The 144,179-nt window shown below is 37.5% G+C and overlaps 1 protein-coding gene, 3 long non-coding RNA genes, 2 other non-coding genes and 1 pseudogene across 13 annotated transcripts; 3 read left to right on the forward strand and 4 right to left on the reverse strand.

Moving 5' to 3' along the window:
* Positions 1-32,036: 32,036 nt before the first annotated feature.
* Positions 32,037-32,109, reverse strand: TRNAE-CUC (transfer RNA glutamic acid (anticodon CUC)). Its single transcript has one exon. It is a non-coding gene; the product is annotated as a tRNA-Glu (tRNA).
* A 281-nt stretch (positions 32,110-32,390) lies between these two features.
* Positions 32,391-52,946, reverse strand: LOC110798687 (protein SRG1-like; annotated as a pseudogene).
* Positions 52,947-55,063: 2,117 nt separating this feature from the next.
* Positions 55,064-80,432, reverse strand: LOC110781088 (protein SRG1-like). Of its 3 annotated transcripts, XR_008920628.1 has the most exons (5): positions 65,504-65,640; positions 62,161-62,321; positions 61,701-62,079; positions 61,436-61,620; positions 60,577-61,358 (listed from the first exon to the last, which is right to left on the reverse strand). XR_008920628.1 is itself a non-coding variant. In XM_056828049.1 (4 exons), the coding sequence occupies exons 1-4, from the start codon at positions 80,346-80,348 to the stop codon at positions 55,180-55,182; spliced, it is 1,104 nt and encodes a 367-aa protein (XP_056684027.1). In that variant the 5' UTR covers positions 80,349-80,432; the 3' UTR covers positions 55,064-55,179. The 3 variants fall into 3 exon arrangements, 2 of the variants coding, with proteins under 2 accessions (XP_056684027.1, XP_056684028.1); XM_056828049.1 differs by lacking the exons at positions 60,577-61,358; positions 61,436-61,620; positions 61,701-62,079; positions 62,161-62,321 and adding exons at positions 55,064-55,428; positions 55,525-55,855; positions 80,073-80,432 and having other exon boundaries at positions 65,504-65,751; XM_056828050.1 differs by having other exon boundaries at positions 60,577-61,620.
* Positions 80,433-84,529: 4,097 nt separating this feature from the next.
* Positions 84,530-92,337, reverse strand: LOC110780281 (uncharacterized). Of its 5 annotated transcripts, none has more exons than XR_008921636.1 (9): positions 92,172-92,337; positions 91,002-91,268; positions 90,607-90,748; positions 87,789-87,854; positions 86,908-87,236; positions 86,626-86,826; positions 85,616-86,000; positions 84,924-85,020; positions 84,530-84,844 (listed from the first exon to the last, which is right to left on the reverse strand). It is a non-coding gene; the product is annotated as an uncharacterized lncRNA (long non-coding RNA). The 5 variants fall into 5 exon arrangements; XR_008921637.1 differs by having other exon boundaries at positions 84,531-84,844; positions 86,908-87,006; positions 87,114-87,236; positions 90,607-91,268; XR_008921635.1 differs by having other exon boundaries at positions 86,908-87,332; positions 90,607-91,268.
* A 3,939-nt stretch (positions 92,338-96,276) lies between these two features.
* Positions 96,277-99,346, forward strand: LOC130460743 (uncharacterized). The gene is made up of 2 exons (XR_008920861.1): positions 96,277-96,960; positions 98,685-99,346. It is a non-coding gene; the product is annotated as an uncharacterized lncRNA (long non-coding RNA).
* Positions 99,347-125,349: 26,003 nt separating this feature from the next.
* On the forward strand, positions 125,350-125,455 carry LOC130462267 (small nucleolar RNA R71). The gene has a single exon (XR_008922365.1). It is a non-coding gene; the product is annotated as a small nucleolar RNA R71 (small nucleolar RNA).
* Positions 125,456-135,201: 9,746 nt separating this feature from the next.
* LOC110791824 (uncharacterized) lies at positions 135,202-138,780 on the forward strand. Of its 2 annotated transcripts, none has more exons than XR_008921661.1 (4): positions 135,202-135,343; positions 136,097-136,454; positions 136,572-136,704; positions 138,583-138,780. It is a non-coding gene; the product is annotated as an uncharacterized lncRNA (long non-coding RNA). The 2 variants fall into 2 exon arrangements; XR_008921660.1 differs by having other exon boundaries at positions 135,204-135,343; positions 136,575-136,704; positions 138,583-138,779.
* The last annotated feature ends 5,399 nt before the right edge of the window (positions 138,781-144,179 follow it).

Here is a 144,179-nt window from a genome sequence, read left to right on the forward strand (position 1 = left end):
ATTAGGGAATTGAACCATAAATAAATAGGAAAGAAGGAAATAAAAGGCTATAAAGTGTAAACAGTGGGGTTTGAACCTGAGAATGTGGCAAAAACCACTCCAACCATTGAACCAGGAAGGCAACATATGCTTTACTAGACACGCTTATTGCTAATTATAACAATGATTTTCTTTTACGAATTTCTCTCTTTTTCCCTCGAGAATGGTATGTCACATGACACACCATGGTCATGCCTAGCTCCGCCACTGGTAGTAGGTGTGTACGACTTTACACATGAAGGCCAATCTATCTATCTATTCCTAGTATTTAAAAACCGAAACCTTTAGATCCACGTGTCACACTCTCATTTCCTCCCTCCATTTCTTCCTTTCTTTTTTCTTTTTTCTTTTTTCAACCAAACTTTGGTTACTATCTAATCCCTTCGTCTTCAATCCCCACTTCATCTTCTCCCTTAGAAATCAATTCTCTATTTAATTCTTGTACTAAGTACCGAAATCTCTTCAATGTTTTTAGTTTAATCTCCTCATTAAATCGTGACCAGTTTTTTTTCTCTTACTCCAAATAATATAAAACGGTTACTCCATAATTTTTGGGTTTAATTACTTCGTACTTTTTTTTCTTAATAAACCTAACTGTAAAAAAAAATCATTGGTATTACTTCGTACTCTACAAGGACGCCACAAATCTGAATGATATATTCAAGTATCCCTTTGGTGTTGTGTATGGCGGGTTTGAAACTAACCCTCTTGTGTTTTCCAAACACACTGCTCACAAAAGCCAAGGTTATCAAGCATCATACTTCCTAACAAACCTTGCTTGCATAGCTCCGACATTCCACGTTCTCCTATATGACCAAGCCTCATGTACCATAGCTTGGTCTCATTATCATTAATAATGCACGTGGAGGCGTTTTTCGAGCCAACCATAGTGGAACCTTGTAAAACATACAAGCTCCTCATTTTGGCACATTTTATCAACACAAGAGCTCCTTTCACAACCTTTTTAACTCCACCTTCCGCTATGCATCTACACCCATTAGTGTCAAGGGTGCCAAGATTAAGCTCCGGAACATGTCGAACTTCGGTCAAGGTTCTCACAATACCATAAAACATTTTGATGGAAACTATCCCAATATCAACCACCTTATATATAGCATTGTTACCCATTGTGACATTACCTCCATTATACTCCTCATAGGAGCTAAAGAGATCCTTGTGGGGGATCATATGAAAAGAGAAACCCAAATCCAAAATCCACTCATCCTTTCCCTTGTTTCTTCCAAGTGTGACAACCAATGCATCACAATCACTATCGGTGTCTACATAGCTAGCCTCGACGCTAGTTTGAGGTTCCTTGTTTTCCCCTTCCGATTTCCTTTTCAAGGTACTACATTTCGATTCAATGTGGTCTTTCTTCTTGCATAGTTACAAATCTTGTTGCGGTTAGGGTTCGGAGGTTTTGAATTTGACCTACCCTTCTTCTTACCATTCCCATTTCCAGCATAACTCGTAGAACCCTTCTCATGGTTTCTACCCCTCACAAACAAGCCATCATTACTAGAGTTATTTGTTGACTTAGAAACTAATTGATTGTCAATCAAATCCCTTTGGATCAAATCATCCATCACATCATCAATACTCAAATCATCTCTACCATATAGGATTGTTTCACGAAAATATTTGTAGGATGGTGGTAATGAACACAACAAGTATATTGCAAAATCTTCACTATGTAACTCAACATCAATATTTTGAAGATCCATAACAATGAAGAAAATTCATCAAGGCGAGCTTTTAGATAATTACCTCAAGTCGTCATGAAGCCTACTTTTGAGTAAGAGCCGGTTTGTGACACTCTTTGTCATGTATAATTGCTCCAATCTCAACCATAGACCTTGTGCCGTCACCTCCTTTGCAACTTCCCGCAAGACCTCATTTGAGAGGCATAGTTGCATAGCTGACAAAGCTTTGAGATCAATCTCTTCCCATTTATCTCTTGACATGGATTCGGGCTTCTTTGTCTTCCCTTCAAGGGCTTTGTTGACTCCATTTTGAATCAATAAAACCCTCATTTTAATTGCCAAAGTCCAAAGTTAATTGACCTATCAAACTTCTCTATGTCTAACTTCATAGTTGACATAATCTTCAATCAACAAACCACCAAAACAAATCCAAAACAAAACATTGCTCTTGATACGACTTGTTATGAATTAAAGCCGTATTAATTCAATAAAGATCGAATGATTTTGATTTGTGCTTTTCTCTTTGGAAAATAAATGAATAAGAATACTCAAATAAAGAACACCAAATTAATAGTGGTTCACTCATAAATGGGCTACATCCACTTTTGGGGAGGGGGATTAATGCTTGTATTAATCACTTCAAACTTTAAGGAGGTATTACAAGTAGAAATGGCGTGAGAATGAGTTTAGATCTTCTTTCTCTCTCTAACTCTCTTGTGTTTGTGTGTTTCTCTCATTATAAACTCTCCACACAAACCAGAAATAGGTTTAGTTGGTATATATAGTACCAAAGAAGAAATTAGATCAAGGGAGTTGAGAATCTCACGTAGCCCAAAACAAAACGCGAGAAAAGACCCCGCTCAGTTGTGCGCGTGCACGACTCATTCTGTGCGCGCACACTGCCATGCATACAAAATGCCTAGAAACAGGCAGTAGATACTATGAAATCCATGCGTACGCACGCCCTTAGGTTGTGCGTGCATACAGTTCATAGGAAGTCAATTGCTTCATTTCCTTTTTCCTTCAAGTTTTATTTGCATAATTAGTAAACCCAACTATATTAATCCTCCATTAAGGATTTAATTCACCTATTCACAACAAGCATAATAGCCACAAAAAGACAAGCTTTAATCAACAAGACAATCTTTCATCGATTGATTACTTCGGGCTTTGATGGGGCTGGAAAGCTTGTCGATTGGCAAGATCTCTCTTAAATAGTCTTAACTTGAAAGGCTACAAAAGATCTATCTCAACTCTTGGAAGTGTTCACAGTTTCAACCCTTCTCCTATTCCGGTTGTTGGCGGTACCGGAGATTTCTGGTTTGTTTAAGGATATATGGTTTTGGCTATTGTTGATATCAACAGTTTTAATTTTATTTACAAGCTGGAATTCTATTTGTACTGGCCGGCCTCCTTATGCTGCTCAAGCACTCAAATTTTGATCCTCTATCAAAATTTGCCTGCTCCAAACCAAACTGCTCGTTACTACGATCATATATAACAATATAAAATTCTTCTTGTCAAGAAAATGAAACAAGATTGTGTCTGTTGTGGGTCCAGCCCACTTGTTGCACAAGTAAGTCATTTATCTTGTGTTTGTGAGCCCAAAATATTGGGTTATATTTTTAGTTTACTTGGGGCTAAATTGGTTGACTTATGTTAGAAGCCTTGGAGTGTTTTAATATTTAGTGATGACCTAAAGGGAGTTAGGTTAGCTGAGAGAAATCAGATTTAAACACACACTCAAAAAGGAGAGGAGAGAAAGAGAGAAGGGAGTTCGTAGTTTTCAGGGCAGCCATCCGAAAACTGCCGTTTGCCGGAGATTGAACGGTCGGATCGTGCTGAATTTTTGTCAGCTTGTTGAGGATACATAGGGCCTCATTTTGAACGGTTGGATCGTCGTTTTGAGCTCTGGTTTGTCCGTAGTCTCTGCTGGACAGAACCTACGTTTTTTGGTGATATTATTCATCTCTTGTCTCTTAATTGTTGATCTCTTATGTATGGAAGTGTTGGTGGGTTGTGAACCTTTGTATGTCTGATTTGGGTTCTTTTTCCCTCAATTTTATCATAATAAGAGAATGTGACAAGGGTGGACTCCTCACAAGTCCCGTGGTTTTTACTCTTCACATCGAAGGGGTTTTCCACACATAATTCATGTGTTGTTGATTACATTTTGTTCTTCCGCATTTGATTATTGTTGCTGTCCATTATTGGTTGATTATTATGTTATTTGTTTGGTGGATTATTTTTGGTGAATTGGATTTGTATTGTTTGGTGGATTGTCTTGGAGGTGATCCTTGTGGATAGTTGTTATACTACTAGGGTCCTATCGATTGGTATCAGAGCGGGGTTTAATTTGATCATTGTTATGGAGTCTACTAGTAATAGTGGAGGTAGTTCAATGGTTAAATTGACATCAACCAATTATTCCATATGGAGACAGATGATGGAGGATTTGCTATATTGCAAAGATTTATATGATCCAATTGAAACAACCACAAAAGTCGATGGCACCATTTCTGAACCTGAAAGACCAGAGAAAATGGAAGAGAAAGATTGGGGAAAGTTAAAGAAGAAAACTTTGGGGACTATTAGGCAGTGGGTTGATATTAGCATTTTCAACCATGTGTCTCAGTAGTCCGACCCATATGATTTATGGAAGAAATTAGAAGGTGTTTATGAACGAAAGACCGCACATAACAAAGCTTCATTAATCAAGAGACTTGTTAATTTGAAATTGAAAGGTGAAAAGTCTGTTTCTGAGCATTTGAGTGACTTTCAGGATATTATTAACAAGCTGACTACTATGAAGATTGTTCTTGATGATGAATTGCAGGCTTTGTTCTTGTTGAGTTCTTTGCCAGATAGTTGGGAAACCTTGGTTGTGACTATTAGTAACTCTGCTCTAGAAGGTGTTCTATCTTTGGATGTGATCAAAGAAAGCATTTTCAATGAAGAGATAAGAAGAAAGGAGATGGGAGTTGATAATTTACATGCTCTTGTTATTGAGAATCGTGGAAGAAGCAAGAGTAAGGGTCCCAAAGGCCGTGATAACTCAAAGGGGAGGTCCAAGTCTAGAGACAAAGAGACTAGGACATGTCATTACTGCAACAAGCCTGGCCATATCAAAAAGTTTTGCTACCGTTGGAAGAGAGAACAAGGTAAGAAGCAAGACTCACAAAAGCAGGGAGATGATAAAAAATACTGCAGCAACCGCTTCTAAGAGTGATGATGATGTTGCTTTGATTTGTGCAACTAGTGAGTGTCATCATCATGTAGGGAGTTCAGACACAGAGTGGCTTGTAGATTCAGGTGCTTCATATCATTGTGTTCCCAAAAGGGAGTATTTCACGGACTATCAATCTGGTGATTTTGGTAGTGTGAAGATGGGGAACAAGAGCTCAGCTAGCATTGTTGGGTTGGGAGATATTCGTGTGAAGACAAGTGTTGGGTGCATGCTTACATTGAAGAATGTGCGCCATATTCCTGATTTACGCCTTAACTTGTTGTCTGCAAATGTCCTTGATCTAGAAGGGTACCGACACACCTTTGGTGATGGTAAGTGGAAATTGTCTAAGGGCTCGATGACAGTTGCTCGTGGCGAGTTGTGTTGCTCTTTGTATAAGACATACTTGAGTGTATGTTCTGGTGAGCTGAATGCAATTGAAGAAAAGAATTCTCCAAATTTGTGGCATCGGAGGCTAGGGCATATGAGTGACAAGGGGATCAAACTGTTAGCAGGTAAATCTCTTATTCCTGTTGATAAATCAGTTTCTCTTGACCCTTGTGATCATTGTTTGGCAGGTAAGCAGCATAGAGCTTCCTTTTCTAGGAAGTCCACCAGAAGGCAAGCAAAGTTGGAGTTAGTTCACTCCGATGTTTTTGGTCCTATTGAGGTGGAGTCTCTTGGTGGCAATAGATATTTTTTCACTTTCATTGATGATTCTACTCGAAGAACTTGGGTGTATATGTTGAAGATAAAAAGCCAAGTGTTCGAGATTTTCAGACTGTTTCATGCCATGGTAGAAAGGGAGACCGAAAGAAAGTTGAAGTGTCTTCGATCTGACAATGGTGGTGTGTATACTTCGAATGAGTTCAAGTATTATTGCTCACAAAATGGCATTAGACATGAGAAGACAGAGCCCGGCACACCACAACACAATGGAGTTGCTGAGAGGATGAACAGAACCATTGTTGAGAAGGTGAGGTGCATGCTTAGAATGTCTGATCTTCCTAAGACATTCTGGGCCGAAGCAGTGCAATGTGCCGTGTATTTGATTAATCGATCTCCATCGATTCCTCTTGGTCTTGACATTCCAGAGAGAGCATGGAAGGGACGTGATCCCACTTATTCGCATTTGAGAGTCTTTGGCAGCAAGGCATACATGCATGTGCCTAAAGAGTAGAGGTCAAAGCTTGATTCGAAATCTAATCCATGTGTATTTGTTGGGTATGGGGATGAAGTGTTAGGTTATGATACATATGACAATTCATAAATCATGCGGAAAAACCATAAAGCCAGGAAAGCATATTATTTACACATAATCATTTAGCATAGAATAGATGCATACATGTTGTAGCGTGCCTTCCCTAGCTGCGCCCGAACCGAACAAGAATAAGTCTTTAGGACTCCAAATGTCGTCCCTCCGTAGATAGTCCACAGTATGTCCGGATCCGCCTCAAGTTAGACCAACTAGAATCGCTCTTAAGGTGCTTAGGATTTTCGGCTCTTATTGCAAGTGTATGGCTGATTTATATTTCAAAAACTTACCCTTTGAATAATTCAATCGTACCCATAAATTGTGACCCTAGGCACTTATTTATAGGAGTATGGAAAAGGAATTGTAATCCTACTAGGATGTGGATTTGCTAATTAGAACTTTATTAGGACTCTAAATAACAAAGCAAATCTAATAGGATTAGGATTTTAATCTTTGCACAAATCCTAATAAGATTAGGATTTCCCGCACACGCATCGTACAAGCCGTGCACCCGCGCAGGCCTTGCGGCCCACGACAGGCGCACAGCCCATGTGAAGTGCTGCGCGCGCGCGCCCTTGGCTGGGCCTGGCCTTGCGCTGGGCCTGGTTGAGGCGTGCGTTGCTGCGTGCGGCTCGCTGGGCGATGGCCTGGCTTCGTGCTGGGCCTTCGTCTAGCGGGCCTCGTCCGATGCTAATTCGTACGATACGCTTCCGATTAAATTCCCGATTCCGGAATTCTTTTCCGATACGAACAATATTTAATATTTCCGATTCCGGAATTAATTTCCGTTTCGAACAAATATTTAATATTTCCGTTTCCGGAATTATTTTCCGATTCCGATAATATTTCCGATTCTGACAATATTTCCGTTTCCGGCAATATTTCCGATTCCGGCAATATTTCTATTTCCGATAATATTTTCCGATACGTACCATGTTTCCGTTTCCGGCAACATCTACGACTTGGATAATATTTATATTTCCGATACGATCCATATTTCCGTTTCCGGCAATATCATCGTTTCCGGAGTATTCATTTCTTGCTTGTGACGATCTCAGCTCCCACTGAAACCAAGATCCGTCGATTCCGAATATCCATAGATAGAGTATTTAATGCCATTAAATACTTGATCCGTTTACGTTCTATTTGTGTGACCCTACGGGTTCAGTCAAGAGTAAGTTGTGGATTAATATCATTAATTCCACTTGAACTGAAGCGGCCTCTAGCTAGGCATTCAGCTCACTTGATCTCACTGAATTATTAACTTGTTAATTAATACTGAACCGCATTGATTAGACTTAACATTGAATGCATACTTGGACCAAGGGCATTATTTCCTTCAGTCTCCCACTTGTCCTTAGGGACAAGTGTGCATTTCCTAATTCCTTTGTCGCTCGATGCTTGCTCTTGAACATAAGGTAAGAGTTGTCATCCTAGCTTATTATGTCCAGAGGTGTTTCTCGGTTTCAGAGTTCAACTGATCAAATAAACAGATAATCATAACCTATGATTCATCCGAGCACGGCCATGCATTTTACAGTTTCTAGCTCTCCGAGTGGCCTTGTACAACTTTTAAGCATCTCATCCCGATTTATGGGAGGACAATCCCAATCTTGTGATCTTGAGATTAGACTTCGTTTGATAGGCGATTACCTGAGCGTTGCCTTTATAGTCTCCTTTTACGGTGCGACGGTTGGTCAACGTCAAAGCAACCAGTTCTCAACAAGTAATCTCAAATCACTCAGGTATTGAGGATTTAGTGTCTAATAATTTTAATGAAATTTACTTATGACAGATTTTCATCTCTTATAGTAAAGTTTCATAGGTCTTGTCCGATACTAGTCTTCCCAAAGTAAGTATCTATGCAAATGATTATGACATTGCCATGTCCACATAGTTCAAGAAACAGAACTACTAGTCCTCTTGCATTCTAGTCGTCTAACGTTTTCTATTCGTCCAATTTTATAGAAAACTCCGACTAGGGACCATTTTCAACCTTTGACATTCAAGTTCACTTGATAGACATTTCTTAGTCACAGGACTGGTCCTGACAGTCTATCTTGAATATATCGTCAAATTGAAGGGACTCATCATTTAATAAACCACAAATTAAATGGAAAAATGAATTCTATTCATTTATTGTGAATGATTAACCAATTATGTTTTACAAAGATTTAAACTCTAAAACTTTAAAACATTAAACAAGGATATCAAAACCATTCTCCAATATGCTTGATTCCCATAGCTGCAGTGTGCGAGTTGTGCTTCGCCTGCGGCAGAGGTTTAGTCAATGGATCTGATATGTTGTCATCAGTTCCAATCTTGCTTATCTCGACTTCTTTTCTTTCAACGAACTCTCGTAGAAGGTGAAATCTACGAAGTACATGCTTGACTCTCTGGTGGTGTCTAGGCTCCTTTGCCTGTGCAATAGCTCCGTTATTATCACAATACAGGGCTATTGGTCCTTTAATGGAGGGGACTACACCAAGTTCGCCTATGAACTTCCTTAGCCATATAGCTTCCTTTGCTGCTTCATGTGCAGCAATGTACTCCGCTTCAGTTGTAGAATCCGCAATGGTGCTTTGCTTAGCACTTTTCCAGCTTACTGCACCTCCGTTGAGGCAGAAGACAAACCCAGACTGTGATCTGAAATCATCTTTGTCGGTTTGGAAACTTGCGTCCGTATAGCCTTTAACAATTAATTCATCATCTCCACCATAGACCAGGAAGTCATCTTTGTGCCTTTTCAGGTACTTCAGAATATTCTTGGCAGCAGTCCAATGCGCCTCTCCTGGGTCTGACTGGTATCTGCTCGCAGCACTGAGTGCGTACGCAACATCCGGGCGTGTACATATCATAGCATACATTATTGAACCAATCAATGATGCATATGGAATCCCATTCATTCGTCTACGCTCGTCAAGTGTTTTTGGGCACTGAGTCTTGCTTAGAGTTATTCCATGAGACATGGGTAGGTAGCCTCGCTTGGAGTCTGCCATCTTGAACCTATCAAGCACCTTATTGATATAAGTGCTTTGACTAAGTCCAATCATCTTTTTAGATCTATCTCTGTAAATCTTGATGCCCAATCTGTACTGTGCTTCTCCTAGATCCTTCATCGAAAAACATTTCCCAAGCCAAATCTTGACAGAGTTCAACATAGGAATGTCATTTCCGATAAGTAATATGTCATCGACATATAATACTAGAAAAGCAATTTTGCTCCCACTGACCTTCTTGTATACACAAATTCGTCTGCGTTCTTGATGAAAGCAAAGTCACTCACTGCTTCATCAAAACGTATATTCCAGCTCCTGGATGCTTGCTTCAATCCGTAGATTGATTTCTTTAGCTTGCGTACCTTTTTAGCATTCTTTGGATCCTCAAAACCTTCAGGCTGTGTCATGAACACAGTTTCTGTTAAAACGCCGTTTAAGAAAGCAGTTTTGACATCCATCTGCCATATTTCGTAATCGTAATATGCAGCGATTGCTAACATTATCCGAATAGACTTTAGCATTGCAACTGGTGAAAAGGTTTCATCGTAATCCACGTCGTGGACTTGCCTGTAACCTTTTGCAACCAATCTAGCTTTGAAAACTTCAAGTTTCCCATCCTTGTCCTTTTTCAGTTTGAAAACCCATTTTCTTCCAATGGCTTGGTAGCCATCTGGCAAATCGACCAAATCCCATACTTGGTTTTCAGACATGGAGTCTAATTCAGATTGCATGGCTTCTTGCCATTGCTTGGAGCTAGGGCTCGTCATAGCTTGTTTGTAAGTCGCAGGTTCATCACTTTCAAGTAATAGAACGGCATAGCTCTCGTTCGTCAAAATAACTAAGTACCTTTCCGGTTGAGATCTATATCTTTGCGATCTACGCGGGGTAACATTTCTAGATTGGCCATGATTCTCACCAGATTCTTCTAAAGATCTCTGAGTTTCATCCTGAATGTCATCTTGAGCATTCTCTAGGTTTTTGTTGTTCGACTCGAATTTCTTCGAGGTCTACTTTTCTCCCACTTGTCATTCTCTAGGTGATACCACTGTTAGGTTATGATACATATGACAATTCATAAATCATGCGGAAAAACCATAAAGCCAGGAAAGCATATTATTTACACATAATCATTTAGCATAGAATAGATGCATACATGTTGTAGCGTGCCTTCCCTAGCTGCGCCCGAACCGAACAAGAACAAGTCTTTAGGACTCCAAATGTCGTCCCTCCGTAGATATTCCACAGTACGTCCGGATCCGCCTCAAGTTAGACCAACTAGAATCGCTCTTAAGGTGCTTAGGATTTTCGGCTCTTATTGCAAGTGTATGGCTGATTTATATTTCAAAAACTTACCCTTTGAATACTTCAATCGTACCCATAAATTGTGACCCTAGGCACTTATTTATAGGAGTATGGAAAAGGAATTGTAATCCTACTAGGATGTGGATTTGCTAATTAGAACTTTATTAGGACTCTAAATAACAAAGCAAATCTAATAGGATTAGGATTTTAATCTTTGCACAAATCCTAATAGGATTAGGATTTCCCGCACACGCATCGTACAAGCCGTGCACCCGCGCAGGCCTTGCGGCCCACGACAGGCGCACAGCCCATGTGTAGTGCTGCGCGCGCACGCCCTTAGCTGGGCCTGGCCTTGCGCTGGGCCTGGTCGAGGCGTGCGTTGCTGCGTGCGGCTCGCTGGGCGATGGCCTGGCTTCGTGCTGGGCCTTCGTCTAGCGGGCCTCGTCCGATGCTAATTCGTACGATACGCTTCCGATTAAATTCCCGATTCCGGGATTCTTTTCCGATACGAACAATATTTAATATTTCCGATTCCGGAATTAATTTCCGTTTCGAACAAATATTTAATATTTCCGTTTCCGGAATTATTTTCCGATTCCGATAATATTTCCGATTCTGACAATATTTCCGTTTCCGGCAATATTTCCGATTCCGGCAATATTTTCATTTCCGATAATATTTTCCGATACGTACCATGTTTCCGTTTCCGGCAACATCTACGACTTGGATAATATTTATATTTCCGATACGATCCATATTTCCGTTTCCGGCAATATCATCGTTTCCGGAGTATTCATTTCTTGCTTGTGACGATCTCAGCTCCCACTGAAACCAAGATCCGTCGATTCCGAATATCCATAGATAGAGTATTTAATGCCATTAAATACTTGATCCGTTTACGTACTATTTGTGTGACCCTACGGGTTCAGTCAAGAGTAAGCTGTGGATTAATATCATTAATTCCACTTTAACTGAAGCGGCCTCTAGCAAGGCATTCAGCTCACTTGATCTCACTGAATTATTAACTTGTTAATTAATACTGAACCGCATTTATTAGACTTAACATTGAATGCATACTTGGACCAAGGGCATTATTTCCTTCATGAAGAGTATGGTGTCAGACTCTACGATCCAGAAAAGAAGAAGGTAGTGAGAAGCAGAGATGTAGTATTCTTTGAGCACGAGAAGGGTGCAGATCTTCTGAGTACAAGGTACACTTCTACTTCAGATTTGTCTTTTGATACTACTAATGGTTCTACTTCTACTCCTCCTGTTATTCATCGAGCAAATGAGAATGTTGAGGATGTACTTGATGATGTACATGATGATGTTGGTGAGTTACAACCTGATAATAATGTACCAGATCATGTTAATAATGATGATGATCTTGATGAGTCTTCATCTGATGAAGAAATCCATGAGGAAGATGCACATGAGGAAGTGGTTTATGAAGAGGTTCATGAGCAGGGGGAGCAACCTACCCCTCAAGTGGAGGATACACATGTTCGAAGGTCCACTAGAGAGCACAAACCTTCAACAAAGTATCCAAGCTCAGAGTTCATTCTAGTTAGTGAAGATGGAGAGCCAGAGAACTATCAAGAGGTGTTGTCTCATGATGAGAAAAATCAGTGGCTCGATGCAATGAAGGAGGAGATGGATTTCTTGGAAAAGAATGACACCTATGAGCTAGTGAAGCCTCCCAAGGGCAAGAAAGTCTTGAGAAACAGATGGGTTTTCAAGAACAAGAAAGATGGTGAGAAGATAGTGAAGCGCAAAGCTAGATTGGTGGTAAAGGGATGCAACCAGAAAAAGGGCATTGACTTTGATGAGATCTTCTCTCCTGTGGTCAAAATGACATCTATCAGAACTGTGTTGGGTTTAGCAGCAAGTCTTGATCTTGAGTTGGAGCAACTTGATGTAAAAACTGCATTTTTACATGGTGACTTGCATGCAGAGATCTACATGGAGAAACCTGAAGGTTTTGAAGCAAAGGGGAAAGATAAACTTGTTTGCAAGTTGAAGAAGAGTCTTTATGTGTAATACCTCGTATTTTTATAATATTTATAAATATATTTTATTATATTTATAAAGCATTTTACGATTTATTATCGTTTAAATAATATTTAAACGCATTGCATTTAATGTATTTTAATTAATTAAAATATTTATTATTTTAATTAATTACGAAACGAATTTAATTCTTGAGTTGGGAAATTAAATGAGTTGCAAATGATTTTTTAAAGCTTCGGGTTTTAAATAAAAAGTCCAATTCGTTTTATTAAACGAGCCCAATCCAAACAGTTTAATTTAAATCCTAAGCTAGCCCAATTCATTTAATTCCTAAGCCCAACTCAAATATCCTAAGCCTAGCCCATCAAGGGATTAGGGAGTCTATAAATAGACTCCCCCATCATTAAATGAACCCCTAAAATTTTATAAAGCCCCTTTTTGATTTCTTGCACCTCACTCCTCTCCTCTCTTTGCTCGGCACACCGCACGCACGCACACAGCCCCGTGCTCGTGCTGCTGCGCCCTCGTGCTGCTCCGCCTCACGCCCAGCGCCCACTCCCTTTCGCTCTCTCCTCGCGCACGCCAGCGCCACTCCCTCTCTTCCTCTCTCCCTCGCGCACAGCGCGCCCCTGCTTCGCTCGCCTTCCCTCGCGCACAGCGCCCACACTCTCGCCTTCTCTCGCTCCCTCCTCGCGCACAGCGCGTGCCCCTGCTTCCCTCGTCCCCTCGTCGCAGCGCGCGCCCCTGTGCTGTTAGGTTATGATACATATGACACTACATAGATCATGCGGAAACAACCATTAACCCAGGACAACATATTATTTACACATAATCATATAGCATAATTTAGATGCATACTCTTTGTTGCGTGCCCTCCCTAGCTGCGCCCGAACCGAACAAGAACAAGTCTTTTAGGACTCCAAGTGTCGTCCCTCCGTAGATAGTCCACAGCACGTCCGGATCCGCCTTAAGATTGACCAACTAGAATCGCCCTTAAGGTACTAGAAAATTTCGGCACTTTTGAGCAAGATGTGTGTTTGATTTTCTCTCAAAAAACTCACTTTTGAATACTTTGAAACTTGTGTATAAATTATGACCCCTAGGCCTTTATTTATAGAGTTATGGAAAAGGAATCGTAATCCTAGTAGGATGCGAATTAATTGGAATTAGAATCCTACATGAATTCTATTTAATTAATTTATCCAATTAGGAATAGAAATTTAATCATACACTGACTCTTGTAGATTCAGGAATCACGCATGAGCACAAACTCACACACACACGGCAGCCACAAGGGCTGCCCATGCGCATGCGAGCAGCAGCCCGCGCAGCACGGCCCACGCAGCCGTGGCCTCTTGGCGCGCGCTGGGCCTGCCTTGCGGTAGGCCTGGGCGCTGCCTTGGCTGGGCTTGTGGCGCGCATGCTTGCTGGGCGATGGCCCCGGCTTCGTGCTGGGCCTTCGTCCGGCAAGCCTCGTCCGATGCTAATTCGTACGATACGCTTCCGATTAAATTTCCATTTCCGGAATTTATTTCCGATACGAACAATATTTAATATTTCCGATTCCGGAATTAATTTCCGTTTCGAACAAATATTTAATATTTCCGTTTCCGGAATTATTTTCCGATTCCGGTAATATTTCCGATTCTGACAATATTTCCGTTTCCGGCAATATTTCCGATTCTGGTAATATTTCCATTTCCAATAATATTTTCCGATACGTACCATGTTTCCGTTTCCGGCAACATCTACGACTTGGATAATATTCATATTTCCGATACGATCCATATTTCCGTTTCCGGCAATATCATCGTTTCCGGAGTATTCATTTCTTGCCTGTGACGATCTTAGCTCCCACTGAAACCAAGATCCGTCGGTTCCGAATATTCATAGATGGAGTATTTAATGCCATTAAATACTTGATCCGTTTACGTACTATTTGTGTGACCCTACGGGTTCAGTCAAGAGTAAGCTGTGGATTAATATCATTAATTCCACTTGAACTGAAGCGGCCTCTAGCTAGGCATTCAGCTCACTTGATCTCACTGAATTATTAACTTGTTAATTAATACTGAACCGCATTTATTAGACTTAACATAGAATGCATACTTGGACCAAGGGCATTATTTCCTTCAGTCTCCCACTTGTCCTTAGGGACAAGTGTGCATTTCCTAATTCCTTTGTCGCTCGATGCTTGCTCTTGAACATAAGGTAAGAGTTGTCATCCTTATTATGTCCAGAGGTGTTTCTCGGTTTCAGAGTTCAACTGATCAAATAAACAGATAATCATAGCCTATGATTCATCCGAGCACGGCCATGCATTTCACAGTTTCTAGCTCTCCGAGTGGCCTTGTACAACTTTTAAGCATCTCATCCCGATTTATGGGAGGACAATCCCAATCTTGCGATCTTGAGATTAGACTTCGTTTGATAGGTGATTACCTGAGCGTTGCCTTTATAGCCTCCTTTTACGGTGCGACGGTTGGTCAACGTCAAAGCAACCAGTTCTCAAACAAGTAATCTCAAATCACTCAGGTATTGAGGATTTAGTGTCTAATAATTTAATGAAATTTACTCATGACAGATTTTCATCTCTTACAGTAAAGTTTCATAGGTCTTGTCCGATACTAGTCTTCCCAAAGTAAGTATCTATGCAAATGATTATGACATTGCCATGTCCACATAGTTCAAGAAACAGAACTACTAGTCATCTTGCATTCTAGTCGTCTAACGTTTTCTATGCGTCCAATTTTATAGAAAACTCCGACTAGGGACCATTTCCAACCTTTGACATTCAAGTTCACTTGATAGACATTTCTTAGTCACAGGACTGGTCCTGACAGCCTATCTTGAATATTTCGTCAAATTTGAAGGGACTCATCATTTAATACTAAACCAAGATTAAATGGAATATGAAAATACATTTCATATATGATAAATGTTCAACCCCAATGTTTTACAACCATGGGCCTCAAACCCATTTTCTAAAACAATTCATGGAATTCAAAGCTGTGCTTGATTTCCAGTGCGACAATGTGAGTGTTGCTTCTCACTTGTTGCATAGGTTTAGTTATCATGCTTTGCCAATCTTAACATCCTTTTCATCGAATGTTCTTTGAGATATGATGATAAGATCTTTTCGAGTTTGTTTATTATGTGATCTAGTCTTTCTTACTACATTAGTGGTTCTACGCATTTTGCAATGAAGAACCATTAAGTTAGCAGACGTTTTTCTTGCTTCAAGAGTGGTTCTACGCATTTTTCAATGAAGAACCATCAAGCCAGCAGATAGGTGATCTACCCAAGTTCAGTGAAGAACTTTAAACAACCCTGTTTTATTGCTTCTTAGGCAATAATTACTTTTACTTCAACTTTATAGGTTGCTAGTGATGCTTTGTTTGGAATTACTTATCCAAGCAGTTCACAGATATGTGGAATACTCTCAACTATATCTTAGAACATAGAAATCATTATTTTAATTTCCCACGCAACAACTCATGGTCTCCAACCCATGTTGCCATTTCAAAACACGATGCTCTATAGCTCGTCCTTGTCAATGGTTAACTCCAAAGGGGTCTTGCTTGATCCTTTGCCAGTGTTTCTGCGTGTAGCATCAATATTTAGCATATCTTTATTTCCTTGAATCAAGAACTATTCCTATGTACCTTTTCAAGTACCATAAGTATTCTTGATCTCAATCTAGTTGATCTTCACTTAGATCAATAGAGATTGGTATATGTTCGTCATGGCTAAAGTCATACGATACGTTTTTGGCGATCCTCATATTATATCATACATGATAAATTCTTTTGCAGAATAATTCCCAATTGAATTCTATTCATGTAACTTTAGCTTATTCAATTTCAGCAGATACTGAATCCAGCTAAATTCTTTGACATATAATATAGGTTAAGAATCTCATTTAGACTCTTTGATGTTTAACTTAGTAAGTGCTTATACATAGTTCAAACATCCTTTACTTAGATTTATTCATATGGGTCGAATATCTCCAATGGAGACTTTCGTGTTTGATTTAGTAAATGCCATTACTTAATCCAAAACAATATCATAAGATTTTTGTAAATAGATCTTAATACCCAGTATGTACTAAGTTTCGCCATGGTCCATCATTGATGAATAATTTCAAATCTAAGTCATTAGCATTTGAATGTTATTTCACAATAGAGAGATATGTGTGTGATACACATAGGACCAATTAAGTTTTAAGTACTCCCACTAAACTTCTTATATATCTATAAGAATCATGTATATTTTATGAAACTAAAATACTTATTAGCTTCACTAAAATACATTTCTAATTCCCAATTGCTTGCTTAAATCTGTACTTTAGATTTCATAAGCTAGCTTTCCTTTTCAAGCATTTATTTGGATCCACAAATCCTATGACATACCATGTACATAGTTTATTCCAACATTTGATTGAGGAATACGTTTTGTCATCCAATTGACATATGTACCAATATGCAATCATTGCTTGAATTATAGACTTAAGCATTACGATTTTGCATGAGGTTTCAACACAATCCATGCCATGAATTTGCTTGTAACCTTTAGCAACTAATCTAGCTTTGTGTGTGAACACAATTCCATGTTTGATGGTTTTTATCCTTAAAACAAACTTGCAACCAATAGGTGTGAAACTATTCTTGCAAATCAACAAAATCTCAATTTTGTCATCAAAACATTGAGTATGTTTTATGGCCTCTAACCATTTAAAACATTTGAGTCTATATATGGCCTCTAACCATTTTAGGGAATCTAGGTTTCGTCATAGCTTTCTTACAAGTCATAAACTCATTAATCTACATGATAATAGTTTGACTGCAAGTTGTAGGTTTCTTCACTATCGAATAGAAGAATCTCATAGTTTCATTGACCAGAACTCTATGTTTCCTTACTATCTAATAGAAGAATCTCATAGTTCCAGTGACTTGAACTCTATGCCTACTTGGGTATAGAACATCAAACAATAGAATATCAACAGGCACTTTGAGAGTCCTTTGAATATTCTATTCTCCTTGAAGCACTTGTAAAGTCTTCTAAGAGATGTCTATTCTTTAAAAGCTACTTCTAAAGTCCTTTCAGAATAAGTTCGGATTTTCTGAAGCACTTCGAAAAGCCTCCGGAATGTCCGTTTATGTTTGTTGTTCGCCTCGAAAACTTTCGAGGTCTATTTTCTCCCACTTGTCATTTTGGAAACGAATCTCCAAAAGGACATTATTTCGAGCAAACAAACATTATGTTCTCAAAAATTCGTGGTAGAAACAATACCCTTGTGTCTCATTTGAATAAATCACAATGAAACATATATCTAGACTTGGGCCTTAGTTTGTTGAATAACAAACACTAAGCTCCCACTGAGTTTAGCAACTCTTTAGATATATATAATTGAAAAGATATCCTGAAATTACTTTTCAATAGCTTTGACGAATTTGGTTTAGTTTGGTGGTAGTTGAGCATTTTGTTTTAGAAATTATAGGAAAAGTCTTTATGATTCATCATTAATCGAATCAAGTACTAATTGACTTCGATTATTCCAACTAAGATATGCCATATCTTATGGAGTTAGATTGTGAAATTACAACACACAATCATTGATGATCATATTTGGTCTCAAGTAATCATCAACATGATCTAACCTAGATCTTTATGATTTCTTGCCGAGTGGATTTTATACTTCTGAATCTTTGAACTAGCCAAACAGATTCAACTTATATCACATTTGAGTAAATAAACCTATATTCACTCAAATCCATGTGAAATAATAAAGTCATAAAACCTTTCTTTAGCTTTGAACTCTATCGTCTAGGCGTTCTAACAATAGTTCATATTCTTTGTTACTTTCAACAAGTAAGACTAGCTTGTCTTAAGTTGATCTAGAAATCAACCAACTTTCAAAAGTCCATCAAAATAGAGCTTTTGAATGTTAACCTGTTGATATGGTCTAAGCAACAATGCCAAAGATTAGTGGAACTCAAATCAAGAAGTTGATTTGAACCTGGTAAAGTTCTTTAAAGAGTTGTTTGTTTTAATCAAGCATATTGACTCAACCTGTAATTGACCATTTCATTCAAATAAACAAACAAACATTGCTTTTGTTTTTCTTGAATGTGAGTCTTTCTGTGTTTGAAGCAGAAATTTAGGTATGCTGATTATGGAACAAAATAGCCATTAAGTTCCAGCCTTTGAAAGGACTTAAAACAAACTAGATGACCCTACAACTAATGTAGCATTTCCATGCTTCATTTCCCACTTGTAGGTCATTAGTGTATCCTAGCTTCCATTGTTTGAGTTATTACCGAAGTAAGAACCTCAAGCGGTATATGATACCAAGGAAGTTTGATTGCTAGGTCACTTCTCTTTAAACATAAACTTATAGGTAGAAACGGAATCGTAAATTCCTTTCATTTGTTCCTCGTTTTCCTATTTCTTGTACCCTTTCTTATAGTCTTAAGAATTGAATTCTTTAGTGTTGACTTTTATACTTTGTTAGACATGTCCAATGTCACCCCAACAAGGTTCTTAACATTTAATTTATGTTGAATATTAAGTTTCAACTAGATGATCTTACCAGAAGCTTCTAAAGTTCTCTAAGCATCGATCTATTCGAATGTCTAGGGACTAGACTCATTCGAGAAATAAATGGACAAAGATATTAGGTTGTTAACCATTGGTAAAGCTGAGCGTATTAAACTCAATGCTTTATGATCTCAAAACTACATTGTATTTTGAATTCACAAGCACCAATTGGTTTGCCATTCGATTTTGATATTCGAAAACAACCATAAAAGTCGATATAAGAAACGTACATTTTAAATTGCTCACTTTCTCTCTTTTCCGTGAATCGTTCTTGGATTCACTACCAATCGAGGAAATTTACTGTTACCTTTCTAAAAGGATTTATTGCAGTGCAAGATATTTAATTATAAACAATAATTAAAACATACATTGAAGCATGCAAAGTCTAAACATTTATCATGAATAATAACTTGAAAATCAAAGCAATCATGCAATTTCAACAAGTTATTAGCATTTTATTCGAATTTATTGTTCCGGCAGGTGTGAATAAAATGATTCCAAGATCCTAAAATCATTGAAGAACTAAGCACAGTTTGTCGACTTAATCCTAGAACATCTTAGGTAAGCAAAAGCCTTTTGCTAATAGTCTAGAAACTATTCTTGGTTGATAGGTACGTCTAAGAACTTATTAGGTAAACCTATCGAATTTGCCACGACATAAAAGGACTCCTTACTTATATCGTTGAGTTTCACCAAAACTAACATGTACTCACAATTATTTGTGTACCTTGCCCCTTTAGGACCAATAAGTAACACCTCGCTGAGCGAAAACTATTACTAGATTGATGTAAAGGATATCCAAGCAAGTGTATATTTTGGCATGGCACCTTATAACTCAATTTTTAAGTTTGGAACTTAAGGCTCTTACTATGTTGGTTAGATTTTAAGTGAACTAAAATCCTTAATCAAGCAACATAATCAAGCTTTTGATCTCATGCATTTTAAGACATATTTAAAACAATAAATAACTTAAAACATGCATAAGATATTTGTGATCTAGTATGGCCCGACTTCATCTTGAAGCTTTGACTTCAAAGTCGTCTTGAAAATCTCCGTGGGAGGCACCATTTTCTTCAAATAGGATAAGCTATAACTAATTACAACTATTTGATGGTTCGCAGACCATATTTGAATTGAAAAATAACTTTGGTACTTTAGACCAATTACATTCAAATTAATGGTACGCAGACCATATTTTCTATCCTATTTGGGCCATACTAGTCACTTCATAACCTGCAAAACAGTACATATACAATATATACCATTCACCCATTCATTATCATGAATGGCCCACATAGCTGGTTAGTAAAACACATTATGCATCACGTAAACATTTGCAGCAATTAATCAAGGGCACCAATAATCTACCAATTATTCAGTCCTTATTAATTCTAATCGAGTTGTTTTAACCTTAAGGATTTGTAGACCTAATCAAGAGTTTATGACTAAAAAGCGCTCCCACTCAAACCAATAAATTCATATGCTTTACTAATTTTAAACATAAAATTGTATTTCTAGTCTAACCGGAAACATACAAATTTAATTAAAATTTAAAGCTCATATAAATTTATAATTGAATCCAAAAATTTAATTTAATTTCAGTCGCATTTAAATTAATTCATGATTTTAATTTTAGTAAAATAATTAGAATAAATTCCATTTATTATAATTATAATATTCAAAATTAAAATCCAAGAAATTAATTCAAATTATTAATTTTAAAATTAATTAAAATTACGTGAACTGAAATTTTCAAATTAAACATTCAAAACGATCTAATCGTAACGCAAACACCCTACGCGTTGCACGCCCATGGGCCGTACGCACACAGCCATTGCTGGCCATGTGCGCGCAGCCCATGCGCTCGTCGCATAGCTGCTGCTGTCCTATCGCAAGCCTCCGCACAGCGCCCCATCGCACGCGAGCTATCGCTCGCAGTGCGCGCGCGAGATCGCTCGCTGGGCGCGCTGGCTCGCTCGCTGTGCGCGCGAGCCATCGCTCGCTGGGGCGCGACATCGCTCGCTGGGCGAGCGACATCGCGCGCTGCGCGCGCGAGCAGTGCTGGGCGCAGCGCTCGTGGCACGCGAGCTTGCGCTCGCTGCGCGCGAGGCTGCGCGCACTTGTGCGAGGCAGCGCGCGTTGTGGCGCAGCTCGCTTGCTGCCCACACGCGACTGCCTTGGCTCGCCCTTCGCCCATGCCCATTCGTTCATTGCTCGTGGCACACGACACAAGGCAGGGCTTCTGCCTTGTGCTCGTGCACTACGCCCTTGCTCATTGCATTCGTGCCGCACGGGCGACGAGCTCCCTTGCTCGTCGTCGCATGCCCGCATTATACAACACCCCTTAAGGGTAACACGAAGCGTCCATTGCTTCGTGCGTGCAAGTTATTTGAACGAATCGCATAAAAATTTAAAATTTATATTTAAAATTAATGACAAATTAATAAATATTATTAATTTCATAATTTTAGGGCGAAAAATCGAAAATTTATTATCCAATTGATTTCCGATTGATATGGATTCAAGTCTAGGTCATAAAAATTTAAAATTTATCGTAAATTTACAATTTTTATGGTGGTTTTTTAATCATAGGTTTCTAATTAAATTACAATTAATTATGAAAATCAAATTAATTCTAAATTATTCTAATTTTCAACAAATTAATCATAATTACAAATTAGATTGCATAATTAACAAGACTAGGCATTCAAACTTGTTAAACATATGCAGTAGGTCAATCAAAAATTCAAGATTTATCAACAGGAATAGCAAATATTTAATTTAACATCTTAAATTTACGAAATTTTGCATTCGAAAAACTAAAACCTTCGAAAAGTCATAGTTAGGCTTCGAATTTGAGAATTCTGGGTTCGGCAGAAAAATACTATTTTTGTCAAAATTTTAGAATGCCTTTTACATGCGGAATTGACACAAAAATCACTCAATTCGGATGAGTAATGAAGAAACTGCCGAGAAACTGCGTACATATAATTAAATAAACGCAATTTGCAATTAATTAACAATTACGAAAATTAATCACCCCTTTTAATTCTTGCAAATTTGTAATATTTAACCATGTTCATGCAATTTAGATTATGAAAATAATAAGGGGCTCGTGATACCACTGTTAGGTTATGATACATATGACACTACATAGATCATGCGGAAACAACCATTAACCCAGGACAACATATTATTTACACATAATCATATAGCATAATTTAGATGCATACTCTTTGTTGCGTGCCCTCCCTAGCTGCGCCCGAACCGAACAAGAACAAGTCTTTTAGGACTCCAAGTGTCGTCCCTCCGTAGATAGTCCACAGCACGTCCGGATCCGCCTTAAGATTGACCAACTAGAATCGCCCTTAAGGTACTAGAAAATTTCGGCACTTTTGAGCAAGATGTGTGTTTGATTTTCTCTCAAAAAACTCACTTTTGAATACTTTGAAACTTGTGTATAAATTATGACCCCTAGGCCTTTATTTATAGAGTTATGGAAAAGGAATCGTAATCCTAGTAGGATGCGAATTAATTGGAATTAGAATCCTACATGAATTCTATTTAATTAATTTATCCAATTAGGAATAGAAATTTAATCATACACTGACTCTTGTAGATTCAGGAATCACGCATGAGCACAAACTCACACACACACGGCAGCCACAAGGGCTGCCCATGCGCATGCGAGCAGCAGCCCGCGCAGCACGGCCCACGCAGCCGTGGCCTCTTGGCGCGCGCTGGGCCTGCCTTGCGGTAGGCCTGGGCGCTGCCTTGGCTGGGCTTGTGGCGCGCATGCTTGCTGGGCGATGGCCCCGGCTTCGTGCTGGGCCTTCGTCCGGCAAGCCTCGTCCGATGCTAATTCGTACGATACGCTTCCGATTAAATTTCCATTTCCGGAATTTATTTCCGATACGAACAATATTTAATATTTCCGATTCCGGAATTAATTTCCGTTTCGAACAAATATTTAATATTTCCGTTTCCGGAATTATTTTCCGATTCCGGTAATATTTCCGATTCTGACAATATTTCCGTTTCCGGCAATATTTCCGATTCTGGTAATATTTCCATTTCCAATAATATTTTCCGATACGTACCATGTTTCCGTTTCCGGCAACATCTACGACTTGGATAATATTCATATTTCCGATACGATCCATATTTCCGTTTCCGGCAATATCATCGTTTCCGGAGTATTCATTTCTTGCCTGTGACGATCTTAGCTCCCACTGAAACCAAGATCCGTCGGTTCCGAATATTCATAGATGGAGTATTTAATGCCATTAAATACTTGATCCGTTTACGTACTATTTGTGTGACCCTACGGGTTCAGTCAAGAGTAAGCTGTGGATTAATATCATTAATTCCACTTGAACTGAAGCGGCCTCTAGCTAGGCATTCAGCTCACTTGATCTCACTGAATTATTAACTTGTTAATTAATACTGAACCGCATTTATTAGACTTAACATAGAATGCATACTTGGACCAAGGGCATTATTTCCTTCATGTGCCTCGTCCCCTCGCTGCTGCGCGCACACACACGGTCGTGTGTGTGTGTTATTCGTTCGTTGTTCAATTCTTTTCGCTCAATCACATTATATTCGTGGTTGTTCCGTGCTATAGGCCGGATTGGTATAATTCTCTTCTTCCTTACCTATTCTATTTAAATTCCGTATTTTAATTATTATATTAATATTGTTTTGAGTAATTAAAATGCTGGGAACCGGTTATGAATACCGTGATTTGAGGATTTGTGTGTTGTGATTCATTAGGTTTGTTTTAATTATTAAACGATGAATTTTCAGATTTGTTTATTTAATAAAGCATTGATTTTTATGATATTAAACTAGTTTTATTGGAATTTTCAAGTTAGGGTTTTAACCTAGACCTAATGAGTCAATTGATTAGCATAATTAGGTGATGATTTTAATTATGATAATCAATTATATTTACCATAGATTTAGTGCCTGGAACCGCCCCTATTTCAAAAGCACCTTATCGAATGGCTCCAGCAGAAATGAATGAATTAAAAATCCAACTAGAGGATCTATTGGAGAAAGGTTATATTAGGCCAAGTGCATCGCCTTGGGGAGCACCAGTGTTGTTTGTGAAGAAAAAGGATGGAAGTATGAGGCTCTGTATAGACTATAGGGAGCTCAATAAGGTCACAATCAAGAAAAAATATCCATTACCTAGGATAGAAGACCTATTTGACCAACTAAAAGGAGCAGGAATCTTTTCAAAGATCGATTTGCGTTCGGGTTATCATCAATTGAGAATCGCTGACCATGACATACCAAAGACTGCATTCAGAACTAGATACAGACATTATGAGTTCACTGTTATGCCTTTTGGGTTAACCAATGCCCCTGCAATATTTATGGACATAATGAACCGTGTATTCCATGCCTATTTGGACAAGTTTGTAGTGATTTTCATAGATGACATCCTAGTGTATTCAAAGAGTGAAGAAGATCACGCGGAACACTTGAGATCGGTGTTGAGTACCTTGAGAGATAACCAGTTGTATGCCAAGTTCTCAAAGTGTGAGTTATGGTTGGAAAGAGTTGCATTTTTGGGACATTTTGTGTCAAAAGGAGGAGTGGCAGTTGACCCTGCTAAGATCAAAGCTGTTAGTGAATGGCCTACACCCAAGAGTGTGACTGACATTCGTAGTTTTCTGGGATTAGCTGGCTACTATAGACGATTTGTGCAAGACTTCTCTAGGATAGCCAAGCCCATGACTACCTTGATGAAGAAGGAAACCAAGTTTGAATGGAGTGACCAGTGTGAGGAAGCATTCCAAGCCTTAAAGACGCGATTGACAACCGCGCCAGTGTTAACCTTACCAGATGAGAGTGGTGCATACGATGTGTATAGTGATGCCTCTAAGAATGGTTTAGGGTGTGTATTGATGAAAAACGGGAAGGTTATTGCGTATGCGTCAAGGCAATTGAAGCCATATGAATCCAATTACCCTACCCATGTTTTAGAGCTAGCGGCTATAGTATTCGCATTGAAAATATGGAGACACTATCTGTATGGTGTGAAGTGTAGGATATTTACGGATCACAAAAGTTTAAAATACATCTTCACACAGAAGGATTTGAATATGCGCCAACGAAGGTGGTTGGAGTTAATTAAGGACTATGATTTGGATATCTAGTACCATGAGGGAAAAGCCAATGTAGTTGCGGATGCCTTGAGTAGGAAATCAAGTCATAGTGTTAATGCGTTAGTAGTTGCTAACGAGCTGTGTAAGGACATGCAACGTTTGAAATAGTAAGTGGTGAAAGCCTTGTGGGAATAATGAATGCCTTAACCATCCAACCGTCAATATTTGATGAGATTAGAGAGAATCAAGCTGGTGATTTAAAGTTGGAACGAATCAAGGAAAAGATTTCGCAAGGTAAGGAGTTAGATTTCCGAATCCATGATGATGGAAGTTTGAGGTACAAAGGCAGGTGGTGCGTGCCTCAAAAATGTGGAGAACTGAAAGAGAGATTGATGAAAGAAGGGCATAATACGCCATATTCTGTGCACCCAGGGGGTGACAAGTTGTATAAGGACTTGAAAAAGGTCTATTGGTGGCCAAGGATGAAGAACGAAGTGGCTGAATTTGTGGCTAGATGTTTGACTTGTCAGAAGGTTAAAATTGAGCATAGGAGACCTCAAGGGAAGGTCCAACCTTTAGAGATTCCAAGCTGGAAATGGGACTGTATTTCTATGGACTTTGTCACTTGTTTACCTAAGTCAAAGACTGGGAATGATACAATTTGGGTTGTGGTAGATAGGTTGACCAAGTCAGCAGCGTTTATACCAATGAAGGAAACCTGGAAAATGGAACAACTTGCTAAAGCCTACATTAAGAATGTTGTGAGGTTACATGGAGTTCCTAAGGATATCGTATCAGATAGGGATTCAAGGTTTCTTTCGAATTTCTGGAAAAGTATGCAGAAGAGCTTTGGTACGACATTGAAAATGAGTACAGCCTTCCACCCAGCCACGGATGGACAAACTGAAAGGACTATCCAAACCCTGGAGGACATGCTTCGGGCATGCGTTATTGATTTCCAAGGAAGTTGGGAAGATAGCCTAGATCTGATTGAGTTTTCATATAATAATAGCTATCATGCTAGCATTGGAATGGCACCATTTGAGGCTTTGTATGGACGAAAGTGTAGAAGTCCACTTTGTTGGAACGATATTAGTGAAACCGTAGTGTTGGGACCTCAAATGATAGAGGACACCATGAACCAAATCAGAACCATCCAATCAAAGATTCAAGCGGCGCAGGATCGCCAAAAGAGTTATGCAGACTTGAAACGTATGGATGAAGAGTTCAACATAGGTGATAAAGTGTTGCTCAAAGTGTCACCAATGAAAGGTGTCATGAGATTTGGGAAGAAAGGGAAGTTAAGCCCTAAGTACATAGGCCCATATGAGATCTTAGAAAGAATCGGAAAGGTAGCTTATAGACTAGCCTTGCCTATGGACTTGCATAGAGTGCATAATGTGTTCCACATATCTCAGTTAAGGAAATATATCCCGGATAATTCGCATGTGTTGCAATCGGAGACCATAGAATTAGACCAAAGTCTAACCTTTGAGGAAAGACCTGTCAAAATCCTTGATAGCAAAGTGCGTAGTACGCGTACTAAAGATGTGAAAATTGTCAAAGTGTTGTGGTCTAATCGAGAATCTGAGGAAGCCACTTGGGAAGCAGAGGACGAAATGAGAAAGAAATATCCCGAGCTTTTTCCCGAGGTTAGTTGAGTTACGGGGTCGTAACCCGTGTCTTTTAAGGGGGGTAGAGTGCGGTAGAATTTCGCGCTTTTTACCTTGTTTTCCCCTATTTTATGCTCAATTTAGTGCTTTTTATTGAATTTGCACTTATTATTGTCCTGTTTAATCATGTGAAGAGTACAACAACTTAATATTTTTGTAAATGAACGTATTGAAAGTCTCAGAAAGTCTCAAGTTTTGAGTTGAATTTTGATTTCCGAACCCAAGTTTCGGGACGAAACATCTTTTAAGGAGGGTAGACTGTAATACCTCGTATTTTTATAATATTTATAAATATATTTTATTATATTTATAAAGCATTTTACGATTTATTATCGTTTAAATAATATTTAAACGCATTGCATTTAATGTATTTTAATTAATTAGAATATTTATTATTTTAATTAATTACGAAACGAATTTAATTCTTGAGTCGGGAAATTAAATGAGTTGCACATGATTTTTTAAAGCTTCAGGTTTTAAATAAAAAGTCCAATTCGTTTTATTAAACGAGCCCAATCCAAACAGTTTAATTTAAATCCTAAGCTAGCCCAATCCATTTAATTCCTAAGCCCAACTCAAATATCCTAAGCCTAGCCCATCAAGGGATTAGGGAGCCTATAAATAGACTCCCCCATCATTAAATGAACCCCTAAAATTTCATAAAGCCCCTTTTTGATTTCTTGCACCTCACTCCTCTCCTCTCTTTGCTCGGCACACCGCACGCACGCACACAGCCCGTGCTCGTGCTGCTGCGCCCTCGTGCTGCTCGGCCTCACGCCCAGCGCCCACTCCCTCTCGCTCTCTCCTCGCGCACGCCAGCGCCCACTCCCTCTCTTCCTCTCTCCCTCGCGCACAGCGCGCCCCTGCTTTGCTCGCCTTCCCTCGCGCACAGCGCCCACACTCTCGCCTTCTCTCGCTCCCTCCTCGCGCACAGCGCGCGCCCCTGCTGCCCTCGTCCCCTCGTCGCAGCGCGCGCCCCTGTGCCTCGTCCCCTCGTTGCTGCGCGCACACACACAGTCGTGTGTGTGTGTTGTTCGTTCGTTGTTCAATTCTTTTCGCCCAATCACATTATATTCGTGGTTGTTCCGTGCTATAGGCCGGATTGGTATAATTCTCTTCTTCCTTACCTATTCTATTTAAATTCCGTATTTTAAATTATTATATTAATATTGTTTTGAGTAATTAAAATGTTGGGAACCGGTTATGAATACCGTGATTTGAGGATTTGTGTGTTGTGATTCATTAGGTTGGTTTTAATTATTAAAGGATGAATTTTCAGATTTGTTTATTTAATAAAGCATTGATTTTTATGATATTAAACTAGTTTTATTGGAATTTTCAAGTTAGGGTTTTAACCTAGACCTAATGAGTCAATTGATTATCATAATTAGGTGATGATTTTAATTATGATAATCAATTATATTTTCAGATTTGAATCAAGGTTTAAAGTGTCGATTTTTATTGATTTTAAAGGCGGAAAAAGTATGTTTTCGTACTAGGGATTGATTTTGCAAATTGAGACGATTTTATTATTGAAAAACGATTGAATTCTAAAGTCTAAAGGAGGTTTTAATTTTTATAAAGTTGCTGGAAATTTAATGAACATGGAAATAATTTAAGTTTCATTATTTTGATGATAGGAGGTGATTTCTAGTTGAGAGCTCGTTATTGCAAAGTGGCCCCTACGCTTAGGTATTCAAGGTACGTACAAGTTTAGGGCGACCACACCTTTTGTCAATGACATTACATGATTGTTGATGATGTGAATTACATTATGTGGAATCATGTTTATTTTGGTGCACGAGCATGTGAATTGTGATGTTGGATTTATTGGATTAATTGTTGAACAAGCATGTTGAAATTATTATGAGTATGGATTTCATTGTCAATCATGTTGTTCAATATTTATGCATGTATGGTTTATTTCACATGCAAGGGATGGATTATTTATTTGTATGCTATTGTACGGGATGTCTAGCATATTTTGAGCCATTTATTTGTACCTCGTTGTACTATTTATTTTACCACATGTGAAGGGTTAGCTCACGTAAGCCACCGCACATGTAGGGTTCAGTTGGGAATATTATGTATGAGATGAATTAGGATTTGTCGTGCAAGGGCACAACCCTCATGTTAATGTGCATGATGTGGAGTCTCACTTTGGTGAGGAGGAACATAGTAGTAATATCACAAGTGTCTTGCTTGGTTGATCACAAGTCTTAAAGCATTAAAATAAGATTGTTTTGGTTGTTGTTTATTAATGGTATGTATGCATGTTGTCGAGTCTTGAGTTCGCCTTTAATAAAATATTAATAAACGTAAAGTGCAACCAGAACAAGCTTCAAAACTCTTGGAACGTATATACCTTGAGTATGAACAATGGGGGGAGTCTTGCCGGAAAGCTCGTACTCCTACTAATGATACAAGACGTTGTTTCATTTATATTATGCGCAGGAATTCCGTCGGTATGGCCCGACACTCGGAATGGCCCAATTTTATTATTATTATATTTGGTGTATGGTTGGCTCCCATCACCTTTTCCCTTTGTGGATTATTCTTTTGGCCCGTTCGAAGCTTATTCTAATTAAATTGTGAGTCAAGAGTCGAGTCTTGTGTCTCATGATTTTTGTTAAGTATTATATGGCTTTTGCATGTTGATTAGTAATTAGTGAGTGATGCATGTTTTAGTTTCATTTACTCTATGCTTGTAAGTACTCAGCTTTTACTGACTACGGTCTTTGTGTGTTTCTGGTCATGGCCTTTGCCTTAATGACCCTATGATGATCCCTCATTTGCACTTGCATTATTGGGGAGTAGAATAATATAGCAGGTTGGTAGATCAAGTACGATCGAAATCATGTGGCTTGGGATGATTGAGAGAGTTGCATGCCTTCGTTCTTTGAAACTATTTTATTTAATACTTTAATTATGTTTGAAATGTTTGAATTATTTATATTTTGGGTTTTGGGCCGTTATGGTTCCGAATTGTAGGAGGCCTCTATATTTATTAATTATGTTTTCAAAAGTTAGTTGACATTTAATTCCGCTGCGTAATTCTGGTAATAGCCTTAACCGTTATCACGGTGGCGGTAATGCTTTAGTAATTCCTTTATTTTAAGTTGGAAAATGGTTTTATAAAAGCAAGGAATTATTAGGGTGTTACATTATGGGCTCAAACAGGCACCAAGGCAGTTGTACCGGAAATTTGATTCGTTTATGACAAGCAATGGTTATAAACGTACTACAGCCGATCCTTGTGTGTATTTCAGAAAGTTCCCTGGAGGTAATTTCATCATCCTTCTTTTATATGTAGATGATATGCTGATAGTTGGACAAGATGCAGATATGATTCAAAGTTTGAAGAAAGCATTGTCCAAGTCATTTGACATGAAAGACTTGGGTCCTGCAAAGCAAATCTTAGGCATGGAGATTGCTCGTGACAGGAAAGTTGGAAAATTGTGGTTATCCCAAGAGAAGTATATTGAACGGGTGCTTGAAATGTTCAATATGAAGCATGCTAAGCCTGTTAGTACACCACTACCTACTCACTTCAAGCTAAGTAAGAGAGCTTGTCCTACAATAGAGAAGGAGAAAGAAGTTATGTCATCCATTCCTTACTCTTCTGCTGTTGGTTCTTTAATGTATGCTATGGTGTGTACTAGACCTGATATTGCACATGCGGTCGGTTTGGTGAGCTGTTTCTTATCCAATCCGGGTAAGGCTCACTGGGAAGCAGTGAAGTGGATCTTCAGATACTTGCGGGACACCTCCAAATTGAGTCTATGTTATGGAGGTGGAAAACCTATACTTGAAGGCTATACTGATGCAGACATGGCAGGTGATCATGATAATAGAAAGTCTACCTCAGGTTATGTGTTTACATTTTCAGGGGGAGCCATTTCATGGAAATTCAAGCTACAAAAATGTGTAGCTTTGTCCACAACTGAGGCAGAGTATATTGCAGCAGTGGAAGCGAGCAAGGAGATGCTTTGGCTTAAGAGGTTTCTTCAAGAGTTGGGTTTGAAGCAAGGTGAGTATGTAGTATTTTGTGATAGCCAGAGTGCTATGGATTTGAGCAAAAATTCAATGTATCATGCTCGCACCAAACACATTGACATTAGATATCATTGGTTGCGAGATGTGATTGAAGAAAAGAGAATGAAACTGAAGAAATTTCACACCTACAAGAATGGTGCAGATATGTTGACAAAGATAGTTCCCAGGAGCAAGGTTGAGCTTTGTAGTAAGCTTATCGGGATGAGGTTCAAGTGATCATTGTAGTGATCGTATCTTCCCCGTGATGGGATGGAGGGGGAGATTGTTGTGGGTCCAACCCACTTGTTGCACAAGTAAGTCATTTATCTTGTGTTTGTGAGCCCAAAATATTGGGTTATGTTTTTAGTCCAGTTGGGGCTAAATTGGTTGACTTATGTTAGAAGCCTTGGAGTGTTTTACTATTTAGTGATGACCTAAAGGGAGTTAGGTTAGCTGAGAGAAATCAGATCTAAACACACACTCAAAAAGGAGAGGAGAGAAAGAGAGAAGGGAGTTCGTAGTTTTTAGGGCAGCCATCAGAAAACTACCGTTGTCCGGAGATTGAACGGTCGGATCGTGCTGATTTTTGGTCAGCTTGTTGAGGATACATAGGGCCTTATTTTGAACGGTTGGATCGTCGTTTTGAGCTCTGGTTTGTCCGTGGTCGCTGCTGGACAGAACCTATGTTTTTTGGTGATATTCTTCATCTCTTGTCTCTTAATTGTTGATCTCTTATGTATGGAAGTGTTGGTGGGTTGTGAACCTTTGTATGTCTGATTTGGGTTCTTTTTCCCTCAATTTTATCATAATAAGAGAAGGTGACAAGGGTGGACTCCTCACAAGTCCCGTGGTTTTTACTCTTCACATCGAAGGGGTTTTCCACGTATAATTCGTGTGTTGTTGATTACATTTTGTTCTTCCGCATTTGATTATTGTTGTTGTCCATTATTGGTTGATTATTAGGTTATTTGTTTGGTGGATTATTTGTGGTGAATTGGAGTTGTATTGTTTGGTTGATTGTCTTGGAGGTGATCCTTGTGGGTAGTTGTTATACTACTAGGGTCCTATCAGTTGGTTCCGTTGCCGGGACATGAACCCGGGTCTCTCGGGTGAGAGCCGAGTATCCTGACCAACTAGACTACAACGGATATGTGGGGGTTATCCTGACCAACTATCTTATTGCCGGGACATGAGCCGAGTATCATCTTATTGATATGTGGGGGTTTTACATGTATATGTAAAAATAATTTTTCGTAATGTGTTTTGAAGATGATCGTTTTTTGCTTGAATTTCATCGAAATATTGCCTAAATATCACTCCTTTAATTGGCTGTTTATAGATAAAAATCATTTTGCAACGTTTATTTTTCCTATTACAAAGGCGACCGCATCACCGGTCATTGCAAGAAGCAGAAGGTCATCTGCAAACATGAAACTTAAAAGTCGATCTGTATTCAAACATAAATACTCTTAAGTTTTCACATATGGTAATTAAGAAACTCCAAACAAATCATGGAAAAAAAATCAAGTACTAAAATAGGAAAAGTTTAAAATGTTTGCTAATGCAAATGTGTGGCAATTAATTAAAAAGTTTTGAAATTGCTTATTGCTTATTGCTTATTGCTTTCCAATCACTAGTCGTCTTTCTGAACAACCCTCATGACATGAAGGTGTGTATTCCCTACCAGAGGATGAGCAAGAAATGCCTTCATATATTCAATTGTGCTCATTCTTTTAAATTTTGCAGGAGTGGTAGGGGTGATTAATTTAGGGATAGGCCCTATCTCACTATCAAGAGCAGTCCCATGGAACGTTACAAGTGATAGCCTTTCTTCCGTTGCATTCACTACCGCCCGATGCATAACACTTCGGTATATGCCATTGCTCATTACCTACAAGAACCAACTAATAAACTAATCAATTACAGACTATAACATATACTTTGTATATATATACTCCACTAGATTATGTCTCGTGCACGCACGAATATTATAAAATTATAATTTGACCATCTTTTTATAAGATATTTGAGTAACAAAGAATTGTTCGAAAATAAAGTAGTACGCAATACAAAAGATTTTGACAGATTATCAAATGATCGATTAATAAAGTTTTAGTCAAATATACTGATCATTTTTCATAAAAAATTATTGAAACAAATAAATGAATAAAAAAAAGACAAAAAAAGTTTTGGCGGAATTTTCTTCCATTAGGAAGTGACACGTACGTGTCATTCCTGATGTCTGTTTTAGTATAATATAATGCTAGAACTTCTCCCGTTCTTAAATAAGAAAGTGTAATTAAGCACTTTATTAATTACCTCTAGCATGTCCCCAACATTGATTATGAAGGCATTAGGCTTTGGCGTAATAGCAACCCATTTGTTATTTCTCTTAACTTGAAGGCCTTCCATTCCATGAAGCCGGAGAAGGATAGAGATGAGGGAAATTGCATCAGTATGCGGGGCTAAACCAATTACTTTATCAGGTTGTGGGCATGCTGGATAATAATTCACTCTTATTGATTGATGTCCTTCTCCAAACACGTCTCCTTTCACCTCGCTATCAACATCTAGAGCTTTTGCCAAATAATCAAGGATTTTCTTCGTAAGCTTATGCACTTCAGCTGTGTAATTTTCCATTGCCTCTCTGCATATTAAAATATAGCTAATATCATTTCAAAATCTTACAATATACTACTCGATTGGTTATGATCAACTTATGACAAAGTAAAAAAAAAAACCCAACTTTTTATTTTGATAGGTCAAGATCACCTCATTCAACTAACCCCTCTTCTTGATACTAGAGCTTAGATTATTCATTTACTAACTTTGACAACTATGACTCTATTTTTCTGAGCTTTTTTCTGCTGAACTGCATTAAATTAAACTCACTGTACTGAACTGCACTAAACTTGACTGAACTGAACTGAACTTAATGAACTGAACTTAATCAAACTGAACTTAATCAAACTGAAATTAAGTTCAAAAGAACAGGGCCTATATTTTTTGTAACTTGTATAAGCAAGAAAAAATGTAGTGACATCGGAAGAAAAACAAACCTGTATGGAAGAGGTAACATGGGAAACAAATAAGGTCTCCTCAAATGTTTAGGAAAGGTGGACATGTAAAACATGTCAGCCCAGTCCAACTTCTGCTCATCTGATACAACAAATGCTTGCCCAAATCCTTCAACGTCTGTTGGAGTTTGCCAATACCTTTTCTTTTCTTCCATTGGAAGGTTGAAAAATTCAAGTGTCTCTAACTTCACTTTCTCCAATAGTGAACACTGAACCCCATGGTTTATGAGCTACACGTTTTAAAAAAATGAATTTAGCCCCTGCGTAGTTTAACTTACGCACTGTACAAATTAAAACAGTTGTGCTAACTTATCAAGAACTGTATTTGTTGGAGTATCAAATATCACAAATTCTTAATTATATCCGATATGTAATACTCGTAATTATTAAGACAGATGCAAAGATACCCTGAAATGTTTAAATGTTACCCAATATAAGTAAAAGCTACAAAACGCTGAGTAAAAGTTATCTCGTTGTTGAAGACATTTCAGCCTTGAGTTCATACAAACAGCAAGCAATCAACATTCTCATTTAGCCCTCATTTCATTTCTGTTTTCATTCATTCGAAGTTGTGAGCTGATTGCTCATTACAAGTCCTTAAATAGGACGGCGCAGCATCAACCTAGAAGTAAGGGCTGGCCAATCATTGTCCTAGGATAATACCCTAAACATGACTCATACAAAGAGACAAAACAAGTCACATGATCCCATAAGTTGAACATGTGACTTTACAACTAAATGGGCTGGACAATAAGTAATGAAATGGGCTAAGGTCTTAATTAAGCATGCTGACACACTACCATTCTCAACACTCCCCCTGAAGCTGAGAGTGCAGGTTTAGAACAAACTCCCAGCTTGGAGAGAAGGTAGTGTTGTTGTTGAGTGGAGAGAAGCTTGGTGAAGACATCTGCCAGTTGATCCACACTAGCAATCTTGGTTGGTTTGATCACACCAGTTGCTGCTTTTTCTCTGATGAAGTGATAGTCTATCTCAACATGTTTTGTTTTCTCATGGTGCACAGGGTTGGCTGCAATTGCCAATGCTGCTTCATTGTCACAGTGAACAAGAGTGGTGCCCAAGTTTCGTAACCCCAAATCCTTCAAGAGTTGTTTCAGCCACAGTATTTCACACACAGTCAGTGCCATTGATCTGTATTCAGCTTCAGCAGTGGACCTGGCTACCACAGATTGTCTTTCTGCTTTCCAAGAGATGGGAGAGGCACCTAGAAGGATGCAAAAACCAGATGTTGACCTTCTGGTAGGTAGGGCAGCCTGCCCAATCACTGTCACAGTAGGCTTGGAGTTGAGCAGAAGAGTGTGAGGCGAGAAGAATTCCTTGATTGGGTGAACCAGATAGGTACCTTAGCACCCTCATAGCAGCTTGCATATGAACATTTGTTGGCTTGTGCATGAATTTACTCAGTACATGGACAGTGAAGGCAATGTCAGGTCTTGTGATAGTGAGATAAATGAGCTTTCCCACAAGTTTTTGGTAGGGTTCAGGATCTCCCAACACATCACCAATATCAGCAGATAGTTTCAAATGAACATCCATGGGGAGCTTGAGTGGTTTACAGTTAGTAAGACCATACTCAGCAAGGAGATCTAGTACATATTTCCTCTGTGAAAGGAATATTCCTTGATTGTTTCTGTCAACTTCAATTCCTAAGAAGTAGCTTAAGTCTCCCATGTCTTTCATTAGGAATTGAGATGAGAGGAACTCCTTGGCTTCACAGATAGATGACATGTCATTTCCTGCAATGATTAGGTCATCCACATAGACTAGGATGCTTGTGAAAGATTTTCCAGTTCTTTTGGTGAAGAGAGAGTAGTCAGACTTGGACTGAGTGAAGTTGTTGCTTTTCAGGGCTGAGCTCAATTTAGCAAACCACTGTCTAGGGGCTTGTTTGAGTCCATACAAAGATTTGTTGAGTTTGCACACTTTTGTAGGATCAGACTTAGGAACAGACTCTCCCTTGGCTTGAACTGTTATCCTGCTTCCCATCTCAGTGTATCCAGGTGGCATTTTCATGTACACAGTTTCCTGCAAGTCACCATGAAGAAAAGCATTCTTAACATCCATTTGATGTACAAACCATTCTTCTATGGATGCAACAGCTAATAGAGATCTAACAGTGGTCAATTTTGCAACAGGAGCAAATGTCTCCTCATAATCTATCCCATATCTTTGTTTGTTCCCCAAGACAACAAGCCTTGATTTGTGTCTTTCAAGGAATCCATCTCTGACATGTTTGTGTTTGTACAACCACTTACATCCTATAGTTGTCTTCCCTGGTGGTAGGGTTGTAATCTCCCAAGTATGATTCAGTTCTAGGGCCTCAAGTTCCTCATTCATAGCTTCCACCCAATTTGGGTTTGAGATGGCTTCTTTAAAGTGAACTGTATTGGGTTTTTTGGTGATGTGAGACATGAAACAGGAGAATCTAAGAGTGTTTGAGAATTCAGTCACATTTTTCACTTTCTTTTGGTCTGTGGTGGTGTTTGCCATGTTTGTGTGATACTGACTCAGCCAGGTGGGTGGTTTATGAGTTCTGGTTGATTTTCTTGGTGGAGGGTCTATGGTAGGTTCAGGGCTATCTGGTTCATCATGATTAGGAGTTGAACTGTCATTGGTTGAGTGTTTTGGTCATCACTGGTCTCATTGTGAGTTTCAATCCATGTAGTGTTTTGGTTCAGGTTGAGAGGGTTGGACTCATTTGTGTGTTTATGAAATAGCTGGTATGGGTATATTTCCTCATAAAATCTCACATCTCTAGATACAAAGGTGGTGTTTGTGGTCAGGTTAAGCAATTTGTATCCTTTCTGGGTCATGGGATAACCAATGAATACACAAGGCACACCTCTAGGGCCAAATTTATCTGCAGTTCTTCTGGGATTGTGACACATAGCTAAGCAACCAAAGACTTTCAGATGATTATAATTAGGTACAGTTTTGTAAAGTACCTCATATGGTGTTTTGTGATCAAGAATTGTGCTTGGCAGTCTGTTTGTCAGATGAACTGCAGTAAGAACATAGTCTCCCAAAAATTGGAGTGGAAGGCCAGCCTGGAATCTCAATGCTCTCCCCATTTCTAGAACATTCCTGTGCTTCCTTTCTACTCTCCCATTTTGTTGAGGTCTGTCATTGCAAGAGGTTTGGTGAGATATTCCCAATTCAGTGAAGAAAGAGTGCATTTCTTGTCATCAAACTCAAGAGCATTATCTGACCTTATGATCTTCACACTATACCCAAACTGATTCTTTGCCATGTGAACAAAGATTCTGATTGCTTCAAATGCATCAGACTTCTGTCTCAACAGGTGAACCCAAGTCATTCTGGAGTGGTCATCTACAACAGTTAGAAAGTATTTGTAGTGACCCCTTGTTTCAACTTTGTATGGACCCAAGGTATCAATATGAATCAGTTCAAATGGCTTGCTTGCTCTTGAGTTGTTTGGCTTGAATGGAAGCTTTGTGAATTTTGATAGGGGACAGGTCAAACAGATGTCTTCTGTGGTATTTTTGAACCCTTTAAGCTCATGTATCTTGCTGATTTTGTTGAGAGGAGCATGACCCAATCTGTGATGCCACAGGGTGGTCTTGTTGAGAGGTTTTACTCCTTGTATCACTGCAGGCACACTCAGAGTGGTGGATGCATTCATGCACTGGATATTCTGATCTTTGAATTCTTCAATAATATCACCCAGAGCTTTGTTCACAAGATAATACAGACCATTTGATACTCTCCCAACTCCCTTCACCTCTGAAGTTCTCCCATCTTCAATGATACAGAATTTTGGGTGAAAGGTCACCTTACACTTCCCATCTTGAGTGAGTTTTTTGACTGACAGAAGGTTGTATTTGAAGGCTGGAACACACAGTACATTTTTAAGTTCTAGCTTGTTTTCAAGGAGAGCTTCACCACAGTGACTAATGAGAGAAGTTTCTCCTGTAGGCAAGTTGATTCTTGGTTTGTTGTTGCAGGTTCCTATCTTTGACAGCAGGTTTACATCTCCAGTCATGTGGTGAGATGCTCCTGTGTCAATGATCCACTCATTGTTGCTTTTGTCAGCAAAATAACAGCTCACCATATTGGAGTAGCTCACATCCATTTCTTCTTCAGTGTCAGATCCTCCATTCTTTGAGAGTGCAGGCAGATTTCTCAACAATTGTTCAAGTTGTTGAGCAGTGAAGGTTGTTGAGCTTGATGAGCCACTTTCACTGTGACTATGAGCATTAGCAGCCATTCTTCCTTTGTTGCCATTCTTGCCCTTATTCCATTTCTGATTCCCTTTGAATCCAGTTCCTCTCACTTGTGGTTTCTTTCCACTGTAATCTCTGGGTTTGAATTTGTTCTGTTGTTGACTCCTGGCATGCCACTCAGGATAGTCAACTACAGTCCAACACTTGTCTTGTGTGTGACCATTCTTGCCACAAGCAGTGTAGTTCAGCTCCTGCACTTTGCTGTACATAGCAGCTGCCTCATTTTCTTCTTTTACTGGTTTGAGTATCTCCCTTTGAGACTCTTCTTGCTGCACACAGCTGCATGCTGTATCAACACTAGGAAGAGGGGACATCATTAACAAGTGGCTTCTTTGAGCACCATATGCTTCATCTAATCCATTCAGAAACTGAAACAGTTTCATTTCTTCTTGTTGTTGTTCATGGGCTTGCACAAATGCATTTATCTCTGTTGTCATGGTGGTAATGGCAGGATACACACTTAGGGATTCAAGCTCTTCCCACAGAGCTCTCATTTCAGTGTAGTATTTGACACAATCCTCCCTTGTTGCTTTGTTTCATAAATCTCTTTGCAAAGTCTGTACTTTCTAGATCCATTTGACACAGAGTATCTGCTCTCAAGTTGTTTCCACATTTGAGCACAGTTGGCTACAAACATTATAGATTTCTTAACAGATTCACACACAGACCCTAGGATCCAAGATATCACCATATCATTACAGGTATCCCAGCATTCCTGTTTTACTTTATCACTAGCATCTCTAGTTACAGCACCTGTCACAAACCCAAGTTTTCTCCTGGCTCCTAGAGATATTTCCATGGATCTTCTCCAGTATCTATAGTTTGAGGATCCCTGGAGCTTTTCAATATTTATGGAGTTACTTCCATCAGAGGGGTGCAGGTATAAGGGGCTAGTAGTTTCTATAGTAGTCATTTTTATCAAAGTTTTCAGACCATATGCACAAGACAGTCACAGTGCAAGTAAAGCTAACTGTTTTAAAAGAAAAAGCTTCTATTTTTAGGCTACTTAATGAAACATTGATTGATTGCTTCTACACAGGTTTGCTAACCAGGAAAGATGAGAAAAGATCGAGCTTTACTAACCTTTGCTCTGATACCATGAAGACATTTCAGCCTTGAGTTCATACAAACAGCAAGCAATCAACCTTCTCATTTAGCCCTCATTTCATTTCTGTTTTCATTCATTCGAAGTTGTGAGCTGATTGCTCATTACAAGTCCTTAAATAGGACGGCGCAGCATCAACCTAGAAGTAAGGGCTGGCCAATCATTTCCTAGGATAATACCCTAAACATGACTCATACAAAGAGACAAAACAAGTCACATAATCCCATAAGTTGAACATGTGACTTTACAACTAAATGGGCTGGACAATAAGTAATGAAATGGGCTAAGGTCATAATTAAGCATGCTGACACACTACCATTCTCAACAGTTGTACAATAGATTTTAATGTACATCGGTGTGTTCAAAACCTATTGATCATATATTAATTAAGACAAATGAGAGAAATTGTTTAAAAATATGGGTGAATATAACTATAAAATGTGGATAACGAGAGAGTATATAAATGTGGGTTATTGTAAGAAAAAAACGAATTAAGTAAAAGAAAATGAGTGTAAAAATATACTAGTATACCTTTTGTGGGATAAGAATATAAGATAGGTAAGATGGTATTTTTCATGTGCAAAAATAGTATAAAACACAATATAAAGAGAAATTAGTGTAAAGCGTAAATATCATTATGAATTGGGGTAGTATGCATTATTACTCATGGACATACAACTCTATTATAACACAAGATAGATAAACTACACATTGTGTAGGTTTCTTATCTTAAGTTGCTAAATTATATGAGGCAAATTAATATTTGATCGTCTCATGTTATTCGTGGGTAGACGCATCTATTTATATTACAAATTAGATATTTTACATTTTGTAGGTTTCCTATATTTTACAAACTTCCATCTAATATCATATAACATAACTCTATCTTATATGATACTCTTCCCTCTGGGATAACTACGTTATTCTCAACACCATCCCGCAATCGTAACGGCAGTTTCATGGACGTTGCGATTGGAAACATAAAAAATAATATTATATGTTAGCACCCGTTCAATCGGATGAACTGGAACGAATTCGTACATGTTTGTTGAAGTCGATATGCACAACTTAATGATGTCGGTTCCAAAAAAAAATCTCGATCGAGCAAAAACGCTATTTTTTTCGAACCTGCAATTTTTTTTTTCTCTCAATTCTATCTTATATGATATTCTATCCTCTAGGATAAGTACGTTATCCTTAACATAAGTCACGTAGACTTCTACCCTATATCATACACTAAAGTATAACATGACTCTATCACATACCCTATATGATATTCATGATCTATCAACTAGGACAATAACCTTTACTCAATAAGTTACTTATTACGGAGTAATAACGTACTACATCTAAATGCAGGCGGGTTATGCATGCTTCATTTAATAATTTAACTAGTGTTTGGTGCCCAGACGATGCCTCGCGTTACTACTTTGAATATCATATATGTGGTATGCATTATGTAAAGAGTTTGGTGTATATTATACGTTTGTATGTTCCAAATTTTATATATATATATATATATATATATATATATATATATATGTATATATATGTGCAATAAAGATACTAATGGTTGGCTAATATGGTAAGACATTAACTTTTCATTTGATAGATCCCATTTTTGAATATTATTGGGGTAAATTTTTTATGTATGTTGTATGTGATATATATACCTTGCTAATCAGATGACGTGGCATGTTCTTGTGATTATAGACTGAGTTATACGTGACACGCATACGTTAGTAGAGACGCCTTTTAATAAATACTTTTTGGTGCGAATGAACCACAAGGGCAATATAAATTACAAATGGGGACAAGGTTTATGTATGTTGTATGTGATATATATACCTTGCTAATCAGATGACGTGGCATGTTCTTGTGATTATAGACAGAGTTATACGTGACGCGCATACGTTAGTAGAGACGCCTTTTAATAAATACTTTTTGGTGCGAATGAACCACAAGGGCAATATAAATTACAAATGGGGACAGGGGATTCGAATCTGAGACTTATTGTACACAGGCCCTCAGATTCAACTACTAGGCCAAGACATCATTGGTTTTAACAATAGAGCTAACAATGGGTTGGGTTGGGTCGAAATCAGGTCGACCCATTTTTAAACGGGTTGAGATTTTCCCAACCCACGCCCGACCTGTTTAATTAAGCGGGTTTAGATTTTCAACCCAACCCAATCCAACTATAAACGGGTTGACTTGAAGTTGACTCGTTTAATTTTTTTTCCCACTTTTAAATTGACTTGACAATATAATTACGAGGTGATTTTTTGTTGCATATCTCATATTACAAAGTAATACTTCAATATGTATTTGACATGAATGAAAACGTCAAATAAGTATTCAATGTTGAAGAAAAAATGAGAAATAAAATCTTTCAAATAACATTCTACATATCTATATTACATACTTGCTTGAATTTAAACGGGTTAGGCGGGTTATTTTTGTGTTGAAAATTTCATCGTGACCCAACCCATTTAATTAAACATGTAGGGTTGGGTTGGGTTGACCCATTTAATTAAACAGGTTAGGAAGTTTTCAAAATAGGGTGTGATACACTTTTAAAAAACGGATGTTTATAGGAAGTGTTGTAATTAGTAAATAACTAGGTTAGGTCCCGTGCAACACACATATGAGATTATTATTATTTTTTCTGTTCTGAATAATTTATTTAAACGAACTTTTTAATAAAATAAAATCAATTTTTATCAACGGTTGTTGGAAAAATCAGAGAAAATTATTATTTCTTGGATTGTAAAGTGATTAGTGCGATTTTAGGAGTTTAGTGTTTCGACAAAAATATTATCTGTAACCGTAACCATACCCGTACCCGTACCCGACAAAAATATAAGAAATAAACTTATCAGACAATTATTAGATATCGTTTTCTTTTGAAATTGAATAATATCTGTAACCGTAACCATACCCGTACCCGTACCCTCGATCTATCCAAAATTTTGGATATGGCATTGATTTGATAACCATATCAATTATAATACCCCTTTTCCTAGATTGGGTATATAACAGACTTTCAGGTTTATAAGTAATTTTGTTGGACCCACTTTTTAACACTTGTAAGTTGTTTTAAATAAAATAGAATTTAAATAATTCTCATGTAAATTGATTTATGAATTATAAAATTATATTCTTAAAATTTCGATTAATAAGATTTTTGTTAAATTATGAAATTATATTTTTTATATTAGAATTCGTTATTTATAAAATCATTACTTATAAAATTATTTAGTTATAAAATATCATTTTAGATTATTTATCGTTTTAAGTACTAATTCAATAAATTAATATTTTGAAAGAAATTGGACTCGGAGCTCAGGAAGAACGATCCATCAAACAGGAGGGATAAAACCACGGTTGAGGTAACGGCTACTGCTAGTACCCGCAATTCCCTTACAAATATGATTTATGAAAATATGACGTTATGATTGAATTTATGAATTAAATGTTTTGACATGTTTTATGGATTGTGGGAATGAATTGTGATTTGTTTTAATTATTCTTTATAATATGATTTGATTGAGTTTTCTCATGAAATGATATTTATGTGATGCCATGAAAGAAATGATATTTTATTGATCCCAGGATCAAAATGATGTTTTATGAGTTAAATGAGTTATGTTATTTCAACTGAAATACAAGCCAAGGCTTAGTAAAAATACATAAAACATGATAAATAAAAGTGAAAGACATAGTTTGTTTGGCGGTATATAAACTACCATCTTCCTATCTATCGGTCATGCATGCACCACGGACACCTGTCCACCCATGGATTACGAACCCAGGCTCCCATGGTTATGAGCCCAGGCTCAGGGCCCAGGCCCAATGTTACAGTTCGATGATGAGCCCAGGCTCTTATGGGACTAGGCCCAGTGGAGAATTCCTTCACGGTTCGTACTTGACGACAACTAGCATGTTAATTAAAAGTTTATGAATGACGTTTTCATTAAAAGTTTATGAATGAATTAAATATGATGTTTTATTAAATGTTTTACTTATTCAATTCTCCCAGTGTTATTAAATAAAATGAATTGAAACGAATTTACGTTGCTAGGGTAGTCGTTACTGAGTCTTCGGCTCCCCGTTTTGTTTTCTGTTTTAGATACTGCGGGGAACGATGGAAACGAGTAGTGGCGAGGAATTTCACCTTAGTATTAATCACCTAGCGTATGCTTAATGTTTTAATAGTTTAATTAAAGACTTTTAGTAAGTTATGTACTTGTATTTTAGGAATATAAAGGATTATTATATTTAAAGGAGGTTTTTATGGCTTATGTATGATGTTGCCTTGTAATTTCCAAAAGGGAATTACGGAAGGTAATATCCCGACCAAATTAGGTTAATTCCGCTGCTAATTATGCATTAATAAGTGAATTAGAGGTCGGGGTGTTACAAGTCATCTCTTAAAAATTGTGGAAATGGACTATCTTTTAACACTAGCTCTTATTCTTTTTTACCCTATTTTTTTTTTTTTTCATGCAAAAAAATGATGTGGCATTAGCTATTATTTGTAAGAGCTAGCTCTTATTTCAGAAATTTCTCTTATAAACCTTAAATAAACCTTAAATAAAAGACTCCCATTACGCACCTAAGAGTTAAATCTTAATTTTTCTCTCTACTTAAGAGTTATCTAAAAGCTCCCTACTATTATTACTCTTTTTTTTTAGTGTTAGCACCCGATTCATCTTTAAGGCTAATCTGGATTCGGACCGAGTTATGGGGGATAGGTTCCAGTCCCCTCCCAATTGTTGTTGCGGGGGATCGAATACGGGTCCTCCATACCAAGTTCAAATCCATTCACCATTAAACCAACACACAATTAGGCTATTACTCTGAACATACTACATCATTAAGCTAATGGCGTGACTAGTAATTGAAACCGATAAATTTCCAAATTTGAATGGTCTACGGTGTACTCTTTAATCTTTTAGGCTTCAATGGCTTTGTTGGACTTCTTTATACTTGGACCAATGATGTTCCCGTCGAAAAACAGCAACTACTACCTTTATGGCTATGTTCGTTTTCTTTCTTCGGCTTTGGCATACTAGAGTAGTCGACTTCTTTTATCCTAATGACGTATGGAAAAATATCGTACTGAATCGAGAGTTCTCGTGTGTAATATTTCTTTCACTTTTCATTACTGGGCCATTTTTCTTTCACAATTTCTTATTTATCTGGGGTGTACGATAAATATTGTATATCGATGTTTTTTTTTTTTTTTTTTTTTTGCTAGGCAAGTAAGGATAATATTAAGCACAAAACCAAATTACAACCTAAGCTTAACTTCAAGAGGCACGAACCAACTAGGTTGGACCTTACCACCAAGAAGCAAGCAAACAGAAACACCTATACAAGCTCACAGAGCCAAAAACCAAGTACAATCCCTTCTACTAACCTTCTTAGGCATTACAACTTTGATTCTATCTTTCACAGCATGCTTAATGCTCTTTACAGAATTCTGCACTGTAGGAACATACTTATCCCAAAAGCTACCATTTCTGCACTGCCAAACTACATAGACAATTGCTGCAAGGCCTGCATACCAGACTTGCTTCTTGAAATGAGAATGCCTGCTATGATCAATCCCCCTTGTGATCTGCTGAAGATCAGAAGAAACACCAGGGATACTCATCCAGCTTCTAATATCATTAAGGCATTGCTGACTGTAGGAGCAAGAGAAGAACAAATGCTTATGATCCTCATCCTGTTGCCCACACAATAAACACAGTGGGGACACACTAACACCAATTCTAGCAAGCTTTGCTGTGGTTTGAAGCCTAGCTTGAACAGCCATCCAGCAAATAAATCTATGTCTTGGAACATTTAGCCTATTCCAAACTAACCTGTCCCAGGTGACCAAAGGTCTAGCCTCAATTAATTTCTCATATACCACCTTAACTGAGTACTGAGCAATAGTACTAAACTCATTCTGAGAGTAATATTGCTTCAAAACCTCCTTAGTTTCACAAACTTTCCTCAAATACCAGCTGGCTGAAGCATTAGGCTGGTAATCCCACCAAACCCCATCTTTAACATATACAGCATTGACCCACTTAATCCAAACATTATCCTGTTTGGAAGCAACAGCCCACACATATTTGCCCATCAGTGCAATTTTCCACTTAACAACATCTCTGAAGCCTAAACCACCCTCTTTCTTGTGACAGCAAGACTGTGCCCAAGAGATATTACTTGGTTTTGTGCTGTAAGCTTTGCCACTCCAAAGAAAAGACCTGCAGATCTTATTAATCTCATATAAAACTTGCTTAGGGAGTACATACACCTGGGCCCAATACATATGCAAACTCAATAAGACTGAATTGATCAGTTGCATTCTAGCTGAGTAGGAGAGATTCCTGGAGCTCCAAACTTTAATTCTTGCAATCATCTTGTCCACCAACATATCACACTGAGCTGTGGTGATTTTCTTAGAACAAATTGGTACCCCCAAGTACTTGAAAGGCAAAAAACTTCTGGTAAAACCAGAAACCAATTCTACCCTATTAATATCAGAATCAGACATCCCATAGCAATAGATAGAAGATTTCTGTTTGTTAGGATGTAAACCAGAAGTATCAGAGAATAGCTTGAAAGCCTGTAGCAACAGATAGATAGAAGCAAAATCACCTTTGCAGCATAAGATCAGATCATCTGCAAAGCAGAGATGAGTGAGCTTTACACCTTGGATGGTACTGGAACAAAGGCAGCAAGCTCATGCTGTGCAGAACCCTGGACAAATATTCCATGCAAATGACAAAGAGCAAAGGAGACATGGGATCACCTTGTCTTAGCCCTCTCTGGGATTTAAAAAACCCATGCATAGTGCCATTGATCATCAAGGAGAACATAGGAGTGGTGACACACTCCATCACAATATGCACAAAATGTTCAGGGAAACCCAATTGCTCCAGCATCTCCTGTAAGAAATTCCAATCCACAGTATCATAAGCTTTTTGTAAGTCAATCTTCATTAAGCAGCTAGGTTTGACATCCTTCCTACCATAATGCTTCACTAAATCCTGCACCACCATAATGTTATGGACAATGTGCCTTCCATGAACAAAACCACCCTGATTTTCCATGACCAAATCAGGTAAGATTTGTCTAAGCCTATTACACAGCACCTTAGTAACACACTTATACAATGTGTTACAGCAAGAAATGGGTCTAAAATCACTCACAGTATTAGGACATTTAATCTTAGGAATAAGAGTGATCACTGTGTGATTAAGCTCTTTCAAAAGCTTCCTTTGCTGTAGAACATCTAAAACAGCAGCCACCACTTCATCACCAACAATACTCCAGGCATCTTTAAAGAAAAAGGTACCAAAACCATCTGGACCTGGAGCTTTAACCCCAGGAATAGAAAACAAAGCCTTCCTTACTTCATCTGCAGTGTATGGACCATTCAGAATTGCTCTATGTTGATCATTTATGAGTGGACCTAGCTGGACCACTTGACTGAGAACTGCTTTCCTATTGGTCTGAGTAGTACCCAATAAGGAAGTATATTACTCCAAGAAAGCCATAGACACCTCAGTAGAATCTTCTTTCCAATTGCCATGCATATCATGAATACTATAAATCTGATTCAGAGTTCTTCTCTGTCTGATGCTCTGGTGAAAAAGAGCAGTGTTTTCATCACCTGCTTTGAGCCAGTCCATCTTTGCTTTTTGTCTCAATAAATCCAAATATGCCTGATGTTTTAATCTATATTCACTGATAGCCTGTAGTTCTAGATCAGCCAAAGTTACATCAGAAGGATTCAGATGCATAGCCTGTTGAGCTGCATTCATATCATTAAATGCCTTAATATCTGCAGCCTGAATATCAGAGAAACCCAATCTATTCAGATCCTTCAAAGAACCCTTAACTTGCTTCAATTTGTTAACAACCACATACATCTTTGTGCCATGAAATTGCTTGTTCCATTGTTGCTGAATGATAGAGAGAAAATCAGGAGAACTCTTCCACATAGTGAAATATTTAAAAGGCTTCTTTCCCCCTCCAGTTCTAGAATAAACAGTAAGCAAACCAGGGGAATGATCAAAGGTGCCCTCATTCATAAAACAAACCTCAGCTGTGGGAAATTGAGTTTGCCAATTAGAATTTGCCATAATTCTGTCAAGCTTTGAAAATACTCTGGCAGCACCTTGTTGTTTATTGTTCCAAGTGTAATAATTCCCCACACTCTTAATATCTTCCATTCCACAGAAATGCATACATTGACATATATCCACAATCTCAGCATTCCTAACAGGAGCCCCAATCTTCTCTTCAGTGGTCATTACACAATTAAAATCACCACACATAATTCAAGCATCCTGAGTGTATAAAGCTTTGAAATCACTCCAAAGATCCAATCTCTTATGACTTTCGTTGAAGGCATAGATGAAAGTACAATAAAAACTATAAGAACCACCCACTGGCTTAACCAAGCAGTGAATAAGCTGGCTTGTAACTTGTAGAATAGTCACAACAAACCTGCTAGGATTCCAAGCAAGCACAATCCTACCCCCATCATGATAACTGCTATTACTAGTGAAACACCAATTCAAAAATACTTTTTGGTAAAGATTCCCAAGATTAGGAACCTTCACCTTATGCTCCAGAAGTCCTACTAGCCCCACATGGTGTTTGTGAATGAAATGCTTCACTACACCTTGCTTATGAGCTAAATTAAGACCCCTGACATTTCAAGTTACAATTCTATCCATAAGAGTGGGAGGAGTTCCCTCCTCCTAGCTCACCTGCCCCATCTTCAATGTCCACCTCCACTACTACAGGTTCAACTTCACCAATTTCCTCTTCATTTAACAAATGAAAAGTGTTTTTCAAGTGTGTTGGTGCTGCAATTGAGTTTCTCACCCTGATAGGCCTAAGAGCTTGTTGAAAACCCTCTTGATCCACTGCAGGAGCTTGCACCATTGGTTTCACTGGCTGCACTGAGTGTTTCTGCACCCAAACTTTCCTAGTACCCTGCCTACATTCAGCATCTTGGTGTCCCACCATCTTACACACCCCACACTTACTAGGTTTCCATTCATACTTTATGTCTACCTTAATCAATTCACCATGTTCATCCATGAAAGAAACTTGATCAGGCAAACTGTGAGTAATAGGCATGTCCACTAAAATCCTAGCAAAGTGAAACTTATCCCTATTAGTAGTGGCAGAATCTCTTTTCACAGGTTTCCCTATTTGATTCACAATTTTGAAGAGTGCCTTTTCCCCCCAATATTTGATATTAAGTTTTAATTGGATCCATATAGGAACAGACCTAATCTCCTCCTTCTCCATGTCCATATCTACACTCCATGGCTTCATGATCAATGGTTTACCATCAAAGAAAAAGTGTCTTGTTAACATCTTATCCCTCATGTCCATAGTGTGAAATCGAACTAGGAACATCCCTTTTTTCACCATAACTACCTTATCAAGCTTGTAATTCTTCCATATTCGTCTAACAAAACCCTCCATAACATGAGCAGGTGGATTAGCACCAACAACATAGCACAAAATAGCAGAATTCCAGAATTCTATTTCTTCCTGAATGTCATCCAAATCAATCTGAATAGGGTCTAGATTTTCAACTGATTTATTCGAAACTGATTTATCAAATATGCTACCAACTTCATCATTATTATGCACAGATATCTCATCCAATTGCTGCAAAATAAGGACAGAAATTGTACCTACATCCATGTTTGCTCTGTTTTGACGCACCAACTCAGAAGAATGGTGAATCTGCTGCATCCACTCATTGAATGAGTGTCGCACCTCTGATCTCAGTTGAAGATGTTGCACACTTGATTTCGGAGTGAGAATTTCATTCTCCATTCCAAAATCCAGTGCCTCCACGCCTAATAGTTCATCAATCGGACGCGTTCTGAGAGCCTGCGAATCTGATGAAGGTCCACGAGGCTTCGTCGTCACATTTCCATGAGAATTATGCTTGCTACCTTGCCCTTTGCCCCCAGTTTTTCGTGCCATGGCAACGGAGCACGATAAGGCTATCGTGCACCGAGAGAAAGCTTGGGGAGAAAGAAAAGGTTCTTATATCGAAGTTAAAATAGAAGTAAAATGCTTAAAAGTTATCCTTATATTTGTAAAAGTTATCTACTTTTTAGTAATAAAAATTTTCATTTTAATAAAAAATATTTCTTCAAAATCACTAATAATGTATAAAATTAATTATTTAACACTTTAAAATGTTTATCTGTTAATTTTTTTTAATAATATAAAAGTTAGAGAAAACTGAGTAAATGTTAGAGAAAACTGGGTAAAAGTTAAGTTGGTGCACAATAAATTTATTGTATATCTTGTGCATGCAAGACCTTTTGTTTCCATTTGTCATACTTCCTCTGTTCTTATTTACATGAGATAATTAGGTTTTCGACACTATTCACACAAATTCCTTTTACCGTCGTTTGTGATTTATACTTAAGAAAAAATATAGCCGTGTAGGGTCTTATTATATTCGTCTCAATACATATTTTTTAAATATCAAACTTTTATAATTTTTTCTTATCCACAATTAAAGATATTAATGTTTGAAATCGTGCATTGTCAAACGTGCCTAAATAATTGTGTCATTTAAAAAAGAACAGAGAAAGTACTTATCAATAAATAAGCCAAATGATAGCCAATGTCTTTAATTATCAAAAAGTACAAATCATGAAAAATTAATACTTTTACAAATATTTATTAAGCCAAAACTAACAAAATGTCATCTATTACTATATACTAAAAGAGACACCAGGAATGACACGTGTCACTTGCTGGTGAAAATTTTTCCCGCCAAAAACTCTTTCCTAAAAAGACATGTCTACTTTATTCTTTTTTTATTTTCTCTCCTTTTGTATAAATGTTTATATATGGGAAAAAAAATATAGGATTATGGAATATGCCATTATTATAAGATTTTGGTAATATTTTAGTTAAACCGTCATATCAGTAATAGAAAATATTTTTACTCAATATTTGATCAAATTAGCATATTAAATATATCAAATATTTTAGTCAGATCATCATTTTAAACATATAAAATATATAGTAAGTAGTATGTTAAAATTGTATTTTATATGATAATGAAATGAGTACATTCGAGATTATTAATTACGCAATAGATTTAAGGGATAAATAATTCAATTAATTTTTTTATAAAAAAAATGATCAAATAATAATTTTCAAATATCCGTGTGTGCACGGGACCTAATCTAGTATTATTCTAAATCACAGTCAAATAAAGCGTATGAATAATAAAAAAAAAAAGTCATACTGGATTAAGTAGAAAAAAAACGGAATCTTAAATTCGCCATATTGAACCGGAAAAAGAAGAAGATCATCATCACAATTCACAGTTCCTTATGAAACAACATTGAGAATTTATAATTGTACTCCGTATATTTACATTTTCCAAAAACCGTTTTATGTTTGGGTTTACGTTATGTTTTTATTTGGTTCCGGTTTCAGAAATCGGGTAATCTATATTGGAATTGGTAATTATAGAATTCCCAACAAGATACTCCCTCCGTTTCTTTTTGTTTGTTACATTTGGATTTTTACACGTTTATTAATGTATAATAAAGATTCTTTTGTTTTTTATTAAAAAAATAAACCAAAGCAAAATTCAATCAACTAATCATTACAACAACCAATAAGATTGTTTTATTTATCAAAATGAACCGATAATAAAAAAGCACAAATATTGCTAACTTAACATACTTAGGAAATTGTAAAGAAATTTAATGAATTGAAAAAAGTGGACCAATTAAAATTGAAAGTTGGCACAAAAAATTATAGTATAATAAGTTTATAAAAGGAAAGATTTTCCCACGTAACAAACATTGTGAAACACCCTAAAAAGAATACGTAACAAACAAAAAGAAACGGAGGGAGTACCTGTTTCAAAAAGTGGAGAACCGAAACCTACTGCAAACTTACAACAAGTTTCAGTTTAGGAATTCCAGGTTCTGATTCCGATTAATGTTAACCTTACTTTTTACTCACCCCTAACTTAGATGTTCTAATGTGGGAAATACAACATACTTTTTAAAAAAGATTTTTTCTAAAGGAAAAATTTGAAAAATAATATATGCAGTCCTTTGAGCTATATATAAGAATCTAAAAATGGATACATTAACCTATATTACACATTAATTACGCCAAATAACGCGCAATGTTGACATACATTTCTAAATTAATTCCAATTTAGGAAATCATTAAATGCTTATAATTTGCGTCTCCCGTATATTTATTTTTGTATTTATCCTTTAACTTTTTGTAGTTTTTTGACATAGCATTTCCGTATATTTTTTTTAAGGTAGCACCTTCCGTATATCATTACTGTATGTTGTGTTCATACGTGGTCGGTATTTTTTGACATGTACTACGTTACGTAAACCTTTAGAAATCCCTCCATTAAATTATTAAACCATCCTTTTATATTCTGTTTATCATGGAATTAACTCTTTTGTTTACAGCACTGATAAGTACTAGTAGTTCGTATTTCAAAACTAACACATCCAAGATATAGCCATCTCTATATATAATTATATAAATAACATAACATCACGAACGAATAAGAAACTATTTTCACACAATACAACAGATCGAAAGCTATATTGATGGAATATTAATTAGTATTAACAAACCTGGAAAAAGCCCCATTCTTGGCAAGCTACGTGCAACTTCTCAAACTCAACTCCATCTCCGTTGATCAAAGCTTCCATGTCGACGACGGGCACTTGTAGATGATCATCATCATCATTTTTATCAACATCATATCGTCCAGTAGTATACTAGTATTGGAGGGTCTTGATCGTCGCGAATATATCTTTTTGGGACTTCCGTCAAACCAGTTTTTGCTAACTCTTGAACACTTGGTACTATTATTGACTTTCCTATTGTCACTGTTTTTACACCACCTTCCATTTTTTTTTCACAATTATTCTTGTTTGCACTCTCTGGGCTAGATCGCTAGACCGATAGATTAACCCGATTTCAGTTCAACTGACGGTATACTTTATTTATAACCACTAAATTTAATGAATATGATTAGATAACGTTTACTTGCAACAATACAATACTGAGTACGTCACTAAATAATAGTCATACATAGGAAGTCCTAGTCTTCTTTTCTTCTTCATCTGAATAATCCGCTTTAACTTTTAACCTATTTATTTACAGAGTATAGTATATATTGGCGCGCGCATCTGTTTAGCATACAGTAAAAAGTTACAGTTGGTGTAAATACTTGTGAAGAAAAATTCTCAAGATATGCAGATTCGTTGGAATCTTAAAAGAAATCCGAACTCTAGGTAAGACTTTCTCCTAGTGCAGCGTTCTCAAGGTGGAAAGGATGTGGGTGAATCGAGCTCACGATCTGGTAACTGGAGTCTGGAGCTACACGAGATTTAATTTGCTTTTCTAATTTCGAATACGTTTTGTCTTAGCACTTGTAAAAAATAAAAAAACATTTTTTTTATTTTAGTCCGTATTATTCTAAGTGCAACACTATACGAGTAAATGTATAGCGTTCGTCAGAATTTAATACTCCACCAAATTTATAACCACCAAATTTAATGAATTTGTAATTTTGCATCATAGGATTCTTCTATGATAGGACCATGAACATGGGCTCAACAATGATTTTAGTGCAACACTATAAGGGGTACGTCAGAAAATATTAGTCTTGTACTATCACTATAAGAAATGGTACTATTAACGACGGGAAATCCCATCGCGAAAGGCCAACAATCGTTGATTAACGACGGGATTTTCTGTCGCGAACCCGTCATAAAAGGGGGCCGTCGTTAATAGAAATCCCGTCGTAAATTTGTCGTAAACCCGTCGTAAAAGACATTTGCGACGGTTATTCCCGTCATTGTTTGGTTGTTAGCCCCGTCGTAAAAGGCTTTTGGGACGGGATTTTTGACCCGTCGTAATTAGGTTTTCGTTAAAGATACAAATTCTTGTAGTGTATGGTTTATTTTAGTTTATCTTATTTCTCCTAATCTGATATGATCTATTCTGATCTAAACTTAACTTATATTTTTTATCTGATCTGATCTGATCAGAATTTAACTTAGTTTTTCTGATCTAATATGATCTAATCTGGACTTATTTTTTCTAATTTGACCTGAACTGATCTAATCTGATTTTTCATAATTAAGGCTTAATAAAAATCTACAATTATTAATGATGTGGTATAAAATATTTGTCCACCTAAGACCAATACGGTCTCGACACGTGGCTCAACATGAGTGATAATGCACATACACAACCTTCGACCATAGTCCATGGGCAACACCAAAACAATTCATTCTCACCTAACATTCTTATTCTGCTCCGTCTTCTCTCTAAATTAATTTCTCTCTCTAGAAAATACTTACCTTAACCATCAGATGAAATATTTCTACGTGAATAATCTTCTTTTGCAGGTTGTCGGAAGATTGGCCCAGCGCATACCTGATACCTCCTTGGTAAGGTGATACATCAACTTCACCAAAAAAAACCCACATCATTTGGCGCCGTCGATGGGGAGATACGGTAGCATGGTAGACTTTCAGCCTGTGGCAGAAGATGCATGGAAAGATGAGAATCTTGTGATTGCTACACCGATTGAAACAATAGTAGATATTCCCGTCTCGCTAAGATCATTACGACAGATGTTAGTTAGCCTTCAGCAAGACATCACTATTGAATGGCAGATGCAAGTGCAACACTCTCTTTGCGAGGAAATTACGAGATCTTTAGCGCGAAGCTGGCCCAGAGTCAAGACGGATGACGCAAAGGCCGGCTAGATTTAAAGTCAGAAGAGCAGAAGACCGGTTGACGCAAGGAAATTTGGAGCACGCTCGACGCCACGGTCCTATAGTGGATTTATTCCACCATCTCAACCGACCTCTTGCAGACAATCATCGAACCTGACTCAACGGCAATGGAAGCTTGGAATAGGCTGCGTGACATATTCCAAGATAACAAGAATTCTCGTGCCGTAACTCTTGAGCAAGAATTCTCCCACACTTCTATGGAGGATTTCCCGAATGCCTCGGTATATTGTCAAAGGCTCAAAGAACTGTCTGATTAGCTGAAGAACGTCGGCGTACCGGTAACCAACGACCGCCTGGTTCTACAGTTGGTTGTCGGCCTCACCGACGCCTACAACGGGGTGGATACTCTGCTTCGTCAAAGAAATCAACTTCTTTCATTTATTTTAATGGAGGAGAAAGAAAGTAAAAAAGGAAGGAGAGAAAAAATGGGGGTGGGTTTTATTTGATTATGTACATATATGGATGAAAAGAAAATGCGGAAGAAAGAAAGCCGCGTGAACAATTAATGGTTCAGTTGGCAAGACTTCAGACCGGCTGTCAACTATTCAGTTTCTCTTCCAAACTTTTTCACATTTACCATTGTGCCATTAATGATACGCGATTGATACGAATCGTCGGATTTAAATAGATCTAACGATTGACAACTCTTTTCATTCTTCTGACTATAAACATCTTCTCAATATTGGATTGCGTGCATATAAAACTAGTCAAACTAAAGGCAACAAATGACTTTAAACAATGCAATTTTGAATAACAAACTCAAACCAGTTTTAAATTACAATACAAACAAATTAACGATTACAAAAGGAGATCGGAGATTTATAATATACATATAAAAAAACATAGTTCTTGTCGTACGAATTCAAGAGCACTGAAATCAAGGTAGGATTTATAATATTACATGGAACTAACTATCATTTTGTTTGATTCGCATGAAATCAAGGTAGGATTTTCCGTCAAGAGCACGAGTAAAAACGCCGTTGAAATATTCAGTCACACTTATCCGTCTAAACCTTGCTGGTGTCGTATCGGTTAGGATCGGGCCAATTTCCTTATGAAAGGCGGGGTTGTGAAACGCGGCAACTGATATTCTTTCTTTTGTTGCATTCACCACCGCACGGTGCAAAACGCTTTTATATATTCCATTACTCATAATCTTCATTGAAACAAACAGAGTCTTAAGATAAGAGAAAATGCATGATAACGTTATATTAAAGCATGATTAACGTTAAATTAAAATGGTGTTTTTTACCTCCAAGATGTCCCCTATATTAACCACGAAGGAATTTGGTAGGGGGTTGATAGAAACCCATTTTCCATCTTTTTTTATTTGAAGGCCTTCAACTTGATTAAATTGGAGAAGAATTGTGAGGGCCACTGCATCAGAATGTGGCGTTAATCCAATGACCTTTTTGGGTTCCGGACATGGAGGATAGTAGTTCATCCTCAAAGATTGAGTTCCATGATCATCACCAAACATTTCTCTCATGATTTTAGGGTCAATCTTTAGAGCTTTTGACAGGTAATCAAGAAGTTTCATAGCTATGTTTTGCAATTGGATTGAGTAATTTTCCAATACATCCCTGCATTTGGATCGAATTGTTTATTACTCCGTATTAAATTAAAATTTAAGTGACAATGTAGATTTGAAAGATTAGCTAGGTCATATTTCCTCCATTCCAAAAGAAAGTTGGATGTTGCTCTTATTAAGATATCAAAATAAATATTTGATGTTACCCTTATTAAGATATCAAAACAAAACAAGCATTGGGTTATAGCTTACATGACACATTGCTTAATTTTCTTTCTTTACGAAACCTTGTAAGACCAAATTTTTACCAAATAGTGATAGAGTTATGAGAAAGCTTGAATATATTGCAGTGTATGAATTACATTATATAGCTATAATAGTAACAACTAACCTAGCTTAATCCTAGGAATTAGAGATATTCTTTGACTAACAATTAGGGATTTACATTGACAAATAACCTAAATGTAAGGAGTAATATTAGGGATTACAATAACTATAATATTGACTAAGATATACTACGTATATCTTCTACACGCCCCCGCAAGACGGACGGCCGGGACGAGAGACCAGTCTTGTATAGATCGAAGTAGAGGAGGTAGCAACACCGAAGATGTGGGTTGCACGGTTTCACCATAGGAGAAGTTTTCGGAGCTCCAGCGTGAGGTTGAGCGACCAAAAACATGATGAGTAGAGCGTGCACCAGGATGTTGGGGTTTTGGCTTGTTGGGTGAGAACAAAGAAAGCCACCAAATTTGCTACATGAGAAAGAGATGTGCGAAAGAAAATCATCAACTGCTCTTTTCTTTTCTTTTCTTTCTTTTTTTTGAGAGAGAAAGATAGTTTTAAAAATAAAGAGGGGAATGAAGGGAGTGTTGATGTATATTTAAATTTGCCATAGAAAGTTCCATTACCAATTACCATCAAGGAAGGAGAGGGTAAAAGGGTATGGTACGAGTTTATGTTTCTCCATATTCCATAAGAATGAGGAGGGGTAGGGTTTCATACTTTCATTGCCACAGAGGAGGTATTCCCTAGGGGTTGGATGAAGGAGATTTACGTTCGGCAATGCTCTTGGTAGTCTAACTACGGGGTGATGCCGAAAAGTTAAGATGGAGTTTTGAAGCTTTCTCTATTGAAGAGGGGGAAGAGAGGAGGGGGGTTGCATATAGAGGGTTTCTGATGTGGCCTAAAAGAATGTCACCTAACTGCACTATCAAAACCCAGAAGAAAGAGCCCAAAAGCTTGCCTACGGGCATTCTCCAAAACTGCACAGAGCCTAGGCCCAAACGATAAAGAGGTCCACATTGGGCCTAAACAAGCCTATAGAACCAATGCAGGACACGTGTCCCAATCTTGCGTAAACTCTCAATCATGCGGGACCAGTTCCCGAGTAACCCTAGCACTATAAATAGTGCAAATCCCTAGGTAAAAGGGCAATCAATTCTGGCTCAGCAACAGAAAACCTATCTTTGCTCTGCCTTCTCTCTACAAATTACTTATCTCTCTAGCTTATACTTACTTAAGCATCGGAGGGAATATTCCTACGGGAATATTCTTGTTTTGCAGGTTGCCAGAAGTTCGTGCCAGGTCATACTTGATACCTCCGAGGAGCGCGTGCCACGTAAGCACCGTAAAAGTTCCCACAACATTTGGCGTCGTCTGTGGGGAGGTACAGTGTCATGGCCGAACTACACCCTGACAGAGAGCATGCTAGTGAAGAAGAGAGACGGCACATTGAAGAAACGAATCGAATTGCAAATGCAGGGAACACACCAGGACGAATGCAAGCTGAGGTGGTGGTGGAAGAAGAACCAATAACCGGGGCGTCTCCGCCAGGCGGCCATCTAAGCCCTAGCGTCCGAGACGTCGTGTTGGACGAGAATCTATATTTGCCAGTATCGGTGGGCTCCCTACGCGAGATTTTAACAAGATTCCAACAGCAAATGAATCAGACCTTCCGACAACAGATGAGCACTACACTGCAAGATGAAATTCGGAAGAACATGTTGATCTACTGCGCTGAGAGGACGGCTCCGCAGAGGCCCCTCAATCTAGGCGTCAATCGGATAAGCAGAATGCCGCTCAGGTCCAACGTCTGGAGAGCTGGAGAAGGTTCTCGTCCACAAGCAAGCAGGGGAGTTAGCCCTGTGCCTGAGCACTCAGAATATGGCCGTGACACGCCCACCTTCTTACCTCGAAGGGACCCGGTCCTACGACCATCATCTAGGGGAAGTCCCCCAGCCATCTTGCGACCAGCTGCAAGGCGTCAAGAGCACTATGAGGCTGAATCTGAACTGTCAGACACCGGGTCCACCCCTGTCATGGAAGACCCGCCATTTTATCCCACTACACGTGGACCAACCCGGATGACGCCCCATAGGGTAAGCATGCGCCCTCGCCTACTATCAAGCCGCCGTGAGCCAACCTATCATATTCAGCAAGGATTCAACAACCTGACGTTAAGGCACATGAGTACCCCTTTTTCTGACGAGATTATGAACACCCCGAAGGAACCCAAAGTAAAAACCCCTACCATTGAAGCTTATGACGGGACCACTGATCCCGACATGCATCTTGTCGCATACCGCCATCACATGTACGTACAGGGAACCAATGAAGCCACCTGGTGCAAATACTTCCCAGCCACGCTTAAGGGAGTAGCGTCTAAATGGTTTGAATGGCTGCCTCCAGGATCAATTGCCTCTTTTAGCGAATTACAGACTTTGTTCTCTACAAGGTTCATGGCACACAAGGAAGAAAGGAAAACTAGCATGCATTTAGGACGGATCCAGCAAGGGAAGGACGAGTCCCTAAGAAGCTACGTGAAGTGTTTCAATCTGGAGGCGGGACAGATCCCAGACTTGCCCGATGGTGTCTCTTTTGATAACTTTATCAGGGGATTGAAGAAGGGCTCCTTCAAGTTTGACCTAGTTAAGAAGAGTGTAAGGACTATGGCAGAGGTCCTAGACGAGGCTGAAGCATTTATCCATGCAACGGATATATGCAGCGCGTCAAAGGAAGGGAGGATTGGAGAAACAACAGACTCCTCCGGGAAGAAGGATAAGGTGGACCGAAAACCTCCACGGGTAAATGGCACATGGGCTCTCTCTAAAGAGCATGATACCAACTTTCCAGGGCACAAGAGAGAACGGCCGCAAGAGCGGGAATATTTCGAATACAACACAGACCTTCTCACCATACTAAAGGACGTAGGGGCAAAGTACGACCTTGATCGACCCTTCCCCATGAAGCCCCCTGCTGAGACTCGAGATCCCAAGTTATATTGCCAGTTCCATAAAGATATAGGACGTGAAACCAAGAATTGTAGAAGCTTAAAGAGGGCTTTAGATGGTCTAGCCTCCAAAGGACATCTCAAGAACTACTTACGGAAGAATGTTCAAGGCTTTGGAAAAAACCAATACAAAAGGAACAAGTCCCCTGCCTCGCCGACTAAGGGACAACATAGCGACGGAGGATTTGTAGCCGTCATATCTGGAGGACCAGCCGCTGGAGGACCTACCATGAGAGGACAGAAGGATTATGCTCGCCGCTTAGGGCAGGTGCTGCTGTCAGCCAAAGCGCCCATGGACCCATTCCCAAAGATTGAAATATGTGAGTCAGACGGTGGACGGATAGCCACGCCGCACGATGATCCACTCGTGGTTGAATTCAAGATAGCTAACATGAGAGTTAAGCGCATACTAATAGACACGGGAAGCTCGTCCGCCATAATGAGTCTAGAATGCCTCAATCGCCTAGCACACGATCCCAAAGCCATCGAAAGAATTCACTATCCCATCATTAGTTTTGGAGGGAGTATCATTCATCCTGTTGGCGTTATCACTCTACCAGTTCGAATTGGAGATAGGCAGAATGGGCGGAAAATGAAAGTAGACTTCTTAATCGTCAAAGACCTGACGGCATACAATGTCATCCTGGGACGGCCCACCTTAAACAAGATCAAGGCTGTAGTCGTCACCCATCTGATGCTTCTGAAGTTCGTGTGCGATGATGGAGTCATAGGCACCATACATGGAGATCAACAACAGGCTAGAGATTGTTACCTGACGACCCTCAACCCGTCAGCATGGAAGCAAGATCCTGCTGAAGTCAGAGGAAAACGAAAGCATGAAGATGAATCCCAGGTCACCAAAGAAATTGGACCCGTCCAAGTAGAAGCGGTCAAAATTGAAGAAGGTGGCTAAGAGTAGAACATCATTAGGGTAACCATTGTACTCAGAGCCTACAAAACGGCCTAGCTATTGTACTCAGAGCCCACAAAACGGCCTGTAAATACCCGTCTAAGACGCGGTGAATGTAGCAAGCAATTTAGTGAATTAACACTTATCTGACGAATACAAGTCTCTGTTGAAAGAAACTCACCAGAAAACAGTTCCTAAACTGGCGTCCCTATCCGCTAAATAAACAATACCCAGTGCTAATAAACACGAAGGGTTTTGACACCCAGCATGACGCCTTTTCTTTGAAAAGCGTCCAAAAAGACTCAAACAAAGAGCAAAACAATCAGACCTAAGACCTCCTCCTTGGATGGCGTCTAAAAAGACTAATCGTTTGACGGCATGAGAAGTGGCCTAGATTAGCACCTCAAAATAGGCTCGCGAAACATTCAGACATAAGACCTCCTCCTGGGATGCCGTCTAAAAAGACTAATCGTTTGACGGCCTGAGAAGTGGCCTAGATTAGCGCCTCAAATTAGGCTGATCACCTAAAACACTGAGGTTTCTGTCCAACATTTGGACCCAAAGAAAAAAATTTAAGAAATCAGTACCGAACTGATAGAATTAAAATACAGTGCACAACGGCACAGACTGTTTATACATAGCGCCCAAAGCGCAAACAAACCAAATCAAATAAATGCCCGAAGGCACCAAAGTTTTACAAACGCCCACGGCGTCATCTAAACCAATTGCAAGAAAACCTGCTCAAGGAAGAGGGGAAATGGAACTCCCGTCCTGGACGTCTTGGCCTTCAGGGGAGTTCACCTCGTCTTCTTCGACGTCTTCCTCCCCGTCACTAACAAACTCGGGAGGATCTAAGTCCAAGCACCTAGCCGTCGAAACAGCTATCTGGTGGGAGATACGGCGTTTGAACCAGGAAAAATCCTTCCCGTCCATAGACTGATCCCACGCCTTTTGGGCACTTTCCAAGATGGACTCCTCGCCCAACTTAAAAGAGCTTGCAGCCTCCTTGCGCACGGCCTCGATCTTCCCCTGCATGGCCTTGAGCTGACCTTTCAGAGCATTCACCTTGGAAGAGAAGTCAGTCACCCGTTCTAAGACGGAAGAGCACTCCTTCCTCAGCTCGACAAGTCGCCCCTCATGTTCTCGCAGCTTCTCTTCATATTTCTCAGCGTCCTCCTCGGCCTTCTTCAGCTCTTCCCTCTTCAGGGCAATCTTCTTATCCGCGTCCAAGTTGATCAACCTGGCCGTCTTCTCAGCATATTGCTCATGATTCTCGATCTGGTCCTTGTGCTTGAGCATCTCTTTGTGCATATCAAAGCGGTAGTTCCTACTCTCGGCACAGCGAATGAAAAGCTGCCAAAAACAATATAGAATTAAAAAATAACGTACACATAATCATAACCACAGGAATCCAGGGGTAAGTGTCTCACATCAAGGACGAGAGACTGAATGGACCTAAAGAATCCCAAGTCAATCACGGGGAGTGACCTCACGTATTCCTCAGGGATGGCCGCATACACATCGCCAAGGATTTAATCCTTCGCCTCTGAGCTAAAACCGGCAGAAGGAGGGATGCTTGCCACCTCGGCCCGACGCATCCGCTTGAACATCTCAACTGAACCAAAAACCAAGATTAATAAATATCGTGAAAATCCCAACCTGATTATCACAAATTTAAAGTACAGAGACGCTAACCAATTGGCGAAGCTGCAAGAGTAGTAGAGGCATTATCAGTAGAAGGAGCCTCAGTCTCCTTGCCTTTACCCTTGTCCTCTCTGGACAAGGCGGGGGCGTCAGCCGCCGCAGTCTGATCGACTGCTGCCTCGTCAGTTGCTGCTCCGGCAGAACCATCCATTTCGGTGTCCATCTGGGATGGAATCTCCTTTTGCTCAGCAGGAGGAATGGGCGTCTGGATAGGAGGAACCTCCCCCTCAGCTGGGGGAGCGGACGGTTTTGGTACCGACGGCTTGGTAACAGCGTCGGCCGGACCCATCTTCTTAAAGAAGGGTCGTTTGGGCTTAGGAGCCTCCGTCGACGATGTCGGACGCTTCTTAGTAGCCGGCAAGATGGGTTCCTAAAAGAAAAAGAAATCAGCGACCAAATCATGACAAAAAAAATAATAATAATATAAAGTATATATATATATATATATTACCTTGGCGGCGTCGCCAGAGGCACCCTCACTGGACTTCTTGGAGGAGTCCTTCTTCTTGGCCTCCACAACCTTGAGAATGTCCTCGGTATATACTTCGGACAGCCAAGCGGGTACTTCCACTACACCCTTGTCTTCGGGAGATAAGCGATCCATGGCAGAACCTACAAAGCCAAGGGTTAGTATAAAAAAAAAAAAAAAAAAAAGAGGTGGAAGAAAAATGTCTGAAAATCTACTGGGGAACTACCTCTACTCAAAAAAGAACAAAGATCGACGGCCGAAAGAAAGACTATATTAGTAAACTGGCCGACATGGGGAAGCCAAGCATTAGGCACCCAGGCATGGCTTTTTGACGACAGCCGATACATCTCAGCCTGGAACAAGGGCTTCACTAGTCCCCACTCCCTGGACGAGAGGCGAGGGTAGGCGTCAGCTCTAGACAAATAACGGGGCCGGCGATTCCAACGAGAAAGACGTTTGAAAAGGGAGAGGTCTTCCATTCGGACAACAGACCACTTCTTCCTCCACCAAACCCAACTAGAGGGCTTACCCACCACCGTCTTATATCCCCGACGGCTGTAAAGGGTGAACCATCCCTGGGGAGAACGAGAAGAAGGGGCAATAACTACGAGACGAAGGAAAGCAGGAAAGGAAGGGGTGACGCCGCTCAAAGCACACTTGGCAACAAAACCAAAGACATTTGCCCAGGAGTTGGGCGTCAATTGAGCAAGGCCAATGTCATACCCCTCTAAAACGTCCATCACAAAAGGGTGCAATGGAAATCTAAGGCCCAACCTAAAGGCAGCAGTATAAACGGCTACCTCCCCTTGGGAGAGTTGGTCCACGGAGTCATGAGGTCGGGGGCTCCTAAGGCTAAAACCTGGAGGCAAGAGCAGAAAACGCTCAAAATCGCGACCCTGCTCCCTCAGGTACCGCAGCCATTTCATGCTGGGAAAGATATCCGACGGGAACAGATTGACGTCTTCCTTCCCCCGGACCATAGGAGGAAGATTTTTTGCAAATTCTTCGTCTGAGGAGCTAGAGGAGTCATCTTCAAAATCCTCGCGGGGAACGCGGGGACGGGAAGCCACATTCTTTCTTCTCCTAGGACAAAGTGTTGTTCTAGTGGCCCCGTCTCCTGTATCATGGGAAGAATAGACTCCACTCCTGCCTCCTTGGGACGGGTTCGAAAAAGGAACCCTATCGTCCCCCTCTCGCGGTGCAGCCCATGCACGCACGTTAGCTGTCTGTCTAATTCGAGCCATACCGTCCTGCATAAGGGACAGGACGTCTGACTTTAGCAATGAATGAAAGGGATAGGTGTCATAACCCCCAAGACGCCTCCACAGAATACTATAAACAATAAATGAGAGAGGTCCCACAAGCATGCAAACAACAAGGTGTTGATAGAAAACTTACCAGAAAATGATCAAACTGATGAGAAGTCTTGGCAAATCCTCTAATCCCTCAAGAACACTGGACAGCAAATCCAAGAACACTCAAGCGCACGCACCAGCAGATCTTTGGCAGAACGAAATTTACTTTCTCTCTCTAAAAGAAAAAATTGCTCTGAAGTAACAAAAGAAAAATGAAAGAGGAATTGAAGCTTTTAAAGGAAAATCTAAGCTCGGAGAAGCCCTCACACGTGGCGTTCCTCCCTATCAAGCAGCTTACCCCACAGTGACAAGGGGCATCCTCCTTGAGGGGCAAATGATGTGGCCTAAAAGAATGCCACCTAACTGCACTATCAAAACCCAGAAGAAAGAGCCCAAAAGCTTGCCTACGGGCATTCTCCAAAACTGCACAGAGCCCAGGCCCAAACGATAAAGAGGTCCACATTGGGCCTAAACAAGCCTACGGAACCAATGCAGGACACGTGTCCCAATCTTGCGTAAACTCTCAATCATGCGGGACCAGTTCCCGAGTAACCCTAGCACTATAAATAGTGCAAATCCCTAGGTAAAAGGGCAATCAATTCTGGCTCAGCAACAGAAAACCTATCTTTGCTCTGCCTTCTCTCTACAAATTACTTATCTCTCTAGCTTATACTTACTTAAGCATCGGAGGGAATATTCCTACGGGAATATTCTTGTTTTGCAGGTTGCCAGAAGTTCGTGCCAGGTCATACTTGATACCTCCGAGGAGCGCGTGCCATGTCAGCACCGTAAAAGTTCCCACAACAGTTTCCATTTTCATGTCATTAGGAAGAAGAATAGAGGAGAAATGATGTTTGATAGACACGGAGAGGTTCGTTGATGATCATTATGGTCACCATCATTAATTTTTCGGTGTCGACAATGGTGATTGATGGTGTCGCCATGAAAAGAGAGGAGATTCTTGAAAAAGGAGGTGGATAGCGGAAGCAAAAAAAATGGATCTATAGCTCATGATACCATGGTAAATTTATGAGAAAGCTTGAATATATTGCAGTGTATGAATTACATTATATAGCTATAATAGTAACAACTAACCTAGCTTAATCCTAGGAATTAGAGATATTCTTTGACTAACAATTAGGGATTTACATTGACAAATAACCTAAATGTAAGGAGTAATATTAGGGATTACAATAACTATAATATTGACTAAGATATACTACGTATATCTTCTACAAATAGTATATCAATTTTTTAATCAAATAGTCATGTTCTATTAATTATATTCTCCAAGCAAATAATTAAACTTTCTAACCAATCAAATAGTTCTTGGTTTTAGTGAAAATAGTAACTTATTATTGTATAGTTATGTTTTCTAATACTTACATAACGGTCTTATGTGTATGATGGTGTCATATAAGACTTAGTGTTATTTCTTTTAGTTTGTGGTATAGAATGTATGGCGGTGTCATATAAGACTTAGTGTTACTTCTTTTAGTTTGTGGTATAAGAAGTTACAAAAGATTATATAAATTTAAATTCAAGTCAAATGGAAATGTTAAGTATATACTCCCTCCGTCCCGGAATACTTGACCTGTTTTCCTTATCGGGCCGTCCCTTAATACTTGACCTGTTTCTAAAAATGGAAATATTCTTACAATATTATATTATTTCTCACTCCACCCCTATTAACCCACCTACCCCCTACTCCATACAAAAAATAATTAAAAATTCAACTCCTACTCTCTCCCAACCCCACCTCTTAACCCACCTCCCACTAACTACATTAAAATAATACCCCACTATCAACTACTACCTATTAAATTAAATAAGTCAATTCAAGTCTCTTAAACTCTGTGCCGGTCACACCGGGTCGAGTATTCCGGGACGGAGGGAGTATCTCAAACACAAATGAAGAAAGATTTATGCAAAAGTAAAAAAAGAAGGGAAAGAGAGAGAATAGAAAGAACCTGTATGGCAGAGGTAACATCGGAAACAAATTGGGTTTGCGTAGATGAATGGGAAGTGTGGTCAAAAAGAAAATATCGGCCCAATCAAGCTTTTGTTCTACAGACACAACGAAGGCCTGCCCAAATCCTTCCACCTCGGTTGATGTTTGCCAATACCTCTTCTTTTCTTCAATTGGAAGATTGAAAAATTCTTGAGTCTCACATTTAAATTTCTCCACTAATGATGTGTCGATCCCATGGTTTATAAGCTGCATTTTATTTAATTCTATCATTAATTGGCATAAGCAATTATTAATTATCATCCGAAACTATGTCCTTGATTATAAAATTAAGATTTTTTTTTTTTTGTCATAAATGACTTTTTAGAGTCTAAAAATTGTGACAAGGGACCTTATAAAAAATATTGTTTTGAGTTGGGACCTAAATTTCATTTTTTGTTGTGAGATAAGACCTTTACCCATTTTTCGGGGATTGACTCCAATTCTTTTGCATTGACTCGCGCGTGCTAGTTCACGTTCTTATTTAAAAAATGTTTTTCCCCTTAACTTTCCCTCCAAACCCCCCCCCCTACTAACCTAAAACCATAAAAAAAAACATAAAGAAAGAAAAAACATTACTTCTGCTTCCTCCTTCTTTGAAGCTTTGTTCCCTCTCCTCTTCATCTTCTTCGACCATCTTTTCAATTCGTGCAAGATACCTAGCTTAAAAGAAATCACTGTTTCCCATAATAATTCGTTGCTATTCCAACAAGGTATGATAAAAAGCCTCAATTTTTTGCTTCAATTCGTCCAATTTGAGTATTATTGAAATTTGGGGTCATCTCTGCCTTCGCACTATCTTGAAAAGGCTAGATAACATTGATTCACGTCGTTTATGGCACCTACAAATGCTTGCTTTAGATGGTTGTGCTCAGTTGAAAAACGTACACTTACATGATTTGATCTCTCATGCATGTATCTGAGACATCTATACTGGACATCAAAGAGCAATGTTTGGCTATATATATTCATACATCCGCTCTAAGAATTCTACTACTTTCTCACTGCCAAGAGTTGAGATTCTTGTCATTAAGCGAGTTGGCGAACTTTGGATATCTAAGAAGGTTGCGTATCTTCGATTTTACAAGGACTAGCTAGTTTCTCTTCTTGATTATATTGATTTCCTAACCAGAGTTGAGGATTTGGTTTTTTTTTTTAATTTTAAAGATTTTTAGGTTAGTTAAGCTTTGTTTGGTACAATATTAGTAAAGGAAGGGAAATGAAAGGAAAAGAAGGGAAGAGAAAGGAAACATAATTTGTTCAGTTGTTTGGTTTGATGGAAGGAAGTTAGGGGAAAAGAAAGAAAAATTATTTGTCAGCTTTTAATTTTCCTTTCCTTCCGAATTCCCCCACTTTTGGGAGTAAAGGAAATGAAAGATTTATAAATGATGTTTTCCTTCCATTTTATTTCCTTTCCCATCAAAATCCAATTTAATTTTTGGAACAAACACGGGAACCCATGTTTTTCTTTTCCTTCCGATTCCTTTCTACCAAACAAAGCCTTAGGAGGGAGGGGGGATTGGAGGGAAAGTTAAAGGGAAAATCATTCTTTAATAAACACTTGACCGACACGCACGAGTCAACGCTGGAAAATTGGAGTCAACCACCAAAAAATGGGTAAAGGTCCCATTCCACAACAAAAAAAACCAATTTTAGGTCTCATATATCTCACAACAATATGTTTATAAGGTCTTTTGTCAAAATTTTTGAACTTTAAAAGGTATTTTCTGACAAAAAATTCTAAAATTAAGAATATCTTATAATTAAATATATACTTCCTCCGTTCCTTAAACATTGCATCATACTTGAATTTACATTTCCCAACGCATACTTTGATTCTTAATATCTCGATTTATGTATATGTAAAAATATATCGATACAAATTTAACAAAATCTCACGTAACTACAATTTTTCTCAGGTAGGATGAATCACAAAAAATGAACAAAGGTCTAGTGTGAATAGCATAAAAACAAGATGGTTTCACTCACTTTCAAATGGCAAAGGTTTTTCACCTTGGAGAGAGTTATGGATTTTTTTTCCAACCATTGTCAAACCAAACAACGTAAAATGATTGAAAAAGGGAAAATCGTTTTCCATTAAAACGTTTCACCTTACCAAATGGAGCCTACATGAAAAATCAGTTATGTTTTCCTAATTTCCTTTCTCTTTATATGTTTAATGTGTAAAATAACCATTAAGGACATCGACATAAAGTAAAGTATGTTGGTGTAGGTTGTAAATTTAGACAATATCAAGACAATGTTGTCATTTTACACCCGTTTTTTCAAAAACCTCAAAATGCAAATACTCCCCTGAAGGAAATAATGCCATTGGTCCAAGTATGCATTCTATGTTAAAGTCTAATAAATGCGGTTCAGTATTAATTAACAAGTTAATAATTCAGTGAGATCAAGTGAGCTGAATGCCTAGCTAGAGGCCGCTTCAGTTCAAGTGGAATTAATGATATTAATCCACAGCTTACTCTTGACTGAACCCGTAGGGTCACACAAATAGTACGTAAACGGATCAAGTATTTAATGGCATTAAATACTCCATCTATGAATATTCGGAACCGACGGATCTTGGTTTCAGTGGGAGCTAAGATCGTCACAGGCAAGAAATGAATACTCCGGAAACGATGATATTGCCGGAAACGGAAATATGGATCGTATCGGAAATATAAATATTATCCAAGTCGTAGATGTTGCCGGAAACGGAAACATGGTACGTATCGGAAAATATTATCGGAAATGGAAATATTGCCAGAATCGGAAATATTGCCGGAAACGGAAATATTGTCAGAATCGGAAATATTACCGGAATCGGAAAATAATTCCGGAAACGGAAATATTAAATATTTGTTCGAAACGGAAATTAATTCCGGAATCGGAAATATTAAATATTGTTCGTATCGGAAATGAATTCCGGAATCGGAAAATTTAATCGGAAGCGCATCGTACGAATAAGCATCGGACGAGGCCTGCCTGACGAGGCCCAGCACGAAGCCAGGCCATCGCCCAGCAAGCCAAGCGCGCCGCACAAACAGCCACGCCAGGCCCAGCGCAAGGCCAGGCCCAGCAGGCTGCACAGCGTGCACAGCGCGCACAGCACGCGCAGCGCGCAGCGCGCGCGGGCGCTGCGTGGGCTGCTGCTCGCGCGCACGCATGGGGCCCATCGTGGCAGCCGTGCGTGTGTGTGCAAGTGTTTGTGTTCGTGCACGTTTCCTAAAACATGCAGAGTTCGGTTAATGATTAAATTCCTAATTCTATTTGATAAATTAATTAAATTAGAGTTCTTGTAGGATTCTAGGTTTAATTAATTTGTATCAGAATAGGATTTCGATTCCTTTTCCATACCCCTATAAATATGAGGCTAGGGCTCACAATTTATAAGAAGTTTCAAAGTATTCAAAAGTGAGTTTTTTGAGAGAAAATTAAAACACACATCTTGCTCATAAAAGTGCCGAAATTTTCTAGTACCTTAAGGGCGATTCTAGTTGGTCAATCTTAAGGCGGATCCGTACGTGCTGTGGACTATCTACGGAGGGACGACACTTGGAGTCCTAAAGACTTGTTCTTGTTCGGTTCGGGCGCAGCTAGGGAGGGCATGCAACAAAGAGTATGCATCTAAATTATGCTATATGATTATGTGTAAATAATATGTTGTCCTGGGTTAATGGTTGTTTCCGCATGATCTATGTAATGTCATATGTATCATAACCTAACAGTGGTATCACGAGCCCCTTATTATTTTCATAATCTAAATTGCATGAACATGGTTAAATATTACAAATTTGCAAGAATTAAAAGGGGTGATTAATTTTCGTAATTGTTAATTAATTGCAAATTGCGTTTATTTAATTATACGTACGCAGTTTTTCGGCAGTTTCTTCGTTACTCATCCGAATTGAGTGATTTTCTGCCGAACCCAGAATTCTCAAATTCGAAGCCTAACTATGACTTTTCGAAGGTTTTAGTTTTTCGAATGCAAAATTTCGTAAATTTAAGATGTTAAATTAAATATTTGCGATTCTTGTTGATAAATCTTGAATTTTTGATTGACCTACTGCATATGTTTAACAAGTTTGAATGCCTAGTCTTGTTAATTATGCAATCTAATTTGTAATTATGATTAATTTGTTGAAAATTAGAATAATTTAGAATTAATTTGATTTTCATAATTAATTGTAATTTAATTAGAAACCTATGATTAAAAACCACCATAAAAATTGTAAATTTATGATAAATTTTAAATTTTTATGACCTAGACTTGAATCCATAACAATCGGAAATCAATTGGATAATAAATTTTCGATTTTTTCGCCCTAAAATTATGAAATTAATATTATTTATTAATTTGTCATTAATTTTAAATATAAATTTTAAATTTTTATGCGATTCGTTCATAAAACTTGCACGCACGAAGCAATGGACGCTTCGTGTTACCCTTAAGGGGTGTTGTATAATGCGGGCATGCGACGACGAGCAAGGGAGCTCGTCGCCCGTGCGGCACGAATGCAATGAGCAAGGGCGTAGTGCACGAGCACAAGGCAGCAGCCCTGCCTTGTGTCGTATGCCACGAGCAATGGACGAATGGGCATGGGCGAAGGGCGAGCCAAGGCAGTCGCGTGTGGGCAGCAAGCGAGCTGCGCCACAACGCGCGCTGCCTCGCACAAGAGCGCGCAGCTTCGCGCGCAGCGAGCGCAAGTTCGCGTGCCACGAGCGCTGTGCCCAGCATTGCTCGCGCGCACAGCGAGCGATGTCGCCCGCCCAGCGAGCGATGTCGCGCGCCCAGCGAGCGATGGCTCGCGCGCCCAGCGAGCGATGTCGCGCGCGCACTGCGAGCGATAGCTCGCGTGCGATGAGCGCTGGCGCGCGCAGCGAGCACCAATGCGTGCGGAGGCTTGCGATGGGGATGCAGCAGCTATGCGACGAGCGCATGGGCTGCGCGCACATGGCCAGCAATGGCTGTGTGCGTGCGGCCCATGGGCGTGCAACGCGTAGGGTGTTTGTGTTACGATTAAAGATCGTTTTGAATGTTTAACTTGAAAATTTCAGTTCACGTAATTTTAATTAATTTTAAAATTAATAATTTAAATTATTTTCTTGGATTTTAATTTTGAATATTGTAATTATAATAAATTTTATTTATTCTAATTATTTTACTAAAATTAAAATCATGAATTAATTTAAATACGACTGAAATTAAATTAAACTTTTGGATTCAATTATAAATTGATATGAGCTTTAAATTTTAATTAAATTTGTATGTTTCCGGTTGGACTAGAAATACATTTTTATGTTTAAAATTAGTAAAGCATATAAATTTATTGGTTTAAGTGGGAGCGCTTTTTAGTCATAAACTCTTGATTAGGTCTACAAATCCTTAAGGTTAAAACAACTTGATTAGAATTAATAAGGACTGAATAATTGGTAGATTATTGGTGCCCTTGATTAATTGCTGCAAATGTTTACGTGATGCATAATGTGTTTTACTAACCAGCTATGTGGGCCATTCATGATAATGAATGGGTGAATGGTATATATTGTATACGTACTGTTTTGCAGGTTATGAAGTGACTAGTATGGCCCAAATAGGATAGAAAATATGGTCTGCGTACCATTAATTTGAATGTAATTGGTCTAAAGTACCAAAGTTATTTTTCAATCCAAATATGGTCTGCGTACCATCAAATAGTTGTAATTAGTTATAACTTATCCTATTTGAAGAAAATGGTGCCTCCCACGGAGATTTTCAAGACGGACTTTGAAGTCAAAGCTTCAAGATGAAGTCGGGCCATACTAGATCACATTTATCTTATGCATGTTTTAAGTTATTTATTGTTTTTAAATATGTCTTAAAATGCATGAGATCAAAAGCTTGATTATGTTGCATGATTAAGGATTTTAGTTCACTTAAAATCTAACCAACATAGTAAGAGCCTTAAGTTCCAAACTTAAAAATTGAGTTAAAAGGTGCCATGCCAAAATATACACTTGCTTGGATATCCTTTACATCAATCTAGTAATAGTTTTCGCTCAGCGAGGTGTTACTTATTGGTCCTAAAGGGGCAAGGTACACAAATAATTTTGAGTACATGTTAGTTTTGGTGAAACTCAACGATATAAGTAAGGAGTCCTTTTATGTCGTGGCAAATTCGATAGGTTTACCTAATAACTTCTTAGACGTACCTATCAACCAAGAATAGTTTCTAGACTATTAGCAAAAGGCTTTTGCTTACCTAAGATGTTCTAGGATTAAGTCGACAAACTGTGCTTAGTTCTTCAATGATTTTAGGATCTTGGAATCATTTTATTCACACCTGCCGGAACACATAACTTGAATAAAATGCTTAATAAACATTGAATTATGCATGTATGCTAGAATTTAAGTTTATTAAGAGAAACTGTGAATGGTTATTTATTTGTTTATTCTTTTCAATTGTAGTTTTTAATATGGCAAACAACAATCAAAACATCATCATGGGTTCTGAGCTTATGGTCAAGCTGAACCTGACAAATTTTCTTGAATGGGAAGCTAAGCTAGTTGAAATAGTCAAACTCAATGGACTTGAGTATGTACTGTCACATCCCATGCCAAGCTACTATGCCAGAGACATGACCCCTGAGAGATTTTACGCCTGGGATGCGGATCTCAAAAAGGTTATGAGTCTCATGCTGAACAATATCCCTGATGATTGGGCTAAAAGGTTTGTAGCCTATGAACCTTTTACGCTCATCAAGAATCTGAGGGATATCTGTCGTGGAAGTACGGAGGACAGGGACCTGAACGTCCATGAGTTGATTGAATCAATGTCTGGTCTAAAGATTAGTTCTCCCAACAGGTGTTATAGGATGGAGGTCCAAGAAACACATGTTCAGCTCCTTCGCACTAAACAGAGGGTAGGCGTCCCACTGAGGTTCCATGTGGATCTTATGTGTTCATATTTTGATCGCCTAAGTCTACTAGGAACACCAATAAGCGAAAGGATGGCAGTCTCTGTCTTGCTCAATTCACTACACAGTGGGTTTGGTCGCTTCAAGCAACTATACCTAAGTGAACCAAGAGAAGAAACAGTTGCAGAATTTATTCACCTTGTCAGAAAGGCTGAAATAGTACTGGACTATGAAGCCAAAGATTTACTCAAGGCTAGAAAGAGACCATTCAAGAAAGGTGGAAAGTCCAAGGGCAATGCTAAATCAAAGCAGGACAAGTCCACATTAAGCTGTCTTTATTGTGATGGAATAGGCCATTACAAAAGAGAATGTCCAAAGCTAAAGGAAGATCAGAAGAACGGAACAGTCGTTCCATCTTCAGGTATTTTCGTTATAGACTGTATACTTGCTAATTCAACTTCTTGGGTATTAGATACAGGTTGTGGCTCACACTTATGTTCCAATCCACAGGGACTAAGAAGAAGTAGAAAGTTAAGCAAGGGTGAAGTCGACCTACGAGTGGGAAATGGAGCACGGAATGCTGCATTAGCCGTAGGAACTTACTATTTGTCGTTGCCCTCCGGGCTAGTTTTGGAACTGGAAGAATGTTTCCATGTTCCAAGTCTTACTAAAAACATCATTTCAGTTTCTTGCTTAGATGCTAAGGGATTTTCCTTTTTAATAAAAGACAATAGTTGTTCGTTTTATTTTAAAGAGATGTTTTATGGATCTGCTAGATTAGTCAATGGACTTTATTTATTAGATCACGACAAACAAGTATATAACATAAATACCAAAAAGGCCAAAAAGGATGATTCAGATCTCACCTATCTGTGGCATTGTCGATTAGGTCATATAAACTTGAAACGCTTAGAAAGACTTCAAAAGGAAGGAATTCTAGAGCCATTTGACTTAGAGGATTATGGTAAATGCAAATTATGTTTACTTGGCAAAATGACAAAGCAACCTTTCTCTAAAGTTGGAGAAAGAGCAAATGAACTATTGGGTTTAATCCATACAGATGTATGTGGACCAATGAGTACAAATGCTAGAGGTGGTTTCAGCTACTTTATCACTTTCACTGATGACTTCAGTAGGTATGGTTATGTCTACCTAATGAAGCATAAGTCTGAATCCTTTGACAAATTCAAGGAATTTCAGAGTGAAGTAGAGAATCAATTAGGCAAGAAGATTAAGGCACTGCGGTCTGATAGAGGCGGTGAATATCTGAGCTATGAATTTGATGACCATCTGAAAGAATGTGGAATTCTATCAGAATTGACTCCTCCTGGAACACCACAATGGAACGGTGTGTCAGAACGGAGGAACAGAACCTTGCTAGACATGGTCAGGTCAATGATGGGTCAGGCCGAACTTCCATTAGAATTTTGGGGACATGCACTAAATACAGCTTCACTCACTATAAATAGAGCTCCGTCTAAAGCTGTCGAAAAGACTCCATACGAATTATGGTTTGGAAAGCCTCCAAATGTGTCTTTTCTTAAGATTTGGGGATGTGAAGTATACGTCAAACGATTAATTTCAGACAAACTTCATCCAAAATCTGACAAATGTATCCTTGTGGGCTATCCAAAGGAAACAAAGGGGTATTACTTCTACAATATATCTGAGAACAAAGTGTTTGTTGCTCGAGATGGTGTCTTTTTGGAGAAGGATCACATTTCCAAAATGACAAGTGGGAGAAAAGTAGACCTCGAAGAAATTCGAGTCGAACAACAAACTCTAGAGAATGCTCAAGATGACATTCAGGATGAAACTCAGAGATCTTTAGAAGAATCTGGTGAGAATCATGGTCAATCTAGAAATGTTACCCCGCGTAGATCGCAAAGATATAGATCTCAACCGGAAAGGTACTTAGGTATTTTGACGAACGAGAGCTATGACGTTCTATTACTTGAAAGTGATGAACCTGCGACTTACAAGCAAGCTATGACGAGCCCTAGCTCCAAGCAGTGGCAAGAAGCCATGCAATCTGAATTAGACTCCATGTCTGAAAACCAAGTATGGGATTTGGTCGATTTGCCAGATGGCTACCAAGCCATTGGAAGCAAATGGGTTTTCAAACTGAAAAGGACAAGGATGGGAAACTTGAAGTTTTCAAAGCTAGATTGGTCGCAAAAGGTTACAGGCAAGTCCACGGTGTGGATTACGATGAAACCTTTTCACCAGTTGCAATGCTAAAGTCTATTCGAATAATGTTAGCAATCGCTGCATATTACGATTACGAAATATGGCAGATGGATGTCAAAATTGCTTTCTTAAACGGCGTTTTAACAGAAACTGTGTTTATGACACAGCCTGAAGGTTTTGAGGATCCAAAGAATGCTAAAAAGGTATGCAAGCTAAAGAAGTCAATCTACGGATTGAAGCAGGCATCCAGGAGCTGGAATATACGTTTTGATGAAGCAGTCAGTGACTTTGGTTTCATCAAGAACGCGGACGAATCTTGTGTATACAAGAAGGTCAGTGGGAGCAAAATTGCTTTCCTAGTATTATATGTCGACGACATATTGCTTATCGGAAATGACATTCCTATGTTGAACTCTGTCAAGATTTGGCTTGGGAAATGTTTTTCGATGAAGGATCTAGGAGAAGCACAGTACATATTGGGCATCAAGATTTACAGAGATAGATCTAAAAAGATGATTGGACTTAGTCAAAGCACTTATATCAATAAGGTGCTTGATAGGTTCAAGATGGCGGACTCCAAGCGAGGCTACCTACCCATGTCTCATGGAATGACTCTAAGCAAGACTCAGTGCCCAAAAACACTTGATGAGCGTAGACGAATGAATGGGATTCCATATGCATCATTGATTGGTTCAATAATGTATGCTATGATATGTACACGCCCAGATGTTGCGTACGCACTCAGTGCTACGAGCAGATACCAGTCAGACCCAGGAGAGGCGCATTGGACTGCTGCCAAGAATATTCAGAAGTACCTGAAAAGGCACAAAGATGACTTCCTGGTCTATGGTGGAGATGATGAATTAATTGTTAAAGGCTATACGGACGCAAGTTTCCAAACCGACAAAGATGATTTTAGATCACAGTCTGGGTTTGTCTTCTGCCTCAACGGAGGAGCAGTAAGCTGGAAAAGTGCTAAGCAAAGCACCATTGCGGATTCTACAACTGAAGCGGAGTACATTGCTGCACATGAAGCAGCAAAGGAAGCTATATGGCTAAGGAAGTTCATAGGAGAACTTGGTGTAGTCCCCTCCATTAAAGGACCAATAGCCCTGTATTGTGATAATAACGGAGCTATTGCACAGGCAAAAGAGCCTAGACACCACCAGAGAGTCAAGCATGTACTTCGTAGATTTCACCTTCTACGAGAGTTCGTTGAAAGAAAAGAAGTCGAGATAAGCAAAATTGGAACTGATGACAACATATCAGATCCATTAACTAAACCTCTGCCGCAGGCGAAGCACAACTCGCACACTGCAGCTATGGGAATCAAGCATATTGGAGAATGGCTTTGATGTCTCTGTTTAATGTTTTAAAGTTTTAGAGTTTAAATCTTTGTAAAACATTATTGGTTAATCATTCACAATAAATGAAATGAATTCATTTTTCCATTTAATTTGTGGTTTATTAAATGATGAGTCCCTTCAATTTGACGATATATTCAAGATAGACTGTCAGGACCAGTCCCGTGACTAAGAAATGTCTATCAAGTGAACTTGAATGTCAAAGGTTGAAAATGGTCCCTAATCAGAGTTTTCTATAAAATTGGACGCATAGAAAACGTTAGACGATTAGAATGCAAGATGACTAGTAGTTCTGTTTCTTGAACTATGTGGACATGGCAATGTCATAATCATTTGCATAGATACTTACTTTGGGAAGACTAGTATCGGACAAGACCTATGAAACTTTACTGTAAGAGATGAAAATCTGTCATGAGTAAATTTCATTAAATTATTAGACACTAAATCCTCAATACCTGAGTGATTTGAGATTACTTGTTTGAGAACTGGTTGCTTTGACGTTGACCAACCGTCGCACCGTAAAAGGAGGCTATAAAGGCAACGCTCAGGTAATCACCTATCAAACGAAGTCTAATCTCAAGATCGCAAGATTGGGATTGTCCTCCCATAAATCGGGATGAGATGCTTAAAAGTTGTACAAGGCCACTCGGAGAGCTAGAAACTGTGAAATGCATGGCCGTGCTCGGATGAATCATAGGCTATGATTATCTGTTTATTTGATCAGTTGAACTCTGAAACCGAGGAACACCTCTGGACGTAATAAGGATGACAACTCTTACCTTATGTTCAAGAGCAAGCATCGAGCGACAAAGGAATTAGGAAATGCACACTTGTCCCTAAGGACAAGTGGGAGACTGAAGGAAATAATGCCCTTGGTCCAAGTATGCATTCTATGTTAAAGTCTAATAAATGCGGTTCAGTATTAATTAACAAGTTAATAATTCAGTGAGATCAAGTGAGCTGAATGCCTAGCTAGAGGCCGCTTCAGTTCAAGTGGAATTAATGATATTAATCCACAGCTTACTCTTGACTGAACCCGTAGGGTCACACAAATAGTACGTAAACGGATCAAGTATTTAATGGCATTAAATACTCCATCTATGAATATTCGGAACCGACGGATCTTGGTTTCAGTGGGAGCTAAGATCGTCACAGGCAAGAAATGAATACTCCGGAAACGATGATATTGCCGGAAACGGAAATATGGATCGTATCGGAAATATAAATATTATCCAAGTCGTAGATGTTGCCGGAAACGGAAACATGGTACGTATCGGAAAATATTATCGGAAATGGAAATATTGCCAGAATCGGAAATATTGCCGGAAACGGAAATATTGTCAGAATCGGAAATATTACCGGAATCGGAAAATAATTCCGGAAACGAAAATATTAAATATTTGTTCGAAACGGAAATTAATTCCGGAATCGGAAATATTAAATATTGTTCGTATCGGAAATGAATTCCGGAATCGGAAAATTTAATCGGAAGCGCATCGTACGAATAAGCATCGGACGAGGCCTGCCGGACGAGGCCCAGCACGAAGCCAGGCCATCGCCCAGCAAGCCAAGCGCGCCGCACAAACAGCCACGCCAGGCCCAGCGCAAGGCCAGGCCCAGCAGGCTGCACAGCGCGCACAGCACGCGCGGGCGCTGCGTGGGCTGCTGCTCGCGCGCACGCATGGGGCCCATCGTGGCAGCCGTGCGTGTGTGTGCAAGTGTTTGTGTTCGTGCACGTTTCCTAAAACATGCAGAGTTCGGTTAATGATTAAATTCCTAATTCTATTTGATAAATTAATTAAATTAGAGTTCTTGTAGGATTCTAGGTTTAATTAATTTGTATCTGAATAGGATTTCGATTCCTTTTCCATACCCCTATAAATATGAGGCTAGGGCTCACAATTTATAAGAAGTTTCAAAATATTCAAAAGTGAGTTTTTTGAGAGAAAATTAAAACACACATCTTGCTCATAAAAGTGCCGAAATTTTCTAGTACCTTAAGGGCGATTCTAGTTGGTCAATCTTAAGGCGGATCCGGACGTGCTGTGGACTATCTACGGAGGGACGACACTTGGAGTCCTAAAGACTTGTTCTTGTTCGGTTCGGGCGCAGCTAGGGAGGGCACGCAACAAAGAGTATGCATCTAAATTATGCTATATGATTATGTGTAAATAATATGTTGTCCTGGGTTAATGGTTGTTTCCGCATGATCTATGTAATGTCATATGTATCATAACCTAACATCCCCATGTCCCTTAATACTCGCTCCGATTTCCTTATAAAGACGTCCCTTAATACTCGCCTCGTTTCTATAAATGACATGCTTTCATTAAAATTAAATTATTTCTCTCACTTACCTTGGACCCACATATATTTCTACTTTCTTAACAGAACATTAAAAAATTTAATCCACCCTCGTCCACTCCTTTATTTGACACATTTTCCACTAACTATATTATTAAAAGACGGAGGGATTAATTATATTAAGTTTTTTCATCCAAAACTTTCTTTCAAACCCACTAGCTCCTAACTAAACACTCTCATTAACTTTTTAAAATTGTTAAACCTCTAATTCACATTAAAAATCTTTTTTTTATACTCCCTCTGTATTTATTTAAGAGATACACTTGTCTTTTTCGGCCGTATTTATTTAAGAGATACACTTGCCATTTTTAGTAACTTATCAACCCCACTATCTACTTAAATTATCTATCTACACCCCACTCTCACCCCCCCACCTCCTAAAATGAGATGGTTCCCACTTATTTTACTATTAAAATATCTATCCAACTCCACTTATTTTATTACTTTATTTCATTTAATTCTTATTCTTAATATCCGTGCCCGACCAAGTGTATCCCTTAAATAAATACAAAGGGAGTAGCTCTCATAATCAAACACCCCAATAATTTCAATGGTCCCAACAACTCGATAAACTTTTATTAGTGCGTATACTTGGTGAATTATGAAGCCCTTTTTTCTTATTTGTTGGATAGGTGTGAAGTCACCTACACCTAACAAAATAAGCAAACCTAAGAAGTCAAAATTAGGAGACGAGCCCTCAATCAATAATCTAAAAGCCAAAAGGATAAATAAAACATGTTTGTGTAATATTACTTTTTTATTTGGGAGTGGCAAGGCGGCAGACTGTGAGGTGTTTCCTCGCATATAACAGGACAATGACAGTACCATTTTATTTAAAAAGTACCAATTTTTTTTAAAAAGAGCACAATTTCGTTTAAAAAGTATCATTTGTTTAAACAGAAACTTTTGTGTAAGACCGTCTAACGGTTAGACCACTTTGTTTGGTACTAACTAAAATAGTGTAAAACATAACTAAAAGTAATAAAATCATAACTAATTGAATAACAAAATAGTTAAGGTATAAAGACAAATAGTTAAATTTATGAGTCGAATAGTTATTATTTTTTAACAAACTTATTATTAACTAAAACTCATAAAATGTTAACTAATTGATCTCATTCGTTAACTAATTGGTTCAGTTCTTAACTAATTAATTGGTTTCGTTGCTTAACTAATTGAATTTCAGACTTAAGTAATTGGTTTAAGTGGTTAACTAATTAGTTAAAGTGAATAACTAATTGATTCCAGTGCATAAAATTGGTCTAACCGTTAGACCATCTTTCCTAAAAGTTTGTATTATTTAAAAAAGAATATCGCTTCGTTAAAAAAATATACCTTTTTCTAAAAACAAAATACCATTGTTCATCACCGTATTCCCGTCAAAAAAAAAAAAGAAAAAAAGAAATACATCATTGGATTTTTGCTTCCTCTTTCCATTTTATGTGTGCCGGAACACCCAAATTCATTAGTAAAATAATAATAATGAACAACCTACGAGAAACCAGTTTTTTATCTCTAAATTTGTAGAAAGCTAGTTATTATGCGGCGGAAAATAGAACACGTTTTGATAAAAAGAAAAACACACGTATAGCCTCAAACTCATATGAACTGATTAATCAACCATAATAATTAAGCATAAAAAATCAGGCAAAATAGAAGATATATGATTGATTAACTGAATTGAAAGTACGTATAAAGAAATGAAGGTCAAAGTACCTGGAAAAATCCCCAAACTTGGCATGCTAAATGTAATTTCTCCAACTCTAAGCCATCTCCACTGATCAAGGTCTCCATGTTGATAATTGGAACACAATAATCATTTAAATGGCTTAATTCATCATCTTCAACATCATTAGCTCCTAAAATTGGAGCGTCTTGATTAAGCTGAACGTATCGATCCGGTATTTCTTTTAAAGATCCTTTAGCTAATTCTTGAACACTTGGTACTAATATTGATTTTCCTAAACTTGTTGTTTTCTTTTCAATTTCCATTTTTTGTTTTCTTCTCTCTTTTGCTTTTACCAGGTGCTACACAAGACAAAACACTAGTGTCATTCCTTAAGTTAGACACTTTACACTTATATACTGCTGTTTTACATTTTACAAAATTATTCGTTTGATTTTAGTTGTACTTTAGTTGGTGACAAGTAACTGGGCTCCCGTTTAATGGCCCAGTCCGTAATGGAAGATCCTCAATACGCTCTACATCCCAATGTTATACTACCTCCGTTCCTTAATGTTCTTTACGCTTACTATTTGCACGGACTCCAATACAATATTCAACGACTTATATATCCATTTCCGTATGTGAAAAAATTATAAAATTTTGATATTTTGAAAATACATAATGAGACCAATCTAACAAGATCTTACATGATAACATTTTGATGTATAGAACAGTGGGAATCCACGGTCAAAGTTTTCATACTTTGGAATCATATTCCAAAGCGTAAAGAACATTAAGGAACAGAGGTAGTACTTATAAGTCTGCAAGCCTGTTATAGTTGAAGAATTACGTTCTTTGACCAATATGACAATTACTAATTGTTACTCCGATATCGTCTTCAATGTACTTCGTATTTCATCCGTTTAAAAATAGTTGCTCTTTGATTTTCACGTTTATCGATGCACAACTTTGACCGTTAATATCTTTAGTTATTATATATATACTTCCTCCAATTCTTTTTAGTTGCAAAACTTTGCTTTTCACGCTTGCCAATGCATATCTTGAACAATTGATATATTTAGTTACCGATAAGTAAAAATTCTAAAAAATTGATTTTCGCAAAATATACATTAAGACGAATCTAACAAGATCCCACATCAATATGTTTTTCCTAAAGCATAGATCATAAAAAATAAGCAAAGTAGATTATGTGAATAGTGCAAATTCCACTATGTTGCAACTATAAAGAATAGGAGGAAGTATATTCTTCTTTTAGAAAAATAGACATCAAGTCTAATCCAACAAATATTATTATATATATAAAGGGGGAGTTTTTTTGTGAACATTGGGAGCGTCCACGTAGGATTGTCCAGTCACTAATTATAATTAAATATTATGATTTAGAAATAATAAAATAAAATAAGTACATGTAAGATAAAGAAAAGTGAGTTTTTAGAAGATAAGATTAAAGTGAATATTTTAAAAGAGAAGTACATCTTTTATTATTTATTCAAAAGATAACATGAGATATATGTTAACAGAATTTCACATCCAATCAAATTTAATTCTTATATAAACTCATTGACATGATGTATCGACTCCAATAAAATAACACCGAAATGAGAATGGGTAAATTTTCGTCTCGGGTGTGGAAGGATCAACTGCATGAGAAGAAAAGAAATGGAAGGCAAAATATAGGTATATTTGTAAGATTGCATAATAGAAGAATGGGAGGATCAAGAAGAATATTAGAGTCTTTCGAGAGGATGCTTTGCAAGCAGAATGTGAAGCATGATAAATTTGATTACAAAGTCTGATTATTAAGAAGCTATTGCATCCATCAGTCACCCTACATCAAAGGCACTTCATATAGACCCCTCAACACAATATGATTTTATGAAATTTTCTACATATGGTAAAAATTTAGAAGTTATTGTATAGTTGACGGGATAAAATCCAATGTAGGTAAATTTAAGAAGAAAATTATTTTTTTATGCATAGTAAAAAGTTAATCTAATAGAGATAACATTTAAAATACAAAAGTCAAAATAGTGATGAATTTAATATGTTTAAATACTAAGTGATGTTGTGAATACAGAGAAAGAAAGGAGTATTTGGGAGAGAACAATTGTGTGTTTTATTCCATGAACAACAAGCTATATATACATACAATAGAATAGGGTTTGCTTGAGCAACAATAAACCTTAAGATCTAGAATATTCTGGAAATATACTAGGGGTATAATGGGCATCCACATAATATTTATAACACTCCCCCTTGGATGTCCATTATTGAAGGTTATGCCTCGTTAAACCTTACTAGGAAAACCCCGTGGGATAAAACCTAGTGAAGGAAAAAGAGTACATCATTCTTCATAATACGCTTGAGATGTTGCCTCATTAAAAACCTTACCAGGAAAACCCAGTGGGACAAAACCTTGGTTAAGGGAAAAAGAGTGCAACGCGTATTTCTCCCCCTGATGAATACATCATTTGAGATCTTCTGGTGCAATCCATCCAATATTGTTGAGTAGCTTCTCAAATGTAGCAGCATGGAGTTCCTTGAAAATGGATTCTCCAAAATTTAACTTGAATCTCCAATTCTCCACTTGAACAGATGAAGTGAATATCTTTATTACCAATGCTTTGAAAATAATGCTTGTAAGATCATTTGTTTTTCTCTATCTCATTCAATTCGATACGTTTGTTTTTGAGTTTCTCAATGCATAATACTTTAGCTTCACTTTAGATAGATACATTTTCTTGTATGAAACTTATCCATACATATTGGACATATATACCTTCTTCTGGAGGTCATAAATGGTAGTTTTCAATCAATAATGATCAAACTTTCTTTGGTCATGGAAATTATAGATAAATAACAATATCATCGTCCAACTTGGAGGTATAATATAGCTAATAATGTTATTTATACTATGGTTCTTCTGGACCATAAAATAAAATTCATCATAAGGACATTATATACTTTTATCTTATATTTTAAGATGATTCATATTTGTACAAGAATTCTTCTTTGAATAATAGAGTATGTGTAATTCATAACTCTTACGTACTCAAACTTCAGGTTGAATTGTCATTTCAAAAACATTCTTTTAAAGTTTTGATAATATCTCATCAATGTTATGATATGCATATGCAAAACTCACAGGGCTAGATGTTTAAGAACATCATGTATAAGTTCTTCAGGAACTTTTCTTATTTGCATGATTCATAACATACTATTAAATCAGTACTCCCTCCGTCCCAGATTAGTTGTTACACTTTCCTTTTTCATCCGTCCTAGATTAGTTGTTACAATTCTAAATTAGGAATGACCCCACAATTATTATATTGTCTCTCTCTTCCCACTAAATTTCTTTTTGTCCCCACACCCTCTCTCATTCAATTAAAAAAATACCCCACTAACTCCTATCACATCTACTTTTTCAATAAAATAACAATTGATAACCAAACAACCACTTATCACCTAAAACTTTGTGCAAAGGTAAGTGTAACAACTAATCTGGGACAGAGGGAGTATTATATTTCTTTTGAAACTACGAGCCCAATGAAGCAAGAATCTCATCTTATAAATTTCCATAAAATTGCAAATCCGTCTTACCATTCTTTGGATTCATATTTTATGTACGACATCATAATAGTTTTGAAACATGTTATATGAAATTATAACTAGATAATTCTACATCATACCATGATAAAACATAAAACAAACTAAATGTATGATGCATTTACCTATTAACTACACATGTATATGAATGTAAGACTCAAATGCAAAACACTGTACAGTGTGGATATTTCAAATCCATAACTTGTTGGACTTCAGGTCCATGAGCTAATTTGATCATTATAGTTATGTCTACATCGAAACAGACATAGATTTACGATCCCCTATTCAAAATTCATTATTTCTCGCATATGCATTATATTTCGGTTCCATCATCTACCGGTATCATCAAAATTCTTCAACATATACTTTGCATGCTATTCATCAATATAATGATATAAATACTTATTTATTTATCAAAATAAAATAAAATATAAATACTTACTTAATAGGTAGCATTCATTTTTCTCACGGGCCATCTATTATTGTTCAAATATCTATACACTACAACAAAATAACAGTTTAATAGCGCTTTTTTTTAATGAAAGACAGCGCTTTTAAAGCGTTGTTAATTAGCAGCGCTGTTAAAAGAATAACAGCGCTTTTAAAAAGCGTTGTTAATATTTCCTCATTTGGCAGCGTTCAATATATAAGCGCCATTAAAGGTCTGGTTTGGCGGAAAATTTTATGCCCCCAACAACTAATTTAATTTAGTAGTGTTTAATTAACAAAAAGGCGCTAATATTTAAGGCGCTTTTTAGTTGTTGGGCTCTTTTTAGTTTTAATTTTTAATTATTAAATATCCGTGACACAAAGTTAAAAACAACTATTAAGAAGAGTAACGTAAGAGTTGAATTAAATAGGTTGCTCCCCACAAAAAGAAAAAAAAAAATTGAATATATATACATAACATCTAATTTCATTTCTATCATATCAAATAAACGTCTCATGTCCCATAACTTAAAATCATATGCAATGTTACCTAATTAAACACACTAGGAAAAAAAATAGAAAAAAGAAAGAAGTATCTATGTTATATAATACTTCTTTTAATTTCAAATCAACACACTAAAATTAGAATAAAAATACAATTAATCCACCACAGTATTCACACGAGAAGAACACGACGAGTCCATTGAGCTATGACTTCATCAATCTGTTCTTGATCATAATTCGGAATATTGCAATCATGAAAGTACTACAAAATGAGAAAGTTCACATAATTAGTAACAATACATATAATGTCTAGGCATATTTGAACAAAGAAAAATACATACATCTTTCAAATATTCGAGTTTGCTTATGGTCAAGCATCTCTTAAATGAATCTCATTACATAATATCGGGAATCCATGCCATTCTTTTGCAGAGGATACTACACAAGCAAAATAAAATCAATTATTTATGAATAATATTCAAAAACAAATAAAAACTGTAATAAACATAATAAAAAGACATACTTATATTTGTATCTACTTGGTGCTCATTTTAATTTTCTTCAACAATCATGTTTCACTTCAAACACAAAATAGAGCTATGCAAACATGTATCTTCTTTCTAAGAAAAATAAGAGCTAGCGAAACGGCCCAAACATAACAGATATTTTATTTACCAAATCAACAAAAGTACAGCCCATTATTATTATTAGAAAGGCGAATATGGATATCCCTCATCGGACAAAACACACAGCTGCTGCAAGCAAACAGTAGATAGAATTTACGTGAAGTAAAGCCAAGGGAATTTAAACAGCTAAAATCCCTTTGCTAAGCAAAATTTAAGCCAGGCGTTTAAATCTTCGGTTCTTCAATAGTTGATCAATCAACACAGACTAGTTTTGTAAAGCTGTCTGCTAAGCACAAAGATATATAATGCTAAGAATATGAGTTATGTCAAAATATGGAAATGTAGGTTACTACAGGACTACCTCAAGGCACGGGAAGATTCAGGGACTTGCTTGGAGATATGCTTACCAGTGTCTTTCCACCAAGTGACTTCTACCTCCTTCTCAAGCCTTTGCTTCATGCGTTCTAGATGTGCTTCGAGTTCTGTTATCCGTAGTTCTTGTCTTGCTTCAAGTACCTCATGCAACCGCCTCTCTAGTTGTATTGGTGGAACACCACAAAACTCTAGGATGTCAACATACTGGGAAAAGACCTACAACACTTCAAAACCCGATTTCCCCTCTCTTTGACAAACTTAACCCCTCCATGCTCTAACATTGATGTAGTCTTTCAGCCGTTCCACTGATTTATCAGCAGGCTTGACCACCACTTGAACTTGTTTCAACTCCAGCCTTTGAACAATAATTTTCATCCTCACATCTCGATGTTTAGTGCATTAACGATTTAATTCATTCTGCAAAACAAGAACGGAGACTAAACAAGGCAACAAACTAAATTTTATGCACATAAAAGAAAAAGCTGCAAGAACACATATTGTATAAACATATTACAGACTACAGACCGCAGTAATACATTTGATTCATACACTCTCAGACCCTGTCAATGTCACATCAACACTAGCTAGTCAGAAATCAGTAATTCTTTTCAATTTTTTAACTACTTTCTCCTAATAAGTCCTATTGTACTGTATGTAGGTTATGCACACCCTAGTACTCCCTACTCTCTGCAGCCTACTCTTTCTCTCTCTCTCTTTCTCTCTCCCCTCCTTATGCCTTCTGAAAATGTACTTTTCACTCTTTTTCTAATTGCTTTTATTTGAATAATTTCTGTTACTCCGGCCTCATCCTATAAATATGATCCTGATGTTTAAAGTCTCAGTCTTAACCTGAGCAGTGAATAGATACAGAACAGATACTATACACATATTGGGGAGGGAAAAATATCTGTGTTTCATACATGACAGATACTATACACATAAACTGCCCATAATCATGGATCTTTCAAGATCAAGGCAATATATTCTTCATTGTTCTGGGACAATCAAGTTTAACAAGCTAGAATCATTTGTAAATGAATACCTTGGTTGAAATCTTGCACCGAGGAATAATTCGATGGTTGTATAGTGCAGGCTCTTCAGGTGATACTATCTCTGGTAGGGGTCCGTACAAGTTTTCCCTCGTGCTTAGGTTAAAGAACACAACAACTGAGACTCGTGGTTCTTGCTGAGGATTAGCATACGCTCGGTGTTCTACACTCATGTACTTATCATTCGAGAGGAGCTGAATATAAAACAGAACCAATCAACTTTAACAAACTGAAACTAGTTATATAAGAGAAAATATAGGAATATGTTTTTATACCTAAAGCAAGTCGCCGACATTGGTAACAAGTGCACCTTGGATTGGCTTGACATTAACCCATTTCCCCTCAAGTTTAACTTGCAACCCACCAAATTGATCCTGCAGCAACAGTGTGAGAACGCCAGGATCAGTATGGGATGCGATCACAAGTTCCGAACTGTCTTGTTGAGCTGGGGACAATATGGATAATAGTGGCCGGCCATAACTCTGTCTCCTGAACATGATTTCTCTTTCAACTTATCAGCCTCCACTCCCAATCCTTGAGAGAATAGCCCAAGAGTGCCTTACCTAGTTGTTTAACTTCCTTATCCCACTCAATAATCTCATCTCTGCCAGAATATATAGAATTGGAAACAACATCATATATCAGAATTAGTCTCTCCAAAGGATAATCAGACCAGCTTGTCTCCAGAGGATTAATGTGACTGCGCAACAATATGAGCCAACGGACTCAGGACTTGCAATAATAAGAAGAAAAAAAAACTAAATTAAGCTAGAAAGCTACTTCTTGACACATGGAAAAAGTTCATGAAAGCCATGTCTACACGGTAGCTTAAATAGTTAAATCTATAGACAATGAAACACTGGTTAATAACATTAAAGCTATACCAAAACCAACCTATCCAACTTTACCAAGTGACGCATACGCGTTCACACCTTTTTTTACTACAAATTCAGGTGGAGCAAACCAAGGACGAGGGCCCTAATTAGTACAAGGAACCACTAGAGACCATAAATTTGGGAATTATATCCCAAAATTATCAGCAATACAGGCAATTATGAAGTATATATTAATTTTTTTAATCAAATATAAGATTAATCATAATCAAATTTGCAGCTTCCATAAAAACGCTATTTTACAAGAAATTAATGTATTATACCATCAGTTCGAGAAGTAGGAGGATCTTTCTCCTTGAGCTCCATCAAAATCCTCTTGGACGCATTCCCTTAAAACCAAAAAAATCAAAATAGATCAAGTTAGATCACTACAAGAAAATTTAGATACAGAGGCAACACCTTGAGGCAATTCATTTTTTATGGCCTCTAAAAGTGCCTTTTAGCATTAGTTAATTATGGTAGCCTCTAAAAGTTATTTTTAAGGTCGATGAAATTTAGCCTGCCCCTAAAGGTACTTTTTAGCATTAATAAAATAATGGTTGCTCCTAAAAATTTTCTTTAGCATCAAAAGAAATTAAGTTGCCCCAAAAAAGTACCTTTAGCATTAATGGAATAATATTTGCCTCTAAAACTGTTTTCTAGCGTCAATGAAATTTACGTTGCCCCTAAAAGGTACTTTTTAGCATTAATGAAATAATGGTTGCCTCTAAAACATATTTTTAGCATCAGAAAATAATGGTTGCCTCTATAACCTTTTTTTTTAGCATCAATAAAATTAATGTTGCCCCTAAAAAGTACTTTTAGCATTAATGAAATAATGGTTGCCTCTAAAATATTTTTTTAGAATCATAAAATAATGGTTGCCTCTAAAACTTCTTTTTAACATCAATTAAAATTTCGTTGCCCCTAAAAAGTATTGTTTAGCATTAATGAAATAATGGTTGCCCCTAAAAAGTACTTTATAGCAGTAAGATTCCGTATACAATAATAAAAAAAATATTATGTCAAAATTAAAGAAATAATGTTATATTAGAGAAATGTTATAATTTTAATTCATGGTAAACTCTAATTAGATTAATTAAGTCAAAATTATTGAAATAATGTTATATTAGAGAAAACTTAGATTACTAAGGCTATTTTAGAGAAAGTGACAAAATATTGGTTATAAATGAGAATTTGCAAAAGTGTAATGCTACCAAATAGAATTTCCCTATTTCTTTTAGTTTTAATAAAGTAATGTTTGCCTCTAAAACCTTCTTTTTAGCATCAATGAAATTTATAATGCCCCTAGAATGTACTGTTTGGCTAAGAAATTTGCGGGCAAGTCTTTTATTTTTATTGTTCGTTTTTTGCTTTTTATCCATATTTTGTGCTCGTAACCGTGGTTTTTATATTCTTCTGTTCATTTCTCCGACTTATTTTTCATGAATTAGGTTTTTGATTTTTTTTTTTCCTTAGATTAATAAGGGTATAATAAACTAAAGTAAACGATCAACCAATAGGAAAATAATATTATAAATTAATAGTAGCCTATGTAGGATTCAAACCTACATCATTGTGCAATTGCATAAAGCTCTGCCAATTGAACTAATAGACTCTTTTTATTGGTATAGTGCCATGGTAGTTTTAAGAAGAAAAAATAAAGTGTAGTGACATATTAGTTTACATAGTCTTTTATTATCTTAAGTGAGCCCACACTAGTAGGAGAATAATTTTATTATCCAAGCTATTTTCATGAATTAGGTTTATGATTTTTCTTCCTTGGATTAGTCAGGGTATCATAAACTAAAGTAAATGATCAACCAATAGGAGAATAATATTATAAACTAAAAATAGCCCATGTAGGATTTGAACCTACATCATTGTGCAATTGCACAAAACTCTACCAATTGAGCTAATAGGCTCTTTTTGTTACAAAAGTGTCGTGGTAGTTTTAAGAGGAAAAAAAGTTGTGCAGGCATGCTTAGATTGAGCTAAAATCAACTAATAAAATCATACAAAACAGACCAAACTTGGAGATCAGAAATTTGCTTCTCAAGTTCTATATACAAAAGGGGAAAGCGTTGTCATCATTTCAGATCGAATAAATTCAGCCGAGATGTAGTGGAATATTAGTTCACATAGTCTTTTATTATCTTAAATGAGCCCATGCTTGGCAATACAAGATAACAACAAACAATACTATGAGCATAAAATCTTAACTGCCTACAAGGGACACACTAGGGACACACTGTGTAGGCACACTGAGTACCAAGTCTACCTGCCCACAAGAGAGAAGATGTGTTTTGTAGGGATATGCTTACTACAGATGGTCGGTTGGGAAACACCATACAAATGATGCAGACACAAATATCGTGTTTCTGGAAATATTTGGTCGGCGGTAATAATCAACCTGACAGAAGCAACACTAATCAAACTGATAGAAGACAACTCACAGACCTGAAGTGATAGTCATATTACAGAGTATCACACATAGAAGTATAGAACAAATGAATGCACAAGTATTCACTCTTTTGCCCAACCTGATGCAATAACCGCAATTCTAGCAAATTACAAGAATGCAACCATCACTCGCGTGTATGCACCTGCTAGCAAGACAACCCTGTTACACCAGCATCCCTACCACACCTCGCAACCACTGCAAAGACCTTTCTCCATGCCAACAATATAAAATTTCTTGGACAATAAAAAAAACCCAACATTTTATGACAAGTCATAACAATAGATAAATACACTAACAAGATTGAACTAATAAGTACACAATAAACCTGCAGATTCAATTTTTGAAGAGAAGAAGAAAAGTTAAGATAGCTTGCTGGGTACTTCAGTTAGTGCAAACCAGAAGTTCTGGTCTAACTGATGAGAACAATGTTGCCCAGGTAGTTAAAACTAGCTTAGGGAATGAATTAAAGAAGTTGAAAGGGGATGCTGACATTTGGGAAAGCAAGCTGTAAGAGGTACAGTCAACATGCATTTCAGAAAAAGACATGTATGTACATTTGAATCCAAGTCATGCCATCTACTGTAAAAAATTATCTAATAGGGAAAAGAAATATATATGGGGAGGACCAGGAGGCTCACAGGGAGATGTTGGAGCTGATAACTCATTCGGATGTGGAAATGTGGAAGAATTCAAGGACACACTGAAGTTCAAAGGCATGTCGATCCTCGAAACACTATTGTTGGGTAGCGGTCTGCTTTGTCGGTAAAAGAAGCCAATCAACTATAGATGAGTGAGAAGAAACAGAACAATGTAAGTTTACAAATTAAACTTCGGCTAGGAATATCCAGAGGAATATCACACAAATTCCAGGGAGGTACCAAACAATCCAACCCGATCCAAGTAAAAATACAGTGTGATGGTATATGTTAGTATATTAGATGATTATAGTTCTTGGATGAGCAGAATCTGGTACCTCCCAAGGATCAATTTAACCATGCTGAAAGAAAAATAGACACAAACTCGAGGAACTAACTCTATTATGGTTATGGTTCTACAATTTGAGTTTCTTGCAACGCAGTACGCACTTTAGAACATGTATTCCCTATTAGCGTACTCATTTGATCAGTATCAACTCTGTTTCCGGGCATCTCAAAAACAGACAGATCTTTTAAATCGCGCATGTCATCTTCTCTTGCTGAACTTGCATTTCTGTTAGTCATGAAGATTGATAGGTGGCTGCTGATTTTGATCTTCTGGGAGGCTCTCTAGGATGATTGGAGGAGGAAATTACCAGATCAACCTGAAAAGAAGCATATAAAAATATCGTTCAAAACTAGTTGCATGCTTCAAGAAGTCATCATAACATTTACCTAAATGTAGCATATAATCCTGCAAATTAGGAGCTGTAAGGAACATAATATACGGAGTAACAAACAATCTCAGCAAGGACCGCAACATTGGTGCAAGGATATTTGGATATAACACGTCTACTTCCAATTTTACAATTTACAAAGGATGCAATATATAACTAGGTACACATACTAAAAGCCAAGATTCCTGAGATTACAGTTTGTTGTAATAAAACCCGAGTACAAAAACTATAATGACATTGCAACCAAAGTAACGAAGGAATGTGAAATAAATCAAGTAGAATGGAGCAGTAGTTATACTTAATCTTTGTCATGACAAAGTAGATCATTCATTACACTCCAAAAGTAAAACTAAACTTTCTTTGTACACCTACACATGTCTATCAACCAAAGTGTCCAAGTAACAAAGCCATGAACATTTGAAACCAGGAGGCACATATCAGAAAATGCAGTATGACAATATCAGACTCTTTGACGGATTGTTGCAATTCAAACTCAAGATCGGGGCATGCAGTTTTAATGGCTGATCCAAAATATCAAAGTGATGGATTTTGCATCCAAGTCCCCACAAACAGATTAATCCATTAACACAGACAAAATTTGATAAATACTTGGAAGAACACCTAAACGGGAAACTAAGGGTTTCAATTTCCTGGAATTCTTGATTGTCAGAATGTAAATTATGTATTTCCTAACTTCCTAACAAAGAATATTTGAAACCCTAACTTCAACAATTGAAATTCGTTGAACAAGTTGAACAAATTTTGATCCCTAAATGTAGCAATCAAAATAGCGAAAATTGAAACAAAATATCATATTAATTACATACGTACCTAGCAAATTGAAATAGGAGTAACCGCAACGAAGGTGAAAACATATGCAGGAACACCGAAAATCAACCGATTTGAAGAAGATGAGTCGCACTAGAGAGGAATTGCAAGAGCGGAGGGGAAAGTGAATGAAATTAAAAAGAAAATTTTGTGAGAGTAGGTATTGTGATAGGTTACAGCGGGATAATGAAATTAGGAAATGTAGAATAGCGGGTTAGGGATGTCAACGAGCCGAGCCGAGTCGAGCCGAGTATTTGGATGTTCGAGCTAGGCTTGATAAGAAATTTCCGAGCTCGAGCTCGAGCCGAGCTTAACCGAGCTTTTATTTTCCCTGTTCGAGCTTGGCTCATTTAAGTTTTTCGTTGTTCGAGCTTAGCTCACGAGTAGCTTGTTTAAGTTCAAGCTCGAGCCGAGCCGAGCTATTAACAAACGAGCCTTAAGAAACGAGCTTTTAACAAACAAGCCTTAATAAACAAGCAAGATCGAATTTAAATGATCATATTAATAAATGAAATATTATTTTAAAAAATTATAAAAACATAACCATACCCAAATAAAAAGTTAGCACAGTATACTAACTAATATTATTTTATAAATTATAATCTCCTAAAAATCAAAATCTAACAAAATAATTGCAACTTATATTTACTTATAAATAAAAATTTGTCATTTTTTTTTAGAAATTTAATACAAACGAGCTTGAACAAGCTTTTAAACGAGCTTATAAACGAACACGAACGAGCTTGGAAACGAACATGAACGAGTTGTTCGCGAGCCTAAACGAGCCGAACACTAGGCTGTTCGAGCTAGTATCATTTATTAAACGAGCTTAAAATTTTTGTTCAAGCTCGTTTATTTATTTATTGAACGAGCTTTGTCCGAGCTTTGACCGAGCTTGTTCACGAGTTGTTCACGAGCGTATCGGCTCATTGACATCCCTATAGCGGGTTCCTGAATTTTTTTATTTTTAGGGAAGCGGGCTCCTAAAATGGAATTACCGCCAAATTGAATTATTGTATCCCGCTATTTAGAGGGAATATTTTTAAAAAATTTATGATTTCTTGGATTTTGAGGGAAATCTATATATATATATATATATATATATATATATATATATATATATATATATATATATATATATATATATATATATATATATATGTAAATGAGGCATATTTGTCAAATTATTAGAGCGGCACGTAAGATTACTAATGGTTTCAGTCAATGAAAAATAAGATTTCTAATTTATTTTTGAATTATAAAAATCGATTGTCATGTAGATAATTAATTAGGTGTCACGTAGATATTTTAATTAATTAATTACAAATATATACAACTCCATCTTAAATCAAACACTCTAATAATTAAAAAATAAATCTAAAATAAAATTCATCCAAAATCAAACACTAATCTAAAATAAAATAAATAAATTTCAAGTTAAAATCAAACATTAACCCAATAGGCATATTTGCTTAATTATTAGAGCACCACGTAGGATTACTAATGGTTTCGGCAAATAAAAATAAGATTTCTAATTTCTTTTGAATTAAAAAAAATTGATTGCCACGTAGATAATTAGTTAGGTGTCACATAGATATTTTAATTAATTAATTACTAATATATACAACTCCATCTAAAATCAAACACTCTAATAATTAAAAAAATAAATCTAAAATAAAATTCATCCAAAATCAAACACTAATCTAAAATAAAATAAATACAATTCAACTTAATCAAACATTAATATATTATGATAGATTCTTACTATAATAATCATGAAATCGTAACTAAATTTTAAAAGATTTTTTATTTTAAATTTTTTATTTTTTAAAATCTAAGGATACACCAGGAGATGACATATGTCAATTTGGACTTATTTGACTAGTTATTTTCTTGCTTGAGCTAATTAATAAATTTAATTCAATAAATTATATTCAATTGAATAAGTCATTTTTTTTTTGGCAAATAAAGATATTTTATTACCAAAAGGAGAGGATTACACCTAGCCAAAGCCAGGACAACATAAATACCAAACCACCAGAACACAGGCAAGCCAAAAAACAACAACTCAACTACACATAAGCTAGCTTAAAAGAAACAGATGTTGACTAGCAGTTGCCCTACAAGCAACTCTGAACTTAATATCTGACAGAATGTCAGCAGGACTTTTACATCTGTGATTAAACACCATATCATTCATTTGGAGCCAAATGTTGTAGATACATTCAGCAAAGTACATCACAAGAAGCAAGTCATTGTTACTTTATATATAAGGAACCAGGTTCCAGTAGAACCAAGTTTATAATGAAAATCAATTCCGCCCCTTAAAAGTAAAGCAAAACTCATTAAAGTAAATCGTATTAACTTGAAAGTAAATAACCAAATTGTGAAACATCTTACACTTATTTTTTTCAACTTTTAAGGAAGAAAAGACATTGATATCCATAAAGTATCAGCATTGTCAACTAACATCTCGAATTGTTTTAGTAAAATGTCGTTTTGGATAAGATTACGTTAATTTTATAGTAACAGCAAATGAAAAACAACTAAAAGTAAATGAAATTAGTTAAAAAGTAAATTGAATCTCTTCTCCTGCGCTGCTTATTTCTGTTGATGTATTCTCTCATCCAGAAAATTCAGAAAATACAAATAAAATATCTCAAACTCTATGATTAATTCATATCATCGATTACAAACTCATCGTCATAACTTGCTCAAAGTCATTCTCAACAATAGTAGGTATATAACTTTTCTCATCAATTTTGTTTATTTTTCAAATTTTCTTGTATTGAACTTCAATAACTATGATTTTTTTTAAAATAAGGTTTTCTTTTGTTATTCCGATTAAATTGATTTTGGTTAATTTTGATTTTCTGGTTTCTATGTGTATGAAACACTAACTTCGTCATGGTTGTTTAATTTTGTGAAAATTGACAAGGATTTCCTAGTTTTTCAATATTATCTGTAATTTGTGCTTAAACTTGTTTCATTTCATTCTTTATTTGAGTACGGTAATTTTTTTTTGTTTCTACAAAGTCGACTGATTGAATTTCTTTTGAAAATTGGTTATGTATGCTTGATTGATTATGTTTCTGCTTTAAATATGTTGAAAATAATAGAGGTTTCAAAGATACTCGTCTGCTATTATGCTACAAATTTTGGTAGATGACAAAATATCGAGGCATTTAAGCATCCATTTTCTTTAATTTGCTCAACTAGGTTTATGCAAACCTTTTCGAAATCTTTGAGTTTATTATCTACCTATGCAATTATTTTTTAATGGAATTGAGAAGCACACGTACCAAATTCCGCTATTTATTTATTTGTCGTCTATATGACCAGTACAAATGTTTACTCTGTTACACTGTAGGAATCGAGTATATTTCTTGCTGGAGATAAGGGTCGCTCAACTAAGTGGATTGCAGAAGATGCTTAGAGTTAGAAAATAACACTTGGGTACTCAAGTTGCATATTTATATTTATCCATTAAAGACCTTGATTGCAACTCGAGGGCTTGAAATTGATGTATTTTTGAATCGGAGCAGACTAGGTATGCATTCTTTGGTTTCTCGATCAGTGGAATCTCTAAGTACTTGAGTGCTTAAAGAGTTAAAGTCTTCCTCTGGTTAGAAATGTAGCGACAACTATTAATGTAATAACTCATATTTTAAAAAGCTCCCAATCTGCTTTTAAGTATAATTATTGTTTTTAATCACACTTTTAAGCAACTCTCAATCTTCTTTTAAGTATAATTATTTTTTTGAATCTCACTCTTAAAATTTTTTTGAAACAAATTTGAGGCTAGTAATTTAAGATTTTATTAATGATTGGATTAAGTTTAGTATTATCTATTAATCATCTTAAAGATTTATTATCGACTTATTACAACGAGTTAAAATTTTAGAAATCTACTCGACTAAAGAATAAAGATTTTTATAATTCTAAATTTTTATTGTTTTATTTGAACGCGAATGTAAATTGTGATTCATATTTTATCAATTGAAAAGTGAAATTATTTTATTTACTAAATTAAATTACTAATACATTTACTCCGTATAAAAGAGTTATTTTAAATATTAAATGAATTATTCATATTATTTTGGAATTCCTTCCCTTCTCTCCTTTTACCTTGATGACTGATGAGTCATCCCTTCCCTCACTCGCACACATTCACGCAGTCACACATCACCTCCCCTCTCTCTCCCTTCACCACGAATCCTCTCCTTCCTTCCTGCTCCTTGTGCCGCCTCGCCGCCGCGCCGCCAGCCGTTACCCTCTCGCCGGCGACGCTGATTCTGCTGCTGAGGATGTTCGTTGTTGTTGTGTTAATTCTGCTGCTGCTCCCCTCGTCTCTCCTTCCTCTCGTCCAAGCTTCGTGATGCCGCCGCCGATGGTGGCCGCTAAACCACCCTCATCTAGACCTCATCTTCAATTGGTAAACCATCTAAGTCCCTCCATTAATTGATTGAATTAGATTTTGATTTAAAATCTCAAACCCTAACTAATTGAATTTCTCTCTCCTGTTGTGGGTGCGCTACCCCTTTTGGGTTGTCGGTGCGACGGTGTTCCATCGCCGCTGTTGTATGTTGTTGGAGGTTGATCGGTGTTGATCGTTGTGTTCTTGTTCCTCTCCCCTGCTTCACTCCTCTACCTCTCCTCTCCTCCGCTAGACTCACGGAGTGCCACCTCCTCGTGGCCTGCCAGAGCTGCTGCTGCTATTCCGTTGATGTTGTTGTGTTATCTGTCTTATGGTTGTTGTTGCTGCTTCTCTACCTTCCTATTTCTCTTATGGGTATAATCTCAAACCCCACTTATTTCTTTTTGATGATTTTGTGACCTAAGAAAATGGAATTCTTGTTTAAAAAATATATTAATGATTCCAAATATTTGGTGGCTTCACAAGCATTTGCCTTTTGGTTCTAGAAGATGGCAGTTATGCACAATTCTTTTGTGGGGAATCTATTTCTCTATTGTGTTTTTAACTTTTGCACTGGTATTGGATCTGATAGTTGATGGACATAATGCGGAATTACTCTATCCTCATTACTTCTTGGTCACTAGTAGAAACACCTCAAAAGCTTCCAAACATATGCCCTGATATTTCTAGAACTGATCATTTAATACATGAAAAGTTGATTTTTTTTTCTTCACAAAAACTGAACTGCATATGCCCTGGTTATGTGTAAAACATGAGCATACGAGGACTGAGTGCTGTGCATCTAAAGCTTTTCTTTTCTTTTTTAAAGTGTTTATTTTATAATTTTGTTAGTTCGTCTAACAACCGTTTCCTGGTTGCTTTATATGCCTATTATTCTCGTACTTTTGGTGGTTTGAAACACAAATTTTTGCCGTAGTAAATGGTATTGTTGAAGGGTATAGCCACAAGAAAAGTAGTAGAAGAGAAAAAAACGCACTAGTTGACTAGTTGTAGAAGTTCCAATACGGAGTAGTTTATATCAATTGCTTGTTTATGGGGAAGAACCGTATTGATTCAACTTGAATTCTATGGTTACTTGTACAGCGAGGGTTGGGGCATTGTCCTAGTAACCCTGCTGAGGGAGGTTCTTTAAAGGGTCATTTGGCGTATTTTCCAGGGACATGTATATCCATAAAGTGGAGTTGTGGTGTCTGTAATTAAGTTCGTTGTGATGATAGATAACTCGACCCGTTTATAAAACAAAAATGTAAATTTGGAGCAATTGATTGGAAATTTTGTTCTGAGTGAAAAGTTGTCGGACACTGGAAGTTGTCAAGGACTATGGGTAACATGTTATATAAGGTCAATACGAGTTGTAGATGTGTTAAGCAAATGTTGGGGTGGACTGTGGGAGCGAGCTAACAAACAATCCAATACAGAGTCCAATTTGTTTTGCCAACTTATCTTTAGTTTAAGCCATGTAATTATTCTCCCACAATTTATGACTGAAGTGCGCCCAAGTCTTATCCATAAACAACACATCTTACTTATAATATGTTCCGTTTTTTACTTGACTGCAAAATTTGAGATTCTCATGTGTCTTGTGCAATATTGCTGCCTTATTTCATATAGTTACACTCGTTTTATTTGATCAGCATTAAGCACTCAACATAATTTATTTAATATATGTATTACATATAACTATATATATATATATATATATATATATATATATATATATATATATATATATATATATATATATATATATATATATATATATATATATATATATATATTCTCTAATCAGTTACACATACTAACTATACTCAGTGTATGTAATATAAATCTATGACGAAAACAACTAATTAGGTAGTTCGGAAGTCTAATAATATAAGAGATAAGAGTAGTGCGTAATTTCATATGGCCTGATATAGCCTCATGCTGTTAGTTTTAACTCAACACAAGGATGTTTGATGCTCAATGCTCCAGAGTAGGTATTGGTTGCTGAAACTTAGCAATTTAGCAGCAACACAAGCTTGCAAGTGTAGCATATTGATGTACTTATTTTGGTGGCACTTGCAAAATCTTAATTTCAGGTCATGCTTGTGCTTTTCACTTACTGCAGCAGATTGTTCAAAGACTTCTGCCTCGATGCTGATACAACGCTTGCCACTTTAAGACTCACCATGGTTGTTTTATCTTTTTTTTAACTAATAAGATATGTCTTATCTCAGGGTATCTGACATATCTCATTCTCACCCTATTTTTTGAAATCGTTTGCCTAAATAGTACTCTCTATATGACCTTCATGATAAGAGTTGTTACTGTATTGTGTTACACACTGATAATGTTTGTTGTTGCTGCTGATTTGTTGTTGGTTATGCTGCTGCTGTGTTGCTATCACGCTGCTGCTATGTTGCTATCACGCTGCTGTTGTCCTGCTGCTGCTGTCTTGCTGTTGTTCTGCTGATATTGCTGGTCTGCAGACACTGCTGTTGTTCTGTTTTGTTAGCTTGCTTTGACTTTTCATTAATTTTTGTTTATGCACCAATCTAGTGAAATCTAACCATGCATTAAAGCTGTCAACAGTGATAGAAATATCCGATTATACCAATCAAGCATCTTCTAAGACACATTTTTTTTGTTTTTTTGTTAGTTTTGGCTTGCGGGTTGTTGCAAGCCCTAGGGTGTTTATTTTGGTTGAGATTGAACAACAGTTGGTCCTCTTTTTGGTTAATAATATTATTTGGAGTTGATACATCTTCGATTCCTATGACATTTGTTGGTTTACTTTTCTTAATTTATCATGGTTATTTCTTATAGGTGATCGTGCTTGCAAATGTATGAAATAAATACGCTAGTTTTAATTCCGGTGTCTCTAAACACCTTTTATGACAATATCAAATTGCATCTAAATATCATTATTTTTTTTAAAAAAAAAGATATTGCCTCTAATTATATATAGAGACATAATTAAATGGTTGCCCCTAAATATACCTCGTTTTAGAAAAACTTTTTTATACTGCCTCTAATTATATTTCGAGGCAAATTCATATGGTTGCCCCCGACTTTTTATTTTGCCTCTAATTATATTTTGAGGCAAAATTATATGGATGCCCCTAAATGTATAGTGTCTTTAGAATCAACTTTTAATATTGCCTCTAAATATATTTTGATGCAAGAATGTATATTAGCCTCTAATTATATTTTGGGACAAGAATATACGGATGCCTCTAATTATATTTTGAGGCAAAAATATGTGGTTGCATCTAATTATATTTTGAGGCAAAAGTATATGATTGTCTCTAATTATATTTTGAGTCAAGTATAAATGGATGCCTCTAATTATATTTAGAGGCAATAATATGGGGTTGCCTCTAATTATATTTTGAGGCAGGGATATATGGTTGCCTCTAAATGTATGGGCTTTTAGAGGCAACACATTGTGTTGCCTCAAAAAGGGGCCTTTAGAGGCAACCACTAATTAGCGACGGACTTATTAGAGGCATCCACTCTTTTGCTTCATAAACCCATTAGAGGCCAAATCCCCATTTTTAGAGGCAATTATGACTTGCCCCTGTATCCGATTTTTCTAGTAGTGGATCTTAGCTAAAATCATCGAATAAACTTGTCAAAATCTACAAATTATGGGAAAAAAGGAAACAAAATTCAACAAAAGTAAACCAGCATATCGCAATTAAACTGCAATTAACAGATTCCAAATCGAAAATTCCTAATTGACAAACCTGTAAAACGCAAATCACAATACTAAAATCCATACCACAAATAACAATTTACAACTCATTGAAATTTCAGCAAAACTTACCAAGAAGAAGAAGAATCGCAAAATTGCAAATGAAATCGACAAATTTCAGATTGAAGGGAACTCGACGATTTTGGATTGAAGGGAACCCTAAATTTTCGATTGAGGGTTCGAATTGGGAATGAAAAGTGTAGTTTAGCGTTCTGGAAATTTTTTGGGGAGATAGAGATGAACCGCATAGATCGTGGCCTCGAGTCACGTGGTAAATGGTTTTTGTGGGCGTCACAATGTTTTTTTCCCTTTGGGTAAAGAGTTAAGGAGCACTCCGAGACTCCGAGTGTTTCAACAACACTTTAATAAAAAAACGCTGTATTATAAATTTATTCATTATAATCACAGCGTTTTTTCATAAACGCTGTAAATTAGATGCTGTTAATTACTCATTTTGTTGTAGTGATACCACTTCAAGGGTATTTCATACAGTATATAATTTTATTTTCAAAAATATCATCAAATGCACTATCTTGCCCTTTTTATATAAATAAATTTATTTTGCACTATGTTGGAACCGTATATGTAATCTACACTTCAGGTGTATATATTTAAATAAATATTGACAAGATATATAATTCTCAACACTTAATATATGTAATATCGAGCACTATGACTATCATATACCTTTATGTCTCTAGACATTGTAAAACTTAACATAATTAAGTCATAGATATTTATGTCCAAACATACTTCGAGGACATAAAGTTCACATGTACACTTACTCATATGGGGATCACTTTATTATCTTTCAATTTTGCCAACTTATTTTTGCTCGTCTCCCCCTTAGTTGGAAAAATATTTTCAATATGTTATGGGGCATAAAAAATTTCACCAACTAAATAATACACTTTTCAACTTGTATTTTGATAAATATTACATACTTTTGTTCTTTTCTGGAGATCAACATTGATTATAGGGAGTAGATATAATATGCAGTTGTTTTCTTCATATTTTCTCTTTTCGTGCTGACGTATGATTGCCTCAATCAAGAGATTTATGATGCTTATTTATGATACTTAAATCAATCACAAAACACTTGTAAACTTATTGGTGATCTTCAAGTCACCTACTACCATTGTGGTGAACTTCGGGTCACTTACTATCATGGTGAACTTTAAACCACCTATCATTATACAGTTTTTCAAAATCATTAATATCTCTTGTATTTATTTTCTCAATCGATTCATTATAACTATTCGATTGAAATACAACTCAACCTCATCATTTTGTCCTGCCTTTGAATATATACAACATACGAGGGAGTGTCATCACATAAAATTTTATTTGACAAGAATTTTTAAATTCTCATAACTGGTGTTCTTAAACCCGGATGACCTGGATTATTACATCATGCGTATATAATATCATATAAAGTATTTCATTCGATAACTGCTGGTTATCTTCTCAAAGTGATCACTGTAATTATAAAATACTATAATTTGAACATATTGCGATGTGATATAACCACACAAACTGGTGTCTCAATTTTAACAGCAAGACAATCTAAACAAAACTTATGGAAGATAGCTTGTACTCTTCAAGAGTATCCATTACAACTTTGGTACATATCACAAAAGTATACATCTTCAGAATGTAGTATAGTACTCATGCTCTTAGAGCGAGTCAATAAGACATGATCAAATATCTGTACCAAGTTTAACATATTGTATTATAATCCTGATCATATACTACTAATTTTATTATGTTGAGAGGTATCTACCCCTTATCCTTGCATGTATATAAATTTGGTTCGGAGAGCGTGCTACAATGTCTATTAGACATATGTTTTCATTATCTTTATACACCATGTTTATCTATAATTTATTCACTTGTGATGAGTACTAATAAAACTCAACAAATTGTTTTGGTGTAATGGGCCCAAATTTATTTCTTTCGCAACCAACCAAATAATATTTGAGTTTTCTCATCATCAACTTTTACATGTTTTTTATCATTTACAATCTCACTTCTGGTGTGTATTTATGTATTTCGAAAAAATTTCACTCATGACATTATCTTCACTATTTCTGGTCTTACAATTTCTCATTCACTTATGGGAATGATTTACCTAGTTGAATGTGATCATAATATTTTTCTTCGGGATTTAATTATTTTGTCCATCCACCAAAAAGACAATACATGAACTTTTAAAAAAAAATTCCTTAAATCTTTCTCAAACTTATCGTGCCTGCAAGACCAAATTAGTTTCATGAAAGATATATAGGGTATCTTGACAACAAGATTTAACAACTATTATAGTTTTCTAGGTCATATTTTCTTGTACTTCTCCAAAAGGTCTGTGGGCCTTTAATGGTCAAATGTCCAGACTTAAGTCGTGAACCTATTTCAACTTATAAACAAAAGTCAAAGCTATATATTTGCATTTCAATCTATAATAGCTTTGATTATAATTATCTTCAAAGAAGAGCAAGACCCACTAATTTACGTTTTCAACATTATATATTAAATTATTATAAATTCTTTCCTTGTTTCCATAGACCAATGCCCTTTCCTCCACAGCGGTAACATACATTTGTCACATTCTCATTTTATCTTTCTTTTTTTGTTGCCATCTTTGTCCCACTTCTGGTGGGAAAAGGAGTTCTTGAGAGAATCACCTCGACCTCGACCATATCTGTGACCACGCCCACGTCCTCGACCACTATTGTTGTGTGGTATTTTTCTTTCCCATCATGGGATGTCACATTCGCTTCAGGGAATGTGTAGACACCTAAATCGTGTCTCCCCATTGGGATGATGACGATACCATTATCCTTGTTAGGTGGTTGGAACAACTCCGTGCGGAAGTACCAATTGCTACGAACACATTCCAAAATTCAAGAGCGAAAGTCCAATCTCCGAGACCGTTCCCATTCCGGAACTCGGTACAAAATACAAATTCCAAATATAATTTCCAAAATCCAAGTACAATCTCACCCAATGGACTATCCCATTGGTTTTACATGGCCTTTTCCAGTCAAAATGACACTAAGAAATCCAAATTCGGGCGCCGATCCACAAAATCGAGCAAGCCGGGCCTCGTCCCCTAGAACCGAATTCAAAAACCCAAAACGGCTTGTTTTTAGACGCAAACCAAGCCTTAATCATCAAGCAAAAACTACGTGCCAACTTCGTACAATTCGTACAAAGGTACGTCATCAGCGCTGGACGCTGGCGTCAACTGGCGTTTAGCTACAAATCTTCGTCCTTGTTTGGCAGCTTTTGCGCCACGTCAGCAGCGCTGGACGCTGGCGTCAACTGGCGTTTAGCTACAAATATTCCTATTTATACCCCCTAATTCTGAGCATTTAGGGAAGGAAAATCGAAAACACAACGTCGTAATACAAAAATTGCCACTCAAATCAAAATACAAAAAACTCTCCAAAAATCTCATACAATTTCAAAGTTCTAAGCAATTGGGAGCTCTAAAAGGAATTCTAGCCTAAACCTAACTAGGTATTTTCGAATCCCAAACTAATCTACAATGTTTTCATGATTTCTATTTCAAAATGATTAGTAAAGTTGACACTTTTATTATTAAAAGTGTCACTTACAACAATCATAAACTTTTGCAAAATCCTCACTTTATGTGATTCAAGTTTCAAAATTTCAAGATTCAATGATGTTTAAGGTTGTTTGTAATCACTTCCTTAAACTAGAATCATCTTCAAAATATGGAGTAATCAAAGGTAAGGCTTTCTAATGTTTAAAGGTCCAAGCTTTGAGATTCAAGACTCCATTTTTCATTATACAAGTTCAAGTTTCCAAATTTCAAGATTCAATGATGTTTAGGGTTGTTTGTAATCACTTCCCTAAACTAGGATCATTTCAAAATATGGAGTACGTAATTAAAGATGAAGCCTTTTCAATATTAAAAGGTCCAATCTTTGAGATTCAAGACTCCATTTTTCAATATACAAGTTCAACATTTCAAGTTCAAACATTTCAAGTTCAACATTTCAAGTTCTATATTTCAAGTTCAATATTTCTATATTCAAAATCCAAGACACTTTAGGTCGAGCAACTTGACCTAAAGTAGAGATTTTTGCTTTGAATCCGTGTCGGACGCACTTATTCTTAAGGAGTCGTTTGGCGTTCGGATCTCATGTGCTAATGTTCAAGTTCAATATCGCATTTCAATATTGCAATTTCAATAATGCCTTTCAACTACGCACTTTCAATTATGCAATTTCAATAACGCCTTTCAATTACGCAATTTCAATTCCGCATTTTCAATACGCAACTTTACTTGCCTAGTCCTTCTAGGCAATGTGGCTTCACCACCTAGTCCATTTCTAGGTGGTCTTGTACTTTACTAATTTTGCACTCATTTTCTATTGTGATGTTGCTCTACTTGTTTATTATTTTCATCACCTCACATGCTAAATACAAAATACAAGGTTACATCACGCTTAACGAATATAATTTCTTGGACAAACCGATATTAGGTTCCCTTAAATTAACTTTAAAGCAAAGTGACCACGATACAAAGTAGAAATTCTATTTGTTCTAAATTCAAACCCACATAGTCTAAACTAGGGTGTTTTCGAAAATGTTGTGCCACACATTTGAATTATTTCTAAAGCTCGCGGAATAAGCATCTCGTTCCCTTGCCCGGATCTCACCCATCCGTTTCTAAAATTCAATTCCTTATCCTAATCGAGTCACTTTTTGGTCTTTCCAAACGGGACCCTTAAAAATGTTTGGTGGCGACTCCTACAAAATCCAAAATACAAAGGTTTCTAAAAACCGCCCTCGTAGGGGAAATGCACTACGGGAAAAAGTACGAAAAAATCCCCTACAGAATGGTGCAGAACCAGCGCGATTCATGATCTTTTTCCATCAATAGCTCGTTATTTTTCTCAGCCACAAGGAGACAAGATATAAGTTCAGAATATTTCTTAAATCTCTTTCCACAACATTGTGTCTGCAGGACAACATTATTTTCGAGAATGGTAGAATATGTTTTCTCCAACATTTCTATATCAGTGATTTTCTCTCCACATAATTTCAATTGTGAAGTAATTCTGAACATAGCTGAGTTATATTCACTCACAAAGTTAAAGTCTTGTAGTCTTAAATGTAACCAATCTTAACAAGTTTTGGGTAATATAACGGTTTTCTAGTGGTCATATCTTTCCTTTAGATTACTCCAAAGACATGTGGATCTTTTACGGCCAAATACTCAATCTTAAAACCATAATGGAGGTGATGGGGAAAAATTATCATAGCCTTTGCCTTGTTTTGACTTGTTGACTTATTTATTTCTTTGATTGTATCAACAAGTTCCTTTACATCTAGGTGAATTTCACCTAAGACAAATAATACTTTCCAATTATATCAAAGCCGCAAATTCATGTTTTGTAAGGTTTGACATAGTTCAATATAGAAGGGAAGATTGCAAATTAGGGCTTAGATGATAAACGCATTTTAATCAAGTTCTGATCCAATACTATAGTTTAAAATGGGTAATCATAAGAAGCAAGCCCTTAAAGTAATATGTTAGGAGAAAAAACATTTTGTATGATTAACAAACTATTCGAATAAATATATTCCAAGTATAATCAATTTCCATTAACTTACCTACACTATTGTAGACATGTATGTATTCGTAGAAGCAAACAAAACGAATCAAAATCCATTACCAAAGGCAACATCTAAGTAATATGAGTCCATTTCTTGCGGCTCGCGGATCAATCATTCATCAAGCAAATCAATAAATCAAGAACCACTAATTATTAATACTATATGCAGTCACATCGATCAATATGCAAGTCATTAAGAGGCAAAAACTAATACGAGCTGAGTCTAATTATTTGCGGCTCGCGGATCAATCACACATCAACAAATCCACAAATCGATAAAATCATGAACCACCAAATTTTATTACTTGCGGCATACTCCGTATTACTCATCCACTAAATCAATGAATCATGGAAAATACGTGCCGCATAATATCAAACATAAAACTCAAACATAATACGGAGTACGCACTTACCTTGAATCTAACGGTGGTAGTTTCCTTGGGTTTTCTTTCTACTCAGTCGGCTAGGGTTTGGTGTTGATAACGTGTTATAAATACAGAGAAAGAAATGAGTATTTTGGGAGAGAACAACTGTGTGTTTTATTCCATGAACAACAGGCTATATATACATATAATAGAATAAGGTTTGCTTAAGATCTAGAATATTCTAGAAATATACTAGGGGTATAATGGGCATCCACATAATATTCATTACAAGTGATATGTTTGTATTATTTATTATCCGAATCCAGTGTAGAAAATAATTTTACAAATTTGACATACTTTAAACAAAAAGAAAGCTAAAAAGTAAAGTTAAATATACAACACAATATAAATTAACCAGTGCATTGCACGGCCTTAAATCTAGTGTTATTATATGTAACATTTATTTTTTATATATTCATAAAGAGGGTCAAAGTTAACATATGAATAGTGCACAAAGTCAAAGTGATACAACTATTTATAAACTGAGTAAGTATGTTTTTTTTGATAGGTCGGAAGAAGTATTTATTAGTGAAGTTATATGTGGGAATTTGTCCCACGCAAAATGTCATAAGTATAATGTCTTTATATTATCTTTTGTATTTTAAATATTGAATTTGAATTTGCCAAAAAAAGGAAAACATTGAATTAGAATTGGGGGCTATATAAATGGGCCAAGTGTGACTTTGGCTTTTGAATGTGCTTGTAGTTGGATGGTTAACAACTTAACATGGTATTATTAACAATCTAAGGCTAGCAATTTGCACGATTCTATTCTTTAATTTATTTGACATGGGAATGTTCAAATATACTTTTAATGAAAAACGATTTTCAAGTTCAGATTTTATTATTAGAAAAATAACTTTCACCTAATTTCGTAAATAATTTTAGGAAAATTTAACCAAAAGGGGATCGAGTAAAAATCTAAATATTTTCCAACATTGTAAAATAACAAAAATTCCCTTATGAGTCCTTGCAAGCCAAGTCAATCCCTCCCTTTTCCCTTCTCCCCCGTGTAAATAAGAGCACCTGGCAGCCATGGTGCTTATCAAGTAATCAATCAATTGACGTTTGATGAGTTAAAAAGTGATACCGCAAGTGCACGGTGTCTGTTGTTAGCAGATACTTAGCAAATACGGGTCGATCCCACAGGGAGACAAGTTCTATTAGTTTTTTCCCAATTATACGAACTATTCAATAACGAAAGTTGAGTTTGAGTATTAACTACTAAAGCTAAAGCAATAATAAAAATGCGTAATTTATCAATGAATTAAAGGTCTGGGGCGTCTGTTCGGTTCACCATGCTTATGCCAATCCAATAACACAATTCAATTCGACAACGAATAAACTAGGCCGAGTAATTAAAGTACATGCTAATCCTACGGTCGGGTCTTAACACTTTCAATTCAACATATGCAGTACGATCGCTAACATAATCAGAATTGCCAATTGTACAAAGCCTCTAAAAACACGATCTTTCGATTCTAATTCCTATTAGCTAGATAATTAATCCATGAAATTGGCCGATAACATGAATCAACGATTAAGAACAAATCAATTGGAATTACTCAATCATAATCTATAAATTAACGAACTTTAATGCATAACGATTATGGTATAAACATGGCTTCCCTTACTTAGCCCTAGAAAAAGACTACTCGCTCATAATTAATTTAACAATCATGAAACGAATAATAATAATGGAATTCATAATCAACGAACGAATTAATCTAAGGAACGAAAAATAATAAATTTGAATTAGAGAAAAAGAAATTATGAAATTACCTTAGATTGATGAATGAATGAATTCAGAAAAGCGTTCGACAATAAAAATAAACGTTCAAAGAATTCTAAGGAAGAAAAATAACATAAGAGCCCTAGGAATATAATTCCCTTCAATATTTATAGGCTTCCTATTTATGAAATAATAATAAATAAATAAATGAGAAAATAAAAATAGAAGTCGTCAACGATTGGTCGATGGCATGAGAGACATACACAATATGGATTCGTCGGCCTGGACGCACTGTGGGCGCAGCACTTCGCTGTGGGCAAGCCAACAACTGCTTAGTGAAGCGTGAGTGAGATGTGGGCGCAGCAACCCTTGCTGTGGGGGCAGCACTTCTTGCTGTGGGCGCAGCACTTCGCTGTGGACGCAGCACTTCGCTGTGAGCATGGCAGACGATGTTTAGTGAAGCGACGGGGTGCTGCGGGCTGGGTGCGGCCACAAAGCTCTAGATATGGGCATAAAGCACTTCGTTGTGGCCACATTGCACGATTCAAGTACGATGTTGCGATGATGCTTCCCACATTACCAAGATTTTATGGCGAGCATCAGAAACTAGCTTCATGTCATCCAAAATAACGAATTGCCTCGATGGCCGAATAACTCAAGCTAAGTGAACCGGAACTTCCGCAAATCATTTCCGAAAACTTCATTTTCCGATCAAACACGACGTTTTCAATACGAACCATCCGATAGCCATTCGACCCACCTCTAAATCTCCAGAAACATCCAAATGATTGTAAAATCACCTGAAATATCAAAGAAAACACAAACGGAGCGTAATAGAGTACGATAACGACGACTTATGCAAAAACGTTTTCTCTCTAAGCTCACAGCTCAAATCAATTCCCTCAAAACTTTTGAGGTTTGCGTCCCTACTTGTTTAGGGTTCTTGATTTTCAAAGGGATTTTGGAATCAATTATCATTTAGATCATCACAATTACTCCAATCAACACCTGTCATCATCATATCCTTGCAAATTGTCCGATTTTCTACCCCTTTTATCCTTTAATTAGGATTTTACCATTTACTTTTCTAGGGTTCTTAGCTCGTGTTTCTTTGATTATCTTACACCTGTCTCTTAATTCAATTCAACCTTGCTAATCTCTTATGTGTCATTTTTGTTTACTGTTTCATGCAATTATGTGGTGAATTTTGAGTTTGATTATGGCTATGTGTTAATTATCCGAAAAATATCCACTCGACCTTCGACAGCTGTTCTTTTTCATGCACAATTTCCACTTGATTTTCTAGGATATTCACCTTAATTTCTTCTTATACTATAAATTACTCCACTTTCCTTGGTTTCTCTGTATCTCAATTCTGTTACTCTTTCCGTCTTTCTTCACAATCAAATGTCTTCAAATCATCCTTTAAGTTCATTTCGTAGGGGGGTTTTAGTTGATCCACCAGATGAAAATCTCTTGGGACCTAAATTCAATTGGGGTTTATCAGTTATTGGGGTTTTCTTTGGGTCGAATCCTCCATCACTTTCAATAGTGCAATATACAGTTGACTCTCAATGGTGCAAGCGTGACTTGATTACAGTAATTCGACGTGGGAAATACTTTGGTTTCTTGTGTAAACATCCTAGAGATGTTGAGGCTATGTTAGAGCAGAACACGGCGATTATTGATGGCCGTATAATCACCTTCAGGAGGGGCTCTCGCAATTTGGTTCCATACCATGAGAATTTTGACAATGCCACACTTTGGGTTCGAGTTTGTGGACTACCCTTGGATTTTCTTGATCGCGAGTGGGCATTGGAAGCACTTCGTCATGTTGGCTATGTAGAAGAACTTGACGAGGAGGATTATGCTTATCATGATGAACCAGAATATCGAGCAAAGGTAAGACTTGATCTCTCTCAACCTTTAATACCTGGTTGTTATATTCCTTTAGGTGGTAATCAGGCTGCCTGGGTTTATTTTCGTTATGAGGGAGTGTTTAAATTCTGTAAAAGGTGTGGTGTTGGTGGTCACTTTACTTGTAACTGTACCCTTACCGAGTACAGAGCTAGCAGATGGATTAAACATAGATTAGAAGGGTTAGAGTCCAGTGGTTTTAGAATTCTCTATGGACCACCAGATTTGCCTTTCTATACTAATATGGTGCAAGGTCTCCTTGATTCGTTTCGAAACAGGAATACTAGGGTTAATCTTTTATCACTTGGGTTTAATGTTACTCTGGATCCTCCTGCTTTCCATGGGGGGTTTGGGATTGATGAGAATGTTGTTTCCCCTGCTAATGAGGCCTCTTTTGGCCATGATATTGCTGAAAATAATAATGTCTCTTCTGAGTCGGAACCAGAGTATTTTCCAGCTACAGAATCCTTGCACTCTCAGGATGATTACTTAGTCTCAAATGTTGCTCCTCCATCAAATGTTAATGCCTGGCAGTCTTATGAGGTGGGGGTTAACACGCATCATTCTCCAGGGAGACGTTTTGGATTAAATAATGATCCATATGCTCCTTATTTTCCTTCAGCCACTGGTTTTAGAAGTGTTTCTGCTACTTTTGAACTTGGTCAATCAAGTAAAACAAATATGCAGTTTCATTCAGTTGGGAAATCTTCAGATGATGAGTCTGATCAAACTCCTATTGGTACTATTACTCAGCAGCCCGAGGTCACTCAAACCAATCATGCGGTTGGTAGTACTCATAATATTAATGTCTCTTCTGTTGATACAAGGCAGCCGGCTCCTAATCCCTTTGCAGGTGTCTTCACGAGCGGTGGAGAACCGTTTATTGAAGGTCGACCTCACATGTTTCATGATGGTGTCTTTACACCAATTATTCTGCCAGTTTATCCTTCAGTTGCAGAAGGTTCGACACATGGTGTATGTATACATTCTCGTACATCTTCTGTGGAGGTTGAGCCTAGTTTATCACCCACCTCCTCGTTTGCAGAGTTATCTCTTGGCACATTTCATGTTGTTGCTCCTGAAATAGAGGATTCAGACACTTCGAATTCCTCCTCCTCATCTGTTAAAGCTACTAAAAATTGTGTTAATAAGCTTCATTCTGGTAAGAGAGCTCGAAGTGGTCAATTACATCGATCTCATTCTGAAAACTCTGCTTGCTCTCTTGATTATGTGCCTTCTGATTGGTTTACGAAAAGGCGGAAAATGCGTATAAAGAAATGGGAACACAAGGGTGGTCTTGGTATGTGGAAGAAACGACATGGGAAAGCTTGTTTTGAATCTAAATGTTTCACTGATTTATCTTTGGCTCGTGACTTTGGGGTGGAAGTTAGCCCTGGAGTGTCCTCTTTTCATAAGCAAATAGGGGATAGGAAGAAACGTGGTAGTGAGCAGCAATTGGGATATCCAAGGAAAAAGTCTCGTGTTCTTGTGTTGGGTTTGCAAGCTCAATCGCAGCCAGTTGTTCCTGCTAATGTTCCATCATCTTCTTCTACTTCTGTCGAGGAGAACACTAACTCGGGTTTGGTGACTGGCCGTTCACAGTACCCGAGTGATCCATGAAGTGTATTTCTTGGAATTGTAGGGGGTTGAATGAAGTAGATTCTGCTAAGTTAATCTATGCTTTTTGGCTTTTGCAAGTACATAAACCTCATCTGTTGTTTTTGTGTGAAACTAAAATGCTAGTTAATGAGGTTGTTAGTTTATTTAGCTCTAAGAATCCTAGTTTTAGTGATGGTACTGATGCTATAGGCTCAAGTGGGGGATTAGTTATCCTAGGTTGGAGCCCTTTTGCTATTACTTGTATTTTCAAATCCTCTAATATTGTACTTTGTAATATCCTTGAACCTAATGGAAATAACTACTATGTGATGTTTTGCTATGGTGCCCCTTTAGTAGAAAATAGGAAAGAAGTTTGGGAAACAATGTTGCAGCTTCTAATTTCCTATCCCAAATGTTTATTATTAGGGGACTTTAACCAAATTGAGCTACATTCGGATAAATTGGGTGGTTCCTCTAATATACAAGGTTGGATGATTTTATAACATGGAAACTGAATAGCCAAACAATGGATGTTCCTTTTTCGGGGCCAAAATATACTTGGACCAATAAACGTAAAGATCACCACTTGATTTTGGAACGTTTAGATAGAGGTTATATGACAAATGATTGGTTTTTATCGTTTCCGGGAAGTAAAATTTTGAATCAACCTTTTATTGCTTCCGATCATGCTGCAATTATTTTTGATAATATTGGAGTATCTTTTATGAGGAATAGGCCTTATCAAATTGAAAATTGGTGCCTTCAATTTAAGGAAATTTGTGATTTAGTTGATAATATTTGGGAATTACCACATCACGGGTCTCCAATGTTTAGTTTATCTAGGAAATTAGTCGACCTTCGTTTGAAAATTAGAGGATGGTGCTTGAGGAATAAAAAATTATGGGGTGTGAATTGGAAAGAATTAAATGATACTCTAGTAGTTGAAGGCTCGGAAGTGCGAACTTTAGTGGATGGAGGGAATTATATCTCCAAAGTGGACGAGGCATTTTCTACTGCTGTTATCAAAATTAAGTATTGGAAGCAGAGAATGAAAGAGCGTTGGGCTGCGGAAGGAGATTTTCCAACTAAGCTCTTTTATTCAAGAGTGAAGGTAAGACAGAAAAAGAATGAAATTTTGACCTTGAAAGATCAATCGGGCCATTGGATTGAGGGCCAACATCAGGTGCAAGATCTTGTGGTCAATTCTTTAAAGCAAGTTTTTAAGTCCTCGGCAGACATTCCTATCAATGATGAGCTTGACATGGTTTTAAGGGAGTTATATTTGCCTAGGATCTCTCAGGAAACTATTGATATGCTTCAGAGACCTTTCTCGAATTCTGACATTAAAACGGCTATGTTTGCTATGGGAAATTTGAAGTCTCCGGGTCCAGACGGTTTTACGGTTGAATTCTTTAAGATCCATTGGGACAAGGTGGGACAGTGTGTTTGCGATGCAGTGAGTAGTTTCTTGACAACTGGGTTCCTTTTGAAGGAATGGAATCATTCTCTTTTAGTTATGATTCCAAAACGTGACATTCCAGAAGAGGTAGGGCATCTCAGACCAATTAGTCTTTGTAATACCATTTATAAGTGTGCCTCAAAATGTTTGGTGATTCGAATGAAGTCTGTCTTGCCAGACATTATCTCTCCAGCTCAACATGCTTTTATTTCTGGAAGATTTATGACGGATAATATTCTTCTCAGCCATGAGCTTCTTGACAAAATCAATAGTAAGAAGAAAGGGAAGGATTACTTGGCTTCGATTAAAATCGATATGAGTAAAGCTTATGATCGGGTTCATTGGGATTTTCTCCTTCGCATACTAAAAGCATATGGGTTTCCAAATCAGTGGATCCAATTAATTCATCAGTGCATTTCTACTGTTTCTTACAAGGTTCTTGTCAACGGCAATACTTCAGAACAGTTCCATCCAAAGTGTGGTATTCGACAGGGGGATCCTTTATCACCTTTCCTGTTTCTTTTCTGTATGGATGTGCTATCCAGGATGATACAACTTGGCTCGGATCTGGGGTTTTTTCAAGGAATTCGTCTTACGAGGGGTTGTCCTTTAATCTCACATTTGTTCTTTGCTGATGATGCTCTTTTTTTCTTCAAAGCTAAAAATGATAGTTGTGCACAAATTTCAAATACTATAAGTAGATTTTGTAGAATCTCAGGGCAACAACTCAATCTTCAGAAGTCTCATTTTAAACTAAGTCCTAATACTCCTTTGTTAGATCAACAAAATTTCATAGGAATCTTGAGGATGGATTTGGTCTCAAATATGGGTACACATTTAGGAGTTCCTATTGATCTTGTGAGGAAGAAGAGTACTAATTTTCAATTTATTGTGGATAGGGTGGTCAACAAGATTAGCTCCTGGAATTCTGTTTCTCTTTCCCAGCCTCAGAAACTCATTCTCATTAATTCTGTGCTTATTTCGATGGCTTCCCATGTTCTGAATTGCATGGAATTACCGTTATCAATCTCTTATAAGGTTGATTCGATTCTGGCACGGTTCTTCTGGGCAAATCGAGCAAACTCGGGAATGCACTGGGTTAAGAGGAAGATTATTCAACTTCCTAAAGGATTGGGTGGTTTAGGAATACATAGTATGGTCTGCCTTAATAAAGCTTTGTTAATGAGACAGGCATGGCGTATCCATAGCAATCCAAATTCTGTGTTATCAGACATTTGTAGGCGGAATTTTCAATTTCCTCTCCAGAGAGGTAATATAACTAATGTTTCTTCTCGGAGGTTATCTTGGGGTATGAGGGGTATCTTTCGAGCTAGTAATCTTCTGTTCAAGGGTTGCGATTGGAAAATTGGAAATGGTAAGAAAGTTTGGGCTGGTAAGGATAGGTGGGTCAATGGAAGAGTGCCTGAGTTTAAATCAAATGTCACACTACTCAATGCAGCGACATGGAAAGTTAATCATTTTATTCTTCCTAATGGTTCTGGTTGGAATCTTAATCGGGTTCATTCTTGTTTTGAGTTTAACGACGCCAGGGAAATTGTGGCAACAGAATTGCCTTCTACTAGTGTTGAAGATTTTCTTTACTGGCGTTTTCACAAGTCGGGTAAGTTTACTGTTAAAACAGCATATGCAATGTTAGCAGTGGAGGATTATGGGTTGGCACAGGCCCATCCAGGTTTGGATTTTTTTAAGATTTTGTGGGCTCTTAAGATCCTCCCAAAATGGAAGGTTTTTTTGTGGAAATTGTTTCACAATGGAATTGCTTCAAAAGTGAATGTTGGAAAGAAAGGAGTTCAGTTGTCTCTTACTTGTGATTTTTGTGCAAAAGATAACGAGGATATTCAGCACATTTTCAGGTTTTGTGACTGTGCGAAACGCGTTTGGAGGTATGGATCACTTGCGATCCATTCAGAAATCAATGAGAACCTTTCCTTTATTGACTGGGTTCTCTACTATATCCGGCTTTTTCAATGCCAGGATGGGAAGAATAGTGTTAGGGTTATTTATTTCATTGCAACACTTTGGGGTCTTTGGTTATCACGTAATAACCGAATATTCAGGAATGAAAGGGGTGAGGTTCTCGCAGTGTATATTATTATCAGGGAAGGTTTGAAGCAGCAAGAAATCTTTAGCAATCATCCATTTCCTGCATTACGTTTCCTACATCCTCCGGAAAATGATCCGCTTTATCCGCCGGGTTTTTTTAGAGTGATACTTGCTGACTCAGAGATACAAGGAATAATGTCTTTCATTCAGGTTGATGGATCTTGGAAGAAGAATACTCGGATAGCTGGAATGGGTTGGGTGCTTAGTAATCCTCTGATAACATCGGATAGGATCTTAGGTGGAGCTTCTGTAAGGACAGCGAAGTCAGCTCTTCAAGCGGAGGTCCTTGCATGTTTGTTTGCACTTAGATGGAGCATTACAGCTACAGTTCGACATATTACTGTTCTAACGGATTCTCATATGTTGGTTGAAATGCTTCTCCAACAAAGCACGATTGACATTAACCTGCTTTGGACCATAACTGAGATTAAGCGTCTGGGAAGAATGTTCGACTGGTGCAGCATCCAAAAGGTAGGTCGAGATCAAGTTCAAGGTGCTCACGACATTGCAACCTCTGCAGCTGCAACTTCTATTTCTTTTGCTTTCTTTCCTTAATGTTTGTTTAGCACTTGTCAAAAAAAAAAAAAAAAAAAAAAAAAAAACGACGACTTATGCAATAATGACTCTAAATGCAACAAAAATGAGAGAAATGCCTAGAAATGCAACCTAAATGAGCCTAAAATACCCTATATAAATATGATTCATCAAATTCCCCCAAGCTAAACTGTTGCTTGTCCCCAAGCAACACTAGACCGAACACAGAGAAATGAGACGCACATGACTTTCATTGAACCTGAACAAACCTACTCAACTCTCGGGCAAACAATCAAACAAAGTTATTAAGACAGAAATTTAGCTCGGATACAAATAGAACCACAAAGCATCATGATCCACAGTTGAAACAACCAAGCTTAGCCACAAACCGTTCTCAATCAAGCTAGTCGTCGCCGCATACCTTGTAGAATATGAATATATGATGCAACGCGGGGTAAGATGACAATAGCAAGAAACAATTTTCGCTCATTCACAAAACAAACATGCCGATCAAGAGGTCTTTATAATAAGCTTGTAATGGGGCTAGGTGAAAAGGAAGGGTAGGATATAATTTGGGAAAAAGTGAGAGTAAGGTCCAACTTGGGGAGCAAATGTGAACTATATGCGTCGGCGTGATAATGCCGAAAATCCAACTCCATCGAACCATGACACCCGAACAATCAACCAAGTTATATATAACCAAGGGGAAAAAAAAACATAATATAATGTCGATTTCTTTGTTCAATCCCCGTTCCTTGCCTTCAAACTATATACAAAAAACGAAAAACATATTTTTGTTTTTTCTTTGATATTTCTATTTTTCTATTTTTTTATTTTTTTATTATTATTTTTTTATTATTTTATTATTTTTTTATTTTTTAATTTTTTTTTTGAAAATGAAACTAAAGAATGAAAATCGAAAGTACATAAATAAATCTAATGCTAACTGTTACAAACTTGGGTGCCGACAATAATATACATCATTTCCGAACCACAAATCCAAACATAGCCTCGAACCACGAACTATTGGCTTAGTGTGCCAATCAATCAACATCAACGAAACCATTACGAACACCGAAGCTCCCCCAAGCTAGACTCGGGACAAGTAACCAACGGGGCTAATAGGGCTCAATTTGTGGAGTTAAAACAATAAACGGACAAGGCTACAACATGGGTATGAAAGGCAGGAACTGATGTTTCTAAATTCGTCTGAAGGCTTCCTAAGAGAATGGCCTCTGTCATACGCGGCATGCGTGAGTTGCAACTAAACTACTAATGAATCTCAAGCCAAAATCATACGATAACAAGTCACATCAATCACACAAACACATAGTAAGGTGACCTACAAGATAATTGGCTAGCTATTCTTGATACGAGACCAACATCTTACCGCATACCATTCAATTGGTTCACACAATGCCAAGCAGTTATCAATGTATAGCACAACCGACTGAATTTCAGAATCATAGCTAAGTTCAAGAGAAGCTCCAGAGAGTCAAATAAAGTTCGAACATGGTTTGAAAATCAAATTCACTTTGCAGGGTATAAGGAAATATGAATGCAATGCAAGTAAAGAAAAACAACTAAACTAAACAATAATACTAGGAAAGCAGTACATTTTTTTTCGTTGCACGTAAACTCCCACCCATAATGGATGGTACAAAGCGTACAACACCTACAAAAAAGAAAATAATAAAGCTATACTAGAAAGCAATAAAGATAGATATCCCTCTCCCAAGCTAGAATGAACACAGTGTCCCTACTGTGTACACATAAAACAATGGAAAAGGAGAGGGATAGCTCACTCAGCATGAGCATCATCTATCGAAGCTGGTCCAGTAGTGGTGTTAACGGGTGCAGCGGTGGAGCCAGAAGCTGCAACCTGTTGACGAAGAGTGGAGACCTCCGAATCTAGAGCTGTGAATCTCTGCCCAAGGGTATCAAAACAACGAATAACATCAGAGGCAAATGTATCAAAGGTGGTGAGAAACTTACGAAACTCCCCAAGTGGCACGGGGGTAGAGTCCGATGGCTGAGGATCGGTGGCGACGGACAATGCTGCAACACTCTTAGGGTGTACCAGAGCCAAAGAAATGGAACGATCGATGGGCACAAGTGGAGTAGTCGGCTCGAGCAAGGGAGCAGAAACAGAAGGCCTTGTTATCCGTGGTGCAACACCCTTCCCGAGGTGCGGGTCAGGACCAAACAACCAAGAGTTAGGTTGATCCAAACGAGCTCGGGGGTGTGGCAAAAAGGCATGTTGAATTCTTTCAGATTTTGGTTCAAGTCCCTTCACAAACCATGCATATTTAGAATCATCATGAGCTTTCAACCAATCAAATATTTTCATAGCAACAAGGTCGATGAGGTTGGTAGAGGGAGACTTCCGCTTCCCTTTCAAGTTGATTTTCAGTTTGGTGGCAAGAACCGTCACAAAAGCACCCAAGGTTATGTTGCCACCGGCTTTAAGCCTCTCGGTAAGGAACGCCTGCATTAGGAATTTGCCAAAGTTCAATTGACCCATGGTCTCTACATCCCCACGAAGGAACCACCACAGCAACTTCAAATCTTGATCTGTGGGTTGACCCTTTTCACCTTTCGGGTGAAGCACCTGTAGTAAAAACCTGTGAAAGAGTCGGATGGCAGGATTCACTATAGATAATGCTCGGCTATGCCCCACTTTCCAATCATCCCGACCTGTTAGTTCCTCCCAAAAGGAGCCTTTATCAAAATAACCATCTTCCCAGTCCGCATCAAACTCGCCAAATTCATCCGGGCCAATATCACCATCCTTTGGCCACCCGAAAACATTGTTGAACTCGCTCCAAGACATAACTCATTTCACACCACCTAGATAAAAAACGACATCACCTTCACCCGTACCAACAACAAAGGAGGATAGGAACTCATATGTCAATTACGGATAAGTATCATATTGCATATTCAACACCTTGGTCCATCCATATTTTCTTGCAATCCCTTGAAGGCAATCATCAACACCAATTAATTTTGCATCTTTCGGTGAGTATAAAAGAGTAGGTTTTACCGGCTTCTTTTGAAAATCAATGCAAAAGGCTTGTTGCCTCTCGCTAAGCCAAGGGAATGTGAATTGATGAGACGATGGAGGAGGGGTGGGGTCATTTGTAGGGGGTGACGGTGGGGGTGTAGTGGAAGTGGATGCACGATGCTTGGATTTGTCTTGAGATTTGGGTGCGGGTTTAGGCTTTGATGTGGGCTTCTTTTTTTCAATAGATTTCTTAGGCTCAAGGGCGGTGGAATTCGCCTTAGCCTTTGGTATATTTCTTTTGGTAGGGATCATGATGCGAACTCCAATTCACCAAAGACAACAATGTCGAGGAAACCACAACACAAGTTCACCAAATTCAAGCATAAAATTCACCAATTCTAATCCACAATTGTGACAAGAACAATCAAGTATTCAATCCATTATTATCAATGAACAATTTGCCACAATAAACTCACAATAATCAATCAATTAATCTCCAACACCAACAATGAAGCAACAAGATCTCCCAAATATGGCAAAGTAGAGGCAAAAGTGAAATTAATTGGAGAAAAATTTTCACTTACACCAATTCCAAGCTTTGAATTCAATTAGATGATTGAAAACCAATTGTGGTATGCTCCAATAATGCCCAGATGTCACCCAATTGCATCAATTAACAAGATAGCAAAAACCCCCAAATTGATTTCAAAAGTCAGGGTTTGAAATTCATGAACCAAATATGATTGAAGGTGGGATAGGTGTGGGGTGAAAGGGGGCTGGTGGTGCGAAGGTGCGCCGACCACCGTGTTGCAGGCGGCCGGCGACGGTTGTTGGGCGTGGTGACGGCTGGTAGGGGTGGTGGCGACGGTTGGTAGGGGCGTGGTGACGCGGGTTCGAAGGGAGAGAGGGAGTGGATGGGGTGGAGGTTGGGTATATTTGTTAAATGTGAGAGGGAGTATGGGATGCGGGCACAGCAAGGGGCGAGGGAAGGGGACGAGCTGCGCCCACAGCGGATTGCTGCGAGCACGGCAGTAGGGCGAGGGAGGGGGGATGGGCTGCGGGCGCAGGTGAGGGGATGCGGGTTGGCTGCGCTAGGCGAGGGAGAGAACGAGCTGCGCCCACAGCATATTGCTGCGAGCAAGGCAGAAGGGGCGAGGGAGGTTCTCGTTGCGGGCGCAGATAGCTGCTGCGAGCAAGGCAGAAGGGGCGAGGGAGGGGAGTGAGTTGGCTGCGACCAAGTGGTGCGCCCACAAGATGCGCGAGCTCGACGCTGGGAGCTGCGAGGTGAGCTCCGCCCACAATGCTTGTTGTCACACGTTCCTAGCGTGGCTTGTCGATGCATCGAAACTCCGGAATTACCTGAATTGAACACTAAAAACTTGATCTCCTGCCTACAAAACCTTCAAAATAGACTCAAACATCACTAGACACAAATGTTAGTTTCGTTAGTAAAATTAAACAAACAAAATAAATAAATAAAAACGATGAACGAAAGAAATTAAACTAAAAATAAAATAAACTAAAAATAAATTAAATTAACCAAATAAATGAAAAAAAGTAAAAATAAATAAATAATAGAAATAATTGAAACACCAAAAAAAAAATTAAAATGAGAGAGAGTTAGAGATCGGGTTGCCTCCCGATAAGCGCTCGTTTTAAGTCATTAGCTTGACTCCAAACCTCAAAAATCAAGTGTCGATGGGAGGATCGGAGAGATAGATCGTCTCCAATTTTCCGATAAACGCTCCTTCAGTGTATAGCTTCAAACGTTGACCGTTCACTTTAAATTTGGTGCCATTGTCACTAGCAACCTCAATAGCTCCATGTTCCTTGACGTCGGTGACAGTAAAGGGTCCGGACCATCTAGACTTAAGCTTTCCTGGGAAAAGCCGTAATCGTGAATTATAAAGCAAGACCTTATCACCGATGTTGAACTCTCGTTTCTGGATCATCTTATCATGAAACTTCTTCGTTTGCTCCTTATAGAGCCTATGATTCTCGTAAGCTTCAAACCGAAGTTCATCTAGCTCATTCAATTGAAGAAGTCTCGCTTCACCGGCCGCTTCTAAATCCATATTGATCTCCTTGACGGCCCATTTGGAGAGATATTCCATTTCAACCGGTAAATGACAAGCTTTGCCGTACACCAACCGATACGGAGTTGTCCCTAACGGAGTCTTGTAGGCCGTGCGCAACGCCCACAATGTGGCATCCAACTTCAACGACCAATCCTTTCGAGACTTGTTGACCACTTTTTCGAGAATTCCCTTGATCTGTCGATTAGAAACTTCGACTTGGCCACTCGTTTGAGGATGATAAGCCATGCCAACCTTTTGAGTAACTCCGTGGTTCTTCAGAAGAGCCTTGAAAGTCCGTTGATGAAAATGTGAACCCCCATCACTAATCACGACCCTTGGGACTCCGAAGCGCGGAAAGATGATTTTCTTGAAAAGCTTCTTTACGACATTAGAGTCGTTGGTTGGCGATGCAATAGCTTCCACCCACTTTGTAACATAATCAACGGCAACCAAGATGTATCGATTCCCACATGAAGAAGGGAACGGTCCCATAAAATCAATGCCCCATACATCGAATGGCTCAACCTCAAGAATTCCGGTTTGTGGTAGCTCTTGCCTTTTCGAAACGTTGCCCGTTCGTTGACATTCGTCACATGCATTGCAAAAGAAACGAGCATCCTTGAATATAGAAGGCCAATGGAAACCACTTTGAAGAGTTCGATGGGCGGTCGGAATAGCACCAAGATGACCACTAGAAGGTAAACTGTGGCAATGCTTAAGAACCCCGTGGGTATCCCAATCCGCTACACACCTACGAAACATACCATCGGCACACTTCCGATACAAATGCGGATCATCCCAAAAATACCGCTTAGCATCATGGTAGAATCTCTTACGTTGTTGATATGTCAACTCCGGAGGATGGGAGCCACCAACACAATAGTTTGCGAAGTCCGCATACCATGGGGATTGAGTAGACACAGAGAATAGATGATCGTCAGGAAACGAATCATTGATAGGCCCGTCTGTGCTAGATTGAAATTTCAACCGAGAGAGATGATCTGCAACAACATTTTCTGCACCCTTCTTATCCCGAATCTCCAAATCAAATTCTTGGAGAAGAAGAATCCATCGAATAAGTCTCGGTTTGGCCTCTTTCTTGGCCAACAAATACTTCAGGGCGGCATGATCAGTGTGTACAATGACTTTCGAACCAACAAGATACGTCCGAAATTTGTCAAGAGCATAAACAACCGCAAGGAGCTCTTTCTCAGTAGTAGCATAATTCATCTGAGCTCCATCCAAGGTTTTGCTTGCAAATAGATGGCATGCAACACCTTGTTCTTTCTTTGGCCAAGCACTGCTCCAACAGCATAATCACTCGCATCACACATAATTCCGAACGGCAAATCCCAATCCGGAGGCTGAATGATTGGAGCAGTTATCAATGCTTTCTTAATCCTGTCGAAAGACTCCAAACAAGCATCAGTGAACTCAAATGTGGCATCCTTGAGCAATAATTGAGTGAGGGGTTTCGCAATTTTAGAAAAATCTTTTATGAAACGGCGATAGAAACCCGCATGACCGAGAAAACTCCTCACTCCCTTGACATTCACAGGAGGGGGAAGTTTCTCAATCACCTCAATCTTTGCTCGGTCAACTTGGATGCCACGCTCAGAAATAAGATGACCAAGTACCACTCCTTCATTGACCATAAAGTGGCACTTTTCCCAGTTCAATACCAAATTCACCTCAGAACAACGTTTAAGCACTTTAGAAAGATTATGCAAACATACATCAAAGTCAGAACCATAAACGCTAAAATCATCCATAAATACTTCCATGATATCCTCGATGAAGTCAGAAAAAATGGCTATCATACACCTTTGAAATGTAGCAGGGGCGTTGCACAAACCAAACGGCATTCTGCGGTATGCAAAAGTTCCATAAGGACAAGTGAACGTCGTCTTCTCCTGGTCGTCTGGGTGAATGGGAATCTGAAAGAAACCTAAATATCCATCCAAATAACAGAAAAAGTTGTGTTTTGCTAATCTTTCTAGCATCTGATCAATAAAGGGGAGGGGAAAATGATCTTTCAAAGTGGCCGTATTCAACATTCGATAATCTATACACATACGCCAACCTGTAACAACACGAGTGGGGATAAGCTCATCCTTATCATTCTTAACAACCGTTGTCCCCCCTTCTTGGGAACGACTTGCACCGGACTCACCCATTTAGAATCTGAAATGGGATAGATGATGCCCGCGTCAAGTAGTTTCACTACCTCTTTTCTCACCACATCTTGCATATTAAGATTCAAACGACGTTGTGGCTGGATGCGAGGGCGGTGATCTGCTTCCAAATTAATTCTATGCATACAAAAGTCAGGACTAATGCCCTTGAGATCGTCAATGCTATACCCGATTGCCTTTTTGTGCATACGGAGCACGGTCAGAATCTTAGAAAGCTGGCTATCATCGAGTGCAACATTAACGATCACAGGAAAATCCTCATTATCATCAAGAAATGCATATTTAAGGTGAGATGGTAACGGTTTTAGTTCTACTTTCGTTACCTGTGGCTCTGAAATAGAGCAAACAGTTTCTAATACCTCAAAACCATCGACCTTCTCAGCTTCACTTCCATCTAAATCCGAGATCAAGGAATCAATCTCACAATCTCCTTCTCCTTTTCGGGCCTCCAAGGTGAGAGTCGCCAGCAATAGATCATCATACAACATTCTAGGAATGTTGTCTAGAGAAATTTCTTCTGCAATATCAATCCTGCAACAAGTATTCTCAAGCATAGGAGACTTCACAGCATTGGTTAGATTAAAAGTAACAGTATCATCACCAACACTCAAAGTAAGAGACCCAGACTTGACATCAATGACAACACCTGCAGTACATAAAAATGGCCTACCCAAAATTATGGGAATTTGACTATCCTCCTCCATATCTAGCACTACAAAATCAACAGGAATGTAGAATTTCCCCACCCGGACAGGAACATCCTCCAAATTACCCAAGGGATACTTTATAGAACGATCTGCCATTTGCAACGTGATTTGTGTGCATTTTAGTTTTCCCATATTCAACCTATTACAGACAGAAAGGGGCATGACAAACACACTTGCACCTAAATCACACAATGCTTTATCAATGAACAATGCACCTACATGACAGGGGATGGAAAAACTACCCGGATCCTTAAGTTTGGGTGGAGACTTATTTTGCAATATCGCACTACACTCTTCAGTTAGAGCGACTCTCTCCACAACACGATAATCCCTTTTCTTAGTGATCATCTCTTTCAAAATTTTTGCATAAACAGGAACTTGAGATATTAAATCAGTAAAAGGGACCGTTACCTCAAGATTCTTGACCATTGCCAAGAACTTACTAAGCTGTTGATCGACCTTAGTTTTTTGCATCCGGTGAGGGAAAGGTAACTTAGGCACAATAGGGAGAGAATCAGAAATCTTCTCTTTCCCCTTATTTGCACCAACATCATCAGCATTATCAACTTCCATGACTCGAGGCTCTGCATCAGTTGCTTTCCCTGGTCCATCTGTGTTCCCCTTAGCAAGAGTTGCATCATCAGTGGGCATCGGGGGTCCATTATATTTAGTGCCACTTCTAAGAGTGATAGCATTGGAACTTTCTCTGTTCTGGGGCGGAGTAGGTTGCCCTGGTAGTGTACCCGGTTGCCTTTGAGATAGAGTGTCAGCAAGTTGGGCAACTTGATTCTCCAACATTTTATTCTGATTCTTCAACTCTTTGATGCTCTCATCATGGTTCTTTTGAGCTATCTCTGTGGTCTTCTGCATATTTGCAATGAGCTTATACAGATCACCCATGTTAGGCTCTGGAGTAGCACTGCTCTGAGGAGGTTGTTGATATCCTTGATGCGGGGGCCTATTAAACCCCAAGAGAGCATTATGTGAGGCTCCTTGTTGAAATGGAGGCCTAGAAACATGTGGTTGAGGTGGATGGAACTGTGGTTGCGACCATTGTTGCTGGGGTTGAGGATTCTGAACATTGTTGCCCCGATATGAGAAATTTGGATGATTCCTCCAACCCGGATTAAATGAATTGGAGTATGGGTCATTGGGTTGTCTCTGTTGAAAAGCATTCACTTGCTCCAATTGCGTAGTATCCTGTAAACTATAAGAGCACTCATGACCAAAGTGACCTTGGATGCCACATACTTTGCAGTAAGAAGTTGTCACTGGAGCTACACTAGACATAGCATTGATACTCATTGGGGGTGTACTACACTGAGGAGCCTTCAAAGAATCGATCTTCAGGTTCAAGGCTGCCACTTGTGAGGACAATAGAACATAAGCATCGACATCCAATTTTCCCTTCTTAGATGTGGATCTGGTGGTGCTGTAATGGTTGGCAGCTAAATTGGCAAGAAAATCATAACCTGCATCCACTTCTTTGTCAAGAAAAACACCCCCAGCAGCAGAATCAACCGTGTTCTTTGTTTCATCTTGCAAACCATGGTAGAAAATCTGAACCAAGAACCATTTTTCAATGTTGTGATGCGGACACGACCGCTGCAAAGCCTTGAATCTATCCCAGGCTTCTCGAAGTGATTCACCAGGTTCTTGAGTGAATGTAGTCAGCTTATGCCTTATTTCAGCAGTCTTGGTGGGTGGAAAGAATTCTTCTAGAAAGGCCTGTGAAATAGCACTCCACTCTGTCTCCTTGACATCATTCAACCATGTCTGAGCCTTATCACGAAGGCTAAAACCAAACAACATGACTTTCAATTGGTCTTGAGTGACCCCTTGATGCTTGATAGTACCACACAGTTGGTTGAACCTCTGCAAATGGTTGGTGGGTTCCTCAGATGGATGACCACCAAATTGACTTTGTGAGACCATGGAGATTAGAGCGGGCTTGATCTCAAAGTTGACTGCATCAATAGTTGGCATTGTGAGCCCAGTCGGAACACTATTCGAGGAAGGAACCCCATATGATTTCAGGGATTAAGACATCGTGTGACTCGGCGGAGTCTGTGAGTCTTGGGACCCTGACTGCTTCTTCTTTTTCTGTTGCTTTTTTAGTTGACGAAGGGTCTTTCCAAGATCGGGATCGGGAGGAACCAAGGTACCCGTTCTGGCAGACCTGGGCATAAACAACAACGAAAGAAAACGCAGTGAGATTTCCCTCAATTGGAACTGAGAGTTCCAATGAGACAATGGAAACAATTCAAATAATCAAACTAAAACTAATAAAATATAGCCGTCTCCCCGGCAACGGCGCCAAAAACTTGATGAGTTAAAAAGTGATACCGAAAGTGCACGGTGTCTGTTGTTAGCAGATACTTAGCAAATACGGGTCGATCCCACAGGGAGACAAGTTCTATTAGTTTTTGCCCAATTATACGAACTATTTCAATAACGAAAGTTGAGTTTGAGTATTAACTACTAAAGCTAAAGCAATAATAAAAATGCGTAATTTATCAATGAATTAAAGGTCTAGGGCGTCTGTTCGGTTCACCATGCTTATGCCAATCCAATAACACAATTCAATTCGACAACGAATAAACTAGGCCGAGTAATTAAAGTACATGCTAATCCTACGGTCGGGTCTTAACACTTTCAATTCAACATATGCAGTACGATCGCTAACATAATCAGAATTGCCAATTGTACAAAGCCTCTAAAAACACGATCTTTCGATTCTAATTCCTATTAGCTAGATAATTAATCCATGAAATTGGCCGATAACATGAATCAACGATTAAGAACAAATCAATTGGAATTACTCAATCATAATCTATAAATTAACGAACTTTAATGCATAACGATTATGGTATAAACATGGCTTCCCTTACTTAGCCCTAGAAAAAGACTACTCGCTCATAATTAATTTAACAATCATGAAACGAATAATAATAATGGAATTCATAATCAATGAACGAATTAATCTAAGGAACAAAAAATAATAAATTTGAATTAGAGAAAAAGAAATTATGAAATTACCTTAGATTGATGAATGAATGAATTCAGAAAAGCGTTCGACAATAAAAATAAACGTTCAAAGAATTCTAAGGAAGAAAAATAACATAAGAGCCCTAGGAATATAATTCCCTTCAATATTTATAGGCTTCCTATTTATGAAATAATAATAAATAAATAAATGAGAAAATAAAAATAGAAGTCGTCAACGATTGGTCGATGGCATGAGAGACATACACAATATGGATTCGTCGGCCTGGACGCACTGTGGGCGCAGCACTTCGCTGTGGGCAAGCCAGCAACTGCTTAGTGAAGCGTGAGTGAGATGTGGGCGCAGCACTTCTTGCTGTGGGCGCAGCACTTCGCTGTGGACGCAGCACTTCGCTGTGGGCATGGCAGACGATGTTTAGTGAAGCGACGGGGTGCTGCGGGCTGGGTGCGGCCACAAAGCTCTAGATATGGGCATAAAGCACTTCGATGTGGCCACATTGCACGATTCAAGTACGATGTTGCGATGATGCTTCCCACATTACCAAGATTTTATGGAGAGCATCAGAAACTAGCTTCATGTCATCCAAAATAACGAATTGCCTCGATGGCCGAATAACTCAAGCTAAGTGAACCGGAACTTCCGCAAATCATTTCCGAAAACTTCATTTTCCGATCAAACACGACGTTTTCAATACGAACCATCCGATAGCCATTCGACCCACCTCTAAATCTCCGGAAACATCCAAATGATTGTAAAATCACCTGAAATATCAAACAAAACACAAACGGAGCGTAATAGAGTACGATAACGACGACTTATGCAATAATGACTCTAAATGCAACAAAAATGAGAGAAATGCCTAGAAATGCAACCTAAATGAGCCTAAAATATCCTATATAAATATGATTCATCAACGTTGCATTTGCTGATTCACTCCACCAAGGTCACTAAATTTCATTACTCATCATTTACTTTCCTCCATTTCCTTACATCTGTCATTGTGAACCTTTGCAATTTAGCTCATGGATGACATTCTTCCCATCCCAAGCCTCTAAAAATAGAGCAATATCATGCTTCAATTCTCCTCAACAAATCCGTTTCAATTTTCATAATCAATTGAGCATTCATTTGTTTAGGTCATGGAAACCCACCATTATAATCATCCTTTTTTTGTTATGGAATTAGAATTAGGATATAATTCTAATACTAATACAAATAAATCAGTCTTAGAGTTTAGCTTATACACCCATTCCTAAGTATTAGTATTTAAGCCGGTAAGCTTATAATACTATGTTTTCTACGTAGACTACTGGTAGTTATTAGTTCCATGGGATTCCTAAGTAGACTAGCAATAGGCAACCCATACATATTATTTAATTGTACTCTATTTATCTTGGTTCATCAATAATACAATCTCAAGCATTTATCCTCAATAACAATACAATCTCAGCAAGGTTGCCATAAACATTTTTTTTTCAATGGCAGGCGATGAAGCCACACTGCCTCTCCCACTTAAGAGAATCGAAACAAATTCCCCATTTTATCTAGGCAGTCAAGATCGTCCAGGTGATTTTATCACCCCAACTAGATTGCGTAATAATAATTATGATGAATGGGCTAGTGATGTTCAAATCACATTGGAACCGCGACGAAAATTTGAGTTCCTAGACGGCGCCATCACGACACTAACTCCATGCACACAATCAGATTGGAATACAATCAATGCCATGCTCGTTTCTTGGATTACCAACACTATTAGCTTTGAGGTAAAATCCCAATTAACAAAATATGGAGATCTGAAGTGCTTATGGAATCATCTTATACATCGTTTTTCGTTGTTAATGGTCCTATAATTCAATAACTTAAGTCTTCAATCACCCATTTTGAACAAACAAAGTCTATGATTGTCTCTCAATATTATGGTAAACTAAATGTCTTTTAGGAGGACTTAAGCAATCTTGAACCTATTATTACTTGTACATGTTGTTCGAATTGTTCTGCTGCAGATCAAAATGTTCAAAGGCGTGAAACGACTAAGTTACATGAATTATTGATGCGGTTATATATGCTCAACACCGTACTAATATTTTATCTCAAGATTCCCTGTTGTCCCTTGATCGGAAATACCAATTGGTTACGCAAGACGAACGTGTCTATTAAGCCAAACCCACGATGGAGGACAGCCTATCCAAGGTGTCTGGTTTTGTTGTCCGTGCAATTGCTAGCACGGAACAACCCGACAATAGAGACATACCTGTGTACACAAATTGAGAGAATCCAGGCCATGATATTACAACTTGTTGGGTTTTAAATCCTTGTATCCATTGCAAAAGCACACCATCATGCAAGTGAAAATTGTTATGAGATTTTATGGTCTATCCACAAAACTTTATTGAACAGTCCAAACCTTCTGGGCCATCTCACGGTAGGGGTAGAGATACAGGAAATCAAGCACGTGGACATGACAGGCCTTCTAGATCTGTTGGCAGTCGCGGCCCAATTCGAGCCAAAACAGCAATCATATCCAGCCACATGACCAAGGCCAACATAATTCTACATATCAGGCCCATAACCTCTTTACACCTGATCATGGAAGAACATAGAATTCCTATTTGGCAGCACACCTTCTGTACCATTGACTTAATGGTAAGCTTAATACCAATTTTCGAATAACAGACACCAGAGCAACGCATCATGTCATAGGTGACAAAACTTTGACTAGATTGTGAACGTTAATACAAAATTCCGGCGTTGGCTTTACTCGGTGAATCACGTGTCATCTCACGGGAAAGGGGTAATTAAATGGCAAGTGAGATGCATATTTTAAAGTCAATCCCGAAATTTTAAGTCAACATTCATGATTCAGAAAAAGGTACATAATAGTTTACAACATAAAATTTTTATAGGGTAGATAATTACATATTTTTTAGGAAATTTTGGTATTTACTACCTTAAAAATACACCACTTTTATATTTACTACCTTAAGAAAATTTTATTTTAATATACTACCTTAAAGTATGTTTTTGTTTGGAATCACTACCACTTCACAGTTTTCTAATCTTAAAATTAATATATCTCTTTCGTTTCTTAATTGTTTAAAGTGATTTAAAGTTCATTAATTTCCGTTTTCTATAGGGCTTTCGTTGAGAACTACATTTCAAAACAATTCGTTTGATAATTCACAATCCTAACACTTCTAAAAGAGCAAACTTGAAGTTACTATTCCTACAATAGTGTTGTGACCGTATTACCCCCATCCCTCACTCCTTACTACTGGTTTGCCCTTGGAGAACATGACACGTTCCGTCATCCCTGCTTCAGTACTTCCCTTCTTCTTTCTTTCACAGTTTCACCCCCACTCATCCGCCCCCATTTTCTCTCTCCTCCCCGTTCTTCTTTCTCTTTCCTTCATTTTTATGCCCTGCTATATCAATCTTCTCACCAATAAATGAACCTGGCTGTTGATATTCCTACCAATATGTTTTCTCTCACCTTCTCTCTGCTTCTCTGCTACTTTCAGAACGTTTCAAGATTATGTTGGTTATGGCGATCGAAGGTTCAAATTCAAGGATTATGAGAAGGAGCCTGAGTATGGAACTGTGGATACAATCGCAAGGTGAAAATTTACTCTTCGTTTATCTGATTTGATCATGCTAATTCAGCCTAATTGGTTCATTTTCGTTGGTTTTGTTCTTGATTTTTCTGTTTAGGCCAGTTTTTAGCGTTTGCTTGTTAGTAGATTTGTGGTACTTTGGTTGCTTGATTGTTAATTCGAATTCTTTCAATTAATGGTTAGTATTGACGAGTGGAATCAAGCAAACACGATGATGAAAGTAATTCAAATCAAATCGAAACCCTAATTTCTATAATTGTGCTCAAAATTCGTAACTTCATTTTTTTTAGTGAATTGGCAGCAGATGTCGATGGTGTTTCCTCATACCATCTGCTCGTCCCCACCGACGTTGGCGAGGTTAGATTTCGATTAGATCAGTATTAAAGTCTTGTGGATTATCATTTTCCAGTTTTCTTCTTCTTCTTCTTCTTCTTCTTCTTCTTCTTCTTCTTCTTCTTCTTCTATTTCTATTCCACTGCATCTGATGCAACTTCCTGCCTGAATATTGATATATGTATTCTTCGATTTCATGCAGATTTCTCTTTCCGAACGCACACAAGAAAATAAAGTAATCAGGTTGGTATGTATGACTATTTATAAATCGAGGAGATATTCTTATGACTTAATTATATATTTACTAAACTAATATGATCTTAGGGCTTAATTTGTATAGCACCGGAATAACCACAGTATAATTAGTCCTTAATGTGGTAAATGCTCTTATACTCTATTGTATGGATTACTGTGTGTTATCTTTGAGAAATAACTCCAGGTTCATCTCCTTTTCCTTCTTTCGTTTTGCAGGTTCATGTTGGCTTTTATATTTTGCTGTCGTCTTCAAAGGTAAATCTCCATTGGTGTGTTTTTTTGGATTTTAATAGATTGGTTGTTGTGTTTGGTGAGTTATTTTAATTGGGTTACATTTAATTTGTTTGTTATTGAAGATAGTATTTAAGTGATATTAGATGCTTAATTCAGGGTGTTGTATTGTGATTTGGTTTCTTATCTTGCATGATTCTGCTGGAACTTTGATTTACGAATTATGATTCAATTTGGCTTTGGTGTTTAAGAGAAGATGAAAGGGTAATGGTGTTGGGGCTTCATGATTTTGTTTGGAATCCATGGCTGAAGAAGTTCTCGCTAATTTGCAGAGATATTTAGAATTTCAACAGCCTGCTTATGTGGTAATGCTTTTCTAGTATAATTGGTGTGACTGTGTATGCTATGTGATGATACCTTTATAGTCTATTAAGAAGGATTCATTTATTCTATTTATAACAATTAATATGGCGATCATTATCTCACCCTATTTCTGGTAGATTAGACAAATGGGGTTCCTGCATTTAGAATAGGGTTGAGAATCTCGAGATAAGGTTTCCTGAAATCAGTTAGAATAGGATATCATTGGTTTATGGCGATCGAGATCTCACCCTATTTCTGGTAGATTATACAAACGGGTTGTGGGAAATTGGAGAAATCGAACAGAAAATTAACCCAAATGGATTGAGTGAAAGAACTGACTATTCTGCCGATCAACAACCGGTGCTTCTACTGATGTAGTTCCAGAGTAAGTGGGCTTTGCCATATTCTTGCTTTGTTGGTTTCATATTGTAATTATCATTTATGCTTAAAATAGAGAATGATACCGATTATTAGAGGTCATAAAGATTTACTAATAATCTGAATAGCTGGGTGAAAAAAGATTATTAGAGGTCAAAACCAACAGAAAGAGAAATACCAAGTTGGATGCTACTCACTTAAAATCATCCCTCGAGATCTTCAATCCTATGATTCAATCATGCATGCTCTTACATTAGAGTCGCATGTAAATGGAACATGGTGTCAGGTATAATATCCTCTGAGGAAAATATGGTTAAACCAACCAGAATTAAATTAGATGAAAACAATGATGAGGAAGTCAAATGTTTAAGAAAGTACGCCTTTTGATACCTTTGGTTTGTGCTGCTTTCAGAGAATTTGATTTCACTTTTATCATTTATGTAGAATCATTTCTCTCGCATTTGATTTGTGATTGTCAAGAAAAGGCCAAATATTTCCTCACTTTCCTTCACTGATGTTTAAAATCTTTCTCATAACGTTTTTTGAGTGCGTGTCGTTTCAGTTTTCAAATTGATTGTTAGGTTTGCCATGGTTAGCCCTCTTCTTTTCACACGTTGTTTATATATTTGAAGATATCAGTGCCTGGTCTTTCAGGCTTGATATCTCTTGTATTACATTCTAGAAGCTTTATATCCTCTCAATTTGTTTCTTTGGGCTGCTAAAGTTTGGTTCTTTGACTTTATTTTGTGTTTTTTGAAATCATATCCAGTGCGCATGAGCTCAATAGGGAGAAGAACATGTTTATTCCTCAATTTGAACCGTGCAGATGCACGACGATGTTTTCTATGCTGGGATGAACCAACTTCTAAAAGGGAAGAAGGCATTTAATAATTGATTTACTTCAATTGACTTAGAAAAAATAATTGATTGGAATCTCGCCACTGCAGCAAAATATGTAAGTTTCTTTGTCGGTCTTAATTTTCTTGTTTTTAATAAAGTAGGATACTTTTGGTAGATTAATCATTGAACTACTATTTTGTGTATTGCAATCAAGAGTCACAACCAATATCCTGAATTTTGGGTATTGCAACCAGGAGACTTTTGGTGGGGTAGTCAATTTTCTTTAATGTTTGACTTGACCATATCCTAAATTCGGGGGCGATGTGCTGAATTTCCCTCAATATCATCAACTGTATGGGTAATCTCACCATCTTTAATCAGAGGATTTTGGGTGGAGTAAGATGTTTTTAGAAAATGAGGTGAAATAAAAAGAGGGTCAATGTTGACAGCTATTGGTTGGATTTTCAAAGAGAGGTTGCTTCTGACATGGCTGAATTTAGTACCTGATTCAATAATTTTTGAAGTTTTAATTGTTGACGATGTCTTGGTGGGGATTTCTTGTGAATTTTGTTGAGGCTAGGGCTTTCAATTTTGACCCCACTTGATGATTTTGCTGAATTATGTTCCCCATTTATTGATTTTGGATGAATAATTTGGGTTTTTATTTTTATTCGAGTTTGTAGAATTATGCTCTTTTGTTGAACTTTTTGATTCGCCTTTCTTCTCCTGGAATCTGATAGAATTTGGAACTAGGGTTTGTTACTGTGTTTTAATTATTCCTGATTTTTCCAATAACTTTTTTTCAGTATGCAATATTCCTACTTTAAATGTCAGTCTTCATGATGATTTGATTCTATTGAACTTCATTGAATATAGGAAGCATGATAAAGTGATGATGTTCTTTGATTAGTGGAGTAGTTCATCCTTACAAGTGAATTTCTGGTTCCTTATTTAACTTGTTGTCGCCTCCCATTCGATTTTGAAGTTATAATACATTACACTATCTCTGAATTTAATATAGTACTAAACGGTTTAGTATGGAGTAGATCATGGTTGAGATGTTGGGTGCAGAATTATGGAGTCTAAATTGTCCCTGTATGTTGCTTTTGTTTGATGTGTGCTCTTATTGGATTATTTGAAGATGCTGAGAGCAAACCTCAACTCAGTATAGTAGTTTGAGTTTTATGTACAATAAACTAATATTTATGCTATTACGCTGAAATCTGTGTATTATTTTTGTAAGGGGTTCTAATCTGGAGAGTATGTGGTATTAGAAGGTCATCATTAGTTCAATATATAAATGCCACCATAGTATGCACTTCTGTTTAAGATTTTAAATTAGTTAGAAGTTGGGAAATACCTTTGTCACTCTACTGCTATGGAGTACTTTTTATTCCATCCTCGTTATAAATTTGATTTAGATTATGGAGTAATGATGCCGGATTCCATTGTACACCCTTAATTTAAGGTGAAAATGATCGATTTGGGACAAGTTGTCCTTCGGTATTGGGATGAATTTTCACCTTATTTTATTTAGAAGGTTGAGTTCAAGTGTAATAAGAACATTGTGGTGGTCTATGCAAACATGACATAATTGATATTCGTTACTGCACAACTTTTCAAAAATTTTATGAAACATTCTTGTGATTTTTCTCTGTAATATATTGTTGTCTTCTGATTAATAGTTCTTATGCTTGTTTACCTTGTCTTCTGATTAATAGTTCTTATGCTTGTTTACCTTGTTTAAATTGATCTCCTTGGTGGGTAATAAATATGCATTTTTCTTGGATGCCCAGTAGCTGTAAATATGCTCTGTGTGCCAAGGAAAGGTTTGGATATATTCTACTTGCTCTAACTGGACAAGGGATGGACTAATTTACTAAGTGATGTTTCTGAATGTTTTGCAAAAGAGTAAAAGGTAACATGAAGGTCTTAAATCTAACAGATTCTCTCCTTTTCACGAAGGCCAGTCTTGTACATTTGCCTTAAAACTGCCAGATTTCCAGCTATCTGTTTCTTAGTCCTTGAAGTTGTAATTGACTAATGTGTTGGATTGAAAGTCTTGTAAATTTTAGAAGACGACGGTTGTTTTAGGGAACTTTTTCCTAGGGAATATGCCCTTTACCAATTCTTCTGTTTAAACTTCATATGTAGCAGACATATTTTCACCGTGTCAATTTGGTTAAATGAGTGAGAATATCTATGTATATGTCTGGGAAATTAGAAGGGTCTCTCTTTTCCTCTTTCTCTCTCAACATCTTGCGTGTTTTTGGTTTGGGTGGGCGGGGGTGCTTTTACAGGATTAGTTGAGAGAGGACCCGAGGAAAGTACAAATCATACTCTATATGATTATTTAGCCGAGGTTATGATTTGTGTTCGGGAAGATTTTCTGTAGTTGTTAATTTGTTACATGCAGCTGATCTCATTAAACTTCTAATTGTGGTTAAATATTTGGTTTTACAGGGCATGGGTGATATGAAAGCAATATCAAGCTTGGATTTGGAAGGAGTGGCTGTGTAGTTGTCCAGGGGTTTTAAGAATGGATCAGGATCCAGGTTCCTTTCTTTCTTCATATGCTCTGCCTTGTGCTGATTAGATGATTAATAAAACTAAAATCCGAACTCTAATTTGGTATAACCTTGGCGTATTTGGTTTTTTTTTTTCCCTATGAATACGTCATTTTTGTCGTCCTCATGCTGAAAATCTACCAAATGTTCTGACACCTATCCATCTATTTATCTTTACCAGTTTGCTTGGGTCCTGTCAAATTTGCATACCAAGTAGTTGGAGATGATTTAATGCAAACACACAATAAGAACACTTAAAGATCATGTTGGCATGGATTTTCGAAATCATATCCTGTGCACACTGCATCCATCTTCTTTGGAATGAGGGACCCTATTATTCTAACTCAAGACTTTGTGAAACGGTCTTCTGTTAGTCGTCACTAAGCATTCTTAACTTCTGGGTTTTGACAGTAGCAATTCTCAGGTTTTTGTCAGAATCTCTTTTTCCTGATGATGATTTCGGTTTTTTTTGTCTTATAGATACACATACAAGTATTGTGGAGTCGTTTGTTGTTATGAATCATATAACTGGGTTGAACTTACTCCCTTGTAGCCTTGTAGGCATTTCGATATGCAAAACGGGGACGAAAGATTCCCATTTTCATGCTAATGCTAAGTTTAGTATTGCAGCAGGTTCAAACCATCTAAAACTCGGTTAAAAGTGGAAATTTCTGATTATGAAACAAACATAAATTTTATATGAATTGAATCAACACTTATATTAGATCATTTGTTATGCAGAAACTTAACAATCATCAACGGCTACAAAACAATGCAATCATGAATCAGATTCTTGAGTTGAAAAATCTTCAACTTACTGGAGGAGATAATCAGAAAAATCATTGCATCATAATGGAGAATATGTTACACCCTTCTCCATCCACATCACTTCAGGAGTATTAGTCAATGACAGACTCGAGCAGCAATGCAAGGAACTCAATTGTCTCACTAATGAGCTTCAGAGCTTAGACAACTCAAGTCAAGTGTTAATGAGGGAAGATTAATTTGTGTTGCAGAGATGATTGTTGCCGCTTACTTTTTGGATGCTTTAAGCGGTAAAGCTTGCCCTACTGCCGATGATGTCATGAAAAATCTTGGGGTACTTCTCTCTTCCTTTTTTCATACTCGTAGCTTGATTGATGAAGATAATATATAAAATATTTGTCTTGTTACTGCTCTCCTTCCGGATCCTCACCATCTACTTCCCTTTCCACAGCAGATCGGCAGAGTTGGAGCAGCAACAAATCACGATGAAGAAATCACTAAACAAAAATGAAACGTCTCCATCGATCCATTATGTCTAGGTTTTAGGGTTCCCAATTCATTGCCGTCCCCGCAACAAAAAATGGGTAAGGCGCCATATTTTTTCTCTAATTATTATCGTTTTAGCACATAACAGATTAATTATCATACATTGTCTTTAATTTTAATGGTTTTTGTTTGTCGTTTTGAGTAAATTAATGGTTTAAATTTTTGCATTTGTTGACCCTTAAAACTTGGATTGATTATCTCATTTTAATTGATCTTTGAATACATGGTTTCTTGTTTTTTTTTACGATTCTATTGCGATTGTTTCTTTCTTATAGTTAATTGATTTGGTTTGTTTCAAATGAATTTTTAAATATTGGCAAATCGTATTATCCTTTTCTATATGGTTCTAATAAGATTGATTAGGGTTATCATTAGAGTTGCTGGCTCAGGGACGGGCCTCATAGCTGGATGGAGTTTTTTGAAATGAACGTTCTGTCAAGACGGGGTTGTTTGAAATGAATGTTCTTCTCTTGTGGTGTGGAGGTGTTTGGCGTAGGCAACGGTTCAATATTCGAATAATCTGTTGCATTCTAGGTAGTATTCAAGGATGATGTTCGGTTTATCTTAAGAGGTAGTGTAATGAGTTTTGACTCTAAATAAAGTGCATATTGAGTTTTAACTCTATGGGGGTTAGGTAGTTGGTTAATTTCAAGTGTATCAAGTTTCGACTTGATGGGTACTATTAACTTTGTGTTCATACTAGGTGCAGCAGGTGTTCTCTCGTTTGGTATTATGAGTTTTAGATTACCCATTTCATGGTGCAATGAGCTTTAGCTCCGTTGATCACAATGGAATTCGTGTTACTCCGTATCTCTTTCATCATAATGGGTGTTGGATTTCCTGTTCATGATGTAATCAGATTTGCACATTTCCTTTGGTCACACATTTTGTATTAACTGCCACCTTCTTTTCTCTACCGACCTAGATGTATGGATGTCATTCATTTCCCTGAGAGAGCAGGAGGTCTCTTTCTAATTCAGGCATTCAGTTAGTGAGGTTTGTGTTCTCCTTATGAAGTTGGAATCAACTACCTCAATTTTATTTTTATTTTGGATTTTTTAGCCTTTTGAACAAGGATTAAGGATGAATGTCTGAAGTGTGTATCTCTTTGTTATGACACACCCGACTACTCGAGATTATAATTTACACGCTTATCTATTCGATGTTTGTGTTGCATGCTGTGCTTTTTTCCCCTTGTAAAACAGTTCGCGTTACTTTGCCTAACTACACCGATGTTATGCGCTTTACCTGATAAAGACAAATTTTAGTACTGGATTAACATAAGAGTACGGGTGTCTTAAGGAAGTATAGTTCTTTTTTATATAATTGATAGGTTGTTCAGTACGATGAAACTTTCTGGATCATGTTCGTCTTTCTCAATTTCTATTTCTTGATTTATGTCATGCGTAATCTGACACCTTAAGTCGAATTACTTTTTTAGGTTTGTTTTAATAAGGGGTGCCAATCATTTTTTTAAAGGAACTTGTTTTTATATTATGATATTTATTTTTCGCTTTTCTCTGATATTTTCCTAACCTTGGTTTGGTTTTCTTTTTTAAAAGAAAATTTATATGTGATGAAAAATGGAGGAGAATTGAGGCGGTGGGAGCGCTATGGACTAGGCTCACACCACACAAACACTATCAATGGTCTTGGGATATTTGTTAACCCACCCTTTTTGACTGCTCTGCCTGTGTTGGTAGTTTATGATATAGATTCTTCAAACGGAAGAAAACAATTCAGTTTTATGACCCTGAATCCGTAGAACAGCAAAGAGCATCATGTTCTTCTATTATTTCAATAAGCATCTACATGTGCATACTAAAACCTTGGAGGACTAAATACCTATTTTTATTACTAGCCAATGAGTTGTGATATACAAACCATGAACCTCACATAACATGTTTATATTTCAGGCTGATAAAGAGGCAACACATAGTCGACCAGCAACAACTCTCTCCGTGATTAATGCCCTATAGTGGTGCCTAAGCAAGTGGAGTTGGATTAGGCGGCGTTAGAGGACAACACTGAGGAGGCTTTGGAGGTTACATTTGAGGAGTGATCTCTTTCACAGACGTCTTCCTTTTGCCGAGAATGCTCATCCACGCTACAAATGCGTGAAAGTTAATAAGTGATGAAGTTATGTATCATGGCAATATGCATCTACACTTTTGGAAGAAGTCCTTATTATGTAACACTGTTTTAGAACTTAAACTACCCATTACTCCTTTTGGGTCACTTGTACTTTAGAAAACTCGATGGATGTCTCCGATTATTTTCATTCCATAATTAGGCTCCTGATTTGCATAATATCTTGGAAGATAGATATATATAACTTGGGGGACCACTGTGTTATCCTTCAGAAAGGTGGCTTTTGCTACCACTTCTGTATTACTGCTTCTTCTGTCTTACTGATTCTTGAGCATTCAACTTATTGACAACTTGAAGGACATGTGTTTTGCTTCACTGTTGTATTCAATTACTCTGCATTTACATTATCATGGACTGCTTTGTATTCAACTTTGCCTTTGTAGGTAGTATTCATTAGTTCAAGTATTATTCAAATTTAGTTTCCAATCAAACATTTTTCTAAACTTTTTCCATTTACTAATTAGGGTCGGGATTTGATTTGTGTTTCCGTATTTATTTTTCGATAACTTGGGGGACCGTGCGCGCTAGCGCACGGGCCAACAACTAGTTATTTTAAAATTTCACAAAAATAATTTAATTTGTTTTACCTTTTACAAAAATTTTAAAAGCAAGATATCTATGGAATCCTTAGACATAAATTAGAAGAATGAGTTTCGAATCACTTAAAATGATTAAGAAACGAAATAGATATCTCAATTTTAAAATGAGAAAATTGTAAAGTGGTAGTGATTCCAAGCAAAAACAAACTTTAAGGTAGTAAATGAAAAGAATCATATTTTTTATAAGGTAGTTTTTCCGTAAAAACACGATTTTATAAGTTAGTATGTGACAAATTTCCAAAACATTTATCCAATAATACAAGCGTACTTCTAAGTATAGAAAATATTTTCCTCCATTACTTAGGGCGTGTTTGCCGGTAACATTTAAGACAACAGACTAGTAGGTAGCGTTTTGACTTATTGAACATCCTGCTTATAAAATTTGTATATTTACGGTAAGGTAGTGGTTACTGGTTAACAGTAGAGGTAGCGGTTTGGTAGCTTTTCTCAAAGTTAAAATTAAAATAGTAGAGTTCAAAGGTAACGAGTAAGAAAACTTCTATCAATAAGAACACCTTTTAAACTGTAGGATTAGATTAAATCCAACGGATGAGATCAATCCCGCTCAACTGCCATAATGGCATGATCGTAAATAATAAAACGCAACCAAATATATAGGCAGGCGAAATAAACTTTATCTTACCAGACACATTAACTCCCTCTCTCACCATTTTCGGTATAACTAATAACCTTGTGGATATTCAACTGAATGAATCAGATTATTTTTTAACTTCTACTCCGAATATATGGAACCTAAGTTTGTTCTTTTTATGTTGCAAAAAACATGGCAAATTGCTAAAAGCCTGAAATTATTTGACAACTTATTAACTTTACTTACTTTTGTAGTGGACGATTATGTTCATGCAAATTTACCTGATATATCCTTGAATTGAGTGTTCTAGGTAAAAACGTACTATGGCATAAACAAGAATCTTCTGATAAAGTTCAAAGATTATATGATAGAAATGAACAAAATACTTAGTACTAAATTTTAAACTTGTTAAAAAAAGCATAACCGGATGTGTATCAAATATCACCTCCTGCCTTTGAGTCTTTAGCCACAACTCACAATCAACGAACACAATACCCTACAAAATGAACAATAATCATTAGCTATAGATAAATTAACGATATTAACTCAATTTAATTTGAACAAAACAAATTCATTCAACAAAACATGAAATACAAAGAGAATAAAAAAGAGGAGAAACCATAAAAAACGAAGTAAACGTAGAGTTTGGCTGTTTGGGGAGTTATGTATAGATGTGAAAATTAACAATTAATATTCATTGGTTTATTGTATAGATCATTAAAAAAATGATTATTGAAAACTTGGTAATTTTTATCTTTTGTTTGTTTGTAAATTTTTATCTTTTTATCTTTTTGTTTATTTTGTAAATTTTTATCTTTTTGTTTGTTGGACTCATGGGGGCAATTATAAATCACAAATTCTTATTTACAAAGGGTGTACAATAAATATTGTACACCGAAGTAAAAGTTAACTCAAAATGTTTAAAAGTTAAGCCTATATATGTAAAAGTTATCTATTTTTTAGTGATAAATTTTTTCATTTCAGTAAAAACATATTTCTTCAAAACCACTAATAATGTATAAAATTAATCATTTAATCATTTCTATCAACTTTTTTTTTACTAATATAAATGTTAATCAAAACTAGGTTAAAGTTACGAAAATATGGGTAAAAGTTATCTTGGTGTACAATAAATTTATTGTACACCTTGTGCGCGCAAGACCTTTTGAATTTAAATTATCTTAATGTAGTTTTTCATTTTCATTTTTATTTTTATTAATATTTATTTTAAAGTATATTTAATGGCTGGAAAATCCCATGTGGAGCTCCGAAATCTCTTGAAAAAAACCCCCTTTATATATATATATATATATATATACTAGATTAGATCCCGTGCACGCACGGTTTTGTTTGTTTTTTCACAAAATATTTAACTGAATATCCCCAAACTATTACATAGTTATAACATTTTTAACATACTCATTTAAATTTATTCATCTAATATGCATATTTATAATGCTATTATGATAATTTGACAAAGTATCTGATTCTTCTCTCTTGTTTGAGAGCTTCTCACTCTAGAAATAGAGTTTTATCCAAATTAGTGTCTCTAGCTAGTAAGTGGGGTCGAAGCAAGTGGAGCGTATCTAGCACGACCCGAGTTGGCCGGGTTTAGCGTCATAATTAAAGGAGGAAGCTAAAAAGGTTAGTCTAATTAATTAATCCGTTCTCTTTCTCGGTTATTGTAACTAGCTTTTCCCTTTGTTCCCTTGAGCAAGTAAACCCGGGGTTACAAGATTTCCCCTCCTTGGGTGCCTCCATGAAAAGCCCGTAAAGTAATGACACGTGGTTTACGGTGATTGAACCTTCGGCATAAACCAATAACTTTCTTCATTTCACAATCATTTTCTTTTTTTGAATTAGCTGCCCCTTATCCCGTTCTCCTTTTTTCCAAAAGTGTGTAAGAACTTTCCACTAACGGAAGTTCTTTTGTGTTGTCTTACTTTACGTCCAAATTGAAAGTAGAAGCTTTTAGCCGTTTTCTCTACCCCCTTTCCATTCTTCCTGGAACTTTTACCGTTTATCTTTTCAAGCATTTCATGAGTCACTTCTGTTAAAATGTAGTTAATTTTTGTAGTTACGGTGTTATGCATGGGAAACATAAGATTAGCTTAACCTACAGCATTACTTCCCTAATTAATTTCACTAATTCTCGAGGCAACTTTAGCCACCACGCCTGGTGCTTTTATCAAGAATCCCTCCATCTCCCTCCCTTATTTAATCAACTTCGAACCACTGTAAGGCACCACCACTCCTCATCTCAACTCTCTTCCTCTCTTCCATAACCCTAGTTTGTTAATCTTCTGCACCATTTTTTTCTCCCTTCCATGCAATGAATCCAAACCAATCAACTCAGTGGAGGCCTGCTAGAATGGGGCCAACTGTAGAATTAGACAACTCAATGATCCAAGGAAGTAGAGAATACTGGAATGCTTGTGCAATTGGATACCTGGTGGACTACAGAAACATTAGCTCCCAAGTTGTCCAAAATCTGGTTAATGCTCGCTGGCAGAAAAGAGGGACTATTGAAGTCTCAAAAATGGGAGAACTGTTTGTCTTCAAGTGCTCAAATGAAATTGATAAATGGGAGATCATCAACAAACCAAGGCAAACTTTAAAGGAGCTCTTATGGTTTTCTCTGAGTGGAGAGAAAACATGGTACCCCAGACGATGAAGTTCACAAAAGCACGATTTTGGGTACGTGTCTGTGGACTCCCTTTCGAATATTTGACGCTCCAAATTGCGGATGCAATAGGCCAAATGTTTGAGGGGCCATATGAAGTGGAATTTGAGCCAAACATGGTTCCAAGAATGGATTATCTAAGGATCTATGTCCAACTTAAGGTAGGGGTGCCCCTTATACCTGGCTTCTTCCTCCAGTTGGACAATGGAGCCCTCCTATGGATACAGTTCAAGTACGAGGTGTTAGGTTATGATTCATATGACAAAACATAAATCATGCGGAAAAACCATAAAGCCAGGAAAACATATTATTTACACATAATCATTTATCATAGTTTAGATGCATACTCTTTGTTGCGTGCCTTCCCTAGCTGCGCCCGAACCGAACAAGAACAAGTCTTTAGGACTCCAAGTGTCGTCCCTCCGTAGATAGTCCACAGCACGTCCGGATCCGCCTTAAGATTGACCAACTAGAATCGCCCTTAAGGTACTAATTATTTTCGGTTAAATGGGCAAGGGTTATGGCTGATTTTTCTGCTTAAAAATCCTAGCTTTAAATACTTGAAAACTTGTATATAAATTTATGACCCTAGGCATATATTTATAGAACCTTGGAAAGGATTTCGAATCCTGTTAGAATACTAATTAATTAATTAGAATCCTATTAGAACTCTAAATAATTACTTTAATCTTTTAGGATTAGGATTTAATCTATGCACGAATTCCGATAGCTTTAGGATTCTAGCACGTACACACGCACCGCACGAGCATCGCACGCCCATGCGCAAGCCTTGCGGGCCACGTTGTGCGCACGACGCACAGGCCCACTGCCCGCAGCCCATTTGTGCGCGCGCGCCAGCCTTGGCTGGGACTGGCCTTGCGCTGGGCCTGGTCGAGGCATTGGCGTGTTGTTGGATGCGTGTGGCTTTCTGGGCGATGGCCTGGCTTCGTGCTGGGCCCTCGTCCGGCAGGCCTCGTCCGATGCTTATTCGTACGATACGCTTCCGATTAAATTCCCGGTTCCGGAATTTATTTCCGATACGAACAATATTTAACATTTCCGATTCCGGAATCAATTTCCGTTTCGAACAAATATTTAATATTTCCGTTTCCGGAATTATTTTCCGATTCCGATAATATTTCCGATTCTGACAATATTTCCGTTTCCGGCAATATTTCCGATTCCGGCAATATTTCCCTTTCCGATAATATTTTCCGATACGTGCCATGTTTCCGTTTCCGGCAACATCTACGACTTGGATAATATTTATATTTCCGATACGATCCATATTTCCGTTTCCGGCAATATCATCGTTTCCGGAGTATTCATTTCTTGCCTGTGACGATCTCAGCTCCCACTGAAACCAAGATCCGTCGATTCCGAATATCCATAGATGGAGTATTTAATGCCATTAAATACTTGATCCGTTTACGTACTATTTGTGTGACCCTACGGGTTCGGTCAAGAGTAAGCTGTGGATTAATATCA

The sequence above is a fragment of the Spinacia oleracea genome, chromosome 5 (genome assembly GCF_020520425.1).
Source record: "Spinacia oleracea cultivar Varoflay chromosome 5, BTI_SOV_V1, whole genome shotgun sequence".
In the NCBI taxonomy this organism is placed as follows: Eukaryota; Viridiplantae; Streptophyta; class Magnoliopsida; order Caryophyllales; family Amaranthaceae; genus Spinacia; species Spinacia oleracea.

What these genes read in the sequence shown, in the direction of transcription:
- LOC110781088 (XM_056828049.1), bottom strand. Translation starts at nt 80,348, where the DNA reads ATGGAAATTGAAAAGAAAACAACAAGTTTAGGAAAATCAATATTAGTA. An exon ending in ATGTTACCTCTGCCATACAG is followed by an intron (nt 55,856 to 65,503) that starts GTTCTTTCTATT and finishes ATCCAAATGCAG; the next exon opens with GGATGTATTGGAAAATTACT. An exon ending in ATATAGGGGACATCTTGGAG is followed by an intron (nt 55,429 to 55,524) that starts GTAAAAAACACC and finishes GTTTCAATGAAG; the next exon opens with ATTATGAGTAATGGAATATA.